At 47.1% G+C, this 144,179-nt stretch overlaps 1 protein-coding gene across 1 annotated transcript; it reads left to right on the top strand.

The window, feature by feature from the left end:
* Window positions 1–27,474: 27,474 nt before the first annotated feature.
* On the top strand, window positions 27,475–123,999 carry MED17 (mediator complex subunit 17). Its single transcript, XM_075334687.1, has 12 exons — window positions 27,475–27,773; window positions 32,357–32,523; window positions 42,069–42,288; window positions 43,501–43,637; window positions 68,478–68,562; window positions 69,348–69,500; window positions 90,082–90,212; window positions 90,343–90,527; window positions 109,811–109,948; window positions 112,520–112,637; window positions 118,725–118,884; window positions 123,713–123,999. The coding sequence occupies exons 1-12, from the start codon at window positions 27,548–27,550 to the stop codon at window positions 123,916–123,918; spliced, it is 1,926 nt and encodes a 641-aa protein (XP_075190802.1). The 5' UTR covers window positions 27,475–27,547; the 3' UTR covers window positions 123,919–123,999.
* Window positions 124,000–144,179: the final 20,180 nt, after the last annotated feature.

The following is a 144,179-nucleotide window of genomic DNA, read 5'->3' as shown; positions in this document are numbered from 1 at the left end:
ATTGGGTGTAGGTATTTAAACCCCACTCGGACATGCACTTCCATGGTGCCTCCCTGACTGCTGAAGGTGGAATCTCTACAGCACTGACTGTGCCCAAGGCAGGATCATCCAGGATCGGTTTACCATGGACTTGCATCTCTGATTTGGATTATTTATCTCTCATCTTTTGCTCAGGGCAAGTATATACCAATTATCTATTGAATGTGGATCTTTTGTATTCTATGTATTGTATTTTATAATGGAGGGATCTCTGATGGACCATGTTTGTATTCATAGCCTCCTGAAGAACCAATGTTTATGGGGAAACGCGTCGAGGCAAAATCACCAGGCTTATCATCTATATACAACGGTGTATACAACACACTGAGGACTGATATATCATTGCCAACAGCATTTTCATCTATCCACGGAAGTGGAATGGTTCTTTGATAAGGACCCTGATTATCTAAACACTGCTGAGTATTTGGCTCATTTTGAGTTCTATGTATATAATTGTTTGTATCAAACGGTTACCTGTGTGAATTATATATGTTGTGGATCGTATATAGGATCCTCCAGTTTGCCCCTGGTATCCAGGAGCAGATGGAGAGACCATACTGTATCTAGAAGATCTAAAGAGATCACCTTATGGTTGTCTATTGCTGGGTTCAGCACCTTTTTGATATTTAATAAAAATTTGCACTTTTGAAAATATTTCTCTTGGTTCCTATTCACAAATATTCCCTGACTATACGTTATATTTTAAATTGTTTGAAATTAGCCCCTTGAGTATGTCAGGATTCCTTACAGGACCTATCAATACAGCTTTATGGTTGGAGGACGCCAACCAGGTTTTTTCTACCAACAAACTTTCCTCTGGGGGATCTACACCATCTTTGAGGGATTCCTTCAAAGAATTGCTATATAACTATAAGAGCTATATACAATCTTCGTGGGAGATCAAGGGATTGGAAAATTATTTAAAACACCAAATTGTCCCTAGAGGACTAAGAATAAATATACATCCCTCACCTAGAGCTTCCTCAGAGCAATTGATAACACTTTGGAAAAAAGAGTCCATTGCATCCTCTCTGAGGTTCATGATCATTTTATTAGAAGAGGAACAAAAATTATTTGCAGAAACTACTAAGGTACTTAATAATATTGATAGTATTTTACATCTCAAAGGTGATCCGGATTTTGTAAGGCGTGAAGGTATCCTACAAACATCCATTGAAAGGTACCAAAACACCTTAAGGGAACGCAAACATTTACAATTTGTGAGGCATTTAGCCGAGTTTAAAGAAAACAAGGCTAATCCAGGGCCAGGTACTGATAGACCCCAATCCGAGATATCATCTCCTGATATTGACACATCAGATTCAGAGAGCCCTAAAGCTACCAATAATCCTACAGAACCAGGGACCTTCCTACCACACATATGGCAAGGCCCAAAAAAACACAAGAAAAAACGGGACGTACCCTTAGTCCAACAAAAATCCTCCTTTTCCTCAGTGGGTACCTCTGTATCTTTTTTGGAACAAAGAAACATGGGGAATTATTATCTGCGAAAACGAGCACCTCGGGGCAGATACTAAATCTGTCTGACCGTATGTTATCTAGGGATGAATATGCTGTCTTACCTAAGGCTATGCGCGCACAGTGCGTTTTTCGCGGAGTTTTTGCGCGTTTTTCGGGTGCGTTTTTGGCCTCTAAACTGCATGACTTTGCTTCCCCAGCAAAGTCTATGAGTTTTCATTTTTGCTGTCCGCACACAACTTTTTTTTAAGCTGCATTTTTGAGCTTGAAAAAAAAAATGGACATGTCAATTCTTTCCTGCGTTTTTCTGCGTTTTCCCCCCATACAATGCATTGGAAAAACGCAGAGATCAAAAACGCAGCAAAACGCAGCCAAAAACGCACCAAATCGCGATAAAACGCATGCGTTTTTTGACGCGTTTTTTAAACGCGGGTGCGTTTTTAGCGGCCAAAAACGCATAAAAACGCAGCGTCAAAAAATGCAGTGTGAACTTAGCCTAAGGGTCTGAATTATGTTCCTTCAAATCCCTTTGATTGTTTCAGATGGGTCAAAGACTTTGAGCTTTTTGGTCGTAAACTCAAATGGAAGCTCTTCTTTGAACAACATAATCGTGAACAGTGCAGGACCCTTGGTATCTCCGAGGAGGACTATGATTGTTATAGTACTCTTACGGATCTACTTGGGGAGAATGCAAGAAATAGGGGTGATGGACCATTGACAAACTTAAAAAGACCAAGCAAAAAATCCCCCCCTAGTCAAAATTGTACGAGCGTTGACATTTTTTAAAATTGGTTCAGGATGATTTAACAAAGATCCCTCATTTTGGCCCTCTCCACTCGTCTATTTTATCTGGAAGAGAAAGAAAAGCTCTAAATGGTCTGATAAATAAGTCTTATTTTTAAAGCATCAGACAAAGGAGGAAATTTAGTTATCTTGAGTCATCCCGTTTATTTGAAAATGAATAATGATATACTTAAAGATCGAAGTACGTATGGACCTTTGACAGCTGACCCCACAAAACCATATATAGATGCCCTCCTCTCCATTTTGGATAAAGCTAAATGTGATAGTCTCATCTTGCAGAATGAGTATAATTTTTTGACACCCCATTCACCTGTGGTTCCAGTTTTTTATGCTCTCCCGAAGGTCCATAAGGGCCTTCGGCCACTCAAAGGGAGGCCTATTGTTGCGGGTATTTATTCCTTGTCACAAAATGTGGGTATCTATATAGATAGGGTTTTACGCCCTTTTGTAACCTCTTTACCTTTGTATGTCGCGACACCCTATCTTCAACTTCTCGAAGACATGAGTGTAGGACCCAATACCATCTTAGCCTCTATAGACGTAGAGGCACTCTACAGTTCCATTCAGCATTATTTGGGCACTGTGGCGGTTAATCATTTCCTCAGATCTACAGCTGTTGAATGTGGCAGGCATAGTGCACTGATAGAGGAATTGCTCTTTCACACTAAGCCACAATTATTTTCTTTTCAACACCAAGTACTTCCACAAGCTTAGGGGTACAGCAATGGGGAGCCCTTGTGCCTCCAGCTATGCAAATCTATTCCTAGGCTGGTGGGAGGAAACAGTGTTTTTTGGGGGGAGAGAAGGATGGGGACTCTCATCAATGTATCGGACTTTGGGTCCGATACATTGATGACATTCTCATCCTCTGGACTGGTTCTGTTACTGATTTTCAATTATTTGTTGATTCTGTAAACAAAAATGACCTTGGTTTGCGTTTTCCATCAGTTTGTGTTTTACATCAGTTTGTGATCCCCACGTTATTAATTTTCTGGATCTGACCATTTGTAAGGATGATAATGGCAAACTACATACCATAACGTATCATAAACCCACGGCCACAAATTCCCTCTTAAGATGGGATAGCCACCATCCTTATCCACTTAGGAGAGGAATCCCCAAGGGACAGTTCCTGCGGATACGCAGGAACTGTTCCAGGGATACTGACTTCAGGGCTCAATCAATTGATCTCTGTGGTAGATTTCTGGACCGGAGTTACCCCAAACGGATTTTGGATCAATCATTAGGATTTGTCAAAAATGTTAATAGGCATTCCCTTATGACCCAAAGGTCTTTGCAGACAAATTCAGAGTTAGTACGCATGATAGGTACCTATGATGTACAGTCTGAGCGAGTCATTGGAATAGTTAAGAATATCCTAAAGGCCGACCCCGACCTGACCAAGTTCACTCCAGAAAACCCCAGAATCACCTATAGACAAGGACGTACTATAGGTGATAGTTTGGTCCACAGTATGTATCATGGCCCACTGCCGGAGAATACGTTGCTTGATAGGCGCATTTGCGGTTTTTTTAGGTGTGGTTATTGTAGTATTTGTAAATCTATTGACCAATGAAAATCCTTCTTTAGTTCAGCTAATGGTAGATTTTTTTCTAAGGGATTTTGGAAACTGCAGTACTTCTGGGGTCGTCTATAGAGTCACATATTCATGTCCTCTGGATTATGTGGGGAAGACATTTCGGGAAATTAGAAAACGAATAGGGGAGCATCTATCTGATATTCGCAATGGGAGAGACACTCCGATTGCGAGACATATGAACATGGTGCATGGGGGTGACTTGAGACATATCAATTTTGCAATGATGGAACTGGTCAAACCAAATGTGAGAGGAGGAAATTTTGATAGGGTACTTTTACAAAAGGAGGCAGCCTGGATTTTTAGGATGGGGTCAATGACTTCAAAGGGACTAAATGAACAACTGTCATTTACGTATTTTCTCCCCTCATAGCTGTTTGATTGTCTATATTTGATTTTGTTATCCTGAAATTCCATACTCAAGTGAGCAATACATTTCTTATACAGGAATTGTCTGCATTGACAGACTATATTTATCCTGTTATTTTAATATACTGCCCGAATTTCTATGGAATCCCATATGGTTATATTACAATTGTATGTGTCTAAATAGCCATATGATAAGTACATTATGCACCTGTTATGTTCGTTGGTACTTAAATATATATACCCACCCGTACATCCGTTTACCCTGCTTCCATTATTTGCGTTCCACCATTATAGAACGCAGATATTGTGGCTATATAACCACAGATATGAGCAGTGACGTGTCCGCTATTAAATAAATGTCTTCTCCGGTCATGTGACCTGAGAGGCAGGTGCTGGGCGCGGCTACTGACTCGGCGCTGAATTCCTCGGGTCATGTGACCTGCAGTGTGAAACGTCATTAATACTTGTAGGCATGCACGGGACCTAATGTTGAACGGCCCATTGTTTGGTCGTTGTGACGGGGAGGGCGGATGCCTGCACTTTCTTTATGGAATGCAATGAAAAATCAGACATACAAGTTATTAGCACTAAGTTGTTGGAACAAAAAATTACAAACCTTGCTGAGAAGAAAGTAAGTCTCTTTTAGACAGTTCAATCTCTCCAATCTTATAAGATATTGCAATAGAGTCCTGAGAGGGCTGCGGGTACTCAAACAAATTTAGTTTTATGAAGAACAAGAATTCAAGGCCCAATGGGAAAAAACGCAAGCGGAATGCTTAATGCAATTTTTAAATCTTGTCCTGGAGAAAAATGCTAAAGAGCATGCTGTGATCACACAAGAACTGATCCGCTTAAAGTGTGAGTTGGAAAAAAGGATCACCAAAGAACAGTGGCAAGTCTTTTTAAAGAATTTAGACAAAAAATTGATTCCGTTCCAGACTTCTGGTGAAAGAAAGAAAAAGGGAGAAGTTCCTCAGAGACAAACATGATTATGAAACTCACTCAATATTTAAATTGAATAAAAATACAACTGTGTTTACATCTGGGAGAAATCGTCAATTTAGGAAAAAAAGTGACAAAAAACACAGGAAAAACAAACAGAGGGGCATGGACTACGGAGTCAGACTCCAGCGACCCAGAAGATCTTCCCCCCTCTAAAATGCGTTTCAGTGCAGATGAAGGTGCATCAACCTCCATGCAGTTCCTTTAGACATCGGATACGAAGGGGAGGGAGAAAACGCAAATCCAGAAGTACAAAAACATGTGTCTTGGAGGGACTAACTGAATCAGAACAAATAAAAGTCTACAATCTTACCACCACCTATGAACTTGATAAGGACATGCAGACCGCCCTAGAAAAAGGTTTAAATTTCTGCGTCCCTGAGAAATTTAGCTACACAGACTTTACAATAGATCTTTTCAAATCATGCAGAAAAATGCACTTAAAAGGCATTATGCCAATAGATCTCAATAGCTCTCAATTGAATCCTACTATCCCACCTGCAGAAATACTTGTTAAAATTGGTCCCTTGGGATTTTTAACAGGTGAATTCCCACTTGGTGTAACAATGGAAGACGCTTTAACATTAATGGGTTTAGCAGATGAGTCAGTGGAATTTATAAGAGAAAAAAAAATAAGTCTGATGAAGGTTCTTCTTTTACAGGTGGCGTACCTTCCACTTTCATGCCCTTTACAATTCCAGGCAATTGCACTGACAGATTTCAGGAAATGGTCTTGAAAGACAGTCAATTAAATATCCGTCTATTTCAGCTAATCTTACAAAAAAAGAAAAAAATCGCACTGAAAAAAATAACATCTTGAGACGACGTAATCATAAGGAAGGCAGATAAATGTGGAGCAACTATACTTATCACGAAGGATTACTGCATCAAAGAAGCAGAAAGACATCTAAATAACACTGATTTACACTAAATTAAAAGATAATCCTATCCAGAAATACAAGGAAAAATTGAGGCTGCTTCTAAAGAAGTATGTAGAACATGGAGCTCTGTCAAAGACCAAGGCAGAAAAATTGTACCCTAATCACCCAAATAACCCACACTGGTACTTTGTACCGAAAATACATAAATCGACGCTCCCCCCCCCCCCCCCCCCCCGGAAGACCTATTGTCTCAGGGACAGGGTCTTTGACAGAGCTCCCCTCTGGCTTTTTAGATTGGCTGCTCCACCCTGTATTAGACAAAATACCGTCCCATGTGCGAGATACACAACAGTTCATTGAGATACTACAGTAGATGACTTTGAAAGGCAACCAGGTTTCTAACTCGCATCAATTGATGTAGAGACCCTCTACACTCGGATCCCACAGGGTTCGGGTGTGGAGGCGATCAGAACCATTTTACAATCTGAGACAAGACGGAGTTTTAATTGACTTTATATGTGACTGTCTGTCTTTCATCTTGTCTCACAATGCATTTAACTTTGGACATACCTGGTTTTTACAACATGGAGGGGTAGCTATGGAGACTCCAGTAGCTTGCACTTTTGCAAATTTGCTCCCCGAATGGTGCTGGCATCTCAGAGTGAATTATAACAACACACTCTCCACATATGCCTATGAACATAAACCACTGTCACATCGTTAGCGCCGCCTTCCCTGTGCCCCGGACCCCTCCTGACTGATGCCTCCGCTGACATCCTGAGGGGGGCGTGACCGAGGTCCTTGGCGCCCACGTGATATTACAAGTATCCCCTATTTTGGTTTCCTGCATTGCGCATTCATGCATGCTCGGTACGAGTTACGGACTTCCTTCAGTGCTGCGCCTGCCCGGGTCCACCCACCCTCCTCCGCATACGTCATTCTCCTCAGAGGTTACGTTGCGGCACGTGATGTGTGGGCGTATCCGGTTCGTGCACACTGAGTGCGGCCCCTTTTTTTGGCATCATTGTACCACCATTGCTTATTATATCTCTTAAATTTTTTGCGCACATGCGCTTTTTTCACTTTTGATTCCCCTGTGGCAATGTGCGTCTGGGACTGCCTGCCCCATTCTGCAGCGTCACTTCCAGTCGGTGGTTAGCGCTGCGGCCGTGGTGGCCGGCGGACGCTGTCACACAGTACTATGGATTCACTGAGCCACCTTTGATATATGCCCTATATAAACCCTGCCTTGCCATGATGGCCCCACCCCCTACAAAGGTGACGCCGAAACGTGCGCGTCGGGGTTTGGCGTCGCATGTGGGGGCTGGTTCTCCACTTCCCTCCATGATCAGGTAACTTACCATCCATACCTTCATTTTTTCTTCATCTATTTACACTATGTCACCATGTGGGTAATGTGAAGCAGTGTACTTTAGCCATTTGTGCTTTACTTCCTCATTGCTTCTCTGCACACTTGCATCTCATCTCCCCCATATAATGCTGTAATAGATAATATTTCCATCTGACTGTATTGTGGGTATTTTTTACATGGAGTCCTTGCCCCCCCCCACACTATGTCTTTATCTGCATGTGATGCCTCTTCTTCTGTTTTGGTCACCCTTCCTTATGGCAAATACACCCCTTACCCAACCTATTTTTAATCAATAAAAGATTTACTTTTTGACCTTACTCGGTTCTCTGCAGAATTTATTTTTACCTATTGGTGTTTCCAAAAAGAAAATGATTTAATATTCAATAAAACAAACCCATACTTAAAGCATGTCAAAATATATCTACGTTTTGTAGATGACATGTTTCTGATATGGGATGGGACAAAAGAACATTTTGAGTCATTTATAGCATACTTAAATAATGAAAACTGGCACAATGTTTTTTACACATATTCGGAAGACAAAGTTTGGAATTTTTGGACGAAGAGCTAAAAATTATAGAGGGTAAAATAACAAGAAAATTATACATTAAGCCGACTGCTGTAAACATGCCTTTAGCTTATGACAGCTCACACCCCGATCATGCTAAAAAAAGTCGTGCCGCTTAGTCAGTTTATTAGACTCAAAAGAATAAACAGTGAAAGTTCAACTCATCTGGAGCAAAAAGAACAACTAAAAAAGATTCAAACTGAGAAAATATCCCCCTTCTGTAATTAAAGAGGCTTTAAATGAAGCAGAGACTAGAGATAATTGCTCTATTAAACAAATAACAAAAAAACTACAAAAAACATCAGGGCCAAAATTTAGGTTTAATTTCAAGTTGAGTCCTATGGATAATATCATACGAACCACTATAGCTAAATACTGGTACATTATAGAAGACAAAGATCTGCAACCAATAGCAATCAATAAAAAGTCAATTTCATAAGGATGAAATAAAAATTTGGGTGATGTATTAGTACATAAGAGATTTTTCCCAAAAAGTAATTGGCTCTATGATATGAACATCTCAGGCAATTACAAATGCGGATGTGGTTCATTTTGTACCCAACACATAGTAGGAAAAACAGTTAAAATAGGACATACTTTGCATACAGTGACACAATTCATAAGTTGTAAAACAGACTATGTAGTCTATGCGCTTTTTTACCCATGCGGCCATTTATATATAGGGAAAACAATTTGTCCCCTATATATTAGATTTAGAGAACATCTGAATTCACTTTCAACAGGAATTGGAGCCACGAGGCTTATAAGACATATGCGTGAAAAACATGCGGCAAATAAAAAGTTACTGTGATTTGCAGGATTGGAGAGAATAATGCCGAGTCCGGCGGGAGGTGACCTACATAAAAGGTTATTAAGGAGGAAGGCACGTTGGATAATAAACAGTGAGGCGATGAGACCAATTGATCTAAATGACAAAACTGAAATGTCAGCATTTTTGTAAAAAAAAGGTTTCCAACATAATGAGCAAACTGAAATACATTGTATAAATCTTATTTTATGTTCCGTTTTAGACTGCATTTCTTGGTGTTTGTAAGTATATACACTATGTTTTTAATGTCACTACGTCATCCTCAGAGCAACTCCCCTTGAAAGGAGAGAGGAAATGACATTTGAGAACCTTGGACTCATGAAAGCATCGGTAATCGGTGCGAAACGGCCATTGTCTGTGTGCACAACATCCCTGCACCCTCCCCATATGCCTGAATAAATCACAGCACTGTAAAATATCTGCAGACCGGTGAGTGCCTCTTTTTTCTTCATATCTGAAGTTATATAGTTCTGGATCTTTTTGAGTGCACCCCGGTTAGAAGACCCATATTGAAGACTATGTTAGTCACCTGAACAGATGAACTTAAACAGCAAGTGGTTTTCTTTTTTGAATAAGCGGCTATTAGCCGATGTTAGACTATCATTCGGGAGAAAAATAGTGCCCAGTTTTTTCTTTCTCCAAATTTTCACTCCAGAAGTTCATTGAGGATCTCTGAATGATTCAATGTTATCCTAAATGACTGATGATGATAAATATAAGCCACCTGTGTGTAATCAAGTCTCCGTATAAATGCACCTGCTCTGTAATAGTCTCAGGGTTCTGTTTAAAGCACAGAGAGCATCATGAAGACCAAGGAACACAACAGGCAGGCCCGTGATACTGTTGTGGAGAGGTCTAAAGCTGGATTTGGATACAAAAAAATTTCCAAAACTTTAAACATTCCAAGATGCACTGTGCAAGCGATCATATTGAAATGGAAGGAGTATCATACCACTGCAAATCTACCAAGACCCGGCCGTCCATCCAAACTTTCATCTCAAACAAGGAGAAGACTGATCAGAGATGCAGCCAAGAGGCCCATGGCTGTGAGGGAACCTTCATGGACTTCACCGACCCAAGTAATCCGGGGGCATCAGCAGTAAACTAGGCTCGGGGTTTGGACACTTACCTCCCCACAGGGTCCGAACTGCACGCCGTTCGGAAGAGACTTACCCCAAAAGGGACAGTCGGGCCCCAAACGCTTCACACTACCAGCCCTGGGAGTACCCACATTCAGCAGCGGTGGTTCTATACAGTCATATGAACTATGGTCTCCTTTTATAAGAGGGAGAATTTACAGGGGAGATAAGAATTAATGTTCATGTGACGCCACCTGCGGGTTGCGATTAAAGGTACAGTCATATGAAAAAGTTTGGGCACACCTATTAATGTTAACCTTTTTTCTTTATAACAATTTGGGTTTTTGCAACAGCTATTTCAGTTTCATATATCTAATAACTGATGGACTGAGTAATATTTCTGGATTGAAATGAGGTTTATTGTACTAACAGAAAATGTGCAATCCACATTTAAACAAAATTTGACCGGTGCAAAAGTATGGGCACCCTTATCAATTTCTTGATTTGAACACTCCTAACTACTTTTTACTGACTTACTAAAGCCCTAAATGGGTTTTGTAACCTCATTCAGCTTTGAACTTCATAGGCAGGTGTATCCAATCATGAGAAAAGGTATTTAAGGTGGCCACTTGCAAGTGGTTCTCCTATTTGAATCTCCTATTAAGAGTGGCATCATGGGCTCCTCAAAAAAACTCTCAAATGATCTGAAAACAAAGATTATTCAACATAGTTGTTCAGGGGAAGGATACAAAAAGTTGTCTCAGAGATTTAAACTGTCAGTTTCCACTGTGAGGAACATAGTAAGAAAATGGAAGAACACAGGTACAGTTCTTGTTAAGCCCAGAAAAATATCATAAAGGCAGAGAAGAATGGTGAGAACAGTCAAGGACAATCCACAGACCACCTCCAAAGACCTGCAGCATCATCTTGCTGCAGATGGTGTCAATGTGCATCGGTCAACAATACAGCGCATGTTGCACAAGGAAAAGCTGTATGGGAGAGTGATGCGAAAGAAGCCGTTTCTGCAAGCACGCCACAGTCGCCTGAGGTATGCAAAAGCACATTTGGACAAGCCAGTTACATTTTGGAAGAAGGTCCTGTGGACTGATGAAACAAAGATTGAGTTGTTTGGTCATACAAAAAGGCGTTATGCATGGAGGTAAAAAAACACGGCATTCCAAGAAAAGCACTTGCTACCCACAGTAACATTTGGTGGAGGTTCCATCATGCTTTGGGGCTGTGTGGCCAATGCCGGCACTGGGAATCTTGTTAAAGTTGAGGGTCGCATGGATTCAACTCAGTATCAGCAGATTCTTGACAATAATGTGCAAGAATCAGTGCAAAGTTGAAGTTACGCAGGGGATGGATATTTCAGCAAGACAATGATCCAAAACACCGCTCCAAATCTACTCAGGCATTCACGCAGAGGAACAATTACAATGTTCTGAAATGGCCATCCCAGTCCCCAGACCTGAATATCATTGAAAATCTGTGGGATGATTTGAAGCGTGCTGTCCATGCTCGGCAACCATCAAACTTAACTGAACTGGAATTGTTTTGTAAACAGAAATGGTCAAATATACCTTCATCCAGGAACTCATTAAAAGCTACAGGAAGCGATTAGAGGCTATTTTTGCAAAAGGATGATCTACAAAATATTAATGTCACTTTTATGTTGAGGTGCCCATACTTTTGCACTGGTCAAATTTTGTATAAATGCGGATTGCACATTTTCTGTTAGTACAATAAACCTCATTTCAATCCAGAAATATTACTCAGTCCATCAGTTATTAGATATATGAAACTGAAATAGCTGTTGCAAAAACCCAAATTGTTATAAAGAAAAAAAGTTAACATTAATAGGGGTGGCCAACTTTTTCATATGACTACCTTTAATCGCAACCCGCAGGTGGCGTCACATGAACATTAACTCTTATCTCCCCTGTAAAATCTCCCTCTTATAAAAGGAGCCCCAGGCAAGGGACCGGGCAACGGCCACTTAGGTGAGATTCCCCTTTGCAATCACTTGGGACCGAGTACCCCTTTCCCTGGGCGACACATATCCGAAGTATGGACGGTACCAACTGTATGTAGCCAGGTCGACCAGCACTGGAGTTCCGCAGCCCCAAGTCGGTGAGGAGACTCATTTCGTTCAGAGCCTTAGGCAAAGTTTCTCTCATATGCCTGCCCCTTACACGAGCACGGAAAACATGCCTGGCAACTTCTCAAAAGACTTATTCAACTTGTAAATAGATAATGTTTTTGTGGTTGGTTTGTTTCTTTGTTTCTGTTCACCAGTTAAAGTTTATGGATAAAAAAAAGTTGGTTTTCATAGTTTTCATTTTCTTTTGTATGAACACGTTTTAAAACAAGTGTTTGAGACATAACACACCAACATTTTTAAAAAGACAGTAATTTAAATGCTGAACTACATGAAGGACTGATTTGGAAACTAATTGAATATATGTACTAAGTGATAAACATAAAAATGATGTGGGGAAAAAAATCTTGTTTTCAATTGGGGTCCATTGCTCTCTACAGGGCAAGCAAGCTACTATTTTCACACGGTTTGCTTCCAAAATAGTGAATGAGGGAGAAGGGGTAGAAGAAGGAAATTACATCATTTTTTTTTCTCCAACAAGCTTTATGGGCTTGCTTCTATTGAAAAAAAAACACAAAATCAGAATTGACGAAAACGCACCAAAAATGGAGCATCATTACAAGGGTGTTTTTTTAGATTTCCAGGCTCTCCTGTGACAAATTAGGTTATGTGCGCACAGTGCGTTTTTCGCTGCGTTTTTGGGCTCAAAACTGCATGACTTTGCTTCCCCAACAAAGTCTGAGTTTTCATTTTTGCTGTCCGCACACAACTTTTTTTTAAGCTGCGTTTTTGAGCTTAAAAAATAAAATGGACATGTCAATTCTTTCCTGCGTTTTTCTGCGTTTTCCCCCCATGCAATGCATTGGAAAAACGCAGAGATCAAAAACGCACCAAAACGCAGCCAAAAACACACATGCGTTATTGATGCGTTTTTTGCGCGTTTTTGCTGCTGGTGCGTTTTTAGCGGCCAAAAACGCAGCGCCAAAAAAATGCAGCGTAAAAAAAACGCATGTGCACATAGCCTTAGTTTTGATGTCTCAAAGGTGCAGTTTTTTTGTGAAAACAAAACTGCAGCATGCGCATATAGCCTTAAGAGAAGTATTAACTAGAAAATCAAAGATTATGCCTACTACTCCATCAGTGAGTAAGGGGTGGGCAGACCCCTTACAAGGAGGTGTAGTGTTGTGGTTAATACAGATGTTATTTAATAAAAATGTTTTATTGTAATTGCACTGTTTTTAGTGGGTTCCCCTAGTGGCCGGGTGGGACGGCTGTCCCCATGGGAACGGGTAGAGGAAAGGAGGAGCCGGCAGAAGAAAGGGGAGGGAGAAGAAGAGTTGAAAAGGAAAAAGTTAGAACCAGGTGGCAGTTGAGTCCGGGACGGGAGAGAAGAAACAGAAGGGGCAGAGTGTGGGAGCTGGGTGAATAGGAAAGCCGGAGAGAAGAGGAGAAGGAGTAGCCTCAAGTGTGAAGCAGTACTGGTGTGGGTCCAGTCTGTGTTAGCCGGAGTGGGAGCCAGGTGAAGTGGATTAGCCGTGCACATCCCCACTGGAGGAGACGTCAGGAACAGGTTTTTCCCCTAGCAAAAGTGTGAAGTCATCTGCTGTGTTTTTGCCTCTGTGATGGAGAAGTGCTCAATAAACAAGCCTGCTGGTTCAATTGATCCACGTCCACAGTCTTTGTACAACTGACGGCGGCATTTACATCACCACACTCTGCCCCACCAAGTCACCTCCCGTCCCAATAGTGACGGCGGAGCCAGGGGTAAGCCTGACAGAAAAAGGGGCCACGACTACAACCCCCGAGGCACCCCTGGCACCCCGTTACAAGTGCATGACCGATCGGCAATTATTTCAGACTACATTATAACTACAGCGGGTATTGGGAGGGATACTCTCTACAACTCTACGTAGAATCTGGAGATTCCCCTCTCATCTATGACCCATAAAACTTAATAAAACTAGTCTAATTTTATTTATAATATAATCCGTGTAAACGTTAATGTCCTATTATCTATGTCAAAGTATTAGAAGAAGAAAAATTTCCATAGAACATGGATCACCATATAAATATATAAAACATGATAATTTAAAATGCAACCGAATAATTCCTAATCATCCCTAACAAAAGATATATAGAATCAAATACACTAATGCAATAGCAGATGCATGCAAGATATACACAAATAAGTAGTGCAGAAATAACTGCTATTTAATAGGAGATGATGTTAGTCATAGCATGGAATATCTCGAATACCTATATCCAGAAAGATTCTTTAAGCAATAACAAGCTATAACAAATCTGCATAAGAATAAGTATGAAACAAAAGCTCAATAGGTAAGTCAACAATAAGTAGAAACCCTGAATTTACAAAGGAAAAATAAATTTCCATACATGCAACTGCCACCTATGGGCATAATACACTGATGTCTGCAATATGTAAATACTCATATCTTCTTATCAATGAAAAAAAATATCAATAGACGTTGAAAAATAAATAAAAAAAATATATATTGATAGGTAGTCAGTTCAGGGTCACAAAATATGTCATACAGACAATCAAGGAGCAGAAAGCAGGATATTGGACTGCTATAGCCATGAATAAGAAAAGCATTGGTCCATGGTACTTAATCATGCATGTGTGTAAGGTATGCTACGGGATGCCTGCCCTGTTATCTATATCAAAAATAAATTATGCAAACTATATTAACCAAACAATGTCAAGAAATATACACTAATCTTATAAAAAGTTTTAATATGCACATTTGCAAAACCCTAATGTAGTTTCAAAGATTTAAGTGCAGTGCAAATTACATACATTTCTACAGGGCAAGGTTGTGCTGCAAATATAGACAGCAAAAATAAACATCGCTGAAGAAACAAGGTGAGAGCTCTACCAGACAGGATTGCCCAACCTGAAACCTCTCATAATCTAATTTTAAGAACAGGTTCGAATACACATCAAACTGCATACCAATCCCAGTAAAACTAAATCAATACTCTATTATGAAACAAAAATTGCAGTTTATGGGGAGGAAGACAGGAACACGATAGGCAATGCCCATAACTTAAAATTCCAGGTCCTGATGGACTACACACAATTGTAATAAACTTTCTTCTAAAATTCTTCCTGTTCTGCACACCTATTTAATTATATACGTCACTACAACGTAGTGATCAACACCTTCTCAGAGACCCGTGTTATAGTAATTCTAAAAATCACAGACCCTAACTTGATTAACTCATACAGGTTTATGTCCCTGCTTAATTTCAATTTTAAACTAATTACCAACATTTTAGCAAACAGACTGCAGGACATCCTCCCACTCATCATTCACCCCTCTTAATGATGTTTTGATGCCAACAGCCACTCAGTCGACTATAACCGCTCGTTAATCATTGCGACAATTCTTGATAGGGACTGAAGCCGCCCCAACTTTATGCTGTTGAGCTGGAATGTTAAATAAAAGACCTTGATAGGGTTCCATGATACTTTTTGACGAGAACACTACATAGTAGAAAGGTCTAGTTGGTGCTTTTGCAGTTTGTTGACACCTTACATTCCCAGAAACATATCTCTTTAATAATGGACACCTAATTCCCCTTAAAGATTATTAAAGGGCACTATTTTACATTATCCCCTATCCCAGTTTTTATTTAACACATCTATTAACTCACTTTTTTTCCATGTCTCCTTTGGCAGTTTTAAGGTGTTTTACTTCAATAACAGGAAGTTGTTTGGTTTTTGTTGTTGAAGCAAATACAGATGACATAGTCCTAATGATGTCTGACCACAAAAAATATCTTGAGGTTAATAAAATACATTGAAGATCTGGGATACCCATCATGACACTCATTAAATGTGGGCAAAAATGAGGCGCTCTTACTGGAGGAGCCAAAAAGACTTCTCCTATATTTAGCTTCCCCCTTTCCCTGGCAATCAAACTCCATACACCACCAAGGTGTAGAAATAACACATAACTTTTACAAAGTATCTAAATAAATAAAAAAATTACTTCTCTATAAAACACTGTGTAGACATGGAAACACATTTCTCTCTCCTTTCAGGACTGATACAATACGAGAGTAGTGCAGCTTTCTAAACTCTTTTATTGTTTAATCACATTTTATTTAATTGCATCTCGGATGAGAAACAAATTAACAGTCTTTGTATAACATTTATTTGAGATGGTAAAAAGATCTCTCTCTCCATATCTTTCAACAACCTAAATTAAATAGAGGCTTATATACCACAACATAAAAATGTACAATGTACCCTCTCTAACAAGAATAATCACGGACTGGACACAACTTCTCATTTCACTAGAATAATAAACTCGATCAATAATTTTCACCTTCGTTAACTCAGTTTTTTACATCGATCATAAGCGTCAATAGACAAGTCGAACTCACATTTAATGCCTTATACATGGCAAGGCATATGCAAACAAAATATACAGACTCGCAGATAATCAACCTCTTTATATACAATTTGGCTTTCCAAAGTGGTAATTGCTCTCATATATTTAATGTACAGAACATGCATGGCACCATGTCTCTAGCTCACTAATTTTGCCCTACAGAAAAAAACGGGTTCTTATAATTATGGAATTACAATCTCAATTCCTTTATCATTTTCCTATTTTTACTACTCACAGACACATGTATAACACGAATAGCAATCTCTATTTAAATATCTAACTTTACATACAAATCTGTGCACTTCACAAATCAGTAAAACTAGTAAGTAACTATAAGCAAATTGCCTCTGCAGAGGTAGAGGGCTTGAACTCTACTGCAACCAATTGGAAGTAGCAATCCTAAAAGTCAACATTGACTCTTTACGGAGATTTGCTATATGACTTGGGATAAAGCCATACCAGAACCTCAATTTGCAGACATGTTTCGGGATGTTGCCCCTCATCAGTGCAAAGCATATCTGACTTGGCTTTAAGAAAGGCTTCTGACTGGGATCTAAGGGATAATGTTTCTCCATGCGGAGAGTGACACGAGTTCAAGTCCTCTTCCTCTCTGAAAAGGTCATTTACATATTTTAATTCCCAGAGGATCATTGAAGGTCTTATAAGCTCATTACAATGGCATGTCACTGTACACAAGGAGAAACGTTACCCCTTAAGAACACCATTAAACTGAGGAAAGCACAAAACTAAAAAGTTGGAGAACAGATGACGTGAGTTTTACCCTATCATACAAGTCTGTGCCATCATTAAGATAAACAGATGCTGCTGAAGATGGCAATTAAGTCAGACTTCTGAGACTTTTTCTTTCTAAGCTAAGCCCAACTTTTCCAACCTCTTATCATATGGGAGGCCTCCATTTCTTGTAATAATTTAGTTGTCATCTTTGAACTGACTCTTTTTTCTAAATTTCTTTTTTAAAAAGTGCGGACCAAAACTGGATCCCATATTCCAGCTGTGGCCTCAAAGGTGATTCATACAGAGGTAACAATACGTTGGGATTACAGGATTTTACCTTTTTATATATCCTAAAATCTTGTTTGCTTTTGCAGCTGCTGCTTGACATTGAGTGCTGCTGCTCAGCTTACTTATAACCAGAATCTAATAATAATCTTTATTTCTATAGCGCCAACATATTCCGCAGCGCTTTACAATTCAGGAGGATCATATACAAACAAGTAACAGTTATAGAAAATACAATATTTAGAGGGGGGAAAAAAGACAACCCTGCTCGTGAGAGCTTACAATCTACAATGAGATGGGGAGGGACAAGGTACAAGTGCTTATTTACAATGACAATCCAGCCATCTGTCTTTCTCCTGTTCTGTAGTCCTAAGTTTACTTCCATTTAATGTATACGCAGCAATAGGATTACTCCATTTTAAGCATTACTCTACATTTATCAACATTAAAACTTTTGATAACCTAGTGAGTTAAGCTGGTGTCACACATAGCGACAGCGACAACGACGTCGCTGTTACGTCACCATTTTCTGTGACGTAACAGCGACCTTGTAAGTCGCTGTTATGATCGCTGCTTAGCTGTCAAACACAGCGACGCAGCAGCGATCATAACGTCGCTACATGTGCAGAGAGCAGGGAGCCGCGCACACTGTTTAGCGCTGGCTCCTTGCTCTCCTAGCTACAGTACACATCGGGTTAATTAACCCGATGTGTACTGCAGCTACATGTCACAGTGCAGAGAGCAGGGAGCCGCGCACACTGCTTAGCGCTGGCTCCTTGCTCTCCTAGCTACAGTACACATCGGGTTAATTAACCCGATGTGTACTGCAGCTACATGTCACAGTGCAGAGAGCAGGGAGCCGCGCACACTGCTTAGCGCTGGCTCCTTGCTCTCCTAGCTACAGTACACATCGGGTTAATTAACCCGATGTGTACTGCAGCTACATGTCACAGTGCAGAGAGCAGGGAGCCGCGCACACTGCTTAGCGCTGGCTCCTTGCTCTCATAGCTACAGTACACATAGGGTTAATTACCCGATGCGTACTGCAGCTACATGTGCACAGAGCAGGAGCCGGCACTAGCAGCAAGAGAGGTGGAGGCTGGTAACGAAGGTAAATATTGGGTAACCAGGGAAAGGTCTTCCCTTGGTTACCCGATGTTTACAGTGGTTACAGCTTTCCGCAGCTGCCAGGAGCCGGCTCTTGCTCCCTGCTCGCTTCATTTCGTCGCTCTCTCGCTGTCACACACAGCGATGTGTGCTTCACAGCGGGAGAGCGACGACGAAAAAATGAAGCAGGACATTCAGCAACGAGCAACGACCTCACAGCAGGGGCCAGCTCGTTCCTGGATGTCACACACAGCGACGGGACGTCGCTGCAACGTCACAGAAAATGGTGACGTAGCAGCGACGTCGTTGTCGTCGTCGCTGTGTGTGACACCACCTTTAGTTTTTAGCTATTTAGACAAGGAAATTCATGTTTGCAGAGATAATTTAAAATTGCCAAAAATTACAGTGGCAATAGGAAGAAAGGAAATTTTACAGGAATGAAAAAATCCCCAAACACCCCTCTTCCCACTCTTTGGATAACTTAGGACTTGTGGTTAAGATAGATTGGGTGAAAGCAGCACAATTAAAAAGATACAGTTCTTTTATATTTTTAAATGTATTTAACTTTTTTTAAAAAAAAACTTTCAAGGAAAACATAAGCTCCAGGTTATGATACATTAGATTATGTTAGGATCAGGCTCTGGAGGGAATCCCCCCATTGTGGTACAAAAAAAAACAGGGAAAAGGCAAAGCTAAAACCAACACCAGACTTCCTCCATTAGTTTAGGACACAATACAGTTTAGACTCCGTGGCGAGTACAGCTCAGCGCTTTTCTCTTGCCTTTCAGATGATCGGTAGAGATTATTAAATGTTTTTGGGTTTTTTTGTTTGGGGATTGAGTTTTGTTTTTATTTTATAATTAAAGCAGAATACTAAAGTGTTCGGATGACTTGGTAAAATGTGTATGAGATATGAAATGGGAGATTCATAGAATGGTAGAGTTGGAAGAGACATCAAGGGCCATCGGGTCGATCTCCCTTCAAGTGCACGTTTTCCTAAATCATCCCAGCTATATGTTTATTAGTGATGGGAAATCTAGTTTATTTTGGTGATTAGTTCACCATGAACTAGTTCACTGAAAAGATTAGTTCAAAAGATTAGTTCATTTAGTTCAGTATTTCTCTCCACCCTATTCTGTGAGGAGCTGATAGGAAATGCATCATGTGACCTGTGAACTAAATGAACTATATGAACTGCTGAACTAAATGTTCTATTGAGAATGAATCAGGACAGTCTAGTTCAGTTTGATGCATCTCACTGAGCCCAGCAGCGCCCCCCATGGTAGTATAGAGTACTGACTCATAATAAATGTGTATGAGGGAGCTGAGAAGCAGTTCAGCATTCACCATTTTGAGAACAGAACAGGAGCCAGTGGTAAAGATTTTAGCAAGACTGATCTTCTAGGCTACAGGAGGCTGATCCTCTACAGGAGGCTGATCTTATCACAAAGACAGGTGAGGGTCATGAACCACACACAGAAACACTCTCTCATACATACATATGAGCTGTGTCGGTCTACTGTGCAATTTCAGTTTTTATTAATATTCTTATTATATTTGTATTTGATGTGTGGTATAGTGTTTTACTACCTTCTTTTCCAGCATCAGGAGCTATAAAGAGCAAGTGTGAGACCAGGGAGCTTCCTGGAGCTGTATGAGGATCACTCTCCGTCTCCTCACACTTGCTGTTTAGTTCATAATGAACTAATCTCTGTCAGGATGGTGAACTAGTTCACTCTGAAGATTAGTTCATTTTGAACTACTCACTCACGAACTACCCATCACTAATGTTTATCCAGTTTCCGCTTGAAGATTTTCATTGATGGGGAGCTCACTACCTCCCGTGATCGCCTGTTCCACTCCCTGACTGCACTCACTGTCACTGTTAGTTTTTCCTAACGTCTAATCTGAATCGTCTTCCTTTTTGTCTCATCCCATTGCTTCTTGTACTTCCTTGCGCTAATGAGAATAGGGTGGTCCCCTCTGCACTGTGACTACCTTTCAGATATTTGTAGACCACTAATAAGACTCCTCTCAGCCTTCTCTTTTGCAATCTAAACATTCCTAGTTCTTTTAGCCGTTCTTCATATGACATGGTTTGAAGACCTTCTACCACCTTGGTTGCTCTTCTCTGAACTTGCTCCAATATATCGGTCTTTCTTGAATTGGGGGCACAGAACTGTACACAGTATTCCAGGTGGGGTCTGACCAGGGCAGAGTATAGGGGAATATTCACATCTCTTGATCTAGATTCATTAATTGTCTTGATACATCCCAGAATTTTGTTGGCCTTTTTAGCTGCAGCTCCGGACCGTTGGTTCATGTTGAATCTGGGATCTACTATTATGCCTAAGTCCTTTTCCCCAATGCTATCACTTAGTTTTATTCCTCCCATACTATGCATGCTTTGTACATTTCTTTTACCCAGATGGAGGATTTTGCATTTGTCCCTGTTAAACACCATTCTGTTCTCCTTAGACCATTGTTCGAGTGTGTCTAAATCTTTTTGAATATGCTTTTTCCTCTCTAGTGTTGGCTACTCCTCTAATTATCATATTATCAGCAAATTTTATGAGTTTCCTAATTATTCCGTTGTCCAGATCATTTATAAAGATATTAAACAGCACTGAGCCCAGGACAGAGCCTTGCGGCCCCCGCTTTTCACTTTCCTCCAGTTTGATGTGTATCCATTTAGTATTACTCGTTGTGCCCGATCAGTAAGCCAGTTGTGAATCCATCTAACTAATTTTTTGTTGATTCCGTACTTAATCATTTTTTCAATGAGGATGTTATGTTACACTTTATCGAATGCCTTACTGAAGTCAAGGTATATACTATATCCACAGCATTAACTGGGTCCAACCATTCAGTGACTTTGTCGTAGAAGGAAATCAGGTTGGTCTAACAAGATTTATTGGTCATAAAGCCTTGCTGGCTCTGGTTAATTAATGCCTTCCCATCCAGGTACCTAAAGTAAATGTTCCTTGACAATTTGCTTGGAGATCTTTCCTGCTATGGAGGTGAAGCTTACTGGCCTGTTATTCCCTGGATTCTCCTTTTTCCCCTTTTTGTAGATAGGGACATCTACCCTTTTCTAATCTAAAGGAACCACTCCTGTTTCCAATGACTTATCGAAGATTATGGCAAGCGGTACTATTATTTCCTCAGCTATCTCTTTCAGGACTATAGGGTGTATATCATCTGGACCTGGAACTTGGATTCTTTTGACTTAGTTAATTGTTCCAATATCAATCATTTGCTTATTTTCAACTTGGACTCCTCCTGACGTCAAATCTATTATTATTGTTGATAACTGTTTTAGTGTTTTGGGAAAAACCAGATACGAAATATAATTTTAGTAGCTCCACCTGTTGTTCTATCTTGTCTGTTTCAACTTTTTCATTCTGTAGGACTTCAATGGTCTGATTCACTTTTCTTTTGAAATTACCATAACCCCCAAAAAATGTACCTTGCTATTGGCCTCTTTTGCAAGCCTCACTTTGTATTCAGCCTTAGCTCCTTTTGAGGCTTGAATTGCAGAGTCTGAAAACTGCCATGTAATCTTCTCTAGGTATAATCCCCACATTCCACTTGTATGTTTTCTTTGTTAGCAGATGATGACATTTTTTGGTCATCCATCCTGGGTGGGTTTTTTTAGCTCTTTCTCACTTTTCTTACTTTTTGGTATTGTTTGTTATTGTGCATTAAGGATTTCCTTAAGGAAGATTTCCAATCCTTTGTGTGCAGTTTTGTGTTTAAGAATTACAGTATGTTCCATGGTATTTTTAGGGCCTTGAAGTCTGCTCTAAATTGCATCTAAATTTACAACTATCTCTTTGGATTTTGGATTTGTAATAATCAAACTATACTTAATCCACTACAAAAAAAAATTATGGAGAGAAAAAGAGATTTTTGTATTGTATCCCGAGAGCCATTATTTTGCTTATGACTAAGCTGCTTGTTTTGTGTAAGTTTCAGGTTTTATTGGTGCCATTTAGGAGTATATATATTTTTTAAAATTTTTCTAAATAGTAAATTACGCACAAAAAAAAAAGAATCTACTATTTTTTTATTTTACTCTTTGTCTGTTTTAGACTGCTTAAACCTTCATTTTTTTTGTATGAGAAAAATATTGATGGTGAATCTGGCACAAAGACCAAACAATATGATCCGGCACACTGATAAGTATAGCTTTGTTTTTATCACTTTAAAAAAAAAAAGTTGTGAATGAATGTTGCCAAAAAATACATGTGCGCGCACATGGGTTTTCCATGAGACATTGCAGATGCAAAGATCCCACAAAAGAAAGGGTATTTATTGCAGATAACTTTTCTAACTTTTTAGTGCACTACACATATGAGGAACAACAATAAAAAAAACGAGTAAAAAAATTCTGCCATATTGCACAAAGCATGAGATAAACTATTTCTATTAAACAAAATGTACAACACTATAAAATTAGCTCATTTTCTAAAAAACAAAGAAATCCCACGGGAGATGGAGAACTTCACATGTGCAAAGAGAGCACAAATCATAACCTTCAAAATAAAAACTCCCCTAAAGCTGTAACGACTCGCTGACAATTCATATTGATTACTATAATATTAATATACAAGATGTTTTTTTCCAGATTTATTTCTTTATTAGCAAAATTTTCACGGCTTAATGATACGTTAACGATATGAACCTTTATAACTCTTTTTCCTAGTTCCACCATTTCAAAACATTTTATTCAAGTCCACAAAGGAAATGGTTTCACTTCTAAAGTGGTATGGATTGAACGTGTGAAAAAGCCCGTTCGGGGAGGTGATATTAACACCTTTCCTCCCCCGACTCATTTTCCAAACCTTTCTGACCACGTCACTTTTTTCAATTCTGACCAGTGTCACTTTATGAGGTTATAACTCTGTAACGCTTCAACGGATCCCAATGATTCTGAGACCGTTTTTCGGAACATGTTGTACTTCATGATAGTGGTGAATTTAGGTCAATATTTTTTGCATTTGTGAATATGTTGGAGACTTGGTAAAAATTTTGCAATTTTCTAAATTTTAATTTTTATGCTGTTAATCCACAGTTATGTTGCACAAATTAGTTAATAATTAACATTTCCCAAATGTCTTCTTTACATCAGCACAATTTTTGAAAAAACATTTTTTCAAGTAGAAAGCTACAAGCTCAAAGTTTTTCAGCAATTTCTCATCTTTCCAACAATTTACAAAACCATTTTTTCAGGGATCACATCACATTTGAAGTGACTTTGAGGCCTAGGTGACAGAAAATACCCAAAAGTCACAAGATTATAAAAATTGCACCCCTCAAAGTACTCAAAGTCATACCAAAGAAGTTTATTACACCTTTAGATGTTTCACAGGAACTAAAGCAATGAGGAAGGAAAAATAATAAAAATTTTACGATTTCCCACTAAAGTGTTACTTTAGCCCCAAATTTTACATTTTTGCAAGGGTAACAAAAGAAAATGCATTGTACAATTTGTTGTGCAATTTCTCCAGAGTACAGCAATACCCCTTGTGTGGTGGAAATCTACTGTTTGGGTGCACGGCTGTGCTTGGAAACGAAGGAGCGCCATTTGACTTTTGAATGTAAAATTGTTTGGAATACATGGCGGATGCCATGTCGCATTTGGAAAGCTCCTTAAGTGCCTAAACATTGGAACTCCCTCACAAATGATCCCATTTTGTAAAGTAGACCTCTTAAAAAATGTATCTAAATGTATCGTGAGCACCGTAAACCTCCAGGTGCTTCACAGAATTTTATAACGTTGAGCTGTGAAAATTAAAAAATGAACTACCACAAGAATGCTGTTTAACCTCAAATCTTTGATTTTTACAAAGGTAACAGGAGAAATGTGCTCTACAATTTGGTGTGTAATTTCTACTCAGTATGCCAGTGCTCCATATGTAATTAAAAACTAATTTGAAGAACAGTACAAAGTGAAGAAGGGACTGAGCGCCATATTGGAGTGCAGATTTAGTTATACTTATTTGTGGGTACTATGTCACATTGGCAGAGCCCCAGAGCTGCCTGAAGAGCATAAACCGCCCAAAAGTCACCCCACTTTACAAACTGTACCCCTCAATGAAGTCATCTAACAGTGCAGTGAACATGTTGACACCACAGGTGTGATGTAAAATTCTATACTATTGGGCGATGAAAAAAAGAACTACATTTTTACCAATAAAATGTTGTTTTAACCCCAGATATCCAATTTACACAAGGGAAATAGGTAACAAATGCCATATAATGTAATATATATTTATTAATTTATATAGCGCTAATTCCATAGTGCTATAAAATGGCAACACTGTCCCCATTGGGGCTCACAATCTAAGTTCCCTATGAGTATGTTTTTGGAGTATGGGAGGAAACCAGAGAACCCGGAGGAAACCCACGCAAACACGGGGAGAACATACAAACTCCTTGCAGATGGTGTCCTTGGTGGGATTTGAACCCAGGACCACAGTGCTGCAAGACTGAAGTGCTAACCACTGAGCCACCGTGCCACCCATAATGTGTTACACAATTTCTCCTGAATGTGGAAATACCCCACATGTGACTGTACAGTACTGTTTGGCCACAGAGCAGGGCTCAGGACGGAAGGAGCGCCATTTGATGTTTCGATCACGATTTTCCTATAATAGTTTGTGGACTCCATTTGCAGAGCCCCTAAGTGACTGAACAGAAGAAATACCCCTCAAGTGACCAAATTTTGGAAATTACGCCCCTCTGAGAATTCATCTATGAGTGCACTGACTATTTAGTCTCTGGAAAACACCCATGGAATCTAAGGTAATGAATATTGCAAAATTAAAAATTGGAAACAAGTCCATGTAGTGCCCGTATATTGTGCACAGCTCGTGATTTTAGAGACGCACACCTTGTACATTAAGCGGGCTCTCCTCACTACAACAATCCCAAACATGTGGACACGAACTGTGCTTTAAGCACATTTTGGGGTTAGAAGTTAGGGGGGGAAGAATTGGGATTTTGGAGTCTAAATTTGGCTGAATTTCTTTTTTAACGGGTTAGCTGAATCGTTTTTCCAGAGCATTTGTGCTACCAGTAATGTGGACGCTCCCTATATTTCTGCTAACTGATGACGGACCAGAGGGAAGACTTGTGTTTTTATAGGTTAAGTTGAATGCTATTTGGTGGGAAAAGTCGTTTTCATTTTTCCTTGCACATCCCTGTAAAGCACATTGAAGAGTTAATAAACGTCTTGGGTGTACTTTTGCACACTTTGAGGGGTGCAAGTTTTAGAATGGTGACACTGGGTATTTTCTGTCACCTAGGCCTCTCAAAGTCACTTCACGTGTGATTTGGACCCTAAAAAATGGTTTTGTAAATTATCTTGGCAAAATGAGAAATTGCTGTTAAACTGAACCTATCAAAAAAAAAATGTTTCCAAAATTGTGTTGGTGTAAAGTAGAGATGTGGGAAATGTTATTTACTATTGTATGACATAACTCTCGGGTTTTGGCTATGTTCACACACTGCATCTTTTACTGGGTGCATTTTTAAGGTTACAAAGATGCACCTACATGCATGCATTTCCTTCTTCCAGCAAAGTCTATGAGATTTCTATTTTGCAATGCATCTTTTTTTTTGTGCTGCATCTTTGCTGCATTTTTGAAGCTAGAAAGGAAGGGTAGAGTAGCGGGATACTCATTGTAAATAAGCACTTGTACCTTGCCCCCCCCCCCCCCCCATCTCATTGTAGATTGTAAGCTCTCAAAAGCAGGGTTGCCTATTTTTTCCCTCTAAATATTGTATTTCCTATAACTGTTACTTGTTTGTATATTATCCTCCTGAGTTGTAAAGCGCTGCGGAATATGTTGGCGCTATAGAAATAAAGATTATTATTACTCTGCCCGCTCCTATTTCTTGTTGGTTAACCCATTATGCATTTTTGAAGATGCAGCATGTCAACTGTGTTTTTGAGCCCTTCCAGTCAATAGATTTGACTTAAAAAAAAAGGCATTGGGCAAAACGCGGTAAAAAGTAAAAAAAAAAAAACATGCGTTTTTGCCTCAGGTGCCTTTTTTGGGGGGAACAAAAGCTGCATCTTTGTGGTTAAGATACAGTGTGTGAACATAGCCGAAAGGCATAAAAATTGAAAGCTTGAAAAATGTGACATTTTCGAAGCTTTACCAAAATTGTGATATTTTCACAAATAAAAAGTAAAAAAAAATCTCTAAATTGATCCCTCTCATGAAGTACAATCTGTCACAAAAATACAGCCTCAGAATCGCTGTTATCTGGAGTTATTACCTCATAAAGTGACAGAATTGAGGAAAAAAAAACAGCCTGGTCAGGAAGGTGAAAACCAGGCTGGGGGTGAGGGGGTTAAAGTAAAAAATGTTTGTGGGAAAAGCATGGTATCTGGTTATAGCGTGCGCAGAACCCCCTACTCTCCTGTGTAGCTGTATTCCTGTATATTTAGCTTCCTATAGGCTTCAGGCCTTGTCCCTTCATAACGTTAGGGAAACAATGGCGGCAGATGAGCAACCTAAAGCCGCCATTACTCCATCTCCTAAAACCAAGCGGCTAATATTTCCCTCTCATTACTATTATGAGTGTACAGAGTAGTTTGCCGTGACTTTTTTTTTGTCTTTCTAGTAATTCGGCGCCATGACTAGAGCGCGTTCCCTCACAGCTCCCTCCCGCCCCCTCTGCTGCCCCAAGAAGAATGGCGTCTCTCTGCGCGCGCAGAGGTATATATAAGATCCTGGCACGTGGTGCGGTGACGGTCACGTGGTGCCTCGCGTCACTCGGCGCCGATCACATGACTGCGACGTCATCAGGTCGCGCCCTCTGTTGATCAGTACGGTGCTCGGCGACTGTCGTTTTGACTGAAAATGTCCGGGGGGCCGCCGGTACAGATCAGCATCGAGTCCTCCGCAGAGAAGCAGGTGCAGGAGGTCGGGCTGGATGGCTCCGAGACGTACGTGCAGCCGCTGTCTATGGCGCAGAACCTGGCACGTCTTGCGCAGAGAATAGACTTCGGCCAGGACTCTGAGGAAGAAGGGACCGGGGATGGAGTGCTCCCCCGAGAGAACGACTGGGGGGAGGGCGAGGAGGAAGGTGAGTACCCGGAGATCGGCCGATGTGATCTGCAGATTCTCTCCCCTGCTGTATAAACTTGTGATCGCAGGCTATCCCACCCCTGATATATAAGCTTGTATCAATTAAGTACCCAAAATTCAGCCCCAACATAGAGCACGCTCATCAAGGAAAGGAGGACATGCGAGTTATCAAAGTGCAAAAATACATGATTTATTAGAAAATGTGGTGACACAAAACTTGTAAAAGTTGGTGTGAATAATTAAAAAAGACACCAGACCAATCATGATGTTACATGTGTATAGCATATTAGTTCCAAATTGCAAAAAAGGCACTCATTTCAATGTGTATACAATCAATAGGTCTCTACTGTGAAGCATCTCTATCATATGTTCAAGAGCAATAATGGCATTCATGCACAGTAAAGCATATATAAATTCAATGCAACAAAAGGAGGCAGTGATTGGTATAAACACGTAATGGATATGTAGGCCTGTCGGCTCTAATATAGGGTATATCCCCGGATAATAGTATGTGAAGCTATAAAGCCACTAGTCGTGGCAAGTCCAGGAGATTTTTAGAGCTGTAACATAAGAGTCCCATCAAGGCACAAGTCATACCCTTAGATGCCTGCACAAGGATCGATTAGCATGTGCCAAAATACAGGATTGGTCCGGAGAGAAGGCCCCAAGGCTGCCCGACGTACGTTTCGATGAAGGGGTTAAATCTTCTTCAGGGGATGGGATAATTATTCACACCAACTTTTACAAGTTTTGTGTCACCACATTTTCTAATAAATCATGTATTTTTGCACTTTGATAACTCGCATGTCCTCCTTTCCTTGATATGATTAGGAGTTGGTGCTACTCGTACGGTTCCTGGACATACAGCGACAACGGGTGTATTTTGAGTATGGTTTTCTGGAAATTTGTTCTAATAGAGCACGCTCAGTCTGTCCAAAGTGTTTTCGAATAGTGTGCAATATCCCTATCCTCAGCATGTGGCTATAGACGAGAACATTCACACAAGCAAAATAGCCATTTACAGTAAGGGTATGTGCACACGTAGCAGATTTTCTGCACACTAATCTGTTTTTGGTAGGAAAAACTCACTTTTTTTTTTTTTTTTGTGGGTTTTTTTCCCCCAGTTTTTAGTCCTGGCAATCGCAGGGGTTCCTGTGCTGTACCCCCATAATCACGCCAGGTCTCCGACCAATAGTACAACAGGGACTCTGCTCTCACTGCCCAAAGTGGTGTCCGCGCTGCCCCCGGACGTTTAACCCCTTGAATGCTGCAATCAATTCAATCGTAGCATTCAGGTGGCAGGGAGAGGGATTACTTACCTGTCACAGTGGCGCCCCTGGGTCCGCCTCCGTGGCGCCCCTGGGTCCGCCTCCGTGGCGCCCCTGGGTCCGCCTCCGTGGCGCCCCTGGGTCCGCCTCCGTGGCGCCCCTGGGTCCGCCTCCGTGGCGCCCCTGGGTCCGCCTCCGTGGCGCCCCTGGGTCCGCCTCCGTGGCGCCCCTGGGTCCGCCTCCGTGGCGCCCCTGGGTCCGCCTCCGTGGCGCCCCTGGGTCCGCCTCCGTGGCGCCCCTGGGTCCGCCTCCGTGGCGCCCCTGGGTCCGCCTCCGTGGCGCCCCTGGGTCCGCCTCCGTGGCGCCCCTGGGTCCGTCTCAGATCACCTGACAAGATAAAGACTTATCCCCTTATGCCACCGCAGCAGAGTTTGTTGGGTTTTTTTTTTATTGGGGAGGGGATTGCACTGACAGATTCATACCTTAATTTTGTTGCCCGTCTGTTCTTTTTTTTTTTTTTTTTTTTCCTATTTACTGTGTATGTCAAATATCTTATTTAATTGTGTGTGAATTCACAACAAAGTGAGATAGATAGAGGGATAGATAGATATGTAAATATTTCTTCCTCATGATGTCTGGGATGTCTCTGACTTGTTCTGTCCTCCCTGATTTTCAGTTTTGCAGTAAATTGTGTAATGCTCCTCCAGTGAGCAGGATGGCACCGCTTCCCCTGCACTCAGTGATTGGCCGCGCTGCTCTATGCCGTTGGCGGTCAGTGCTGTCTGTCCCGCCATCTGTATGGTGCGTCCTCCGCCCGATCCCTGTACTCGCCATGTACAGGGGAGGCTGGGAAGGAGTTAAGTCTTTACACTCATTTGTTGGTGACACTCATTCGGCTGCAGAATTTTCCCGGCAGCAGAGGAGTCGTCACTGCTCCGCTCGTGGTCATTAGAATTTATAGGCAACTGGTCACCTGATTCATTCTGCACAGACTTCGGTGGCAGGAACTGATCCGGTTCTACAGCTCCAGTAAGGGGAGGTTATCTCTGAAGGTTTCAGGGAAAATCTAGTTGTTATTCAGAGAGGTGACGGGTCCAGCACTGCCCCCTGTCGGCTCCTCTGCTCCCCTTCACTCCGTTCCAGGTAACTGCCAGGTTTCTCGCTATTGGAGAGACTTGAGAATCACAACCTGATCGACACAGAGAGAAGCCGGAACCAGACTCCGCTCAGCGGTGTCGTGGGCCCTCAACCGGATCTGTATGTATTTTTCCATCTAAGGCTGCTTTCACACATCCGGTTTTAACCGAGCTGGCCAATCCGGCTCTAAAACCTATGCAACGGATGCGGCGACAAAACCGCATCCTTTGCATAAGTTTTTGACATGCGGCCCGTCCGTTTTTTGCCGCTTGCGGCACGCTACTGAGCATGCGCAGTGGAAAAACGCATTCGGCAACCGGATGCGGTGTTTGCCGCAGGACGCCGCATGCGGCATCCATAGGCATGCATTGCAAATCGCGCCGCATCGGCAGGATGCGGCGTGATGCGGGTTTTTTTGCCGGACAAAAAAATGTGCCAGGCAACGTTCCATCCGGCCGCCGCATCGGCTAATTCTGCCGCATGCGGCAAAAACCGGACCAAACGCAAGCCCATGCGGCACAATCCGGCACTAATGAAAGTGTATGCAAAAAAAACGCAACCGGCGGCAAAAAAAAAAACGGTTGCGGTTTTTCTGCAAAGCGGCAGATTGTGCCGCACAGGAAAAAACGGATGTGTGAAAGCAGCCTAAGACGTTGGAGAGTTTCAGAAAGATATTACCTGAGTGCAGTCATCCAGCAGATCTCTGAGCTGCGCCATTTGCGAATTGTGCAGCAGGAATCCGGTGATCGATTCCCTAAAAGTGATCGCTGTCATTTCAACAAATGTTGTATAAATCAGCAGTGCAGGCAAATATAAGAAACTCTGTAATAGCTAATCAAAAAAATCTGCTTCTTTCTCCACTTATGAGCCACATCTCCCTTTACATCCTGAACTGTCCATCCACTCTGGAGAGGGAAAAAAATGCTTAGATTTCTCCTTGTCATATTGGGACAGACTGCGCTCACTGAGGGACCAGATTTCGGCTGCTTATTAGGGGTTGTCACAATTGATCTTCATTAGTTGCCCGCTCCCCTTCCCCAGCCTCCTCTTTACAGTCATGCTTCATTGACTGTTGGGAAAGAAGAGGAAAAACGATCAAAGTCCAATTAAATGCAAAAATCTCTTTTATTGATAAGGTAAGGAGGATAAAACACCACAATGTGCAATATAATATAAAATCAATAACGTGTGGACTAAGAATGGCTCAAAAATCATGGTTACACAAATGTGCCATCATTCATGGAATATTGTTAATATCTTGCAGTAGATATAATGAAAACTACATATATAGCTTCAAGATAATGCATGAAGAAAACCTTACAATGTAAAGGAATTATTTTCTCTTTTATTCACTCGAGAGGTAGGGAGCAAGTATAATTATCATGATCAGAGGGATTATATATATATATATATATATATATATATATATATATATATATATATATATATATATATATATATATATATATATATATATATATATATATATATATATATATATATATATATATATATATATATATATATATATATATATATATATATATAATATATATAGAGAGAGAAGGGGATCTACAGCTATAAAGTATATACCAGACCACAATGTGTCATATAGACTGAACCAACATAGATCCCATTAATCACCATATAGAAACCTTTCAACCATATCTGCCATTCAAAAGATGCATGTAGCCAGCCCAACCACTAGATGTTAGCAGAAATAGGCATATATAGAGACAAGGAACCACAGCTATAAAGTATATACCAGACCACAGTGTGTCATATAGACTGAACCAGCATAGATCCCATTAATCACCATATAAAAACCTTTCAACCATATCTGCTATTCAAAGGGTGCAGTAGGCAGCCCAACCACTAGATATCAGCAAAGGTCGGCGTAGCCACCCATCCTGAAATTCCCATAAGGATTTACAGAGAGATATATTAAAGGTATTTTACCTGCAAGGATTGAAGTCAAACAAGTCCACAAACACGCCCCAGTCATGCTTCATTGACTGTTGGGACAGGTGGCAGCATCGGCCTCCTCCATGATTGCAGTGTGTTGTTCATACTGATTTCACTTGTTTCGGAATTTGTCAAAATAGTTTTGTTGTATTCCTGTGTTTTTGGATGAAGTGGTTAAATCCCTAATCATGGTTGTCCTCCTCCCCGTAAGGTCTGGTCAAATTCCAGCCATCGCTTTGGCCATGGGACTCGGTGCGGAATCATTTACGAGGCGCGCTGACCGAGATGTGTGTATTGTACGATGTGCTGACCGTAGTGAAGGACAAGAGGTACATGCATCTGGACCCTGTGTCCCAGGAGGCCCTGACCCCTAAACAGGTATGTACGGCCTGGAGCCACTGCAGTGGTGTCATAATGTAATGGTAATTAGGAAATGAATCAAGAGCTAGCACTCTACCATCTAACCCCCTGGCGTGAACAGGTTTGAACTGGTACAGTTGCTGGAAAGCCGACACGACGACTGGGCTCTGTATGGGCCAAAAGCTGAGAAGGGACAAATGTATGACCTCCAGTGTCAGCTGTGTCTGGCTTACTGCAACCACACACTTCAGAGCTAAATTCAGTTAAGAATATTTGGGTTCTTGTGGCAAACGTAGTTATGGGATACACATTTGCAGTGTTGTGATGAAGTGGCAATCTTAACTCTCCTACTGATAGCACTGCGAGTCCGGCCAATGAGCTCCCAATTAAACTCAGACAGATGGATGACGATATACGGTACAGTGGAGCCTTGGTTAACGAGATCAATCCGTTCTGGGACTGTGCTTGTTAACCAACTAACTCGTTCAGCAAAGCAAGATTTCCCATAGGAAATCATTGCAATGCAGACAATTCGTTCCACAACCTGTTAAATGTCCCATACTGGTCCCCTATTGTGTCATTCCACACATGTACAAACTCACACAAATACACACCTATTATGCTCACCTTACCTTCCGTTCCATCGCCGGCCTCCTGGGACTTGCTGTTCACCGGTACGGGATGTGTATTGGGTAACCATCGCGACGAGGGAGGAATTTCTGCTGCCAGAGCGCTGACGTCTAAGGCAGGAGCCGCTTGCCTCTAATTGGCCAGCGCGCTGCATTTGAGTAGCGGCTGACAGGGGAAGTTCCTGCGTCGTCGCGATGCTTTCCAAATGCCGATACACATCCTATAGCTGCGAACTACAAGTCCCAGGAGGTGGGCGATGGAACGGAAGGTACACATATTATGCCGCACCTTTCCCTCTGTTCCATCGCCGGCCTCCTGGGTCTTACAGTTCGCCGCGAGGATTCCTCCCTCGTCGCGATGTGCCGGCGAACTACAAGAACCATGAGGCTGTGCGTGTTTGTGTGTGTGTGTGTTTTGTGCATGCTTGTGTGTGTTTGTGCGTACATGTGTGTGTTTGTGTGAACTGCAAGAGCGGGTTAGAGCGCGGTGGATGGACGGAACCAGAAGTGTGTGCTGTGAGTATTTCGCTCATACAGCAAAGCATTGCTCGTAAACAGAGTTACAAATTTACAGCAAGCTTTGCTCGTTGGGCAAAATACTCACTAACTGGGTTACTCGTTAAGCGAGGTTCCACTGTAGATGCCATATTTCCTCTCAATGACCTCCAGTGTCAGCTGTGTCTGGCTTACTGCAACCACACACTTCAGAGCTAAATTCAGTTAAGAATATTTGGGTTCTTGTGGCAAACGTAGTTATGGGATACACATTTGCAGTGTTGTGATGAAGTGGCAATCTTAACTCTCAATGGAAAGCTAAAATCATTATAGAGAATATAGCATTAAAATCTTCCACTTGGGGCCTCCAGGGGCGGAGATATCCTGAAAGTTTGGGATCCTATCATTTTCTAAAGACCGGAGCCATATTCCATTACCAGCCCAATCTGCGGTCACCAATGGAAGGCGTGTGAGCATTACCTTTATCTCATAAAGTCAAGTTTGTGTTTTGACTTTCAGTCCTGGAAGATACCGCACACGATGGTTCTTTTGATTTTTTTTTTTGGAGCGCTTCTCTCAGCGACACGCTGCACCATATCCATGTCATAAATTCTAGTACTTTTTCTTTTGTTTATCCCTTTTATTTGTATGTAACTGTATTTTGTTCCCTTTTGTAATATCTTGTGTATATTTTTATAACCACTGTCTATTTTTCGGCTTAAGTATATAAAATGTAATAGCTTAATTCCTCTTGCTCTATAAACGCATCCCTAAAGCCTTGTGAGGCGAAACATTACCAGTAATAAGTGTTCAATCAGCCTGTCTTTCTAGTGATATATATATATATAGATCTGCAATAATCTGCTTAATGGTGAATCTGCTGTTGCCTCGTTCATCAATAATCAGTCAATTACATATTGTCCTGACAATTGGAGGCAGCGTAAAGCTGTGTGTGACAATGGTGGAATGTCTGTATGATCTCCTGGGTTGTCTCCATGACAGGCGGCCTATAGGCTCCTTCTCATAGTGGATACAGGCAATGAGGGCTCCTGTGCAGTCAGGTCCTGATGACGTTGTAGGAGTTAGAACATTTCATCTCGCAACGCAATCAGGAGCTCGCTGCGCAGGAGCCGCCACTTCTGAGAAAGAACCGGGCAATGATGGCGCCTGCGCAGGGAAGACGGGTCACTGAGCGAAGAGGGACCTGTCAGAGCTGGTAATGCAGTGCACGCTACAAATGGGAATAAGACTAGAAAAATAGAGTTTCATAATCGCAATCGAATTTCGTCTATGAAGGTATGAATATAATAAGCATTAAAGGGGCATCACACCTACTCCCTGCGCCCCCTCCTCCACCCCACAAATGACTGACCATTCCTTTCCACCGGCGTTCTGCTCTGAACTTTTCTGTGTGCACTGAGGCTCCGCACAACAGACGTGATGTAGTGATGTCACATCTGCTGCTGCAGTCACTCTGATTAGTGGAAGACTCCCCCTACCTTTTCACCCTTTGATTATTTATTTATATATATATATGTATGTATGTATGTATGTATGTGTGTGTATGTATATGTATGTATATATATATATATATATATATATATATATATATATATATATATATATATATATATATATATATATATATATATATATATATATATATATATATATATATATATATATATATATATATATATATATATATATATATATATATAATGAAACCGATTGTCAGAGCGGGGCATTTTTATTACTTACAGGCATGTGAACTGTTGCTCCAATGTAACAGGTTAAAAGTTCTCCGTCCTGCCGACCACTGGGAGACCAACTAATTCGTAAGAAATTATCTGTCCAGGGGAAGGAGTATAACGTATCTCATTAGACAATCGCTTTAATATTGTGGATGGGATTGAGAGTAAAGTGTCAGTCTTTACTGACTGCACCAAACTATGTAGGATACTTGGCAAATGAGACTTATTGTTGATAAATGTAAAGTAGGACGGAGTAATCCTATAACTGCATATACATTAAATGGACGTAAACTCGGGACTACAGAACTGGAGACGGACTTGGGGATTCTTATTACAAATAAGCTGAGCAGCAGCACTCAATGTCAGGCAGCAGCTGCTAAAGCAAACAAGATTCTAGGGTGTATAAAAAGAGAGATTAGATCCCGTGATCCCAACGTATTTTCTTTGTCGCTCCATTGGGAGACCCAGACAATTGGGTGTATAGCTTCTGCCTCCGGAGGCCACACAAAGTATTACACTTTAAAAAGTGTAACCCCTCCCCTCTGCCTATACACCCTCCCGTGGATCACGGGCTCCTCAGTTTTATGCTTTGTGTGGAAGGAGGGAGGTGCAATCACTTCTTCGGAGTCAGTCACACCCCTTAAGACGCCTCATGCACTTCCTGGGGAAGATGGTGGCAGCGATGGAGGCAGTGCCGTTCGCGCAATTCCATCTACGGCAGCTCCAATGGGACATTCTCCGCAAATGGGACAGGAGGTCGGCTTCCCTCGACAGGAACGTCTCTCTTTCCCTTGCAACCAAGACGTCACTTCAGTGGTGGCTCCTTCCCAATTCTCTATCGCAGGGAAAATCCTTCCTACCCCCAACCTGGGCTGTGGTCACCACGGACGCGAGCCTGTCAGGGTGGGGAGCGGTTTTTCTCCACCACAGGGCTCAGGGAACCTGGACTCCGGTAGAGTCTTCCCTTCAGATCAATGTTCTGGAAATAAGGGCAGTGTATCTAGCCCTATTGGCTTTTCAGCGGTGGCTGGAGGGCAGGCAGATCCGTATCCAGTCGGACAACGCCACTGCCGTCGCATACATCAACCACCAAGGCGGCACTCGCAGTCGTCAAGCCTTCCAGGAAGTCCGGCGGATTCTGCAGTGGGTGGAAGCCACAGCCTCCACCATCTCCGCAGTTCACATCCTGGGCGTAGAAAACTGGGAAGCAGATTTTCTTTGTCGCTCCATTGGGAGACCCAGACAATTGGGTGTATAGCTTCTGCCTCCGGAGGCCACACAAAGTATTACACTTTAAAAAGTGTAACCCCTCCCCTCTGCTTATACACCCTCCCGTGCATCACGGGCCCATCAGTTTTTTGCTTTGTGTTGAAGGAGGCTCCAATGGGACATTCTCCGCAAATGGGACAGGAGGTCGACGTCTCTCGACAGGAACGTCTCTTTCTCGGGCAGCCAAAGCCTCTCTTCAGTGGTGGCTTCTTCCCACTTCCCTGTCGAAAGGGAAATCCTTCCTGCCCCCATCCTGGGCTGTGGTCACGACGGACGCGAGTCTGTCAGGGTGGGGAGCGGTCTCCTCCACCACAGGGCTCAGGGAACTTGGACTCAGACAGAGTCCTCCCTTCAGATCAATGTTCTGGAGATAAGGGCAGTGTATCTAGCCTTAAAGGCGTTCCAGCTGTGGCTGTGGTGTGTGGCAGGCAGGCAGATCCGAATTCAGTCGGACAACGCCACGGCGGTGGCGTACATCAACCACCAAGGCGGCACACGCAGTCGTCAAGCCTTCCAAGAAGTTCGGCGGATTCTGATGTGGGTGGAAGCCACAGCCTCCACCATCTCCGCAGTTCACATCCCGGGCGTAGAAAACTGGGAAGCAGACTTTCTCAGTCGCCAGGGCATGGACGCAGGGGAATGGTCTCTTCACCCGGACGTGTTTCAAGAGATCTGTTGCCGCTGGGGAACGCCGGACGTCGACCTAATGGCGTCCCGGCACAACAACAAGGTCCCGGCATTCATGGCACGGTCTCAAGATCACAAAGCTCTGGCGGCAGACGCATTAGTTCAGGATTGGTCGCAGTTTCGACTGCCTTATGTATTTCCCCCTTTGGCACTGCTGCCCAGAGTGTTACGCAAGATCAGGTCCGACTGCCGCCGCGCCATCCTCATCGCCCCAGACTGGCCGAGGAGGTCGTGGTACCCGGATCTGTGGCATCTCACGGTGGGTCAACCATGGGCACTACCAGACCGACCAGACTTGCTGTCTCAAGGGCCTTTTTTTCATCTGAATTCTGCGGCCCTCAACCTGACTGTGTGGCCATTGAGTCCTGGATCCTAGCGTCTTCAGGGTTATCTCAAGCGGTCATTGCCACTATGAGACAGGCCAGGAAACCAACGTTCGCCAAGATCTACCACAGGACGTGGAGGATCTTCTTATCCTGGTGCTCTGATCAGGGTTTTACTCCCTGGCCGTTTGCCTTGCCCACTTTTCTGTCTTTCCTTCAATCCGGATTGGACAAGGGTTTGTCTCTCGGCTCTCTCAAGGGACAGGTATCGGCGCTTTCCGTGTTTTTTCAAAAGCGTCTAGCCAGGCTGCCGCAGGTACGCACGTTCCTGCAGGGGGTTTGCCACATAGTCCCACCTTACAAGCGTCCGCTAGAACCCTGGGATCTTAACAGGGTGCTAACGGCTCTTCAGAAACCTCCTTTCGAGCCGATGAGGGATGTTTCTCTTTCACGCCTTTCGCAGAAGGTGGTCTTCCTAGTGGCAGTCACATCACTTCGGAGAGTGTCTGAGCTAGCAGCGCTGTCATGCAAAGCCCCCTTCCTGGTATTTCACCAGGATAAGGTGGTTCTGCGTCCGGTCCCGGAATTTCTCCCTAAGGTGGTATCCCCTTTTCATCTCAATCAGGATATCTCCTTACCTTCTTTTTGTCCCAATCCAGTTCACCAATGTGAAAAGGATTTGCACTTGTTAGATCTCGTGAGAGCACTCCGACTCTACATTTCTCGTACGGCGCCCCTGCGCCGTTCTGATGCGCTCTTTGTCCTTGTCGCTGGCCAGCGTAAGGGGTCGCAGGCTTCCAAGTCAACCTTGGCTCGGTGGATCAAGGAACCGATTCTTGAAGCCTACCGTTCTTCTGGGCTTCCGGTTCCTTCAGGGCTGCAAGCCCATTCTACCAGAGCCGTGGGTGCGTCCTGGGCATTGCGGCACCAGGCTACGGCTCAGCAGGTGTGTCAGGCGGCTACCTGGTCGAGCCTGCACACTTTCACGAAACACTATCAGGTGCATGCCTATGCTTCGGCAGATGCCAGCCTAGGTAGGCGAGTCCTTCAGGCGGCGGTTGCCCACCTGTAGGAGGGGGCCGTTTTACGGCTCTTTTTATCGAGGTATTCTTTTACCCACCCAGGGACTGCTTTTGGACGTCCCAATTGTCTGGGTCTCCCAATGGAGCGACAAAGAAGAAGGGAATTTTGTTTACTTACCGTAAATTCCTTTTCTTCTAGCTCCTATTGGGAGACCCAGCACCCGCCCCTGTTCCCTTCGGGCTGTTGTTCTTTTGTGTACACATGTTGTTCATGTTGAATTGTTCTTTTGGTTCATGGTTTCAGTTCTCCGAACATCCTTCGGATTGAGTTTACCTTAGACCAATTTATATGTTTCCTCCTTCCTGCTTTGGCACCAAAACTGATGGGCCCGTGATGCACGGGAGGGTGTATAGGCAGAGGGGAGGGGTTACACTTTTTTTAAAAAGTGTAATACTTTGTGTGGTCTCCGGAGGCAGAAGCTATACACCCAATTGTCTGGGTCTCCCAATAGGAGCTAGAAGAAAAGGAATTTACGGTAAGTAAACAAAATTCCCTTCTTCTCAGTCGTCAGGGCATGGATGCGGGGGAATGGTCTCTGCACCCAGAAGTGTTCCGAGAGATCTGTCGCCGCTGGGGAACGCCGGACGTCGATCTCATGGCATCACGGCACAACAACAAAGTCCCGGCATTCATGGCACGGCCTCAGGATCACAGAGCTCTGGCGGCGGACGCATTAGTTTAGGATTGGTCGCAGTTTTGACTGCCTTATGTATTTCCTCCTCTGGCGATGCTGCCCAGAGTGTTACGCAAGATCAGGTCCGACTGCCGTCGCGCCATTCTCGTCGCTCCAGACTGGCCGAGGCGGGCGTGGTACCCGGATCTGTGGCATCTCACGGTGGGTCAGCCGTGGGCGCTTCCAGACCGCCCAGACTTGCTGTCACAAGGGCCATTTTTCCATCTGAATTCTGTGGCCCTCAACCTGACTGTATGGCCATTGAGTCCTGGCTCCTAGCGTCTTCAGGGTTATCTCAGGATGTCATTGCCACCATGAGACAAGCCAGGAAGCCAACGTCCGCCAAGATCTATTACAGGTCTTGGCAAATCTTCTTATCCTGGTGCTCTGATAACGGTTTCTCTCCATGGCCGTTTGCCTTACCCACTTTTCTTTCATTCCTCCAATCCGGAATGGACAAGGGTTTGTCACTCGGCTCTCTCAAGGGCCAAGTATCGGCGCTCTCCGTATTTTTTTCAAAAGCGTCTAGCCAGGCTTCCACAGGTCCGCACGTTCCTGCAGGGAGTTTGCCACATAGTCCCACCTTACAAGCGTCCGCTGGAGCCCTGGGATCTTAACAGGGTGCTAACGGCTCTTCAGAAACCACCTTTCGAGCCGCTGCGGGATGTCTCTTTATCACGTCTTTCGCAAAAGGTGGCCTTTCTAGTGGCAGTTACATCGCTCCGTAGAGTGTCGGAGCTAGCAGCGCTATCATGCAAAGCCCCCTTCCTGGTGTTTCACCAGGATAAGGTGGTTCTGCGTCCGGTTCCGGAATTTCTCCCTAAGGTGGTATCTACTTTTCATCTCAATCAGGATATCTCCTTACCTTCATTTTGCCCTAATCCAATTCACCAATGTGAAAAGGATTTGCACTCTTTGGATCTGGTGAGAGCACTCCGGCTCTACGTGTCTCGCACGGCGCCCCTGCGTCGTTCAGATGCGCTCTTTGTCCTTGTCGCTGGCCAGCGTAAGGGTTCGCAGGCTTCCAAGTCAACCTTGGCTCGGTGGATCAAGGAACCGATTCCCGAAGCCTACCGTTCTTCTGGGCTTCCGCTTCCTTCAGGGCTGAAAGCCCATTCTACCAGAGCCGTGGGTGCGTCCTGGGCATTGCGGCACCGGGCTACGGCTCAGCAGGTGTGTCAGGCAGCGACGTGGTCTAGTTTGCACACTTTCACGAAACACTATCAAGTGCATACCTATGCTTCGGCAGACGCCAGTCTAGGTAGGCGAGTCCTTCAGGCGGCGGTTGCCCACCTGTAGGAGGGGGCCGTTGTCGGCTCTTTTTATCGGGGTATTCCTTTACCCACCCAGGGACTGCTTTTGGACGTCCCAATTGTCTGGGTCTCCCAATGGAGCGACAAAGAAGAAGAGAATTTTGTTTACTTACCGTAAATTCCTTTTCTTCTAGCTCCTATTGGGAGACCCAGCACCCGCCCCTGTTCCCTTCGGGCTGTTGTTCTTTTGTGTACACATGTTGTTCATGTTGAATTGTTCTTTGGTTCATGGTTTCAGTTCTCCGAACATCCTTCGGATTGAATTTACCCTATACCAATTCATAAGTCTTCTCCTTCCTGCTTTTGCACCAAAACTGAGGAGCCCGTGATGCACGGGAGGGTGTATAGGCAGAGGGGAGGGGTTACACTTTTTTTAAAAAGTGTAATACTTTGTGTGGCCTCCGGAGGCAGAAGCTATACACCCAATTGTCTGGGTCTCCCAATAGGAGCTAGAAGAAAAGGAATTTACGGTAAGTAAACAAAATTCCCTTCGTTACCCCTCTATAAATCACTTGTAAGGCCACATCTGGAATATGGGATTCAGTTTTGGGCTCCACATTTTAAAAAGGACATTCAGAAGTTGGAGTCAGTTCAAAGGTGGCAACTAGATTATTACAAGGAATGGAGGCCGCCCGTATGATGACAGGTTGGAAAAGGCTAGAAAAATTTCAGAGGAGATCTCATTTATATGTATAAATACATGTGTGGTCAATATAAAGGACTGGCACATGACTTATTTCTTCCAAAGACAATACTAAGGACCAGGGGGCATGCACTGCGAGTGGAAGAAAAGCGATTCCGACAGCTAAATAGGAAAGGGTTCTTTACAGTTAAAGCAGTCAGACTGTGGAATGCCGACCACAAGAGGTAGTAATGGCAGACACTATAACAGATTTTATATCGGGTCTGCTTGATTTCCTCACAACACAACATTGCTGGTATAAATGATTTGATGACAAAATGTAGAATTGGTGGTGGAAGGTTGAACTAGATGGACCGAGGGCTTTTTTCAACCTATTTAATATGGATCTGTGGGGGATAAATACACAGCCCCCCACCGAACAGCAGTCGCATGTGTATGACGCTGAATAGCTCCACTCATTGAGTAATGTCCGTTCTCTGGTGCTGCTGTCACTTGCTGTTGAAGTGAATGTCTCGGATGTTCTTGGTCACAGTGTTAGTTGCTGCGTCGCTCCAGCTCTGTACACTATGTAACCAGACGACCCGCAATCTGATGGTGACAAGCCATCCTGAGGATATTCTATTATTTAAGAAAAAAACAAACAAACAAACCCAGAGTAATTAAAATTGTAATTCAGTGACTTTTCTCTTTTCAGAGTCAGCCCGGTTTACTGCTGGTCTCTAAGCGGAAATCCCTCCTCGGCGCTGCCCAGATCCTGCTGAAAGGAGGCGAACGTCTGTCTAAGTCTGTAGCGGAGAACCAGGAGAACAAGAGGCAGCGCGACTTCAATTCTGAGCTGCTGAGGCTACGGCAGCACTGGAAGCTGAGGAAGCTGGGGGACAAGATCCTGGGGGACCTGAGCTACAGGAGTGCAGGTAGGAAGCCTTCAGAAGACCTGTGCGTCCTCCAATATGAGGCTCTCGTGGCCATATCAATAGTCACATTGTTAGCCCAGAACTGGTTGAACATAGTTAATAGAACCTGACATAAATCTGTGATGGGAACAAGAACGTCCAAAAGCCGGAATATACAGAGCAAAAGCAGCGCAGCCTCCACCAAAAATGGGGGGGCGGGGGAGGTAGGAAAAGGACAAATGATCGGGCAGAGAAATTCAACATGTCCAGTCCCTAACCCCAAACATTGTCTACTGTGAATGTTAAAAGGCCCCATCCACATTACATGGTCAGTCAGCTGCGACCCCCTTTACCCCATTGCATCTGGCGGTCTTCTTGAAAAGCGTTAAAGGGAACCTGTCACCACTTTTTCGGCCTATAAGCTGCGGCCACCACCACTGGGCTGTTATATACAGCATTCTAACATACTGTATATAAGAGCCCCGGGCTCTGTGTAGACATAAAAAAACACTTTATAATACTTGCCTAACGGTCGCGCTGTGGTCCTTATGGGCGTCTCCGGTGCCGGCGCAGCCTCTTTTGGCCATCTTTGTTCTCCTTCTCTAGTCGCGGTGCATGATTGGTTCGACATCCTCCACACTCGCTGGCATTCAGGTCCTGAGCAGGACCGGTGAGTGTGTATGATGTAGCCGCATCATGCACACACAGGCTTCAGAAAGAGGACGAAGATGGCCGAAAGAGGAGGCGCCGGCACCGGACAACGGAGATGCCCATAAGGCCCACCGCAGCGACCGTTAGGTAAGTATTATAAAGTGTTTACGTTATACCCCCGGCCTGGGCTCTTATATACAGCATGTTAGAATGCTGTATATAAGAGCTCGGTGGTGGTGGCCGCAGCTTATATGCCAAAAAAGTGGTGACAGGTTCCCTTTAAGCGATCTCTACTGCCACCATTCAAAGCCTTTAAGTCACCACTGATACGGAGCTTGTTCTGGGAGCGGCTATAACTTAGTATTACAGGATGAAAAATATTTTTGTGGAGAACTTTAGAGTGATTACATGTGGATATAATATGTGATCACTGTATGATTGTGGGGTCCGACCTTTGGTCCCCCTTAACAACATGCCATCCCTTTTATAAGATGGAGATGCCCCTGTACCCACCGCTCGTCAGGTAGAATCCAGTCTCTCTGTTCCTGTTCTGACGTCTTCCCTTTTTTTCCTTTATTATAGGGTCGCTCTTTCCTCACCAGGGAACATTTGAAGTCATAAAGAAAACTGATATCGATTTGGATAAGAAAATCCCAGAAGATTACTGCCCGCTGGACGTGCAGATCCCCAGCGATCTGGAGGGATCAGCTTATCTGAAGGTTTGGCCTTTATATCACTGTACAGCTCAATGGGAGCCAGTTAGTCTGTACTTATATTCCCATCTGTGGACGGCACGGTATAGAGAAGCTGAGCACAATATGGAGGTGTGTGGGAAAGAGACAGTATACCATATTTCTTTGTCGCTCCTTTGGGAGACCCAGACAATTGGGTGTATAGGCTATGCCTCCGGAGGCCGCACAAAGTATTACACTAAAAGTGTAAAGCCCCTCCCCTTCTGCCTATACACCCCCCGTGCTCCCACGGGCTCCTCAGTTTTTTTGCTTTGTGCGAAGGAGGCAGACATGCACGCACAGCTCCACAGATTAGTCAGCAGCAGCTGCTGACTATGTCGGATGGAAGAAAAGTGGGCCCATATAGGGCCCCCAGCATGCTCCCTTCTCACCCCACTCTTGTCGGCGGTGTTGTTAAGGTTGAGGTATCCATTGCGGGTACGGAGGCTGGAGCCCACATGCTGTTTTCCTTCCCCATCCCCCTTAGGGCTCTGGGTGAAGTGGTATCCTATCGGTCTCCAGGCACTGAGACCGGGCTTCATCCACAACTCCTGAGGAGCCTGCTGGATAGGAGCCGGGTATCGTTCAGGGACATGGCCCTGCTACTTTAAGGTACTCTGTGTCCCCGTGGGGACCGCGCACAGCAACACTCCAGCATTGCTGGGTGTGCTAGTGCACCGGGGACCGCGGCGCTGACCGCGTTTGTGCCATTATACACTGCAGCGTCGCTGAGTGTGTTTGTGTATGGGGACTACCGCGCTGACCGCCGCTGCCATTGTTTGTACTGAGGCGCGGCTGGGACTGTTAGTGCGCCGGGGATTCTGCGCCGGCCGCGCTTATACGGCGGCCGCGCTTATAACTCGAGTCCCCGGCTTTTGGGCCTAGTCTCTTTTTCTTCCCGCCTCCAGCCCTGCCAGTCAGGGGAAGGGCGGGACGCTGTACAGCACGGCAGCACTGAGGGCTGGAGCATGCTTTGCATACTCCACCCCCCTCACTGTGCACAGTGAGGCACCAGCTCCCGCACTTTCTGGGTCACGCCCACGGCTCCCTCCTCTCCTCAGGACGCCGGCAGCCATTCCTGTCAACTCCTAGGACGCTGCAGAGGGGAGACAAACTCTAGGGGTCCCAGGCAGGGATTCTGGTGGCCACACAACCGCTTTAAGCGGGCGGTAAGCAGCACCTGAGGTGCTGGCCCCACTTGTGCAGAAGTGTGATTATAGTTTATATGTTTACAGGCTATACTTTACACTGTATGGTGCACAGTTGATTTCTGGCTATATACCCTGTTGTGTTGCTCAAAGGAGACAACAATATGGCGCCCACAAGAAGCAGGGTGCCAAAACACAGGCTTACTATGCTGCCTGCGCCGCATGTACAACCTCGCTACCGGCAGGTTCCACTGACCCTCATTGTGTCCACTGCTCGGCCCCTGTGGCACTTACTCAGCCGGAGCCTCTGCTAAGGGGGGCCCAGGGGGAACAACCAGCTAACACTGTCCAGGTGACAGGGACGGAGTTTGCAGTTTTTACTGACAGACTTTCTGAGACTATGGCTAAAATACTAGAAGCTTTGCAGTCCAGACCGGTATCTCAGACCATGGGCACTGTGGAATCACTGCCCCCTAGTTCCCTTCAGTTGGAACAACAATGTCCCCCCGGGGTGTCTCATAGATCCCAGGGTGAGGTCTCTGACACGGACCGCAGTCCCAGACCGCCTAAGCGAGCTCGCTTGGAAATCCCCCCCGACCTCATCACATTGTTCAGGGTCTCAGAGAGATGACTCTCGGTATGATGAAGCGGAGGTAGCTGACCAGGATTCTGATCCTGAGGCCGCTCTCAACCTTGATACTCCTGATGGGGACGCCATAGTGAATGATCTTATTGCGTCCATAAATAAGATGTTGGATATTTCTCCCTCAGCTCCTCCAGCAGAGGAGTCAGCTTTTCAGCAGGAGAAGTTCCGTTTCAGGTTCCCCAAGCGTACAGCGAGTATGTTTCTGGATCACTCCGACTTCAGAGAGGCAGTCCAGAAACACCGAGTTTGTCCAGATAAGCGTTTTTCCAAGCGCCTTAAGGATACACGTTATCCCTTCCCCCCCTGACGTGGTCAAGGGCTGGACTCAGTGTCCCAAGGTGGATCCTCCAATCTCCAGACTGGCGGCTAGATCCATAGTTGCAGTTGAAGATGGGGCTTCACTCAAGGATGCCACTGCCAGACAGATGGAGCTCTGGTTGAACTCCATCTATGAGGCTATCGGCGCGTCTTTCGCTCCAGCATTCGCAGCAGTATGGGCACTCCAAGCTATCTCAGCGGGTCAAGCCCAAATTGACGCACCCACACGTACGTCTGCGCCGCAAGTGGCTTCCATAACCTCTCAAACATCGGCATTTGCGTCCTACGCTATTAATGCTATCCTGGACTCTGCGAGCCGTACGGCGGTTGCAGCCGATGCTCTTCTGCAGGCGTTGGACACTCTGAAGGTAGAAGGAGTGGTGATCCCTGTTCCTCTTCAGCAACAGGGTCACGGTTTTTACTCCAACCTGTTTGTGGTTCAAAAGAAGGACGGGTCTTTCCGTCCTGTCCTGGACCTAAAACTGCTCAACAAACACGTAAAGACCAGGCGGTTCCGGATGGAATCCCTCCGCTCCGTCATCGCCTCAATGTCCCAAGGGGATTTCCTTGCATCGATCGATATCAAAGATGCTTATCTTCACGTTCCGATTGCTCCAGAGCATCAGCGCTTCCTGCGCTTCGCCATAGGAGACGAACACCTCCAGTTCGTGGCACTGCCGTTCAGCCTGGCGACAGCCCCCCGGGTTTTCACCAAGGTCATGGCTACAGTAGTCGCGGTCCTCCACTGCCAGGGTCACTCGGTGATCCCTTACTTAGACGATCTGCTGGTCAAGGCTCCCTCCCAAGAGGCATGCCAGCACAGCCTCAACGCTACTCTGGAGACTCTCCAGAGTTTCGGGTGGATCATCAATTTTCCAAAGTCAAATCTGACACCGGCCCAATTGCTGACATATCTTGGCATGGAGTTTCATACCCTCTCAGCGATAGTGAAGCTTCCGCTGAACAAGCAGCTTTCACTACAGACGGGGGTGCAATCTCTCCTTCAAGGTCAGTCACACCCCTTGAGGCGCCTCATGCACTTCCTGGGGAAGATGGTGGCAGCAATGGAGGCAGTCCCTTTCGCGCAGTTTCACCTGCGCCCTCTTCAATGGGACATCCTACGCAAATGAGACAGGAAACCGACGTCCCTCGACAGGAACGTCTCCCTCTCTCAGGCAACCAAAGCTTCCCTTCAGTGGTGGCTTCTTCCCACTTCATTATCGAAGGGGAAATCCGTCCTACCCCCATCCTGGGCGGTGGTCACGACGGACGCGAGTCTGTCAGGGTGGGGAGCAGTTTTTCTCCACCACAGGGCTCAGGGTACGTGGACTCAGCAAGAGTCCTCGCTTCAGATCAATGTTCTGGAGATCAGGGCAGTGTATCTGGCCCTAAAAGCGTTCCAGCAGTGGCTGGAAGGCAAGCAGATCCGAATTCAGTCGGACAACTCCACAGCGGTGGCATACATCAACCACCAAGGCGGGACACGCAGTCGGCAAGCCTTCCAGGAAGTCCGGCGGATTCTACTGTGGGTGGAAGCCACAGCCTCCACCATATCCGCAGTTCACATCCCAGGCGTAGAAAACTGGGAAGCAGACTTTCTCAGTCGCCAGGGCATGGACGCATGGGAATGGTCCCTTCACCCGGACGTGTTTCAGGAGATATGTTGCCGCTGGGGCATGCCGGACGTCGACCTAATGGCGTCCCGGCACAACAACAAGGTACCGACGTTCATGGCACGGTCTCAAGATCCCAGAGCTATGGCGGCAGACGCCTTAGTTCAGGATTGGTCGCAGTTTCAGCTCCCTTATGTGTTTCCTCCGTTGGCACTGTTGCCCAGAGTGTTACGCAAGATCAGGGCCGACTGCCGCCGCGTCATCCTCGTTGCTCCAGACTGGCCGAGGAGGTTGTGGTACCCGGATCTGTGGCATCTCACGGTCGGCCAACCGTGGGCACTACCAGACCGACCAGACTTGCTGTCTCAAGGGCCGTTTTTCCATCTGAATTCTGCGGCCCTCAACCTGACTGTGTGGCCATTGAGTCCTGGATCCTAGCGTCTTCAGGATTATCTCAAGAGGTCATTGCCACTATGAGACAGGCTAGGAAACCAACGTCCGCCAAGATCTACCACAGGACGTGGAAAATTTTCCTGTCATGGTGCTCTGCTCAGGGTTTTTCTCCCTGGCCATTTGCCTTGCCCACTTTTCTGTCCTTCCTTCAATCTGGACTGGAAAAGGGTTTGTCGCTCGGCTCCCTTAAGGGACAAGTCTCAGCGCTCTCTGTGTTTTTCCAGAAGCGCCTAGCCAGACTTCCACAGGTACGCACGTTCCTGCAGGGGGTTTGTCACATCGTTCCTCCTTACAAGCGGCCGTTAGAACCCTGGGATCTGAACAGGGTGCTGATGGTTCTTCAGAAACCACCATTCGAGCCAATGAGAGATATTTCTCTCTCACGCCTTTCGCAGAAAGTGGTTTTCCTAGTAGCAGTCACTTCACTTCGGAGAGTGTCTGAGCTAGCAGCGCTGTCATGCAAGGCCCCTTTCCTGGTGTTTCACCAGGACAAGGTGGTTCTGCGTCCGGTTCCGGAATTTCTCCCTAAGGTGGTATCCCCCTTTCATCTCAATCAGGATATCTCCTTACCCTCTTTTTGTCCTCATCCAGTTCACCAATGTGAAAAGGATTTGCACTTGTTAGATCTGGTGTGAGCACTCAGACTCTACATTTCTCGTACGGCGCCCCTGCGCCGCTCGGATGCACTCTTTGTCCTTGTCGCTGGCCAGCGTAAAGGGTCACAGGCTTCCAAAGCAACCCTGGCTCGGTGGATCAAAGAACCAATTCTCGAAGCTTACCGTTCTGCTGGGCTTCCGGTTCCCTCAGGGCTGAAGGCCCATTCTACCAGAGCCGTGGGTGCATCCTGGGCTTTGAGGCACCAGGCTACGGCTCAGCAGGTGTGTCAGGCGGCTACCTGGTCGAGCCTGCACACTTTCACGAAACACTATCGGGTGCATACCTATGCTTCGGCGGATGCCAGCCTAGGTAGACGAGTCCTTCAGGCGGCGGTTGCCCACCTGTAGGAAGGGGCCGTTTTACGGCTCTATTACGAGGTATTATTTTACCCACCCAGGGACTGCTTTTGGACGTCCCAATTGTCTGGGTCTCCCAATGGAGCGACAAAGAAGAAGGGAATTTTGTTTACTTACCGTAAATTCCTTTTCTTCTAGCTCCAATTGGGAGACCCAGCACCCGCCCCTGTTTTTTTGTGTACACATGTTGTTCATGTTGAATGGTTTCAGTTCTCCGATATTCCTTCGGATTGAATTTACTTTAAACCAGTTTATAATTTTTTTCCTCCTTCTTGCTTTTGCACCAAAACTGAGGAGCCCGTGGGAGCACGGGGGGTGTATAGGCAGAAGGGGAGGGGCTTTACACTTTTAGTGTAATACTTTGTGCGGCCTCCGGAGGCATAGCCTATACACCCAATTGTCTGGGTCTCCCAATTGGAGCTAGAAGAAAAGGAATTTACGGTAAGTAAACAAAATTCCCTTCTTTCTGGCGTATAAGACAACTTTTTAACCCCTGAAAATCTTCTCAAAAGTTGGGGGTCGTATTATACACTGGGTGTCGTCTTATACAGCGGTGCATGGTGCCGTCATGGCTTTACACACAATAAAAGATATTCTCATCTGTCCTCCATGCCCGCAGTGCCTCCAGCTGTTTCTTTCAGTCTACAGGCACACAGACCCCTCCGTGATAGCGTCCAGTGTATGGAGCAGCCGCTGCAGGATGTCGTCATGGCTTTAGTACAGTTGAATTCTTTATGGCGCCACAAAGCATTCAACTGCAGTAAAGCACTGACAGTAGCGGCGGTCATGTGTATTGGGCGTGCTTTACTGCAGTAGAATGCTTTGTAGCGCCGTAAAGCATTCAACTGTAATAAAGCCATGACGACATCCTGCAGCGGCCGCTCAGTTCACGCTATTACGGAGGAGTCTGGGTGCCAGTGGTCTGCAAGAACAGCTGGAGGCAGCACGGGCACGGAGGAGAGGGGAGAATATCTTTTATTGTGTGTAAACAACTGCATGATAGGGGACAGAAGGGAACCAGCAGGAGGACATTATTGAACAATGGGGACATTACAGCAGGGGACACTACAGTAGGGGACATTACTATACAATGGGGACATTACAGCAGGGAACATTACTATACAATGGGGACATTACAGCAGGGGACACTACAGTAGGGGACATTACTATACAATGGGGACATTACAGCAGGGAACATTACTATACAATGGGGACATTACAGCAGGGGACACTACAGTAGGGGACATTACTATACAATGGGGACATTACAGCAGGGAACATTACTATACAATGGAGACATTACAGCAGGGGACATTACTATACAATGGGGACATTACAGCAGGGAACATTACTATACAATGGGGACATTACAGCAGGGGACACTACAGTAGGGGACATTACTATACAATGGGGACATTACAGCAGGGGACATTACTATACAATGGGGACATTACAGCAGGGGACACTACAGTAGGGGACATTACTATACAATGGGGACATTACAGCAGGGGACATTACAGCAGGGGACATTACTATACAATGGAGACATTACAGCAGGGGACATTACTATACAATGGGGACATTACAGCAGGGAACATTACTATACAATGGGGACATTACAGCAGGGGACACTACAGTAGGGGACATTACTATACAATGGGGACATTACAGCAGGGCACACTGCAGTAGGGGACATTACTATTCAATGGGGACATTACAGCAGGGGACATTACTATTCAATGGGGACATTACAGCAGGGGACATTACTATTCAATGGGGACATTACAGCAGGGGACATTACTATTCAATGGCGACATTACTCTGGTCAGCTTACACTCGAGTATATACGATATATCCCAAACTATATTTTAACTGGAAAAGTTGGGGGTCGTCTTATATTCCCAGTCGTCTTTTTTACGCCAAAAAATACGGTAACTTGTAATTTATTCATTAAAATCCCTGGAGTTTGTATGTCCAGTGGGTCCTACTAGTGATTGACAAACTTCTCTTTATGGCTGCATCTAGACATAGCTGTCATTCACTGGTAGGATCGGCCACTTGACTCCTATACATACAAACAGTAGGGATTAATAAAATGCACGTTATGCTGAAACTGTTTTCCACAGAAATGTCAATTTGTTTGGTTCCTCCTGCTCTATAACATCCTGCCTGCAGATCGGATATCATGTGTAACAGGACCGTATGCTTTTAATAAGATTCAGATGATAAAAAGTGATTTAAGTTCACTTTTTATGTCAGGCACATGGTGGTCTAGGAAGCTCAGAGACCCCCTTACCGACCTCCCAACCTGTTTTTTTGACTGTCACTGTCTGGGACCCTGTGGATAAGACAGAATCCATTTACAACCCCTTCTGTCTTCTGCTTTAGGCCACAAATGCCCTCAATGTTTGCTATGCAGTGAATAGAAGCATCAGCTGTACTGAAGCCTCTGTAGGACCGATGGGTCCTAACAGCCCCAGATCAGCTCTGCCAGTGATTTGGGGATAAAACAGTAGTACCAGGCTTTTTTATCCTGACAGTTGAGCATCTACAAGTGCATCTCAATAAATTATAATATCATCAAAAAGTTAATTTATTTCAGTAATTCAATACAAAAAGGAAACTCATATATTATATAGTAATTACACACAGAGGGATCTATTCCTATATATTATATAGTCATTACCCACAGAGGGATCTATTCCTATATATTATATAGAGTCATTACACACAGAGGGATCTATTCCTATATATTATATAGAGTCATTACCCACAGAGGGATCTATTCCTATATATTATATAGAGTCATTACACACAGAGGGATCTATTTCCAGTGTTTATTTTTGTTAATGTTGATGATTATGGCTTACAGACAATAAAACCCCAAAAGTCATTATCTCACGAAATTAGATATTATATAAGACCAACTGAAAAAATGATGTTACACTCAGAAATGTTGGTGCCTACTGAAAAGTTGCTGTCAGGCTGAGGAGAATAATGCCATGTCCGCACACTGCAGATTATTTAACCTCAAAACTGCACCTTCTGGCAGATAAACACACCTTGTGCCAGAGAACGCAGCAAAAAAAAAAAAACAGGTGGTTTTGGTGCTTTTTTTTTTCCCCTTCTTTCTAGTGATATCAGTGGCTGGAACGGCTAAAAAAAACGCACAAAGAATTGACTTGCTGCAGTTTTTGTTCTTTTTTTTAAACCCAAAACTGCAGGCAAAAAAGCAGCTTGCGCGCAGCATTTCAGAATTCTCATATATTGTACTGTGCTGGGAGAAGGAAAGACATGCAGAATTTGGGCACAAACTGCACCAAAAAATGGCAATAAAAATGCAGTGCGCATGGAGCCCAAGGCTATGTTCACGCTGCATCTTTTGGTGCGTTTTGGAGGTCACAAAGATGCACAGAAATACATGCATTTCTTAATCGTTCCTTATGGGAGACCCAGACCATGGGTGTATAGCTACTGCCTCCGGAGGACACACAAAGTACTACACTAAAAGTGTAGCTCCTCCCTCCGAGCATATACACCCCCTGGATGACAAATCTAACCAGTTCAATGCTTTGTGTTCAGGAGGTCATGACCTTCTGGCCAAATCTGTATATGAGGCGGCAGGAGCCTCGTTCTCCCCGTCCTTTGCAGCAGTGTGGGCTCTTAAGGCAGAGATACATTCCCTCGCCAGGGACTCTATACCCGAGATGGTTGCCTTAACTTCCCAGGCTTCAGCTTTTTCATCCTATGCCATGTCTGCCATTCTGGAGGCTTCTCACCGCACGGCGGTGGCTTCCGCTAATTCCCTCGCGATCCGCAGGATCTTGTGGCTTCGAGAGTGGAAAGCAGACGCTTCTTCTAAGAAGTACCTTGCTGGGCTCCCCTTTGCTGGGTCCCGGCTGTTCGGTGAACAACTGGATGAAATTATTAAGGAAGCTACTGGCGGTAAGAGTACTTCCTTGCCACAAACTAGAACCAGGAAACCTGTCCAGGGCAGGAACCAGTCGAGCTTTCGTTCCTCTAACTGGTCATCCTCTAAGCCCTCAGCTTCGTCCACTAACTCAGCCAAGGATCGAAAACCCAGCTGGCGCGCGAAGCCGCATCCTCAGAAGAACGGAGGAGCCGCTGCCACTAAGGCAGCCTCCTCTTGACTATCTGGCTGAGCCAGCAACGTCCTTGGTCGATGGCAGGCTCTCCCACTTTGGCGATGTGTGGTTTCAACACGTCTCCGATCAGTGGGTGCGGGATATCATCTCTCACGGCTACAGGATAGAATTTTCTTCCAGCCCGCCAAACAGATTTTTTATGTCCACTCCCCCCTGCTCCAAAGCCGCCGCCTTCTCTCAGGCCGTGGCATCCTTGCAGGCCAATGGAGTAATTGTTCCGGTTCCCGCCCGGGAGCGGTTCAGAGGTTTCTACTCAAACCTCTTCCTAGTCCCCAAGAAGGACGGTTCCTTCCGGCCCATCCTGGATCTCAAGCTTCTCAACAAGCATGTTCAGGTGCGGCACTTTCGCATGGAATCTCTGCGATCGGTCATTGCCTCAATGACCCAAGGAGATTTTCTAGCATCCATCGATATCAGAGATGCTTATCTGCATGTGCCAATTGCAGTTTCACACCAGCGTTGGCTACGCTTTGCAATCGGAGAGGAACATTTCCAATTCGTGGCTCTCCCCTTCGGGTTAGCCACGGCCCCTCGTGTTTTCACCAAGGTCATGGCAGCAGTGGTTGCGGTTCTGCATCTCCAGGGGTTGGCAGTAATCCCCTACCTGGACGACCTTCTAGTCAAGGCTTCTTCCAGTGCAGACTGTCAGCGGAGTGTCTCGCTCACTCTCGCCACGCTTGTTCAATTCGGGTGGCTTGTCAATCTGCCCAAGTCCACTCTGACCCCGACCCAGGAACTTGCGTACCTAGGGATGCAATTCGAGACTCTGCCGGCACTTGTGAAGCTGCCCTTAGTCAAACAGCAGTCCCTTCATCTGGCGGTGCGTTCTCTGTTGAAGCCCCGCCGTCGTTCCATCAGGCACCTCATGCACGTGCTGGGTCAGATGGTGGCGTCAATGGAAGCGGTTCCCTTTGCCCAGTTCCATCTGCGTCCTCTGCAGCTGGACATTCTCCGCTTTTGGGACAAGCGGACCTCTTCCTTGCACAGGCTAGTGGCTCTGTCGCCACAGACCAGGAGCTCTCTTCAGTGGTGGCTTCGGCCTCTCTCTCTGTCTCAGGGACGCTCCTTCCTGACTCCGTCCTGGGCGATCCTCACCACGGACGCCAGTCTCTTCGGCTGGGGAGCAGTATTTCTCCACCACCGAGCACAGGGCACTTGGACTCCGTCCGAATCAGCCCTCTCGATCAATGTGCTGGAAATCAGGGCTGTACTTCTAGCTCTCGTAGCCTTTCACCACCTGTTGGCGGGCAAGCACATTCGAGTCCAGTCTGACAACGCGACAGCTGTTGCCTACATCAATCACCAGGGCGGGACTCGCAGCCGCCTGGCGATGTTAGAGGTTCAACGCATCCTTCAGTGGACGGAGGACTCCAAGTCCACCATATCCGCAGTCCACATCCCAGGCGTAGAAAACTGGGAGGCAGATTCTCAGCCGTCAAACCGTGGACAGCGGCGAGTGGGCCCTGCATCCGGCAGTGTTCCGGTCAATCTGCCGCAAGTGGGGCACTCCGGTAGTGGATCTAATGGCATCCCGGCACAACAACAAGGTCCCGGTTTACGTGGCTCGCTCCCACGATCCTCAGGCCTTCGCAGCGGACGCGCTGGTTCAAGATTGGTCCCAGTTCCGTCTGGCCTACATGTTCCCCCCTCTAGCTCTCTTGCCCAGAGTCCTGCGCAAGATCAGAATGGAGGGCCGTCGGGTTATAATCATTGCTCCAGACTGGCCCAGGCGAGCTTGGTACCCAGACCTGCTCCATCTGTCCGTAGAGGTGCCGTGGCATCTCCCGGACCGCCCAGACCTTCTCTCTCAAGGTCCGTTTTTCCGCCAGAATTCTGCGGCTCTCAGATTGACGGTGTGGCTCTTGAGTCCTGGATCCTGACGGCTTCAGGCATTCCTTCCGAGGTCATTTCCACTATGACCCAGGCTCGGAAGTCTTCCTCGGCCAGGATTTACCACAGGACTTGGAGGATTTTCCTGTCCTGGTGTCGCTCTTCCGGCCATGCTCCTTGGCCGTTTTCCTTGCCGACCATCCTGTCCTTTCTACAGTCCGGTCTGCAGCTAGGACTATCCCTCAATTCCCTCAAGGGACAGGTCTCGGCTCTGTCGGTATTGTTCCAGCGGCGTATCGCCCGACTGGCCCAGGTGCGCACCTTCATGCAGGGCGCATCTCACATCATTCCGCCTTACCGGCGGCCTTTGGATCCCTGGGACCTTAATCTGGTCCTCACGGCCTTACAAAAACCCCCCTTTGAGCCTCTTAGGGAGGTTCCTTTGTTTCGACTTTCACAGAAAGTGGTCTTTCTGGTGGCCATAACTTCTCTCAGAAGAGTCTCTGATTTGGCTGCGCTCTCTTCGGAGTCACCTTTTCTGGTTTTTCACCAAGACAAGGTGGTTCTTCGTCCGACTCCGGACTTTCTCCCTAAGGTGGTGTCTCCTTTCCACCTTAACCAGGACATTTCATTGCCTTCCTTTTGTCCGGCTCCTGTTCATCGCTTTGAGAAAGCGTTGCATACTTTGGATTTGGTGCGGGCGCTCCGAATCTATGTGTCACGCACCGCAGCTCTTAGGCGTTGTACCTCTCTTTTTGTGCTAACCACGGGTCAGCGCAAGGGTCTCTCGGCTTCTAAACCGACCCTAGCTCGTTGGATTAGGTCGGCCATCTCCGATGCCTACCAATGTTCTCAGGTGCCCCCTCCGCCAGGGATTAAGGTGCACTCGACCAGAGCTGTCGGCGCCTCCTGGGCTTTCAGGCACCAGGCTACGGCTCAGCAGGTTTGTCAGGCTGCCACTTGGTCTAGTCTGCACACCTTTTCGAAGCACTACCAAGTGCATGCTCATTCTTCGGCAGATGCGAGCTTGGGCAGACGCATCCTTCAGGCGGCTGTCGCCCATTTGTGAAGTTAGGTTTTGCCTACTTCTCAGTTCTGTTTATTTCCCACCCATGGACTGCTTTGAGACGTCCCATGGTCTGGGTCTCCCATAAGGAACGATGAAGAAAAAGAGAATTTTGTTACTTACCGTAAATTCTTTTTCTTATAGTTCCGACATGGGAGACCCAGCACCCTCCCTGTTGCCTGTTGGCAGTTCTTGTTCCGTGTGTTTTCACCGGCTGTTGTTGTAGAGAGGTTCCGGTTATTCTGGGTTTTACTCTATCTCTACTTATGGGTGGATGTCCTCCTTCAGCTTTTGCACTAAACTGGTTAGATTTGTCATCCAGGGGGTGTATATGCTCGGAGGGAGGAGCTACACTTTTAGTGTAGTACTTTGTGTGTCCTCCGGAGGCAGTAGCTATACACCCATGGTCTGGGTCTCCCATGTCGGAACTATAAGAAAAAGAATTTACGGTAAGTAAACAAAATTCTTTTTCCTTCCCCCAGCAAAGTCTGAGATTTCTGTCTTGCGCTATATATATATATATATATATATATATATATATATATATATATATATATATATATATATATATATATATATATATATATATATATATATATATATATATAATATATATAATATTTTTTTTTAGTAGATGCAGCCTAGACGCAGCATGTCAATTCGTTTTGCGTTTTTCCAGCTTTTTTGAGACCTCCAGTCAATAGAATAGACTTAAAAACACATTGGGAAAAACGTGGCAAAAACTCATACGTTTTTTGGGGGTTTTTTATTTTTATTTTTGCCACGGGTGAGTTTTTTGGGCTAAAAAACGCTGCATGTTTGTGATTAAAAAAGATACTGTGTGAACATAACCCTACAATACCTTGTTTGCAGTTTTTTTTTTTTGTTTTTTTTTTCCTTTTTTCGCTTTAATGGGGTACACGGGTAGAGACCATGGTGTATTCTGCTGCCACTAGGAGGCTGCCAGCACTGCTCTTCGAGGCAGCCTCCTGACCACAGGCTCAGTATCCTGCAGACATTCCCCTTAAGGACGCTTTACACGCTGTGACACCGCTAGCGATCGCACCCGCCCCCGTTGTTTGTGCGTCACTGGCAAATCGCTGCCCATGGTGAACAATATCGCCGGTACGCGTCACACGTACTTACCTTCCTAGCGACGTCACTGTGGCCGGCGAACAGGGGGAGGTTTGTGCAGCGTAACAGTGACGTCACACAGCGGCCCATCAATAGAAACGGAGGGGCGGAGAGCAGCCGCAATAACGCACGCCCACCTCATTGCCGAAGGACGCAGGAACGCTGTTCGTCTTTCCCGGGGTGTTACACGTAGCGATGTGTGCTGCCTCAGTTTCTACGAACAACCTGCATCCAGAACGAGCAACAATATTTTGGAAATTAACGACGTGTCAATGATCAACGATTTTGGACACTTTTCGGAGCGTTAGCGTAAGCTGGTAAGTGTCACACGCAACCACATCGCTAACGAGGCCGGATGTGCATCAAGAATTCCATGACCCCAGCGATATCTCATTAGCGATGTCGCTGCGTGTAAAGCGGCCTTTACAGTCTGCATATATCAATAAGGTGTATTTTCTTGAACTCATTGGATATATGTCATATAAGGGCCCATATTGGCCATTGTCCTCTATATCCTTGAACACATCAAGAATTACTTGATAATTAAAGTACACCAGAGCAGACTTATCACCCCGCCTCTTCTGCAGTCTGAGCCGGTCCCTTATCTACAGATGTACACCACCAAATGATAGTTTTTTTACACTACTGAGTCACATTTCATCTTGGGTGACCTGCTAATCCCAATCAGAGTCATACAAATCCTTTCATAGCCGTTCAGTAATCTGCTTTGTCGACAGTCTTAAAGTTGCTACAGGCCAGCGCACCTGATCCACATCACCTAAGGTGCACATCTTTCACATTGATAATTTTACCCATGGTCCCTTGTATTACCTACAGCTTCTATTCTGTCTACATCTACATTAGAACATATGACATGATATCTTGAAAAAGGCTATTAGCCGATGGGTGGATTAAACAACATGTGCTTCACTTTTGTTTTCCCTTTGAACATACTTTTTATTGTATCTTTAGAAGAAAACATTTTTTTTTCTATTCCTTTTTTTTTTTTTTTTACTGACTTTTAGTGCCAAAGTAGACGCTCGCTTGAATTCTGATTCAGTCCCGTCACAGTTGGCCTGCCCCTGTAGCCGGAACACTCCCCCTGCCGTCGGACAATCATAAATCGTCTGTCCTGCACTCCCAACCCACTGCTTTCAGCCTATCGGAGCGCTTTTTTCTTTGTCGCTCCATTGGGAGACCCAGACAATTGGGTGTATAGCTTCTGCCTCTGGAGGCCACACAAAGTAACTACACTTTAAAAAGTGTAACCCCTCCCCTCTGCTATACACCCTCCCGTGCATCACGGGCCCCTCAGTTTTTTGCTTTGTGTTGAAGGAGGCACACATTCACGCAAGCTCCACGTTTTAGTCAGCAGCAGCTGCTGACTTTATCGGATGGAAGAAAAGAGGGCCCCTACGGGGCCCCCGGCATGCTCCCTTCTCACCCCACTCAGGTCGGCGGTGTTGTTAAGGTTGAGGTACCCATTGCGGGTACACAGGCTGGAGCCACATGCCGCTTTCCTTCCCCATCCCTTAGGGGCTCTGGGGAAGTGGGATCCTATCCGGTCATCCAGACACTGGGACCGGTCTCCCTCCGCAGCCCCCTGGGGAATCTGCCGGACAGGAGACGGAGTATCGTCAGGGACATGGCCCTGCATCCACAGGTACTCTGTGTCCCCGTTGGGACGGCGCATAAAGCACCTTGGGCCCAGACGCTGCAGCGACTGCGGCGTGGGTATGGGTCCGGGACTACCGCGCCGACCGTGCACTGCCAGCCGGCCGCGGTTTTAACTTTAGTCCCCGGCTTTTGCGGCCTAGTATAGTATTCTCCCGCCCCCAGGCCTGCCAGTCAGGGAAAAGGGCGGGACGGTCGGTATGACGCCGACAGTGAGGGCTGGAGTACACTGAGCTGTCCTCCGCCCCCCCTCACTACTCTCGCTGGGGCACCAGATTCCCGCACTTTTGTGACTACGCCCACGCCTCCCTCCTCCTCTGAGAACGCCGTCAGCCATTTTTTCAGCATTCTGCGGTGGAGAACTTCTGGCTGCAGCTGAGGGAGACCCAGGGGCAGGGAATCTGGTGGCCACACAGAGCGGTTGGGAAGCCACACCGGTCTGCCGGTGCTGGACTCCCCAGAGTGCCGAACTGTATATATATGTATATGTATGTATGTATGTATGTATGTATGTATGTGTGTATATATATATATATATATATATATATATATATATATATATATATATATATATTATATCTTTTGTGTATACATTTGCTGGTTCGGCTGTACTGTTAACTTGAGGCTATATATATCCCTCAGTGATCACGGTGATCCCTTACTTATCTCTTGGAGGACAACAACATGTCGTCCGCAAAGAGCAAGGGTACCAAGGCACAGGCTTTTTTTTTGCAACCTGTACCTCATGTGCGGCTATGCTACCTGCAGGTTCCACCTACCCTCATTGTGTGCAATGCTCGGCCCCTGTGACACTCACTCAGCCGGAGCCTCAGGCACTGGTGGGACCCCCGGCTCAGGTAGAGACACCGGTTCCCACTGTCCAGGTGACAGGGACAGAGTTTGCAGTTTTGGCTGACAAACTGTCTGAGTCGCTTTCACAGTCCATGGCTCAGTCTATGGACAAATGGTCTGCTAAGATACTAGAAGCCTTGCAGTCCAGACCAACAACACAGATGCAGGGCACTGTGCGTTCTTCGTCCCCAGGTCCCCCTCAGTTGGCGCAGCAATCTGCTCCTGAGGTGACACATAGGTCCCACGGTGAGAACTCCGACTCGGACCGCAGTCCCAGACCGGTGAAGCGGGCTCGCTGGGGACCTTCCTCCACTTCATCACGCTGCTCAGGGTCTCAGCATGAGGACTCTCTAGAGGATGAAGAGGAAGGCGAAGCTCAGGGCTCAGACCCTGTCGGTGCTCTCAATCTAGATACACCTGAAGGGGACGCCATAGTAAATGACCTTATAGCGTCCATCAACCAGGTGCTAGAAATTTCTCCTCCAACTCCAACTGTAGAGGAGGCGGCTTCACAGCAGGAGAAACACCAGTTTCGGTTTCCCAAACGTACACGGAGTGCCTTTGTCGATCACTCTTAATTTCAGGGATGCTGTCCAGAAGCACAGAGCATACCCGGACAAGCGTTTTACTAAGCGCCTTAATGACACACGTTATCCCTTCCCCCCGGAAGTAGTGAAGGGTTGGGCTCAGTGTCCAAAAGTGGATCCTCCAGTCTCTAGGCTGGCGGCCAGGTCTGTGGTTTCAGTGGCAGATGGCTCATCGCTCAAGGATGCCACTGACAGGCAGATAGAGCTCATGATGAAATCCATCTATGAAGCCATAGGAGCATCTTTTGCTCCGGCATTCGCGGCAGTATGGGCGCTCCAAGCTATCTCAGCTTGTCTGTCTGAGATTACTGCGGTCACACGCACCGCTACTCCGCAGGTTGTGTCTCTGACTTCTCAGGCGTCGGCTTTTTCGTCCTACGCCATGAACGCCGTCCTGGACTCGGTGAGCCGTTCAGCGGTAGCATCCGCCAATTCGGTGGCAGTCCGCAGAGCCATGTGGCTACGTGAATGGAAGGCAGACTCTGCCTCCAAGAAATTCTTAACCGGTTTGCCTTTTTCTGGCGACCGTTTGTTTGGCGAGCAATTGGACGAAATTATTAAACAATCCAAGGGAAAGGACTCGTCCTTACCCCAGTCTAAACAAAACAAACCTCAACAGCGAAAGTTTCAATCGAGGTTTCAGTCCTTTCGGCCTTCGGCCAAGTCACATTTCTCCACATCAAACAGGTCGGAGAAGGGCCAGAGGAACCCTTCTGCATGGCGGTCTAAGTCACGGCCTAAAAAGACCGCCGGAGGCACCGCCACCAAGGCGGCCTCTTCATGACTCTCGGCCTCCCCAAACCGCATCCTCGGTCGGTGGCAGGCTCTCCCGCTTTTGCGACGCCTGGTGGCCACATGTCCAAGACCGATGGGTGAGAGACATTCTGTCTCACGGTTACAGGATAGAGTTCAGCTCTCGTCCTCCAACTCGTTTCTTCACAACATCTCCGCCCCCAGAGCGAGCCGCTGCACGTTTTCAGGCGGTCAATGCTCTGAAGGCAGAAGGAGTGGTGATTCCCGTTCCCCCTCAGGAACATGGTCACGGCTTCTACTCCAACTTGTTCGTGGTGCCAAAAAAGGACGGATCTTTCCGTCCCGTTCTAGACCTCAAACTGCTCAACAAGCATGTCAGCACCAGAAGGTTTCGGATGGAATCTCTCCGCTCGGTCATCGCCTCAATGTCACAAGGAGACTTCCTAGCATCAATAGACATCAAGGATGCTTATCTCCATGTGCCGATCGCACCCGAACATCAACGCTTCTTGTGTTTCGCCATTGGGGACGAACACCTTCAGTTCGTGGCACTGCCTTTCGGCTTGGCGACAGCCCCACGGGTCTTCACCAAGATCATGGCAACAGTGGTGGCGGTCCTACACTCTCAGGGCCACTCGGTGATCCCTTAGACGATCTCCTAGTCAAGGCACCCTCCTGGGTGGCTTGCCAGCACAGCCTGACCATTGCCCTGGAGACTCTCCAGAGGTTCGGGTGGATCATCAATTTCCCAAAGTCAAAATTGACACCGACCCAATCCCTGACTTACCTCGGGATGGAGTTTCATACTCTGTCAGCGATAGTGAAGCTTCCGCTGGACAAACAGCGTTCACTACAGACAGGGATCCAATCTCTTCTTCGGGGTCAGTCACACTCTTTGAGACGCCTTATGCACTTCCTAGGGAAGATGGTGGCAGCAATGGAAGCAGTTCCCTTTGCGCAGTTTCATCTGCGTCCACTTCAGTGGGACATTCTCCGCAAATGGGACAAGAGGTCGACGTCCCTCGACAGGAACGTTTCCCTGTCAAGAGCAGCCAAAACCTCCCTTCAGTGGTGGCTTCTTCCCACTTCTTTGTCGAAGGGAAAATCCTTCCTGCCCCCATCCTGGGCTGTGGTCACGACAGACGCGAGCCTGTCAGGGTGGGGAGCGGTCTTCCTCCACCACAGGGCTCAGGGAACCTGGACTCCGACTGAGTCCTCCCTGCAGATCAATGTTCTGGAGATAAGGGCAGTGTATCTAGCCCTACAGGCGTTCCAGCGGTGGCTGGAGGGCAGACAGAGCCGAATACAGTCAGACAACGCCACGGCGGTCGCATACATTAACCACCAGGGCGGCACACGCAGTCGTCAAGCATTCCAGGAAGTTCGGAGGATTCTGCTGTGGGCGGAAGCCACAGCCTCCACCATCTCCGCAGTTCACATCCCGGGCGTAGAAAACTGGGAAGCAGACTTTCTCAGTCGCCAGGGCATGGACGCAGGGGAATGGTCTCTTCACCCGGACGTGTTTCAAGAGATCTGTTGCCGCTGGGGAACGCCGGACGTCGATCTAATGGCGTCTCGGCACAACAACAAAGTCCCGGCATTCATGGCACGGTCTCAGGATCACAGGGCGCTGGCGGCAGATGCGTTAGTTCAGGACTGGTCGCAGTTTCGACTACCTTATGTATTTCCCCCTCTGGCACTACTTCCCAGAGTGTTACGCAAGATCAGGTCCGACTGCAGCCGCGCCATCCTCGTCGCTCCAGACTGGCCGAGGAGGTCGTGGTACCCGGATCTGTGGCACCTCACGGTGGGGCAACCGTGGGCACTCCCAGACCGACCAGACTTGCTGTCTCAAGGGCCATTTTTCCATCTGAATTCTGCGGCCCTCAACCTGACTGTGTGGCCATTGAGTCTTGGCTCCTAGCGTCATCAGGGTTATCTCAAGATGTCAATGCCACCATGAGACAGGCCAGGAAATCAACGTCCGCCAAGATCTACCACAGGACTTGGAAGATCTTTTTAGCCTGGTGCTCGGATAGGGGTTTTGCTCCCTGGCCGTTTGCATTGCCCACTTTTCTTTCCTTTCTTCAATCAGGATTGGAAAAGGGTTTGTCTCTCGCCTCTCTCAAGGGACAAGTGTCGGCGCTTTCAGTGTTTTTTCAAAAGCGTCTAGCCAGACTCTCGCAGGTCCGCACGTTCCTGCAGGGAGTTTGCCACATAGTCCCACCTTACAAGCGTCCGCTAGAACCCTGGGATCTTAACAAGGTGCTGACGGCTCTCCAGAAGCCACCTTTCGAGCCGATGCGGGAGATCTCTCTATCTCGCCTTTCACAGAAAGTGGCCTTCCTAGTGGCAGTCACTTCACTTAGGAGAGTGTCTGAGCTAGCAGCGCTGTCATGCAAAGTCCCCTTCCTGGCCTTTCACCAGGATAAGGTGGTCCTGCGTCCGGTCCCGGAATTTCTCCCCAAGGTGGTATCCCCTTTTCATCTCAATCAGGATATCTCCTTGCCTTCTTTTTGCCCTCATCCAGTTCACCAATGTGAAAAGGATTTGCACTTGTTAGACCTCGTGAGAGCACTCAGAATCTACATTTCTCGCACGGCGCCCCTGCGCCGTTCGGATGCGCTCTTTGTCCTTGTCGCTGGCCAGCGTAAGGGGTCTCAGGCTTCCAAGTCAGCCTTGGCTAGGTGGATCAAGGAACCGATTCTTGAAGCCTACCGTTCATCGGGGCTTCAGATTCCTTCAGGGCTTAAAGCCCATTCTACCAGGGCCGTAGGCGCGTCCTGGGCTTTGCGGCACCAGGCTACGGCTCAGCAGGTGTGTCAGGCGGCTACCTGGTCGAGTCTGCACACCTTCACAAAACACTATCAGGTGCATGCCTATGCTTCGGCAGAGGCTAGCCTAGGTAGGCGAGTCCTTCAGGCGGCAATTGCCCACCTGTAGGAGGGGGCCGGTTCCGGCTCTTTTTATCGAGGTATTCTGTTACCCACCCAGGGATTGCTTTTGGACATCCCAATTGTCTGGGTCTCCCAATGGAGCGACAAAAAGAAGGGAATTTTGTTTACTTACCGTAAATTCCTTTTCTTCTAGCTCCTATTGGGAGACCCAGCACCCGCCCCTGTTCCCTTCGGGCTGTTGTTCTTTTGTGTACACATGTTGTTCATGTTCAATTGTTTTCTTGGTTAATGGTTCAGTTCTCCGAACATCCTTCAGATTGAATTTACCTTAGACCAATTTATAAGTTTCCTCCTTCCTGCTTTGGCACCAAAACTGAGGGGCCCGTGATGCACGGGAGGGTGTATAGCAGAGGGGAGGGGTTACACTTTTTAAAGTGTAATTACTTTGTGTGGCCTCCAGAGGCAGAAGCTATACACCCAATTGTCTGGGTCTCCCAATAGGAGCTAGAAGAAAAGGAATTTACGGTAAGTAAACAAAATTCCCTTCTTTTTTTACTTGATGTCGCACGGGAGCACCCCCCCCCAGTGCCCGCATAAAGACCCTCACCCCCATTGAGCCGCGGCTCTCTCCCAGTCTCTCGCTTCCCAGGTCAAGTCCAATTTTTGAGTCCCTCATCTGACATGGCAGATCACGCAGTATATTCAAGATGTGAGTACTCAAAAGCTCGTCTTCCAGGTCTTAGTCACCTTCAACGTCTTCTAGGATGGCATCCCTCTATCTCTCTCCTTCCTCCGACACACCAGCAATTCAAGAGTCACACCCTTCTTCTGAGTCATATTCCGCTCTCTAGTCCGAGCAGATTTCTAAGCTATGAGATATTGTGGATAGTCTGATTTATAGCCATTAATCAGACTCTAAACATAAACATCAGGAATCCTGCACACTCCGAGCAGTCCGTACCCTTCCAGAAGTTAAAAAGGTATGCTCGAGTTTTTACCAACCATGAAGAACTCAATGGAATTTTTTCCTGGGAATGGGAGCATCTGGAAAAAAACTTTTTCAAAGAAAACGCATGGAAGTTCTATATCTCTTTGAATCTGATCTTCTCCAAAGATGAGCATAGTCTCCCACAGTGGATTCTCCTGTGTCCTGACTTTCCACTAAGCTTATCCTGCCCATCTCAGATGGTGCTTCACTCAAAGACCCCTCCAACAGGCACACTGAGGCTCTAGCTAAATCTTCCTTTGAGGCTGCCAGTTCAGCCCTCTGCGCATCCATCACCTCAGCATGGGTTTCCAAGGCGATTTCAACCTAGGTTAAACTTCCGCGTCAGGGTATCCTGTCGGGTGTTCCCTCCTCTGAAATGGCGGAGAACATTGCTCACGCAGAAAAATGCCTTCTTTCAGCCACACTGAATGCAGCCGCTTGCTCAGCCATGGCGGCCTGCAATATTGTCAAAGTCTACAGAATCTTATGGCTGAAGGCATGGAATGTTGATTCAGAGTCATATCGGATAACTCCAGGGGAAAAAGTACTTTTTCTTCTACAACAGACGCCCCAATGCCCCCCCAAAAGCCTCACAACCCTATTTTGAGTCTTTCAGCAATTCTTTGCCAGGAAAAACAATCGGGACAAGTCTCAGATATGCCAGAAGAAAACAAGGCCATCTTTCAAGCCAGCTCCTTTCTGGCAGTCACCAGTGCAAGCCGTCTAGATAAAGATGCAACAGTTTATCCGCAACATGACTGGGCATCCCCAACAGGGAATCTTCTCAGGTTGGTCTGTCGTCTCTGTTCCGAGACGAGTGGCTTTCCATAATCAACAACATTTGGGTCCGGGATGTCATCCCCCTACAGCTACAAATAGTTTTACACCCTGCCTCACTCCTGCTTCTTCGAATCCCATCCTCAGAAGATCCCTCACTCATCCCTGGATTCTCTCTTCAGGTCTGGCATCATCATTCCTGTTCCCCCTCAGGAGCATATCTTTCGTTTCTGTTCAAACCTGTTAGTTATCCCATAGAACCGTGTATCTGTCTGTTCCATCTTGGACCTAAAGTTATTGAACAGGCACCTCCGCCACTTCAGGATGGAGTCGCTGCGAAGTAATAGCCTCCGTGGAGCCCAAGTAGTTTTTAAGTTCAGTGGACATCCATGATGCCTATCTTCACAATACTCCTTTTTCCAGACCACCAGAAATGTCTGCATTTCATATTTCAGGATTTACATTTTCAGTCACAGTGCTGCTATTTGGCTTATCTACAGCTCTCACGATTGTCACAAAGGCGATAGCTGTCATGCCCATACTTCGAACTAGAGAGATTCTCATCATCCCTTATTTGAATGACATCCTGATTAAAGCGCCATCCCCCTCATCTTGTTGCAAAAGCCTCACTGTGGACACCTTTTCTCATCTCGGCTGGATCATCAACAAACCAAAGTCGTCTCTGATCCTGGCCCACTGCGTTTTTTCTGGGAATGTTCTACACTGCATGTACAAGAGTCTTCCTGTTCAAAGACAAGGCCCTACTAGGAAGGATTTGTTTCCTCAGACATCTCCCGCAATGCTCTCTCCGGTTCTGCTTGCGTGTTCTGTACAAGATGGTAGCCGCAATAGAAACCGTCCCGTTTGATCAGTTCCAAACTCAAACCCTTCACCTTTTTTTTCTATCAAGATGGGTGAAGTCCAATCACTGCCTCAACCAGCCAGTATCACTGCCTCAACCAGCTGGATCAATAAGTCTCTGGAATGGTGGAAACGCTCTCCCGTTGCTCCTTGCAGAAGATTTTCTACCAATTCACTGGAAGATCTTTAATGACGGACGCAAGCCGCCTCGAATTAGGAGCAGTTTTCCAGAACATTACGATACAAAAACGTGGGAACGCCCACGAATCCTCTCTTCCCATCAACATTCTGGAACTCCGAGCTTTATTTCACTAGCAGGGTCTTCTCTTCAGCCGTCCAATCCAACAATGCCATGGCTGTGGTATTTCCGGGTGAATGATCCCTGAACTCAACAGTCTTTGACCAGTTTTGCCTCAAATGGGTCAACCCTGTTGTCAGCCTTATGGCAACCAGATTGAAAAACAAGGTTCCCCAGTTCAGGTTCACATCTTATGATCCCCTATCAATCGACTCCGATGTAGATTTCCTGCTCCCGTCATTTTCATGGCTCCAGACTGGCCCAGAAGACCTTTGATATGCCGAGCTGGTTCACCTCCTCACGGCCGTTCTGTGGAAACTCACAGATCTACTTTCTCAAGGTCCCCTCTTCCACCAGAATTCTGAGTTGCTCAATTTAACAGCATGGCTGTTGTAGCCACGGTATTGAGATCCGCTGGTCTCTCCGATCGGGTCATCCACACAAAGATCAAGGGCGAGGAAACTTTCTTCCTCTCGTATATATCATCACATATGGAAGGCCTTCATCTGCTGGTGTCAAATTGACCAGACTTCTCCCATGGTCTTCTCCATACCTTCCCTGCTGTCCTTCCTGTAGTCTGGTCTGGATTCCGGCCTGTCCTCTCAAGGGTCAGGTCTCTGTGCTCTCCATCCTATTCCAAAGAAACCTTGCGTCCGGTCTCCAGGTCAGAACCTTCCTTCAGGGGGTCACACGTTCTGTTACAACCTTGAGATCTAACCTCTTTCTGGACGTCTTTCAGAGGTCTACTTTCAAACTGCTATGGGAAGTCTCTCTACCCTTCCTGTCCTGCAAGGATGCCTTCTTAGTAGCATCATGTTGATCGGATGCGACCCTAAGAAAAAGAGTCCTGCAAACCTCAGTGGTTCGAGATGAGACTTTAGGGTACTATTGAATCATATGTCCACCCTTGAGACTGCTTTAGGACATCCGATGGTCTCTTGTGTCCCTAATGAAGAGATGGAGAAAAGCAGATTTTGGGTACTCACCATATAATCATTCTTGGAGTCTTCATTGGAGGACCGTGCACCCGGCCTTGTGTTGTGTTGGTAACTACATTACTTCATTATGTTCTTATGTTATTTCTCCTACTGCTTTCTCACTGATTTATCTCTGTGACAGTTGGTGGGTGTATACAATAGTATAAAGAGTTGCACACAAGTCACAATGTATATGGGAATGATGAAAAGCAGAACTGCCATGGGAATACTAGACTGAAAAATACAATGAACTATCTGAAAAAGTGAAAAAAACATGAAAAATGGAATATGCATAACTGCTATGAATAATAGGAATGTAAGAGATGTTTAGCCATTGTATTGATCAATGCAAAAGAGCCCCAAAACCAACGCCAAGGTAATCTCTATTTTTGGGGTCCCTAGCCTATATGTAACCACCTCTGCAGCTAATAAAACTTGCTCTGTATGGGAAGCAAAGGACGAAGCTATATATGTGAAGTGAAACAAATGGCTGTGGGTGGAACAGGGTTCTCAGACATCTTATATCCCTATTATTCATAGCAGTTATGCATATTCCATTTTTCATGTTTTTTCACTTTTTCAGATGGTTCGTCTTTTTCAATCTGTATTTTATTTTTTATTTTTTTTTTTTTTTTTTGCATAGTGTCAGCCTCCTAGTAGCAGCAGCATACACCCATGGTCTCTTGTGTCCCCCAATGAAGGCCACCTGTACTGTGAGATGAGCTTTATTCTAACCTATTGAGTAACCGGAGAGTTGCATTTTGTTTTTGGCTTCAGGTTTCCATTCAGAAGCAGTCGTCAGATATCGGAGACCTCGGAACGGTGAATCTGTTCAGAAGGACCTTGCCTAAAGCTAAGCCCGGTGAGTCCTCAATATGGCTTTTGTTGCAGTGGGGTCTCGTGCGCTTTCCAACATTAGTCTATGAATTAACCTCTTCCTTAAAGAACCTGTACATTCCTGGCATGTCCGAAGAATACGCCATAGCTGTATTATGGATGGCGGACCGCCCGCTGCACCCTTCGTCTTTGCTGACTATTGGGTCTGGGAATAAGGAGGTTGTCAGGCACCTGCGGCTTTCTCCATTCGTTTGTATGGGACTCCTATACTAATGAATAAAGAGCCACGCAGGGCCACCTCTGCACTGACGACAATACAGGTCTGGGCCTTTTCATGAGATAAATGCAGATCACATCTATCATTCAGCTAGATGAGGTGGGAAAACTTGAGATCGGTCACCAGAAGAAAACCGCAGCATGTTCTACCTCTCTCCAGTGCTGCAGCCTCCTTATTCTCAGGATCCAAGGAGGTCCCAGAGGCCGGACCCTCGCTAATAATAAAATAGTGGCATAACCCAGCAGTACACAAGAGAGTAAACTGTATAATTGCTGTATAATGGAGTTCTGCATCTTTCCAATAAAATGCTTTAATTAATCATCATTTTCAGAGATTGCGGTTACATTGGGGAGGAGGCGACAGAGCTTGGCCATTACTACATGGTGCGGAGCAGGAGCCGCAGTTTCCACCTCTTCGCCTTGTATTTATTATCGTGTGTCACTTGTGCCCTGCCAACCGCTCTGCGCTGCCATCTGCTAAAGATCCGTCCAGCACACGCAATATTTAATCGCCCCCATTCTTCCTGATTGCAGGGACACCACATTGGCAGACGAGGCTGGAAGCCGCACAGAACGTCCTGCTCTGCAAAGAAATATTTGCTCAGTTGTCTCGTGAAGCCGTTCAGATCAAATCCCAGATCCCTCACATCGTTGTCAAGAACCAGATCATCTCCCAGCCGTTCCCTGGTAAGAAATACGCCCCCCACAGCAGAGATCCGCAAACTGCGGCCGTCCAACCATTGTAAGACTACAACTCCCAGATCCCTGGTGTACAGTTTGTGTGTTCTCTTTTTTTTTTTTTTTATTAAAGCAGATCTTTTTTATTAACCCCTTCAGCCCCGGGGCACTTTCCGTTTTGTTTTTTTTTTGCTTCCCTTCTTCCGAGAGCCGTAATTTTTTTATTTTTCCGTCAATCTTGCCATATAAGGGCTTGTTTTTTGCGGGACAAGTTGTACTTTTACATGAAACCATAAGTTTTACCATATGGTGTACTGGAAAACAGCAAAAAAATTCCAAGTGTGGAAAAACTGCAAAAAAAGTGTGATGGCACAATAGTTTTTTGGGATGTTTTATGTACGGTATTCACTATATGGTAAAACTGATCTGTTGTTGTGATGCCTGAGGTTGGTGCGAGTTTGTAGACACCAAACATGTATAGGTTTACTTGTATCTAAGGCGTTAAAAAAAATTCACAAGCTTGTCCAATAAAAGTTTTGCGCCATTTTCCGAAACCTGTAGAGTTCTCATTTTTTGGGATCTATGGCTCAGTGACGGCTTATTTTTTGCGTCTCGAGCTGATGTTTCTAATGGTAGCATTTTTTGCGCAGATGCTACATTGATCGCCTGTTATTGCATTTTGCGTAAAACTTGCGGTGACCAAAAAACGTAATTTTGGCGTTTGGAATTATTTTTTGCCACTACGCCGTTAACCAATCAGATTGATTTTATATTTTGATCGGGCATTTCTGAACGCGGCGATATCAAATGTGTTTTTTTTTAACCCTTTAATTTTCAAAGGGAGGAAAGGGAGGGAATTTGAACTTTTAGGTGTTTTTTTTTTATTTTTATTTTTAAAACTTTTTTTTTTTTTTTTTTTAATTTTTATTTTACTAGTCCCTCTAGGGGGCTATAGCGATCAGCAATCCGATCGCTCTGAGCTATCTGCTGATCACAGCTACACAGCTGTAAACAGCAGATACAGTCACTTCCTCCTTCACTGGCCTCCGGGCCGGGTGAAAACGAAAGTGAAACGTCATAGCTGCAGGTGTCATCACATGACCCTGTGCTACCATGGCAACCACCGAAAGTCACGTGATCACTCACGTGACTTCCGGTGGGGGGCGGCGGTAAGTGAAAATCTTCACCGCGCGTATATACATCTCGCTGCCAGACTTTGGCAGCGAGATATAAGGGGTTAATGTTACGGGTGGAATGTGATTCCACTCGTAACATGCAGGCACACATGTCAGCTGTTGAAAACAGCTGATATGTGTGCCGATCGCCGCCACCTGCCTGCGGCAGTGGGCGGGGCTAAACGGGGCACGCTCCATGACGGATATATATGGTCGTGAAGGGGTTAAACAGAAATCAATACAGAGAGAATATATCACTTCTCATATGGCTAATAACAGGATACATCAAATAAGCACATGTATGTAAATCATGTTCTTCCTCTGTATGTATGTATGTATGTATGTGTGTGTGTGTGTGTGTGTGTGTGTGTGTGTGTGTGTATATGTATATTATATGATAATATATATATATATATATATATATATTAATTATAAAATATATATGTATATTATAATATATATATATATATATAATTATAAAATATATATATATATATATATATATATATATATATATATTATAATATATATATATATATTATAATATATAAATATATATATATTATAATATATAAATATATATATATTATAATATATAAATATATATATATATATATATTATAATATATAAATATATATATATTATAATATATAAATATATATATATTATAATATATAAATATATATATATTATAATATATAAATATATATATATTATAATATATAAATATATATATATTATAATATATAAATATATATATATATATTATAAAATATATAAATATATATATATATATATATATTATAATATATAAATATATATATATATATTATAAAATATATAAATATATATATATATATATTATAAAATATATAAATATATATATATATATATTATAAAATATATAAATATATATATATATATATATATATATTATAAAATATATATATATATATTATAAAATATATAAATATATATATATATATTATAAAATATATAAATATATATATATATATTATAAAATATATAAATATATATATATATATATTATAAAATATATAAATATATATATATATATTATAAAATATATAAATATATATATATATATATATATTATAAAATATATAAATATATATATATATATATATATATTATAAAATATATAAATATATATATATATATATATATTATAAAATATATAAATATATATATATATATATATATATATATATATATATATATTATAAAATATATATAACTAGTAATAAGGTTTTCAAATCGCAGTCCTATTTGGGCTACAGTTTTTCGTCCTATTTATCAGCATGTACAATGTCCTGAATGTGTAATATTACGTTTGGTGGGGACCAACACCAGGGGTAAGACAAGTCTCATGTGCCACCCTAACCCATGAATGGTCATCACTCCTTGAGTTCCTTCCAACAGTCCAGTGTTAAACTCTTTTAACCCCATACACAAGTATTATTATATTTTCACATTTTTTTATTCTTCAAAACTATTTTATCACTTTAGCCCTAGTTAGAAAATATATTTATAAAGTTAGTTTATTCTTAAACTTTATTTTTATACTAGAAACACTTGTTTTCTTTTGGACCCTTCATAGATGATAATCGGGCAGCCATCTGCGTTTTGCATTATGGCGGTGATCTAAAATGTCACTGCATAGCAGATCGGCTGCAGGCGGTCATGTCGGTGCGAGAGCTACAAAACCAGTTCCCCCCCCCCCATAGAGAAGCAGCACCTCAGATGAGGGCAAAAAAAATGATATTGAGCCTCATAGATATAGAGTAATAATAAAACTTTATATTTTTCTCTGACGCCTCATTGGGGGACACAGGACCATGGTTGTTATGCTGCCTATCCATAGGAGGACACTATGTAGATGCAAAAGACATTAGCTCCTCCTCTGCAGTATACACCCCCTGGCCGGGCCAGGCAACCTCCGTTTTAGCTTAGTGTCTGTAGGAGGCACATCCTTTTCAAGGTTTTGTTATTTTTTGAGGGCGACGGTTTCCCCTAGGGACCGATCTCCCAATACCATCAACGGGCGGGAACGCGGAGTGTCGCCTCCCCGTACCCCCTCCTGCGACGCTGGATCCTGGGCTGCCTTTTACTGGACGACGGGTCCCACAGACACCGATTTTTCCAGAGGCACACTTCCTCAGCTCCTTTTTGCAGGCTCTGAGTTGATACATTGCACCTGTGTGGCCGGACACAGCAAGCTGACTCTGCTATTTCCACTGCCTTGACTGAGGCAGTGTTAAGGTGAGATCCCCCCTGACTGGTTTCCCAGGCAAAGGGAGAAAGACGGTGCAGAGAAGGCTCCCAGGACTGCTGAATTTACAGTCTTTATTCCCACCATAGCTGCGTGCTGGCTGGAGGAGGGGAAAGTCCCTTGCTGATTGCTGGGAATCCTGCAGAGATAATCTACCGGTGGCGGGGGAGGGTTCCCAGGGCTCATGAACTCGCAATCTTTATTCCCACTAGCTGTGTGCTGACTGGAGGGAGGGGGGGAAAAACTGTCACAGAAGCTCCCTTCCCACCGGTTTTTACTACCGACAGCAGGGGGGGGGCACACTGACTTCTTCTTGGTGCTCTTTTACCGCTAAGCCCCGCCCCCCGCGGGCCACGATAAACCTCCTCCCTCCAGGAAAGCGCGCAAAGATCTCCACAGAGCGGGCTTACTCCTTCTTGAGTACGCAGGGCCATCGGCTGATTCTGGTGAGGTACACCGAAGCAAATACAATCCTTGCTTCCCACTTCTTCACTTGTAGCTCTGCAGATCATTGCTCCCCCTCCTGGCATACTTCTATTAGGAACATGCAGATTTCTAAGGGTACTAAGAGTGCTAAGGCTCACATAGTCTATTATTCAGCCTGCACTGCCTGCCACGCTGAGCTACCACGAAAACACACCTCTTCTCTCTGTGAGTCCTGTGCCCCTATAGCCCCCCAAGACCACCCAGCCACCACCGCCGCAACCGTCAGCCCAGAGCCTAGGGCTCCCAGCCCACCGGCATGGGCACAGTTTCTGTCCCAATCCATGGAAAAACTGTCACAGAACCTGATGCTGGCTATGCAATGTCGTCCTCCACACCCTTCTGGGACCCTGGACGGAACGCAGCCTGAGGTAACCCCTATGGAGGAGGGTCCTTCTGAGGTAATCCGGGCCCATGCTTCACCGGTTGCAGGAATCAGAAAAAGAGCACACAGCCGGGTGTCTCCAGCGGGCTCTCCCTCGGGAGCACACAGGGCAGGCTCTCCCACACGCTCCACGGCTTCTGAAGAGCCGGAGGAGGGAGAATGCTGTTTGTACCAGGATGATTCCTTGGTTTCATCCTCCCCAGATGATCAAACTGCAATAGACTCCCTTATAGCAGCAATCAACCAAACTCTTCAAGTGGAGGATCCCCCATCCACTACCACTGACAATGCGGTCTCTTTTAAGAGCGCAAGGAAACCCGAAAAGGTTTTCGCTGATCACCCAGAGTTTCAGGATATCCTCACAAAGCAAAGGGAGAAGCCTGACAGGCGCTTCAGTAACTGTAAACTCATGGAGTCCCGGTACCCTTTGCCTCACCTGCCCCTAAGGGCTGGGCCGATCCGCCCTCGGTCGAACCCCCCGGTCTCCCGCCTTGCCACAAAGACGCTCCTGTCTTTTACCCGATGGTTCCTCCATCAAGGACCCGACAGACAGGTGGAGCACCTCACCCGCTCTGCCTTTGAGGCTGCGGGTTCCTCCCTCTCGCCCTCCTTTGCCTCTGTGTGGGTCGCAAAGGCGATCTCGGTCTGGGTAGAATCCCTTAACACTTCGCTTGAGGAATCCCAGTTCCCTCATACCTTCACAGAGGTAACAGCTCAAATTGCCGCTGCGGCGGAGTACCTCATGCAGGCCTCCATTGACGCTGCTACCTGCGCAGCTTTTGCCGCCTCAAATACCATAGCCATCCGTAGAGCTCTCTGGCTCCAACAATGGCGAGCGGACTCTGCCTCCAAGAAGTCCGATTGTTTGGCGAACGTCTGGACAAGCTCATTTCTGACGCCACAGGAGGAAAGAGTACCTCCCCCAGCTGAAGTCCAGGACGACCTTCACCAGACGTCCACAGTCCTCGTTCCGCTCCTTTCGGAACTCATTTGGTTGGTCGACATCCCGCTCTGCCCCCGCCACTAGCCGCGGACTACGCAGGGACCGACTTTCTCAGCTCTCCCCGAAACCCACTTCGTCATGGCAGCCTAAACCGAAACAGTCCAGGACTAGGGAGACTCGTCCACGACGTTTTCCCCCCTCATGACTCCTTCGGCGCCCCAGAAGACACTCATTGTAGGAGGTCGACTGCGGCTCTTTCAACACATCTGGGCTACCGCCTCAGATGACAAATGGGTGCGAGACCTTGTGTCTTCCGGTTACCACATAGAATTTCGGACCCGACACCCGAGTCGGTTCTTTCTCTCAAACCCCCCAAAGACTCTAAAACGACGCAAGTATTTTTTCTCAGCAATCCACTCGCTCCAAACAGCAGGAGTGATAATACCTGTCCCGGACGACGAGAAGTTCAGGGGTTTTTATTCCAACCTCTTTGTGGTCCCCAAAAAGGATGGGTCAGTTCGACCCATCCTGTACCTCAAACACCTGAACAAACATGTGCACGTACGGAAATTCAGAATGGAGTCCCTAAGGTCCATTATTGCATCCATGGTCGAAGGGGAATTCCTCGCCTCCCTAGATATCAAGGAAAGGACGCGTACCTGCACATACCCATCGCCCCAGCTCACCAAAAGTTGTTCAGCTTCGCGGTTCAGGACTCCCATTTTCAATTCGTAGCCCTACACTTCGGCCTTGCCACCGCACCCAGGGTCTTCACCAAAGTCATGGCGGCCGCCATGAGCGTCCTTCACGCCAGGGGAGTAGTACTTACTTGGACAACCTCCTCATCAAGGCCCCACTCCTTCCGCGACTGCTCAACCAGCGTAAAGATCACCGTGGACACCCTATCCCGATTAGGGTGGCTCTTGAATCTAGACAAATCATCCCCGGTCCCATCACGATCCATCACCTTTCTGGGCATGTCCCTGGACACCTGTCGGGGCTTAATCTATCTCCCTCAGGACAAGGCGATTGCTCTTCGACAAGCGGTACGCTGCCTTCTACGTCCTCCGTCTCTCCCCATTCGATTCAGCATGAAGGTGCTCGGCAGGATGGTGGCGGCTATGGAGGCAGTACCCTTTGCTCAACTGCACCTCTGCCCACTGCAGCTAGCCCTTCTAGCGGCCTGGGACAGGAGCCCCTTCTCCCTGGACAAACATCTTCACCTGACGCCTTCAGTCAGGTATGCACTCCGCTGGTGGCTTCGGTCCTCATCCCTATCGAAGGAGAGATCTTTTCTCCCAGTGAACTGGCTGGTCCTGACCACGGACGCCAGCCTCCTAGGCTGGGGAGCAGTGTACCGGCATCACCCTGCTCAAGGACGTTGGACGCCCCAGGAGTCTTCCCTACCCATAAACATCCTGGAAATCCGCGTGATCTTCCTCGCGCTCAGGGCGTTCTGCCCTCTGCTAGCGGGTCGTCAGATTCGAGTCCAATCGGACAATGCGACAGCTGTAGCCTATATCAATTGGCAGGGTGGCACCCGCAGCAAAGCGGCTTATCTCGAGGCCCACAAGATCCTCAGCTGGGCCGAATCGACGGGGTCAGTGATATCAGCGATACACATGCAGGGAGTAGAGAACTGGGCAGCATATTTTCTAAGTCGTCAATGCCTGGCCGCCGGAGAGTGGTCTCTCCACCCAGAAGTGTTCCTACACATCTGCACTCGCTGGGGTACACCAGACGTGGATCTAATGGCCTCAAGGTTGAACGCAAAGGTACCCGCGTTCATAGCCAGGTCACGCGACCCGCAGTCCATCGACGCGGATGCTCTAGTCTGCTCCTGGCACCACTTCCGCCTGCCTTACATATTTCCACCTCTACCCCTGCTGCCGCGGGTAATCAGGAAGATCAAGGCAGAGGGAGTCCCGGTGATACTGATGGCACCGGACTGGCCCAGGCGCGCCTGGTACGCCGAATTAGTACAAATGCTCTCAGACGTACCGTGGCGCCTTCCAGACATCCCAGACTTGCTGACCCAAGGTCCCATTTCCCATCAGAACTCCAGAGCCCTGAAGCTGACGGCATCGCCATTGAGACCTGGGTATTAACAAGAGCGGGATTCTCCCCCGCGGTTATCTCCACCATGATCAGCTCCCGAAAGCCTGCTTCATCCCGCATTTACCACCGTACGTGGAAAATCTTCCTTTCATGGTGCAGGGAAACTAACGTCCAGCCTATGCCTCTGGCCATCCCCAGAATTCTCGACTTTCTGCAGTCTGGCTTGCAAGCGGGGTTGGCTATCAGTTCTCTTTTAAAGGGCAGGTCTCAGCGCTCTCAATCTTCTACCAATGCCGCCTGGCTCAAAAACCGCAAGTCAAGACCTTCCTCCAGGGCGTTTCCCATCTAGTTCCCCCGTACAAACGGCCGCTGGACCCATGGGACCTCATTCTCGTTCTGGACGGTCTCCAGAGGTCCCCCTTTGAACCTCTCAAGGAATCCTCCCTCGCTCTTCTGTCCTGGAAGGTAACATTCCTGGTGGCAATTACGTCCATCAGATGGGTTTCGGAGCTGGCATCACTCTCTTGCCGCGAGCCTTTTCTGATCTTTCACCAGGACAAGGTGGTTCTGCGCCCCCTTCCGGATTTTCTTGCAAAGGTTCCTACCCCGTTTTTCATTTGAACGAGGACATTGTTCTGCCTTCCTTTTGTCCACACCCAGTTCATAGGGTGGAAAGGTGTCTGCATTCGTTAGACCTCGGTAGAGCTCGCAAATATTACATATCCAGGACAGCCCCCTTTAGGAAAACGGACTCTTTGTTCGTCATTCCTGAGGGGCCTAAGAAGGGACAGGCAGCTTCAAAGACAACTCTGGCTCGCTGAATTCGCTCTGCGATCCAGGAAGTCTAACGCTTGCAACTCAAGCAGATTCCTAGTGGGCTGCGGGCTCATTCCACGCGAGCAGTTGGCGCTTCGTGGGCCATTCGGCATCAGGCTTCAGTGGAACAGGTGTGTAAGGCTGCCACCTGGTCTAGCCTACATACTTTTTCAAAGCATTACAGAGTCCATACCCAGGTTTCAGCTGAGGCAAATCTGGGTAGGATAATACTGCAAACGGCAGTAGAGCACCTCTCTCAGTAGGCGCTCCAGACTGTCTGGGACTGGTTCCTCGTCCTTGGGTTGTGTTATCTTTCTTTTATTTTTCCCACCCATGGACTGCTTTAGGACGTCCCATGGTCCTGTGTCCCCCAATGAGGCATCAGAGAAAAATGGATTTTTGTGTACTCACCATAAAATCGTTTTCTCTTAGCCATCATTGGGGGGACACAGCATCCACCCTGTTACCCTGTTGGGCCTTGGTTCTCTCAGTACCTTATTTGGTTATGACTTTTTTTTTTTTTTTCTCATGGTCCTCTGTTGAGATGTTCTTACTATTTTTTTTTTTTTCTCCTACTGCTTGTGTACTAAAACTGAGGTTGCCTGGCCCGGCCAGGGGGTGTATACTACAGAGGAGGAGCTAATGTCTTTTGCATCTACTTAGTGTCCTCCTATGGATAGGCAGCATAACACCCATGGTCCTGTGTCCCCCAATGATGGCTAAGAGAAAACGATTTTACGGTGAGTACACAAAAATCCGTTTTTTATTTACTAAAACGCAATGTTTGCAGTGAGAGTGGACTGTAAAATATGTGAGATGTCTCTAGGATGGGGGTAGTGCTTAAGCGACAAAATACAGATATTTTAAGAACGAAAAAAAAAAAGTGTCGATGATGATAGTAAAAATTATGAGCGTCTCTCGCAGGAATGGCGTTAGACACAATTATTTCGGTGGACGAAGACCGTGACATCTCACGTGCTTTTAATTTAATCAAAGATTTATTGTAAATGACATGCAACGTACATGTAATATTAGTATCATTGATCCCCGTGCAGGGGGCTTAGAAATAATGATCAAGTTTGTAATAATTCTAGAGTACAGATCTATCTACTCATGGAAATATAGGAGGAATAGAGGAGAACAAAGATTAAAATTAAAACAGGATAGGGGAGGGGGTGTATAAAGACCATATAATATCGCATTACTATAATAAGCTATATTATAAACTAACCTGCAGGGTGGTCAGGTGCAATGGGCGTCGTTGGTCTCCAGTGCGGCGCTTCCTCTCTTTCTTCCTTTGCCGTCCTCCTTTCCTGCTCCGTGTGGATGACGCGTCCTACATCATCCACACAAAGCCCTCCCTTGCACTTCTGCGCACTTCTCTTTGCCCTGCTGAGGGCATAGCAAAGTACTGTAATGCGCAGGTATGGGGAAATGTCAAAGACCGCCCGCACTCTACAATACTTTGATCAGTCGTCAGCCGGGCAGAGAGAAGTGCATAGGGGCGCACTGGAGGGCTCTGTGTGGATGAGACAGGACAAATCATCCACATGGAGTAGGGAAGGAGAACGAAGATAAAAAGCAGACACGCTCCACCCCCGGGTGACATCTTCCATAAGTACGCTGCTGGAAGATCATTGGACCAGAGGCAGCGCATGCACAGATTGAGTTCTCTGCTCGCCGAGAGTTTAATCTGCGCATGCACTGACTCTGACTGCCATTTCTTTTAAGCCCGCACCTCCGACATAGTTTAATCACTGGGGATGGCTCCTGCATTGCCGGTACACCCGCAGCATCACTCTACTCCTGCCACCTACATCTGACCCTGCTCCACCACACTCCCTCACCTCCCGGTAAGCTACAACCAGATTTTAAGACGCTTCCCCTCATTTTCCTCCAAAATTTTTGGTAGTAAAAGTGCATATTATAATCCAAAAAGTGTGAGTAATGTGCCAGTCTTTTTGTATTGACCACACTTGTATTTATACATATAAATGAGATCTCAGATCTTTTTTCTAAGCTAAACATATCTAACTTTTTCACCTCTCATCATATGGGCGGCCTCCATTCCTTGTAATAGTCTAGTTGCCCGCCTTTGAACTGACTCTAACTTCTGAATGTCCTGTATAAAATGTGGAGCCCAAAACTGGATCCCATATTCCAGATGTGGCCTTACAAGTGATTTATAGAGGGGTAACAATACGTAGGGATCCCGGGATCTAATCTTTTTTTAATACACCCTAAAATCTTGTTTGCTTTAGCAGCTGCTGCCTGACATTGAGTGCTGCTGCTCAGCTTATTTATAATGAGAATACCCAAGTCCTTCTCCTGGTCTGTAGTCCCGAGCTTACTTCCATTTAATGTATACGCAGCTATAGGATTACTCCGTCCTAGGAGCATTATTTATATTTACCAACATTAAATCTCATTTACCAAGTATCTGCCCATTCTGAAATCTTATCCAGATCTCTTTGTAATATTGAACTATCAAGGTCCATTATTAATATCCTACATAGTTTGGTGTCATCAGGAAAACCTAAATCAGGAGAGAAAAGGCGCAATATGGTCTTACTCGAATTTATGGCGCAAAAACTGTTTTTCCTCCAGTTCCGAATTTGATCAGGAAAACCTGACACTTTACTATCAATCCCATCCACAAGGTCATTGATAAAGAAATTAAAAATAATCGGTCCTAGCATAGATCCCTGCAGTCCCTACTGCTGACTGTAGTAGAAAAAATAGTAACTGTCTCTCTCCCAGTCTCTGTCTGTCTCTCTTCTTGTCTGTGTGTCTCTGTCTCTGTTTCTATCTCTGTCTGTCTGTCTGTCTTTGTATCAGTCTGTCTCTGCCCCTTGCCCCGTCTGCCCCTTGCCCCGTCTCCTTCTTTGTCTTTCTCTCTATCTGTCCATCATATTATCTCACACATAAGCTTCTTATACTAAAAATGTCCTTTGTTCCTATAGCAACCAATTACAGCTGCTATTAATAGCCTTTAGTTCCAGGCTCCATTCACTTTAATGGAGGCAGGTTTTTTGGAGAGTAACTGTAAAGCTCGAGTAAATTTTCCCGTCAAAATATAGTCTACGACGTTCCCTGGGTCACATGAGGTGTCTGTGCAAAATTTCGTGATTGTAAATGCGACAATGCGGATTCCTTTAGCGGACACACACACAGCTTTGTATAATTAAATAGAGATATATATATATATATATATATATATATATATATATATATATATATATATATATATATATATATATATATATATATATATATATATATATATATATATATATATAATATATAATATATATGTTATATATCTCTAGGGCTTTTTCTACCAAGCTATTCTAACTCTTCCCGAGCATCACGGCTTTGTGTCCTGACTTTTGCAGCGTGGCAGTGCCAGGGTTAAGTGCGCAGCTACACTGCATCTATTGTTCCTCTGCCCTTTGTTCCCGTTTTTTCACTTTCTTTGGATTTTCCACTTGTGAGAACAATGTATACAGGGTAGCCCGCTGGAGGCCTCGGCGGCGGCTCCTGTAAGACACCGCGTGTTTGTGCTGAGCTGCAGTCATTGAACACAGTAACAAAGCGTCCCTGGGAGCGCGATACAATCGCCTTTAAATATCTACTTTTCCATGGTAAACCACCAGACTTTCCTGTAGACGCTGCGCCCCCCGCAGGCTGATCTTTGTGTGCAGCGATAAAACTGTAATATTTTCTGCAGCCAGGAACATTCAGACTCCTCGGCATAAAGAGGCTCAGCCGGAGAGCTGCACGTCGTGCCGTTTCCTTGGAAGCCTTTGTACCACACTCCTCCATCTTCGCCGTTCTGTGCTCCGCACTGCCGTATTGTGTGCGGGGCTTTGTATGCAGCTCACTGAGCTTACAGGGGATATGTGAGCCGTGTACTTGTATGTAATAGTGCCCCTCTCCTCAGATCCACATCAAAGACCCCCCCCCCCCCTCACCCGTCCTACCCGGACACTGACTGACATTGATAGAAAAGGTGGCCACTTCCAGTAGGTGGCATTAGAGAGCCTGCCTTCCTTTCTTTTGCAGGAGAGCTGCATACTCTCCTTACCCCAGATAGTAGTCCCCCGGCCCCCCCCCCCCCTCTTTATAATCTCCACCCTTGTTGTCTTGTCTAGTCAAGCAGTGTCAGGAGGTCGAGAGCCCCCAAAACAGCCGGGTGTCCCTCTCTTGGTTTGGCCTGCATCCTTAATCATTAACCCCTTCAAGCCATGATGTAAATAGCAGTCATGGGCTCAGTAGCGGAGTCTGCTTCACACTGCAGATTCCAGATGTTTAACTCCTTAATTACTGTCGTCAGTGGTTTGACAGCACCATTCAAGTCACGCCAACCTGGTCCTGTGCCCATCAGCCTCTTACCCCCTCCCCACCACCATGATGCAATCGCATTATACTGATTTTGAGCCATTACAGCCGGGGGCTTACAAAACGTTGCCTTGTCATTGCCATCTTTTCTGAATCCCACCGATGGCTCACTGGGCATCACAGGAGACGACTATGTGAAGTGTCGCCATATAAAGGACCAGCAAGTGCAACATACCTATTGGGACTAAAAAAGAAATAAGACGATAGGAAAAAGAAGGGAATTTTGTTACTTACCGTAAATTCCTTTTCTTCTAGCTCCTATTGGGAGACCCAGACGATTGGGTGTATAGCACTGCCTCCGGAGGCCACACAAAGCAATTACACTAAAAAGTGTAAGGCCCCTCCCCTTCTGGCTATACACCCCCAGTGGGATCACTGGCTCACCAGTTTTAGTGCAAAAGCAAGAAGGAGGAAAGCCAATAACTGGTTTAAACAAATTCACTCCGAAGTAACGTCGGAGAACTGAAAACCATTCAACATGACAACATGTGTACCCGAAAAAAAACCAAAAATCCCGAAGGACAACAGGGCGGGTGCTGGGTCTCCCAATAGGAGCTAGAAGAAAAGGAATTTACGGTAAGTAACAAAATTCCCTTCTTCTTCGGCGCTCCATTGGGAGACCCAGACGATTGGGACGTCCAAAAGCTGTCCCTGGGTGGGTAAAGAAATACCTCATGTTAGAGCTGCAAAGACAGCCCTCCCCTACGGGGAGGCAACTGCCGCCTGCAGGACTCTTCTACCTAGGCTGGCGTCCGCCGAAGCATAGGTATGCACCTGATAATGTTTGGTGAAAGTGTGCAGACTCGACCAGGTGGCTGCCTGGCACACCTGTTGAGCCGTAGCCTGGTGTCGTAATGCCCAGGACGCACCCACGGCTCTGGTAGAATGGGCCTTCAGCCCTGATGGAACCGGAAGCCCAGCAGAACGGTAGGCTTCAAGAATTGGTTCTTTGATCCATCGAGCCAGGGTGGCTTTGGAAGCCTGCGACCCTTTGCGCTTACCAGCGACAAGGACAAAGAGTGCATCCGAGCGGCGCAGGGGCGCCGTGCGGGAAATGTAGATTCTGAGTGCTCTCACCAGATCCAACAAATGTAAATCCTTTTCATACCGATGAACTGCATGCGGATAAAAGGAAGGCAAGGAGATATCCTGATTAAGATGAAAAGAGGATACCACCTTAGGGAGAAACTCCTGAATGGGGCGCAGCACTACCTTGTCCTGGTGGAACACCAGGAAAGGAGCCTTGGATGACAGCGCTGCTAGTTCGGACACTCTCCGAAGAGATGTGACCGCTACCAGAAAGGCCACCTTCTGTGAGAGTCGAGAAAGTGACACATCCCTCAGAGGCTCGAAGGGCGGCTTCTGGAGAGCAACAAGGACCTTGTTTAGATCCCACGGATCTAACGGCCGCCTGTACGGAGGTACGATATGACAAACCCCCTGCAGGAACGTGCGCACCTCAGAAAGTCGTGCTAGACGCTTCTGAAAAAACACGGATAGTGCCGAGACTTGCCCTTTAAGGGAGCCGAGCGACAAGCCCTTTTCCAACCCAGATTGCAGGAAGGAAAGAAAGACAGGTAACGCGAATGGCCAGGGAGATACTCCTTGTGCAGAGCACCAGGATAAGAAAATCTTCCACGTTCTGTGGTAGATCTTAGCAGAAGTGGACTTCCTAGCCTGTCTCATGGTGGCCACGACCCCTTGGGATAATCCTGAAGACGCTAGGATCCAGGACTCAATGGCCACACAGTCAGGTTCAGGGCCGCAGAATTCCGATGGAAAAACGGCCCTTGGGACAGTAAGTCTGGACGGTCTGGTAGTGCCCACGGTTGGCCGACCGTGAGATGCCACAGATCCGGGTACCACGACCTCCTCGGCCAGTCTGGGGCGACGAGTATGACGCGGCCGCAATCGGATCTGATCTTGCGTAGCACTCTGGGCAAGAGTGCCAGAGGTGGGAACACATAAGGGAGCCGGAACTGCGACCAATCTTGCACTAAGGCGTCCGCCGCCAGAGCTCTTTGATCGCGAGACCGCGCTATGAAGGTCGGGACCTTGTTGTTGTGCCGAGACGCCATTAGGTCGACGTCCGGCACCCCCCAGCGGCGGCAGATTTCCTGAAACACGTCCGGATGAAGGGACCATTCCCCTGCGTCCATGCCCTGGCGACTGAGGAAGTCTGCTTCCCAGTTTTCTACGCCCGGGATGTGAACTGCTGATATGGTGGATGCTCTTTCCTCTACCCACATCAGAATCCGCCTGACTTCCTGGAAGGCTTGCCGACTGCGTGTCCCTCCTTGGTGGTTGATGTATGCCACCGCTGTGGAGTTGTCCGACTGAATTCGGATCTGTTTTCCTTCCAGCCACTGCTGGAAGGCTAATAGGGCAAGATACACTGCCCTGATCTCCAGAACATTGATCTGAAGGGTGGATTCCTGCTGAGTCCACGTCCCTTGAGCCCTGTGGTGGAGAAAAACTGCTCCCCACCCTGACAGACTCGCGTCTGTCGTGACCACTGCCCAGGATGGGGGCAGGAATGATCTTCCCTGCGATAATGAGGTGGGAAGAAGCCACCATAGCAGAGAATCCTTGGCCGTCTGAGAAAGGGAGACTTCCCTGTCTAGGGAAGTTGTCTTCCCGTCCCATTGGCGGAGAATGTCCCATTGAAGTGGACGCAGATGAAACTGCGCGAACGGGACTGCCTCCATTGCTGCCACCATCTTCCCTAGGAAGTGCATGAGGCGCCTTAAGGGGTGCGACTGACCCTGAAGGAGAGACTGCACCCCTGTCTGTAGTGACCGCTGCTTGTCCAGCGGAAGCTTCACTATCGCTGAGAGAGTATGAAACTCCATGCCAAGATACGTTAGTGATTGAGCCGGTGCCAGGTTTGACTTTGAAAAGTTGATGATCCACCCGAAAGTCTGGAGAGTCTCCAGCGCAACATTCAGGCTGTGTTGGCATGCCTCTTGAGAGGGTGCTTTGACAAGTAGATCGTCCAAGTAAGGGATCACCGAGTGTCCCTGAGAATGCAAGACTGCTACCACTGCCGCCATGACCTTGGTGAAAACCCGTGGGGCTGTCGCCAGACCAAATGGCAGAGCTACGAACTGGAGATGGTCGTCTCCTATCACGAAACGTAGAAAACGTTGGTGCTCTGTAGCAATCGGCACGTGGAGATAAGCATCTTTGATGTCTATTGATGCAAGGAAATCTCCTTGAGACATTGAGGCAATGACCGAGCGGAGGGATTCCATCCGGAACCGCCTGGCGTTCACATGCTTGTTGAGCAGCTTTAGGTCCAGAACAGGACGGAACGAGCCGTCCTTTTTTGGAACCACGAAGAGATTGGAGTAAAAACCTTGCCCTTGTTCCTGCAGAGGAACAGGGATCACCACTCCTTCTGCTCTTAGTGAGCACACCGCCTGCAGAAGGGCATTTGCTCGGTCGGGATGTGGGGAGGTTCTGAAGAACCGAGGCGGAGGATGAGAACTGAATTCTATCCTGTACCCGTGAGACAAAATGTCTGCTACCCACCGGTCTTTGACCTGTGGCAGCCAAATGTCGCAAAAGCGGGAGAGCCTGCCACCGACCGAGGATGCGGAGGGATGAGGCCGAAAGTCATGAGGCAGCCGCCTTGGAAGCGGTTCCTCCGGTTGTTTTCTTGGGGCGTGAGTGAGCCCGCCAGGAATCTGAGCTCCTTTGCTCCTTCTGAGTCCCTTTGGACGAGGAGAATTGAGTCTTGCTGGAGCCTCGAAAGGACCGAAACCTCGACTGCCACTTCCTCTGTTGAGGTTTGCTCGATCTGGGCTGGGGTAAGGAGGAGTCCTTACCCTTGGACTGTTTAATGATCTCAGCCAATTGCTCACCAAACAGTCTGTCTCCAGATAGTGGCAAGCTGGTTAGACATTTCTTGGAAGCAGAATCTGCTTTCCATTCCTTTAACCACAAGGCTCTGCGCAAAACCACAGAGTTGGCAGACGCCATTGAGGTACGGCTCGTAGAGTCCAGGACAGCGTTGATAGCGTAAGTCGCAAACGCAGACATTTGCGAGGTTAGGGACGCTACTCGCGGCACTGCTGGACGTATGATAGAGTCCACCTGTGCCAGGCCAGCTGAAATAGCTTGGAGTGCCCACACGGCCGCGAATGCTGGAGCAAACGACGCGCCGATAGCTTCATAGACAGACTTTAACCAAAGGTCCATCTGTCTGTCATTGGCATCTTTAAGTGAAGCCCCATCTTCCACTGCAACTATGGATCTAGCCGCAAGCCTGGAGATTGGGGGGGTCCACCTTTGGACACTGGGTCCAGCGTTTGACCACGTCAGGGGGAAAGGGATAACGTGTATCCTTAAGACGTTTGGAGAAACGCTTATCTGGATAAGCATGATGTTTCTGGACCGATTCTCTGAAGTCAGAGTGGTCCAGAAAAGTACTCAATTTACGCTTAGGATACCGGAACTGGAACTTCTCCTGCTGTGCAGCTGCCTCCTCTGCTGAAGGGGCTGGGGGAGAAATATCCAACAGTCTATTGATGGCCGCTATAAGGTCATTTACCATAGCGTCACCATCAGGGGTATCTAGATTGAGAGCGGTGTCAGGAGTAGATTCCTGATCACCCACCTCTGTCTCCTCATACAGAGCCTCGTCTCGCTGAGACCCTGACCAGTGTGATGACGGCGAGGGTCTTTCCCAGCGAGCCCGCTTAGGCTGCCTGGGACTGTCATCCGAGTCAGAGTCTTCAGCCTGTGATGCCTGGGACCCCATTGAAGTACGGATTAGTTCCAACTGAGGGGGACCGGGGAGCATAGACACAGCAGTGTCCATGGTCTGAGAAACTGGCCTGGACTGCAAGGTTTCCAGGATTTTTGTCATAGTCACAGACATCTTATCAGCAAAAACTGCAAATTCTGTCCCCGTCACCGGGGCAGGGTTCACAGGCGTCTCTGCCTGGGCCACTACTACCATAGACTCTGGCTGACGAAGTGGCACAGGGATGGAACATTGCACACAATGGGGGTCATTGGAACCTGCCGGTAGATTAGCCCCACATGCGGCACAAGCAGTGCATACCGCCTGTGCCTTGGCACCCTTGCGTTTTGCGGATGACATGTTGTTGTCTCCTCAGAGCAATGAGGGTATAAGCCAAGAAGCGACTGTACAGTGCAATATAAATATATATGGTACAGGGAAAAAATGCACCAAATAACACTGTGGCACTAGTGGGGCCAGCACTTATGTGCAGCTTACCGCCCGCATAAACGCGGGTGTGTGGTCGCCAGAGTCCCTTGTCTGAGTCCCCCAGAGCCTGTGTCCGTTCTCCAGCCAGACTGCATGCAGGAATGGCTGCCGGCGTCCTGTGGAGAGGGGCGGGCCCTGGGCGTGTTGAGACCAAGAGCGGGAAACTTGCGTCCCCACTGTGCCCAGTGAGAGGGCTGGAGCATGTAAATAAGGCTCCAGCCCTCGGCGCTGCCTATTGCACAGCGTCTCTCCCTTTCCCTGAGTGACAGGGTGGGGGCGGGAACGAACCGTAACTAGGCCGCAAAAGCCGGGGACTAGATTTATGAGCGCTGCCGCCGTAAAAGCGCGGGCAGCGCGAGTCCCCGGCGCACTACAAGTCCCAGCGGTGCCGCCGCTCCCGGAGCGGCCGGCGCGGTAGTTCCCAAGACATAAAATCACTCAGCTAAGCTGCAGTGACTCTAACCCGAGCGCGCAGCGCTAGTGCCCCCGGCGCACTAGCACACCCAGCAAGCCTGGAGTGTGCGTGGCCTGTCTGTGCGGGGACACAGAGTACCTGAACGTTGCAGGGCCTTGTCCCTGACTGTACTCAGCTCCTCCAGCAGGGTCTCTGGGTCTGTGGATGGAGCTCGGCCTCAGGGTTTGGGGGCCGGTAAGATCCCACTTCCACAGAGCCCCTCAGGGGGATGGGGAAGGAAAGCAGCATGTGGGCTCCAGCCTCCGTACCCGCAATGGGTACCTCAACCTTACAAACCGCAAGTGGGGTGAGAAGGGAGCATGCTGGGGGCCCTATATGGGCCCTCTTTTCTTCCATCCGATAGAGTCAGCAGCTACTGCTGACTAAACAGTGGAGCTATGCGTGGATGTCTGACCTCCTTCGCACAAAGCAGAAAACTGGTGAGCCAGTGATCCCACTGGGGGTGTATAGCCAGAAGGGGAGGGGCCTTACACTTTTTAGTGTAATTGCTTTGTGTGGCCTCCGGAGGCAGTGCTATACACCCAATCGTCTGGGTCTCCCAATGGAGCGCCGAAGAAAACAAGTTTGAATCTCCAGTTTTCTGAAACATCAGATTTTTTGTTTTATTTTTAGTTCCTAAACAAGCAATAAAAAATTGTTTGGACTCTCAAAAGGACTACAAAAGAAAAAAATCGGCTCTGGTCCTGAGTGACTCCTTAGATGGAAAACTCAAAGAAAATGACATTTATATGTAATATACCGTATACTGTTGTGTTTTTGTTTGTTTTTTTGTCTTTTAATCTATAAAATAAGAGGAAAACAAAACTTTACCAATATAATATCGCCATAATCATACTTATCCGTAAGAGTCTTTCCAGGCCTTTTGTACAAGATACGCCATGAAATCTGAACATAAAAAACCAGGATAGAATTACTATTGCCTCACCTGGAAATTTTCTTTTCCCTTCCTTTTTTCCTTTCGTTTTTCTTCTTTTTTTTTTTTTTTCTTTCTTTCTTTCATTCTTTCTTTCCTTCCTTCCTTCCTTCCTTCCTTCCTTCTTTTTTTCTTTTCTTTTCTTTACTTTTCTTTCTCTCCCTTTTTTTTTTTTTCTTTTCATACATTCATTCCTTTCCTCCCTTTTTTTTTTTTTTTTTTTTTTTTCCTTCCTACCTTTTTGTCTCCTCCCCTTTTTTTTTTTTTTTTTCTCCCGGCCTCCCTTTCTTTGTTTTATTTTTTTTTCCAGCCTCTTTTAATTTTTTTTTTTTTTTCTCCTTTTTTCTTTTTTTTTTTTTTTTCTCACTCATTGCCTCTTTCTTTCTTTTTTTCTGTTTATGGTTATTAGTAGAAGGGGAGGCAAAAATGAACATTTTGTCAGGAGTTGAGAACAGCCAGTTACAAGTCTAGAGGAATAACAAAAAAAATCGTTATGCTTTCTCCCCACTAGGAGGCTTATCCTGGTGTAGCCGGATTGCTGTTATTTCCCGTGGAGGGAGGGTACAGTTCTGCTGTGGTCACTAGTAGTTGGGGGGACGTGCCTTCTGGGGGTGCGAGAAGCAAGATCTGCAGTGACTGGGGGAATGGAGGGAAGAGAGGGAGGTAGCGGGTCTCTAACTCCCAAGTAATTCAGAAGGCGCACACAGCTACAGACCAGCGAAACTACGCACAAGGGTTGGTCTTTTCACTATGAAGACTCATAGATCCGGAAAGGGGCTGTGGACACGACCATAGCCTTGAGTGAAAAACTTCTATTTGTAAAGGTTCTCTGCTTACATTTTATATGCACAGGAACATTAAAGTAACAATATCACAAAGCCATTTAGATGTCTGTCATTATGTCCTAGAGATAGATATATATATATATATATATATATATATATATATATATATATATATATATATATATATATATATATATATATATATATATATATATATATATATATATATATATATATATATATATATATCTATCTCTATGTGTATATTAATATATATATATATATGTGTATGTATGTATGTATATATGCATGTATGTATGTATGTATATATGCATGTATGTATATATATATGTGTGTATATATATATATGTGTGTGTGTATGTATATATATATATATATATATATAATATATGTGTATATATATATATATATATATATATATATATATATATATATATATATATATATATATATATATATATATATATATATATATATGTATATATATATATATATATATATATATATGTATATATATATATGTGTGTGTGTGTGTTTTTAAATTTATTTCTTTTTATTTTATTTATTTATAATTTTTTTAATTTTATTTTTTATTCCCTCAGGCCTGCAGCTTGCCATCTCATTCTGTCACTCCACAAATGACAAGAAGTCTCAGAAGTCGTCTTCTGACAAGGTGAACCCAGAAGATCACCTGTACGTCCTGGAGCACAACCTGCACCAGCTCATGAGAGAGGTAAGACATCGGCAGAGGTTGGGTGGTGGGGGAGGGGGCTCTGGTGACTACTCCTGGCGCAGTTTCCAGAGCTGACTTCTGACTTCTGTTATCTTTCTTCTTTTTTTTTTTTTTTTTTTAATCTTCTCAGTTCCACAAACAGACATTAAGTAACATCGTCATGCCCCATCCGGCTAGCGCTCCGTTCGGTCACAAGCGGATGCGACTCGCGGGACCTCAATCGTTTGATAAGAATGATATTAACTCCATTCAGCAGAGCGAAGGCCTCCTGGAGAAAATCATCAAACAGGCCAAGCACATATTCCTGAGAAGCAGGTGAGCATCGCACAGTTGATCAGTATGTTTACTTATATTATCACAAGTCGGTAAGGGGGTTAAAAAGACATTGCAAAGTATATCGTAGGTCTTTACGGAAGGAATGAAGTGCGGGCTCAGATGTCAGCTGTGTTGTGCAGCCAGCATCTGCCTGTAGCTGCAGTGACCATTGTGCTCCCAGATCACTGCAATATTAACCATTTAAATGTCACTCAATCTCACTGAACTGATGAAATCTGCTAAAGGGGAAGTAAAAGAAGACAATGTAAAAAGGGGGGGGGATGTGTTTGCACAATGTAAAAATTCCAGTCTCTCCCCTTTGTCTTCTATTAAACATAAAGGAATTATTTTTTTTTAACGAGGTTTGGGTTTTTTTGGGGGGTCGGGGGGACACCAAAATACCCATTTATCAAAATATGAAAATGTAAAATTATTTACCGTATTTTTCGGACCATAAGACGCACTTTTTTTCCCCCCAAATGTTGGGGGAAAGTGGGGGGTGCGTCTTATGGTCTGACTATAAGGCTGCGGGGAATGAGGGTGCAGCGGGTCATCGGCGGCACGAGCAGGCTGTAACAGCCTGCCGTGACCACGTGGGCCCGCTCATTACATATGCACGCCCATCCTCCCGCCCATCATCTCTCAGCGAAACTGGCGCTGACAGGTGGGCGGGGTGATGGGCGGGGGGGATGCGTGCATAATTAGCAGCCGGCCGTGATCACCCCTGGCAACTACAGCCTGGAGTGATCATGTGCGGCTGTATTCACTGCCCCCCGTGCATCATTATCAGCGCGGGGTGCAGTGAATCCGTGTACTCACCCGTCACCGTGTGTGGAGCCGCCCCCCTGCAGCATCGCGTCTTCCTGTCTGTGCCGGCGGTCAGCTGATCTGGACACTAGCGGCGCGCACCGCGATGACGTCATCGCTGTGCGCGCCGCTAGTATCCACCAGAATCGATCAGCTTACCGCCGGCACAGACAGGAAGACGCGATGCTGCAGACACCGGTGACTGCTCCACACAGCGGCGCTGCAGTTGAGACAGAGATCGGTGCTTCAGGGAGTGAGGAAGGGTAAGTATAAACGTTTATTTTTTTTTCCTGTGCCACAGGATACACGCCATTTACCAGGATGGGGGCATTTCATGAGCAGGATGGATGGGGGCATTTCATGAGCAGGATGGATGGGGGCATTTCATGAGCAGGATGGATGGGGGCATATCATGAGCAGGATGGATGGGGGCATATCATGAGCAGGATGGATGGGGGCATATCATGAGCAGGATGGATGGGGGCATTTCATGAGCAGGATGGATGGGGGCATTTCATGAGCAGGATGGATGGGGGGCATTTCATGAGCAGGATGGATGGGGGGTATATTATTAGCAGGATGGGGGGTATATGAGCAGGATCATATACAAGGCAGGAGGATCCTTATCAGAATGGGGTACCTTAGTAGAGAATTTGGGGACATTACCCCCATAACAGTGTCAGCAGCAGATCCTCGCCCCATAACAGTGTGTCATGACCATATTTTTTGGTTAAAATTTTATTTTCCTCCTCTAAAACCAGGGTGCGTCTTATGGTCAGGTGCGTCTTATAGTCCGAAAAATACGGTAACTGATTACATTAAATGTCATAAAGGAGAAAAAAATTTAAAACGTCAGCATTGGACAAAAATACAATAACTGTAATCCATGGCAACTTTTTTTTTTTGTCACTTTCACCACTCAAGGAGTTTTCTTTGTCGCTCCATTGGGAGACCCAGACAATTGGGTGTATAGCTTCTGCCTCCGGAGGCCACACAAAGTATTACACTTTAAAAAGTGTAACCCCTCCCCTCTGCCTATACACCCTCCCGTGCATCACGGGCTCCTCTGTTTTATGCTTTGTGTGGAAGGAGGCACACATCCACTCATGCATTCTCAGATTAGTTATATCGGTTGGAAGAAAAGAGGACCCCCACGGGGCCCCCGGCATGTTCCCTTCTCACCCCACTATGTCGGCGGTGCTGTTAAGGTTGAGGTACCCATTGCGGGTACAAAGGCCGGAGCCTCATGCCGTTTTCCTTCACCATCCCTTAGTGGCTCTGGGAGAAGTGGGATCCTGACCGGTCATCCATTCACTGGGACCGGGCTCCCTCCGCAGCCCCTGTGGGAATCTGCTGGACAGGAGTCTATTTATCCTCAGGGACCGGGCCCTGCATCTATAAGGTACTCTGTGTCCCCATGGGGACTGTGCATGGAGCACCTGCTTCCCGGACGCTGCAGCAGCTGCTGATTTGTGAAGACCGGGGGACTTCCGCGCCGACTGCGCCTGCTTGTCGGCCGCAGTTTTAAGTTTAGTCCCCGGCTTCATCGCGGCCTAGTAGCAAAAATCCTGCCCCCGGACCTGTCTGTCAGGGGTAAGGGCGGGACGGCCGGCCTGATGTCAGCTGTGAGGGCAGGAGCATCCTGGATGTGTCCTCCCCCCTCACTGATCACTGTGGGGACCCCAGATTCCCGCACTTTTCTAGCACCGCCCACGGCTCCACTCCTCCCCTGAGAGCTCCGGCAGCCATGTTTTTTGGCATTCTGCCGGTGGAGGATTATCTGAGAAGAGCTCTGCAGCTCTGGGAGACCTAAGGCAGGGAATCTGGAGGACACACACCCCGCTTTTTAGCGGTCGGTAAGCCACACCGGTCACCCGGTGCTGGGTCCCCCCCAGGGTGCCGGAATAGATACGTGTTTATATGCATATTTCTGTTCGGTCGGGCTGTATACCCCTTCCCATATACCCTCAGTGATCACTCTCCTAGGACACAACAGCATGTCGTCCACAAGGAGCAAAGGTGCTAAGGCACAGGGTTTTTTTGCGACCTGTACCTCTTGTAGGGCTATGTTACCTGCGGGTTCCACCTACCCTCACTGTGAGCAATGCTCGACCCCTGTTTCGCTTGCTCAGCCGGAGCCTAGGTCACTAGTGGACCCCTCGGCTCATGTAGACCCACCTGCTCCCCCTGTCCAGGCGGCAGGGACAGAGTTTGCTACGTTTGCTGAGAAACTCTCTGAGTCACTTTCACAATCCATGGCTCAGTCTATGGACAAATGGTCTGCCAAGCTGCTGGAAGCTTTGCAGTCCAGACCGGTCCTTACACAGGCCCCGGGCCCCATTAGCTCGTCGCCTCCAGGCCCCTCTCGCTCCGCGCCGCAGCGCGCTCCCAGGTTGGGCCCTAGGTCCCACGCGGAGGAATCCTGCCCGGAACACAGTCCCAGACAGACTAAGCGGGCCCGCTGGGAATCTTCCCCGACCTCTTCACGCTGCTCGGGTTCCCAGCTCGAGGACTCTCTGGAGGATGAGGCGGACGTCGCAGCTCAGGGCTCTGAACCTGACGTTGCACTCAATGTTGATACACCTGAGGGGGACGCCTTAGTAAATGATCTTATCTCGTCCATCAACCAGGTGTTAGATCTGTCTCCCCCGCCTCCACCTGTAGAGGAGTCTGCTTCTCAGCAGGAGAAACACCAGTTTCGGTTCCCCAAACGTACACGCAGTGCATTTTTCGATCACTCTAACTTCAGAGTTGCTGTCCAGAAGCCTAGAGCGGTTCCGGACAAGCGCTTTACTAAGCGCCTTACTGACACACGTTACCCCTTCCCCTCTGACGTAGTTAAGGGTTGGGCTCAGTGTCCCAAGGTGGATCCTCCAGTCTCTAGATTAGCGGCTAGATCTGTGGTATCGGTTGCAGATGGCTCATCGCTAAAGGATGCCACTGACAGGCAGATAGAGCTCCTGGTGAAATCCATCTATGAAGCCACGGGCGCGGCTTTTGCCCCGGCCTTTGCAGCCGTGTGGGCACTACAAGCTATCTCAGCTTGTCTGGCTGAGATTAATGCTGTCACACGTAATTCTGCTCCGCAGGTTGCGTCTCTGACTTCTCAAGCGTCAGCTTTTTCTTCCTACGCCATGAACGCAGTCCTAGACTCTGCTAGCCGTACAGCGGTGGCATCCGCTAATTCTGTGGCAGTCCGCAGGGCCATGTGGCTGCGCGAATGGAAGGCAGACTCGGCCTCCAAGAGGTTCTTAACCGGTTTGCCGTTTTCTGGCGACCGATTGTTTGGCGAACGATTGGATGAGATTATTAAGGAATCCAAGGGAAAGGACTCTTCCTTACCCCAGTCCAAACCTAAGAGACCTCGGCAACGGAAAGTCCAATCGAGGTTTCGGTCCTTTCGTCCCTCCGCCAAGCCCCAATCCTCTTCATCCAGCAGGCCGGAGAAAGGCTAGAGGAACTCCTATGCGTGGCGGTCTAAGTCACGCCCCCAAAAGGCCGCCGGAGGCGCTGCCTCCAAGGCGGCCTCCTCATGACTCTCGGCATCCCCGAACCGCATCCTCGGTCGGTGGCAGGCTCTCCCGATTTTGCAACGCCTGGTGGCCACACGTTCAAGACCGATGGGTGAGAGACATTCTGTCTCACGGTTACAGGATAGAGTTCAGCTCTCGTCCTCAGACTCTGTTCTTCAGAACCTCTCCGCCCCCCGCTCGGGCCGACGCACTTTTTCAGGCAGTGGACACTCTGAAGACAGAGGGAGTTGTGATCCCTGTTCCCCCTCAGGAACAAGGTCGCGGCTTTTACTCCAACTTGTTCGTGGTGCCAAAGAAGGACGGATCTTCTGGACCTCAAACTGCTCAACAGACATGTGAGCACCAGACGGTTTCGGATGGAATCTCTCCGCTCGGTCATCGCCTCGATGTCACAAGGAGACTTCCTAGCATCGATCGACATCAAGGATGCTTATCTCCATGTGCCGATCGCACCCGAACATCAACGCTTCTTGCGTTTCGCCATCGGGGACGAACACCTTCAGTTCGTGGCATTGCCATTCGGCCTGGCGACAGCCCCACGGGTGTTCACCAAAGTTATGGCATCCGTTGTGGCGGTCCTTCACTCTCAGGGCCACTCGGTGATTCCCTACTTAGACGATCTCCTAGTCAGGGCACCTTCTCGGGTGGCGTGTCAAGACAGCCTTACAGTCGCTCTGGCGACTCTCCAGCGGTTCGGGTGGATAATCAACTTCCCCAAATCCCAGTTGACACCGACCCAATCACTGACTTACCTCGGGATGGAGTTTCATACTCAGTCAGCGGTAGTCAAGCTACCGCGGGACAAACAGCTTTCTCTACAAGCAGGGGTGCAATCTCTTCTTCGGAGTCACTCATACCCCTTGAGGCGCCTCATGCACTTCCTGGGGAAGATGGAGGCAGTGCCGTTCGCGCAATTCCATCTGCGGCCACTCCAATGGGACATTCTCCGCAAATGGGACAGGAGGTCGACTTCCCTAGACAGGAACGTCTCTCTGTCCCTTGCAACCAAGACGTCTCTTCAGTGGTGGCTCCTTCCCAATTCTCTATCGCAAGGAAAATCCTTCCTACCCCCAACCTGGGCTGTGGTCACCACGGACGCGAGCCTGTCAGGGTGGGGAGCGGTTTTCCTCCACCACAGGGCTCAGGGAACCTGGACTCCGGTAGAGTCCTCCCTTCAGATCAATGTTCTGGAGATAAGGGCAGTGTATCTAGCCTTATTGGCCTTCCATCGGTGGCTGGAGGGCAGACAGATCCGTATACAGTCGGACAACGCCACTGCCGTCGCATACAATCAACCGTGGGCGCTTCCAGACCGCCCAGACTTGCTGTCACAAGGGCCGTTTTTCCATCTGAATTCCGTGGCCCTCAACCTGACTGTGTGGCCATTGAGTCCTGGCTCCTAGCGTCTTCAGGATTATCTCAGGATGTCATTGCCACTATGAGGCAGGCCAGGAAACCAACGTCCGCCAAGATCTATTACAGATCTTGGCGGATCGTCTTATCCTGGTGCTCTGATAATGGTTTTTCTCCCTGGCCGTTTGCCTTACCCACTTTTCTTTCCTTCCTCCAATCCGGAATGGACAAGGGTTTGTCACTCGGCTCTCTCAAGGGACAAGTATCGGCGCTCTCCGTATTTTTTCAAAAGCGCCTGGCCAGGCTTCCGCAGGTCCGCACGTTCCTGCAGGGAGTTTGCCACATAGTACCACCTTACAAGCGTCCGCTGGAACCCTGGGACCTTAACAGGGTGCTAACGGCTCTTCAGAAACCACCTTTCGAACCGCTGCGGGATGTCTCTTTATCACGTCTTTCGCAGAAGGTGGCATTTCTAGTGGCAGTTAAATCACTCCGAAGAGTGTCGGAGCTTGCAGCACTGTCATGCAAAGCCCCCTTCCTGGTTTTTCACCAGGATAAGGTGGTTCTGCGTCCTGTCCCGGAATTTCTCCCTAAGGTGGTATCCCCTTTTCATCTCAATCAGGATATCTCCTTACCTTCATTTTGCCCTAATCCAATTCACCAATGTGAAAAGGATTTGCACTCTTTGGATCTGGTGAGAGCACTCCGTTTCTACGTGTCTCGCACGGCGCCCCTGCGTCGTTCAGATGCGCTCTTTGTCCTTGTCGCTGGCCAGCGTAAGGATTCCCAGGCTTCCAAGTCAACCTTGGCTCGGTGGATCAAGGAACCGATTCTTGAAGCCTACCGTTCTTCTGGGCTTCCGCTTCCTTCAGGGCTGAAAGCCCATTCTACCAGAGCCGTGGGTGCGTCCTGGGCATTGCGGCACCGGGCTACGGCTCAGCAGGTGTGTCAGGCTGCTACCTGGTCTAGTCTACACACTTTCACGAAACACTATCAGGTGCATACCTATGCTTCGGCAGATGCCAGTCTAGGTAGGAGAGTCCTGCAGGCGGCGGTTGCCCACCTGTAAGAGGGGGCCGTTTCGGCTCTTTTTATCGAGGTATTCTTTTACCCACCCAGGGACTGCTTTTGGACGTCCCAATTGTCTGGGTCTCCCAATGGAGCGACAAAGAAGAAGGGAATTTTGTTTACTTACCGTAAATTCCTTTTCTTCTAGCTCCTATTGGGAGACCCAGCACCCGCCCCTGTGCCCTTCGGGCTAGTTGTTCTTTTGTGTACACATGTGGTTCATGTTGAATTGTTCTTTTGGTTCATGTTTCAGTTCTCCGAACATCCTTCGGATTGAATTTACCTTAGACCAATTTATAAGTTTTTCCTCCTTCCTGCTTTTGCACCAAAACTGAGGAGCCCGTGATGCACGGGAGGGTGTATAGGCAGAGGGGAGGGGTTACATTTTTAAAGTGTAATACTTTGTGTGGCCTCCGGAGGCAGAAGCTATACACCCAATTGTCTGGGTCTCCCAATAGGAGCTAGAAGAAAAGGAATTTACGGTAAGTAAACAAAATTCCCTTCTTTTGGGGTTTTTTTTTGTTTTTGTTGTTTTTTTTTTTTTTCTCGCTTTTCACTACTTGTATGGTTAAAAAAAAAAAAAAACTGTGTCTCTCTTGAACCAGGGGATGGAGCAAAAAAAATCCTTGTTTTTTAAGGGGTTTAAAGGGAGAGTCCCAGTTGTTAAAGTGATGACCTATCTTTAGGATGTGCTATCCTTTTTTGATTACTTGGTGTCTGTCCTCAAGGATTCTCCCTGGAGGTCATCATTTAGGAAAACTGGTTTCCCTTCCAGCCACAAAAATGAGTGTTGTAGTTTCAGACCATTGCCAGTGGGGGTTGTCAGTACGTCGGCGAGATCCACTGTACCGCACTAATCTGTGCCAGATTGGATCCTGGAAGTTTAACCTCTTAGATCCTGTGCTGGCTGTTGCCCATTGTAACTATGGTGTTTGACGAAGAGAGAAGGGGCTCCTGTTGCCTCATGGCCCCCTCACCGCAGCCTCCTCAATGGATGGTGCATTACATTTCTTAGAATGTGCTTTAATGCTGTGCCTCTGTTATTCCTCATGGAAATGTATAAGTGAATTCGTAACTGCGGTTATCTCTACACAATCTGATGCTATTTCCAGGAGTGACACAACATCACAATGCAGATTTCTTTATCGTTCCTATGGGAGACCCAGACATTGGGTGTATAGCTTCTGCCTCCGGAGGACACACAGTACTACACTAATAAGTGTAGCTCCTCCCTCTGAGCCTATACACCCCCTGGAGAACCAGATCTAGCCAGTTCATTGCTTTGTGTTCAGGAGGCATACATCCACACATGCATTCTCATCTGATTTTTCATTTTTGGAAAGATTTTGAATAAAAGCGGGTCCAATGCTGGACCCCCGGCATGTCCCTTCTCACCCCACTGTGTCGGCGGTGCTGTTAAGGTTGATTCCAAGGCTGGAGCCTTACATGCCGCGCTCCTTCACCATCCCTCGGGCTCTGGCTTGAAGTGGGAGCCAGCACGGTTCTCCATGCTTTGCAGGAGACTGGTCTCCATCCGCAGCCCTTCAGGATCCTGTTGGACGGAGCACTCATCCCCAGGGACATGGCCCTGCATCTCAGCAAGCTAAGTACCTGAGACGTTTATATTCTGGGGGTCCCTGTACTTTATTATGTGGGGAGAGTGTGCTGAGTGATTTTTGTGACATTTCTGGCCGGTTCTCTGGCTGTCGCCTGAGAACCGCGCCGAGGGTGCCTGCGCGCCGGCCGCACCGCTTAAATTTAGGCCCCGGCTTCGCCGGAGGCCTAGTTTCGGTTTCACTGCCCTCGCATGTCATTCATGCAGAGGGACAGTGCGGCTCCGCCCAGCGGCCGTTCTACACAGGGGAGAGACACTCCTCACCGAGTACATGTCTCCTCCCCTGTAAGTCTCTTTGGCCCTCCAGATCCCGCTCTTAGGGTTGGCCCCGCCCCCTCTCCTCGCTCCGGCGCCATTTTATCAGCGTTTTCTCTGCAATCAGCACTGGCTGCAGCATCCCTGCTGAGGTGCTTGCGAGTCCGGACTTCGGGATCTGGAGGGCACACAACACCGCTCCAGCGGTCTGGTAAGCCACAACCTCTGGTTGTGGGCCTCTGTATATACTCTCTGAGGGTCACTCTGGCAGAGCCCCCACTTCAGCAGCATGTCTCACACGAGGAGCAAGGCTCCAAAGCTATATTCAGTATGCACTGCATGTAAGCTCGTGCTGCATGAACCGAGCACATATCCACATTGTGATGCCTGCTCTAACCTGACAATGCCTCAGCCTGGAATCGCCCCCCCAGTGGTCTCTCCGGCTTCTCCGGCTCCTGTGGCTGAACCCCCGGCTTGGGTAGAATCCTTCTCTAGCTCAATCTCCCAGTCTTTTGCCGACTCCATGGGACAGCTGTCCCGGACTTTGCTGAACATGCATCAGCCCCCTTCTCAGGGTGCCTCTGCTGCTAGGGCTCTCTCAGCGGAGCTCACAGAGGATTCATCATCTGATCCCAGACCCCGCCCTCCTAAAAGGAGACGCAGGGCTCCCTCTCCTTCCTCGTCCCGCGGCTCTGTTTCAGAAGCTGACTCGCGGGACGAGGAGGATGCCTTTACTGGGGGCTCGGAGGCTACCTCCATGTGCCCCATTGATCTGTCCGAAAGTGACTCAGATGTTAGTGATTTGATTGCGTCCATTAATTCTGTACTGGACTTCAATCCGCCAGTATCAAAGGAGCAACCCTCTCTGGCAGAAAAGCACCAGTTTACCTTGCCTAAGAGGACAAGGAGTGTGTTCTTTAACCACTCCAGTTTTCAGGCCACTGTGACCAAGCCTAGGGCCTGTCCTGACAAACGCTTCCCAAAGCGTGGTTCTGATGACCATTTTCCCTTTCCACCTGAGGTGGTCAAGGAGTGGGCTCATTCACCAAAGGTTGACCCCCCGGTGTCTAGACTCTCAGCCCGGACTGTTGTATCAGTGGCTGATGGCACCTCTCTTAAGGATTCCACTGACCGCCAGGTTGACCTTCTGGCCAAATCTGTATATGAGGCGGCAGGGGCCTCGTTCTCCCCATCTTTTGCAGCAGTGTGGGCTCTCAAAGCCATCTCTGCTTCTCTAGAGGAGATGCATTCCCTCACCAGGGAATCTATGCCCGAAATGGTTGCCTTAACTTCCCAAGCTTCAGCTTTTTCATCCTATGCCATGTCTGCCATGCTGGAGGCTTCTCACCGCACTGCGGTGGCTTCGGCTAATTTCCTCGCTATCCGCAGGATCTTGTGGCTTCGAGAGTGGAAGACAGATGCTTCTTCAAAGAAGTACCTTGCTGGGCTCCCTTTTGCTGGGTCCAGGCTATTCGGTGAACAACTGGATGAAATTATTAAGGAAGCTACTGGCGGGAAGAGTACTTCCATGCCACAAACCAAAACCAGGAAACCTGTCCAGGGTAGGAACCAGTCGAGGTTTCGTTCCTTTCGTTCCTCCAACTGGTCGTCCTCTAAGCCCTCGGCCTCGTCCACTAACTCAGCCAAGGACCAGAAATCCAACTGGCGCCCAAAAGCGCGTCCACAGAAGACCGCAGGAGCTGCTGCCACTAAGGCAGCCTCCTCTTGACTATCTGTCCGCGCCAGCAACATCCTTAGTCGGTGGCAGGCTCTCCCACTTTGGCGACGTGTGGTTTCAACACGTCTCCGATCAGTGGGTAAGGGATATCATCTCCCACGGCTACAGGATAGAATTCTCTTCCAGCCCGCCAAACAGATTTTTTCTGTCAACTCCCCCCTGCTCCAAGGCCGCCGCCTTCTCTCAGGCCGTGGCATACTTGCAGGCCAACGGAGTAATTGTACCGGTTCTCGCCCGGGAACGGTTCAGAGGTTTCTACTCAAATCTCTTCCTAGTCCCCAAAAAGGACGGTTCCTTCCGGCCCATCCTGGATCTCAAGCTTCTCAACAAGCATGTTCAGGTGCGGCATTTTCGTATGGAGTCTCTGCGATCAGTCATTGCCTCAATGACCCAAGGGGATTTTCTGGCATCCATCGACATCAGAGATGCCTATCTGCATGTGCCAATTGCAGTTTCACACCAGCGTTGGCTACGTTTTGCAATCGGAGAGGAACATTTCCAATTCGTGGCTCTCCCCTTCGGGTTAGCCACGGCCCCTCGGGTATTCACCAAGGTCATGGCAGCAGTGGTTGCGGTTCTGCACCTCCAGGGGTTGGCAGTGATTCCTTACCTGGACGACCTTCTAGTCAAGGCTTCATCCAGCGCAGACTTCAGCGGAGTGTCTCGCTCACTCTCGCCACTCTAGCCCAATTCGGGTGGCTTGTCAATCTGCCCAAATCCACTCTGTCTCCAACCCAGAGGCTCACGTACCTAGGGATGCAGTTCGAGACTCTGCCGGCACTTGTGAAGCTGCCCTTAGTCAAACAGCAGTCCCTCCAACTGGCGGTGCGCTCTCTGCTGAGGCCCCGCCGTCATTCCATCAGGCACCTAATGCAGGTGCTGAGTCAGATGGTGGCGTCGATGGAGGCTGTTCCCTTTGCCCAGTTCCATCTGCCTCCTCTGCAGCTGGACATTCTTCGCTGTTGGGACAAGCGGACTTCCTCCTTGCACAGGCTAGTGGCTCTGTCGCCACAGACCAGGAGCTCTCTTCAGTGGTGGCTTCGGCCCCTCTCTCTGTCTCAGGGGCGCTCCTTCCTGGCCCCGTCCTGGGTGATCCTCACCACGGATGTCAGTCTATCCGGCTGGGGAGCGGTATGTCTCCACCACCGAGCGCAGGGCACTTGGACTCCGTCCGAGTCAGCCCTCTCGATCAATGTGCTGGAAACCAGAGCTGTGCTTCTAGCTCTCCTAGCCTTTCACCACCTGTTGGCGGGCAAGCACATCTGAGTCCAGTCAGACAACGCGACAGCGGTTGCCTACATCAATCACCAAGGCGGGACACGCAGCCGCCTGGCAATGTTGGAGGTTCAACGCATCCTTCAATGGACGGAGGACTCCAAGTCCACCATATCCGCAGTCCACATCCCAGGCGTGGAAAACTGGGAAGCAGATTATCTCAGCCGTCAAACCGTGGACAGTGGCGAGTGGTCCCTGCATCCGGCAGTGTTTCAGTCAATCTTCCGCAAGTGGGGCACTCCGGAAGTGGACCTAATGGCATCCCGTCACAACAACAAGGTTCCGGTTTACGTGGCTCGCTCCCACGATCCTCAGGCCTTTGCAGCGAACGCTCTGGTTCAAGACTGGTCCCAGTTTCGTCTGTCCTACGTGTTTTCCCCCTCTAGCTCTCTTGCCCAGAGTTCTGCGCAAGATCAGAATGGAGGGCCGTCGGGTCATCCTCATTGCTCCGGACTGGCCCAGGCGAGCTTGGTACCCAGACCTGCTCCATCTGTCCGTAGAGGTGCCGTGGCATCTTCCGGACCGTCCAGACCTTCTCTCACAAGGTCCGTTTTTCCGCCAGAATTCTGCGGCTCTCAGATTGACGGCGTGGCTCTTGAGTCCTGGATCTTGACGGCTTCTGGTATTCCGCCTGAAGTCATCTCCACTATGACTCGGGCCCGGAAGTCTTCCTCGGCCAAAATCTATCACAGGACTTGGAGAATTTTCCTGTCCTGGTGTCGCTCTTCCGGCCATGCTCCTTGGCCTTTTTCCTTGCCGACCCTTCTGTCCTTTCTACAGTCCGGTCTGCAGCTAGGACTATCCCTCAATTCCCTCAAGGGACAAGTCTCGGCTCTGTCAGTACTGTTCCAGCGGCGTATCGCCCGGCTGGCTCAAGCGCGTACCTTCATGCAGGGCGCGTCTCACATCATTCCGCCTTACCGGCGGCCCTTGGATCCCTGAGACCTCAATTTGGTCCTCACGGCCTTGCAGAAACCCCCCTTTGAGCCTCTTGGGGAGGTTTCTTTGTTTCGTCTTTCACAGAAAGTGGTCTTTCTAGTGGCCATAACTTCCCACAGGAGAGTCTCTGATTTGGCTGCGCTCTCTTCGGAGTCACCTTTTTTGGTTTTTCATCAAGACAAGGTGGTTCTCCGTCCAACTCCGGACTTTCTCCCTAAGGTGGTTTCTCCTTTCCACCTTAACCAGGACATTTCCCTGCCTTCCTTTTGTCCGGCTCCTGTTCATCGCTTTGAAAAAGCGTTGCATACTCTGGATCTGGTGCGGGCGCTCCGGATCTATGTGTCTCGCACCGCTGCTCTTAGGCGGTGCACCTCTCTTTTTGTGCTAACCACAGGTCGGCGTAAGGGCCTCTCTGCTTCTAAGCCGACCTTAGCTCGTTGGATTAGGTCGACCATTTCCGATGCCTACCAGTGTTCTCAGGTGCCTCCCCCGTCGGGGATCAAGGCACACTCGACCAGAGCTGTCGGTGCCTCTTGGGCTTTCAGGCACCAGGCTACGGCTCAGCAAGTCTGTCAGGCTGCCACTTGGACTAGCCTGCATACCTTTTCAAAGCACTACCAAGTGCATGCTCATGCTTCGGCAGATGCGAGCTTGGGCAGACGCATCCTTCAGGCGGCTGTCGCCAATTTGTGAAGTTAGGCTCTGCCTACTTCTTAGTTTTTTCTGTTTATTTCCCACCCAGGGACTGCTTTGGAACGTCCCATGGTCTGGGTCTCCCAAAGGAACGATAAAGAAAAAGAGAATTTTGTTACTTACCGTAAATTCTTTTTCTTATAGTTCCGTATTGGGAGACCCAGCTCCCTCCCTGTTGCCTGTTGGCAATTTTCTTGTTCCGTGTGTTATCACCGGCTGTTGTCGTGGACAGAGTCTCCGGTTGTTCCGGTTCTTACTCGGTTCTACTTGTGGGTGGCTATTCTCCTTCAGCTTTTGCACTAAACTGGCTAGGACTGGCTACCAGGGGGTGTATAAGCTCAGAGGGAGGAGCTACACTTTTAAGTGTAGTACTTTGTGTGTCCTCCAGAGGCAGAAGCTAAACACCATGGTCTGGGTCTCCCAATACGGAACTATAAGAAAAAGAATTTACGGTAAGTAACAAAATTCTCTTTTTTCCCTGCCGCCCATGACAGCACCACATGAGAGATAGGTTCCGCCCACATCAGGACAGGAAACCCACTGATAAAAAGGCGGTACCTCTCCTCCACATCAGTTTGGTTTCCTGTCCTGGTATGGACAACCCATTGCTGTCCCAGGTCCGACCCGGTGTGGAAGCCTGGTACTTACCTGAAGCCGGTGCTCGGGCCTGGCTGCACCCCCCCTCGGTCTCAGACCTCTGCGGCGGTGAGGCGCGGGCCTGGAGCGGGAGCTCGGCCCGGCGTCGCTCCAGGGATGTGCGCACTCACGGCGGCCGCTGGAAGGCTTGTCCCTGCTGTGCAGCACGCTGGAGTGAAGCTGGACGCTCCGGCCGGAAGTGACGCGATTCCATGGTGACGTGCGCAATGCGACCAGGAAGTGACTGGTGTGCGCATGCGCACTAGGATCCAAGATGGCGGCGCCCATGTAACGAGGGATCTCTGTTTCAAATATGACCGGCGCTTGGGACTGGTACCGAAAAAATGTGCCTCCAAGCAGCGTCACAAGGAATGTGCCATATGCCAATCCTCCCTGTCTTCGGATTACACCAAGGCCCTGTGTGCAGGCTGTATCCAACAGACCCTACTCAAAGAGGGGCCGGGGTTCTCATCTGAATTGCGTTCCATTATCAGAGCAGAAGTACAGGAGTCCCTTAAATCCCTTAAGGGGGGCAAGAGGCGCAAGAAATCCCGTCATCCTAAGCTGTCTACTCCCGATACCTCGGCGGGTTCGGCTCAGGGCTCTCGGTCGTCGGGCTCCTCGGGATCTTCCCCCTCCGATTCTGGCTCCTCTTCCTCTTCCGATGAAGGTGGTCGTCCTTGTTTCCCTACAGCTGACGTAGGACCTTTGGTGAAGGCAGTACGTTCGACCATGGGCATAGTGGACCCCAGGGGGCCCGAATCTATCCAGGATGTCATGTTTGGGGGCTTGGATTCCAGGAAGCGTAAGGGGTTTCCCATTCCCCAGAAGGTTCAAAGTCTCATTGCTGACCAGTGGAAAAAAGTGGACAAACGGTTGAATCTTAGCTCTTCCCTTAAAAGGAAGTACCCTGTGGATGAGGAAGCGTCTACCTCTTGGGATAGAACCCCGAAAATTGATGTCGCTATTGCCAAGGCGTCTCGTTCCACTACCTTGCCGTTTGAGGACTTGGGGTCCCTTAAGGATCAGCTGGATAGGAAGGCTGATGGTTTTCTGAGAGGTACATGGGAGTCTACGGCAGGTGGCTTGCGCCCTGCCGTGACCAGCGCCTGTGTTGCCCGGTCTTTAATGGTGTGGCTTCAGCAGTTAGAAGACCAGTTGCGCAATGACACTCCTAGGAAAGATATTATCTCGGCCTTGCCCTTAATACAGGGTGCTGCTGCCTTTATGGCTGATGCCTCGGTTGATTCTTTAAGACTTTTTTCCAGGTCGGCGGCGCTTTCCAATTCCGCGCGTCGGGCCCTCTGGCTGAAAACTTGGAAGGGTGATGTCCAATCCAAGGGGCGACTATGCAGCATGCCTTGTGAAGGTGCCTATCTTTTTGGCTCTGGCCTGGACGACCTCCTCACTAAGGCATCCGATAAGAAACAGGGGTTTCCAGTTTTTCCGGTGGCGTCCTCTCGCAGCCGGCCCTTTCGGAGACGTCAGTTTTTCGCAAAGAAGTCTCAAAAACCGCAAGATCAGTGGAAGGACCGTAGAAAGAATACCTCGGGCTTTCTCTTTGGCAAGCACTCCGATAATAAGCCCAAGCCCTCTCAATGACGCCTGTCATCAGGTAGGGGGTCGGCTGTCCCTCTTCCTCCATGCATGGCAGGCAATCTCCTCCAACAAGTGGCTCCTTCAGATTGTGGCGGAAGGGTTAAAATTGGACTTCCGTTCACCCCCTCGGGGGTCTCTCATAATAACATCCTTGCGGTCCCCAGAGCGGCAGATGGCCTTGGAAGTAGAAGTGCTAACTCTCCTCTCGAGGAAAGTCGTTCAGGAGGTCCCCATAGGTCAAGAAGGGGACGGCTTTTACTCCACTCTGTTTCTGGTTCGGAAGCCGGACTCCACCTTCCGCACCATCTTCAACCTGAGAAGCTTGAATTTGCATCTGGTGCAGCGAGCCTTCAAAATGGAGACCATGAAGTAAACTGTCAGACTGTTGTATCCAGGGTGTTTTATGGCGGTCCTCGACTTGAAGGACGCCTATTATCACATCCCTATTTTTCCGGCTCACCGGCGGTTCCTCAGGTTCGCACTACACGTCTCCGGGAGGCTGAGACACTTCCAATTCGCAGCGCTGCCATTCGGACTTTCCATGGCCCCGCGGATCTTCACCAAAGTCCTCGCAGAGGTCATGGCACATGTCAGGGAACAGGACATATTGATCGTTCCGTATCTGGACGACCTCCTGATAGTGGGTCAGTCGGAGTCTCTATGTGCGGCTCATGTGACCAGGGTCATCACCATCCTGGAAGGCCTGGGGTGGGTGGTGAATCTGCGGAAGTCCAGACTCCAGCCTCTCCAATGTCAGGTCTTCCTGGGTCTCGTCCTGGACTCTACGAGTCAGTTGTGCCACCTGCCGGTGGACAAGGTCACCAGGATCTTGTCTTTAATCTCTTCCGTAAGGAGTTGCCCAGGCATGTCCTTACGGCAGGCTATGTCGCTGGTCGGGACTCTTACCTCTTGCATCCCAGGGGTATGGTGGGCCCAACTGCATTCCAGAATCCTCCAGTTGGAGGTCCTTCGGTTTCAGAGACTGTTTGGAGGCTGTTTGGAGAAGAAGTTGACCCTGTCTGCAGACTCCTTGCACTCCCTGGGTTGGTGGCAGGACCCCTCTCACCTCCGGACGGGGGTTCCTTGGCTTTCCCCGGTCACGGACACTATAGTCACGGATGCCAGCCGTTGGGGGTGGGGAGCCCATCTGCGCCAACGGGTGCTTCAAGGTCCCTGGGACGCTCGGTTGGTCAGACAGTCCTCAAACTACAGGGAGCTCATGGCGGTTCTCAAGGCACTAGAGGGGTTCCTCCCCTTCTTGAGAGGTCGCCATGTTCGGGTCCTTTCAGACAACAGGGTGACTGTGGCGTACGTCAACCATCAGGGAGGCACCAGATCCCCTTCTCTTCTGGCTCTGACTGTGCGCATCTTCCAGCTAGCCGAACAACATCTCTCCTCATTGACAGCTCTTCATATCAAGGGGGCGGAAAACGAGGAGGCAGACTTCCTCAGCCGGCACTGTCTCAGTCAGGGGGAGTGGTCCTTGGACCCGGGGTTCTTTCGCAAGCTCACGCTTCTATGGGGTGCCCCTGTTCTCGACCTGTTCGCTACCAAGGCGAATCGGAAAGTGGACAGGTTCTGCTCTCTCAACCCCCGAGACGATCCTGTTGCCCTCGATGCCTTCCAGATGTCTTGGTCTCACGGCCTCCTGTACGCGTTTCCTCCCCTGATCCTGTTGCCTTCGGTTCTCCGGAAAATCCGGACCGACAGAGCGGAGGTTATTCTCATCGCCCCCTTCTGGCCGAAACGGGCATGGTTTTACTGGCTGCGGACACTGTCTCTGGTGGATCCTTGGGTTCTCCCGGACGCCCCTCATCTCCTGTCCCAGGGCCCAGTCCGTCACCCCCCCGACCCGGCTCTCCATTTGACGGCTTGGCGTTTGAGCGGCGGCTGCTAGCTCGACGGGGGTTTTCCTCTTGCTTAATCGATACTCTTCTTCGCAGTAGGAAAGCGGTCACCACGGCCATTTACGGTAGGGTCTGGAAGCGCTTTCTCCTTCAGTCGGGGGCTCGGGCGGAGGGCCCCCCTCCTATCTCGGCTATTCTAGAATTCCTCCAGAGGGGGTTGGAATTGGGGCTCTCCACCAGTACGCTCAAGGTGCAGGTATCGGCCTTAGGGGCACTGTTTCATTGTAGTCTGGCACAGAATGAATGGATTTGCCGGTTCATTAAATCTAAGTCCAGGTCTGTACCTGTTCAGGCTCCCAGGGTTCCCCCATGGGACCTTAATTTAGTGTTGGATGCCCTCACAGGGCCACCGTTTGAGCCCTTAGGGGAAGTCCCTCTCAAACTGCTGTCCCTTAAGGTTTTTCTCCTCGTCGCACTCACCTCGGCCAGGCGGGTGGGGGATCTCCAAGCCTTGTCTGTGGTTCACCCTTTTACCCAGATTCTGGATGATAGGGTAGTGTTGCGGACTGATCCCTTCTACTTGCCCAAGGTTTCTACACCTTTTCATCGGTCCCAAGAGATCGTGCTCCCTTCCCTCTGTGACCCCCCTCGGAACGAGAAGGAGGCTAGGTTACACACGTTAGATGTCCGGAGGGCCTTAGTCACGTACCTAGATAGGACTAGGGAATGGAGGAAGTCTCAGGTCCTGTTTGTCACTTTTCAGGGGCAGTCCAGGGGGCATGGGGCTTCTAAGGCTACCTTGGCCAGATGGGTCAGGGATGCCATCGGTTTGGCGTCCTCGGCTAAAGACGCCACTCCTCCTCCGGGCATAAGGGCGCACTCCACTAGAGCAGTGTCTACGTCTTGGGCAGAGAGGGCGGATGCCTCTATTGACCAGATCTGTCGGGCGGCTACTTGGTCGTCTCCTGGGACTTTCTTTCGGCACTATAGGCTGGACTTGTCATCCACAACTGACCTTTCCTTTGGGAGACGGGTCTTGCAGGCGGTGGTCCCTCCCTAAGGTGGATGGTCTATATAAATCTCTCATGTGGTGCTGTCATGGGCGGCAGGGAAAAATCTTAATTACTCACCGGTAATGGGATTTTCAATAGCCCATGACAGCACCCTTAGTTCCCCCCCTATTCACTGGTTGTGGGCACCCTTCGGGGAGTGTTAGTTATGGGTGTTTTCCTTGGGTGGTGGTATGATTAATCTGTTTGTTGTGTTTTGTTGGTCCTCTCTGGCTCTGAAAACCTACTGATGTGGAGGAGAGGTACCGCCTTTTTATCAGTGGGTTTCCTGTCCTGATGTGGGCGGAACCTATCTCTCATGTGGTGCTGTCATGGGCTATTGAAAATCCCATTACCGGTGAGTAATTAAGATTTTCTCAACGCTGCCAGGAACCTAGCCAGGTCTTTCACTGGGAAGGAACAACCACGGGAAGGGCAGTCTCCAGTCAAGGAGACCACCTATACCAAACATGGTATCCATCCACAGACAGCCGTTTCTGGGTATTTGCCCCTCATCAGTGTGGATTAGGAATCTGGCTAGTGGGGGCAATGCCTAGTAAAGGCATTGCCCCCACTAGCCAGATTCCTACTTCACACTGATGAGGGGCAAATACCCCGAAACGGCTGTCTGTGGATGGATACCATGTTTGGTATAGGTGGTCTCCTTGACTGGAAACTGCCCTTCCCGTGGTTGTTCCTTCCCGGTGAAAGACCTGGCTAGTTTCCTGGCAGCGTTGAGAAACACGTGATGGTGTCTCCGCGGCTTTCTTTATTTGCAGCCCTATTAATACTTTTACAGAGGGACACAAATGAGATTCTGTAATTACAGCTAAAATTTCTGTGCATAACTTCTTAACGCTCTTTTATCTATTGTAGGACAGCCCGCACTATAGACAGCCTCGCCAGTAGAATCGAAGACCCCCAAATCCAGGCCCACTGGTCCAACATCAACGATGTCTACGAGTCCAGTGTGAAGGTCTTAATCACTTCCCAAGGTTATGAACAGATCTGCAAGTGAGTGGAGGTGTCCATCTACAGACTGTGCTTGCCTGAGCCCACCCATTAGCTAGACATCGGCTGAGGAACTCTTACAAAACTACAGATCCCAGCATTCCCATCATGCGAAGAATAGTGATGAGCGAGCTCTACTGTGCTCAGCTGCTGGGTACTCGTAACGAGCTGGTTGAACGCTCGGACGGGTACGACTTTAGTACCGAGCATAATGGGGATGTAAATGGGGAAACTCAAGCACTTTTACAGAAGATCTTCCCATTGACTTCCATTATAATCTGTACTCAAGTTGAGCCAGTCTGAGCATCTGACCTGCATATTACGAGTACTGAGCACCCGAGCATGGTAGTGCCTGCTCATCACTAGTTACGAGTACTGAGCACCCGAGCATGGCAGTGCCCTCTCATCACTAGTTACGAGTACTGAGCACCCGAGCATGGTAGTGCTCGCTCATCACTAGTTACAGGTATTGAGCACCCGAGCATGGCAGTGCCCGCTCATCACTAGTTACGAGTATTGAGCACCCGAGCATGGTAGTGCCCGCTCATCACTAGTTACGAGTACTGAGCACCCGAGCATGGTAGTGCCCACTCATCACTAGTTACGAGTATCGAGCACCCAAGCATGGCAGTGCCCGCTCATTACTAGTTACGAGTACTGAGCACCCGAGCATGGTAGTGCCCGCTCATCACTAGTTAAGAATTGTCATTTTGCACCAGGTAGAGGGACTGTAGTTGTGAACCTTTCAGGCCTATTAAAAAGCAATTGGATTATTTTGCATCAAGTATCATAATGGGGAGCTAAGTGGGTGCTGGTCGGAAATTTACAAAATCTGACTAAAATGTTCTTATTTACCTCGTGGTGTAGAAATGATGTGATTTTCCAAGCAGATTATATCATTTTATACCACAGACTTCACCGTGTGCAGAATTATTAGGCAAGTTGTATTTTAGCGGATTTTTTTTATTATTGATTAACAACTATGTTCTCAATCAACCCAAAAGACTCATAAATATTAAAGCTTAATATTTTTGGAAGTTGGAGTGGGTTTTTTTTAGATTTGGCTATCTTAGGAGGATATCTGTTTGTGCAGGTAACTATTACTGTGCAGAATTATTAGGCAACTTAATACAAACCAAATATATTCCATCACACTTGTTTATTTTCACAAGGTAAACCAATATTACTGCACAAAATTTAGAAATAAACATTTCTGACATGCAAAAACAAAACCCCAAAAAAATAGTTACCAATATAGCCCCCTTTCTTTATGAGGACACTCAGCAGCGACCATCCATAGATTCTGTCTTTGCTTGATCTGTTTACCATCAACATTGCGTGCAGCAGCCACCACAGCCTCCAGACACTGTTCCGAGAGGTGTACTGTTTTCCCTCCCTGTAGATTTCACATTTTATGAGGGACCACAGGTTCTCTATGGGGTTCAGATCAGGTGAACAAGGGGCCATGTCATTGTTTTCATCTTTTGACCTTTACTGGCCAGCCACGCTGTGGAGTAGTTGGATGCATGTGATGGAGCATTGTCCTGCATAAAAATCATGTTTTTCTTGAGCTATACCGACTTCTTCCTGTACCACTGCTTGAAGAAGTTATCTTCCAGAAACTGGCACTAGGTCTGGGAGTTGAGGTTCACTCCATCCTCAACCCGAAAAGGTCCCACAAGTTGATCTTTGATGATACCAGCCCATACCAGTACCCACCTCCACCTCGCTGGCGTCTGAGTCCGAGTGGAGCTCTCTGCCCTTTACTGATCCAGCCTCTGGCCCATCCATCTGCCCATCAAGAGTCACTCTCATTTCATCAGTCCATAAAACCTTTGAAAAATAAGATATTTCTCGGCCCAGTCTTGACGTTTTATCTTGTGTGTCTTGTTCAGAGGTGGTGGTTTTTCAGCCTTCCTTACCTTGGCCGTGTCCCTGAGTATGGCACACCTTGTGCTTTTTGATACTCCAGTAATGTTGCAGCTCTGAAATATGGCCAAACTGGTGGCAAATGGCATCTTGGCAGCTTCACACTTGATTTTCCTCAATTCATGGGCAGTTATTTTGCTCTTTTTTGCCCAACACGCTTCTTGCGACCCCCCCATTGGCTATTTGCCATGAAACGCTTGATCGGTGATCACGCATCAACAGTTTGGCAATTTCAAGAGTGCTGCTTCCCTCTGCAAGACACCTCACAATTATGGACTTTTCAGAGCCCGTCAAATCTCTCTTCTGACCCATTTTGCCAAAGGAAAGGAAGTTCCCTAATAAGTATGCACCCCTTATATAGGGTGTTAATGTCATTACACCGCACCCCTCCTCATTACAGAGAGGCACATCACCTGATTTACTTAATTGGTAGTTGGTTCTCAGCCTATACAGCTTGGAGTAGGACGACATGTATAAAAGTATCATGTGACCAAAACACTCATTTGCCTAATAATTCTGCACACAGTGTAGATATTACATCTCCTGGGGTTCGCGTATTGACCAATGTCATTAGCTACACTGCTATTGTTATCAGCTCAGCGTAATTTTTCTTCCGATGACACTTTGTGATTTTTCTTCTTCCAGATCAATTCAGTTACAGCTGAACATCGGGGTGGATCATATCAGAGTGGTCCACAGAGATGGCAGAGTGATCACCCTGTCACACCAGGAGCAGGAGCTGCAGGACTTCCTGCTGTCACAGGTGAGGATACATCGCTTTACTGCACTGCCGTAATATAACTTCCCAGCTCCGTTATTTCTGTGTCATGTGATCCCAGTGTGACAACCAATCCTATACATTATTATTATTATTTATTATTATAGCGCCATTTATTCCATGGCGCTTTAGAAGTGAAAGAGGGTATACGTACAACAATCATTAACAGTACAAAACAGACTGGTATAGGAGGAGCGAGGACCCTGCCCGCGAGGGCTCACAGTCTACAGGGAATGGGTGATGGTACAATAGGTGAGATACATATTCTTTTGTGTGCGCGGGGTGTTAATCTCTGACCCCCTGTAAAGTACAAGATGATATCACTTATCAAATCCTTCTTGGCAACTCTTGGTTATTTCTGCTCACTGGCAGAAAGAGAAATCATGGGGCAACCGCATTACATAGTTGCGGTTACGGAAGGACATATTGTGACGCCCTGGCACAGCCAGGTTGTCACAGAAAGAGTTAATCCTCCTTGGTAATCTGATCTCACACCGGTGCAGCCAGACAAGCCACAGCCCCAGTGTAAGAGAAAAGCAGAGGAGAGGGGAGGGGCTGGAGCAGAGAGTGTGTGGAGGGCAGACAGGACAGAAGTCTGAAGTTGTAGCTCCCAGGCTGGGAGTGAAGCGTGCTCCAAAAGGGCCGGGACAGGCCATAGTGAGGAAGGGGCCAGAACAGGTAGCCGGAGCAGGGCGGTGGCCCCTCGGTACCTGGGTACCTGGATCACTACAGGGGAGTGGATTCCCCGTTCCCGGCTGAGGAGAAAGAGGAAGAGAGAGGAGAGAAAGGCACTTGGCTGCAGGGAAGGAACAACAAGGGCTGCTGCACCGTGTGTGGGACACTAACACCCCCGTACCGAAGGCTGCGGACACCGGCAATTCCTAGTTTACCAGTGACTCCGTGTGACTTTCTTGTGAGTACACCCGTGCCCTCGGGCACCGCACTGCAGCACTGAGCCCTGCTCCCTGCTTACCCCATCACCGGGCCCCGGGATCACCAACCCCTACCCACGGAGGGGCAACACAACACCTAGCTGCTGCGCTTCACCATCCCTGGGATCCCCGTATTGAGCAGCGGTGGTGCTACACATCACCACAACCGTGGGTGACGTCACGGACAATATCCCAACACTCAAATACCCCCTTTTACTGTGGAGCCTGGGATCACAGACCGGGTCACGCCACCGTGATACCCGCAGAAGTGACTCTGTGGCCCGGATCTGAGTACCCCTGGTCCCCGGGCGACACATTTGGCGTCACGAACAGGATCGAACCCATCCAGTTACCTGGAGGAAGTGCGCCTTGCCCCGTCCGTCAGCGGCGTCCCGCTGAGGAAAAATCCCGAAGTCCGCCATTTTAGCCGCCATTTTAGGCGCCAAAAACAACAGCTTGGCGCCTTCTTCTCCGAGCGGCGGGCGCGAAAAAGAGGCTCCGCCCCCTGAGAACGCGGGCGGAAGTGAAGCTCCGGAGGACCGGAAGCGAAAGAGAAACTTTAAAAGTTGCTAGAAGGACTGCTCCCGAGTACCAAGGGGGAGCAGTAGGAAGGAACTGCAGTTCATGTGACCGGGACTGTAAAGGCAGGGACGCCAGGACTCTGCTAGCATTTGGTTCCTGGGGAGGCCGCCGCAGCAATGCACCGACCCGTTACCCCTGTTACCGGTAGCGGAGCCCGCAGCGTCTGTTGGGTAGGACCCAGACCTGGGGTCCCCAGGCCTCACCTTTGTCACCGCCCTGCCACCGGCCCCGGCAGTCCGCCCGGCCGCGCCGGAGATGACGACGGCTCCGGCAGTCCGCCCGGCCGCAACGGCAGCGAAGTACCGGTCCCGTTGACCAATCTGGAACCGTTTCTGGACTGGGGTCAAGGGGTGCTGCCCACTTCCTAGGGGCAGCACCAAGGCTAGGTTGTTTGGGTGGGTGACTAAAGGACCCGTTACGTTGACATTATTAAAAGTGTTATTTGTTGTTGCAACGTTGAAGCAATGTGAATCCCGCTGTGGGAAGATTGAAAATGTTTAAAATGTTTTATCCTTTTTCCAGTTTTAATAAATGTCGGTGCCTAGACGGCCCGAGGACGGGCCGTGTTTTACCAAGGGGGTGTGTAACGCCCTGGCACAGCCAGGTTGTCACAGAAAGAGTTAATCCTCCTTGGTAATCTGATCTCACACCGGTGCAGCCAGACAAGCCACAGCCCCAGTGTAAGTGAAAAGCAGAGGAGAGGGGAGGGGCTGGAGCAGAGAGTGTGTGGAGGGCAGACAGGACAGAAGTCTGAAGTTGTAGCTCCCAGGCTGGGAGTGAAGCGTGCTCCAAAAGGGCCGGGACAGGCCGTAGTGAGGAAGCGGCCAGAACAGGTAGCCGGAGCAGGGCGGTGGCCCCTCGGTACCTGGGTACCCGGATCACTACAGGGGAGTGGATTCCCCGTTCCCGGCTGAGGAGAAAGAGGAAGAGAGAGGAGAGAAAGGCACTTGGCTGCAGGGAAGGAACAACAAGGGCTGCTGCATTGTGTGTGGGACACTAACACCCCCGTACCGAAGGCTGCGGACACCGGCAATTCCTAGTTTACCAGTGACTCCGTGTGACTTTCTTGTGAGTACACCTGTGCCCTCGGGCACCGCACTGCAGCACTGAGCCCTGCTCCCTGCTTACCCCATCACCGGGCCCCGGGATCACCAACCCCTACCCACGGAGGGGCAACACAACACCTAGCTGCTCCGCTTCACCATCCCTGGGATCCCCGTATTGAGCAGCGGTGGTGCTACACATCACCACAACCGTGGGTGGCGTCACGGACAATATCCCAACACCCAAATACCCCCTTTTACTGTGGAGCCTGGAATCACAGACCGGGTCACGCCACCGTGATACCCGCAGAAGTGACTCTGTGGCCCGGATCTGAGTACCCCTGGTCCCCGGGCGACACAATATCACCCCGCTTTACAACTCCCAGCTTTAACATTTACCGGCCTGGGCTCTTATATACAGCATGTTAGAATGATGTATATAAGAGCCCACTGGTGGTGGCCGCAGCTTATAGGCCCCAAATCTGGTGACAGGTTCCCTTTTAAGAATGGACTGGAGTGGAGAAAGTCTAGTGAGGGAGAGGCCAATTAATAGAGAATTGCAATAATCAAGGTGGGAATGTATCAGGGCCAGAGTGAGGATTTTTGTTGTTCCATGGTCAGAAAGGGGCAGATTCTAGAGATGTTCTTCAGGTGGACATGTATGACTATGCAGAGGCTACAGCACTGCCCTGGCTCCCAACAAATCTGTGCTCTCCTCCTTCAGCTGTTTGCTCTCTAATGTAGTTGCAGATTTCATTTGTGAGTGAGCCATGATATAGGAGATGAGTCTGTACAATGGTTGGCTGCAGTTTATATTGTACATTTCCTGTCAGAGCTATGTGCAGAATCTCATAAGAGATGTTTTATGCATGTAACAGCTGACAGGGAGAAACCAATCACAAGCAGGAGGCAGGGAAACGTAAGCTGCATCAAATATACAGGGAGTGTCTGCATGTAAGTTACTGGACTGTGATTACATGAGGGAGGTATGAGAGGGCTGACCTTTCCAGCTCATAGTCGTTACTGACAGCAGCGGCATATAGGGGGGTAACTACCACAATGTGTGTCATCTGTTGCTGGCAATTATCTGCTGTACAGCGAAATGGTCTTTTGGCATATCCTAGTGAAGAATGGTTCCTCAGTCAATTAATTTTATACTTTAATCGAACCTTTGCAAACATAGCAATATCATGTATCTGTGTGTGTGTATATGTATATGTAATATATATATATATATATATATATATATATATATATATATATATATATATATGTATGTATGTATGTATGTATGTATGTATGTAGTTGCCAGTCTTTGTGTAGGCGCTGTAAATGTTCTGGGTGTTGTCTGGGTGTGAGGGTGTGTGAGAGCGGTGTTGTGTGTGTGTTGCGTTGTGTGTGTTGCTTTGTTTGTGGAGCGCTGTGCTTCTGCAGTGTTGTCCTTGTGTGGTGCTGTGTGTGTTGCGCGGTTTGTGTGGGTGTGGAGTGCGTGAGTGTTTTGGGGGAGGTATGTTTTGTGCAGTGTGTGTGTGTTGCGCGGTATGTGCATATATTTGTATGCCGCGGTGTTTGTGTGTTGGGTGTTGTGTGTGTGTGTGCGGCGTTGTCTGTGTGTGGGTGTCTGTGTAGGGCGGTGTTTGTGGTTCCCAGTGTGTGTGTGGTGTGTTGTGCGGTGCGCGTGTGGCGCTGTGTGTGTGTTTTGGGGGGAGGTGTGCACCCCTATCGTGCTCCATCCCCCATGCTGCGCACTCCCCATCGTGCTCCATCCCCCATGCTGCGCACTCCCCATCGTGCTCCATCCCCTATGTTGCGCACCCCCCATCGTGCTCCATCCCCCATGCTGCGCACCCTCCCATCGTTCTCCATCCCCCATGCTGCGCACCCTTCCATCGTGCTCCATCCCCCATGCTGCGCACCCCCGATCGTGCTCCACAGTCACACATCAGACAGTATACATGCACACATGTGATCGCATACACTCACACCCCACTTCTCCCTGTGCCCTCCGGTGGGCGGTCCCAGCAGCTGTGCTGCACGCCGTGCTCCTCTGCCTTCTGCCGACACGCACACATCCGATCGCATACACGCACACATCCGATCGCATACACGCACACATCCGATCGCATACACGCGCACACACACTGACGATATCGCACATACGCGCTCACACACTCACAACATCCGGAGATACCACATGCTTCTGGCCATGTGATCCTCCGGCAGGTCCTGGAAGGTCACTGCACGCACAGTATCGCCGCCGAGAAGCAAGCGATATCACTGGATGTTGTGAGTGTGTGGATGCGATCTGATGTGTGTGTGTGTGTCTGTTCTTATGTGTGTGTGTGTGTGTGTGTTCCGCCGCTGCAGGACCTTGATGCGCTCACCTGCTCCTGGTCGGCGTCTGGTGAGTATGACTGCGGGGTCTTCTCTCTTCTGTCTTCTCTCTTCTGGGGGTGCCTGCTGCCTATAATGAAGTGTCTTGCAGTGTCTTTAACTCTTTCACCGCTGCATGACACTTCATTATTGACCGCAGCGTATGCCGGCTCCCTGCACATGTGTACCGGGAGCCGGTGTTCGCTGGTAACCATAATACACATCGGGTAACTAAGGGACGCGCTTCCTATAGTTACACAATGTGTATCATGGTTACCAGCGTACACCGGCTCCATCACGATCCCAGCATCACAAGGTTATGTCCGCCGGGGGCGGGGCCGAGTGTGCCAACGTGTGGCGGGGGCGAGGCGTCAGCGTATGCCGTCTCCCTGCACATGTGTACCGGAAGCCGGTGTACGCTGGAGCGGGCGATGCGTGCGGAGCGGCTAATCCATGCGGGGTGCGGGGCCAGGCCGAGCCCAGCGGCCAATCAAACAGTTGTCACGCTAACGACAGTTGTCACGCTAGCGACACTGTCACGGTGACACAATTTTGGAGCAAGACAGACAGACAGAATAAGGCAATTAGAGATAGAGATATATATATATATACACATAGAGAGAGAGAGATATATAGATCTCTCTATCTCCATCTAATTGCCTTATTCTGTATGTATATGTACGTTCTGTGTACATGTTATTATATTATTTATATATATAAAAATGTATACATGTGGAATGATATATATATATATATATATATATATATATATATATATATATATATCATTCCACACGTATACACACAGAACGTACATATACATTGTACATGTATACAGTATATGCACACACATTATGTATATGTGTGTGCATATACTGTATACATGTATAATGTATATGTACGTTCTGTGTGTACTTATTATTATTATTATTTATATATATATATATATAGTATGTATGTGTATGTATATATGAAATCTCCTATCTCCACAGATCTATCATACATTTCTGAGATGTGGCTTATTTGCACCTCTACAATGGGAGTCCTGTCGATTATGCCATATTTGTCTGATGTGAGGAATACCCCTTTTAAAAGCAGAACAGATGCCTATAATTGTTCCATTGCCTCCTTTGCTTTCTCAGATGTCTCAGCACCAGGTCCTCGCTGTCCAGCAGTTGGCCAAAGTAATGGGTTGGCATGTCCTCAGCTTCAGCAACCATGTGGGTCTGGGTCCAGTAGAGAGCATCGGCAACGCATCCTCCATCACCGTGACGTCTCCCAATGGGGATTATACTGTCTCAGGTATGTGGACATTTGGTTCGTATTTGTCAGGCCCATTCACGGACTTTAAAAGCTCATTACACAAAAGGTTTGATTTGTGGATTTTCTTTACCTTACAATAGAAAAAGTAAGAAGGGAGCTATAATGTAGGATAAGTAATGTATGTACAGAGGGACTCCCATCAGCAGAATAGTGAGTGCAGCTCTGGAGTATAATACAGGAGGTAACTTAGGATCAGTATAGGATCAGTAATGTAATGTATGTACACAGTGACTACACCAGCAGAATAGTGAGTGCAGCTCTGGAGTATAATACAGGAGGTAACTCAGGATCAGTAATGTAATGTATGTACACAGTGACTGCACCAGCAGAATAGTGAGTGCAGCTCTGGAGTATAATACAGGAGGTAACTCAGGATCAGGACAGGATAAGTAATGTATGTACACAGTGACTGCACCAGCAGAATAGTGAGTGCAGCTCTGGAGTATAATACAGGGTGTAACTCAGGATCAGGACAGGATAAGTAATGTAATGTATGTACACAGTGACTGCACCAGCAGAATAGTGAGTGCAGCTCTGGAGTATAATACAGGAGGTAACTTAGGATCAGTATAGGATCAGTAATGTAATGTATGTACACAGTGACTACACCAGCAGAATAGTGAGTGCAGCTCTGGAGTATAATACAGGAGGTAACTCAGGATCAGTAATGTAATGTATGTACACAGTGACTGCACCAGCAGAATAGTGAGTGCAGCTCTGGAGTATAATACAGGAGGTAACTCAGGATCAGGACAGGATAAGTAATGTAATGTATGTACACAGTGACTGCACCAGCAGAATAGTGAGTGCAGCTCTGGAGTATAATACAGGAGGTAACTTAGGATCAGCACAGGATCAGTAATGTAATGTATGTACACAGTGACTGCACCAGCAGAATAGTGAGTGCAGCTGTGGAGTGTAATACAGGAGGTAACTGAAAACCGTTCAATAGATATGTCTTATTCTGTATTGATGCCAAGTAATTGTTGGTGGGCTTTTCTGAAATAATGCAGCAGCTTTAGCTTTAGTACACAGGAAATCCTATTTTTCCTTGCAGCTTTCGGAAAGCCGTATCTTTTATTTTATTTTCTATTTTCTATGCATGTGAGAGTCTTGTTTATATCGCTTTTAACCATTTTTTTTATGTAAAAAAATCTTAGAAAATCCTGGTTATTTAAAAAGAAGCAAAATTTAAGTTTTCAACATGGCTATATTCCTATTATTATTTTTGGCCCCAGAGCCGCCTCCTCTGTTCCCACCCCAGTTATCAGCGACCTTTGCCCTGAAAACCATTAAAAAATGAGTGTGATTGTGGCTCTGTATCTTCTCACTAGTCGTTGTTTGGCCTCTATCAGCACCAAGTACAACATATCCTGTATGAACCGAGGTTCGCTCTTCCAGCCTTACTTTTTTCGTTGCAGATTCCAGACAAAACCGCTTTAGTCTTGGCCTCGGCTGTTTTTTTGTTTTTTTTTCTTGTTGTACTTGGTTGTTGGCGGCTTGTTTCTTCAGCACGGAGGCTGCTGTTATGTACCGCCAAGTCCTGCATCGTGCAGTACCGTCCTGTTCTGTACAGATCACAGCAGTGAATCTGTGCGCGTCTCCATCAGCGGTACATAGCCTGTGTGGGACCTGCACAGAGCCGCGCGTCATCAGGAGAACTCACATCTGACCATTAATGGGAATAATTTTCTGTTGTGATTCTGTAAGAGTTATCTATGTTATTTATCTGATGCTGATATAATGCATGTCTTATGTATCACATATATCTATCCTGCATCGAGCGCTCATTCCCTGCCATCTAGGTTATGTATCTGAGTGTTGGTCGAATTTACCTATCTCATACAGTGCCTACAAGTAGTATTCAACCCCCTGCAGATTTAGCAGGTTTGATAAGATGCAAATAAGTTAGAGCCTGCAAACTTCAAACAAGAGCAGGATTTATTAACAGATGCATAAATCTTACAAACCAACAAGTTATGTTGCTCAGTTAAATTTTATTAAATTTTCAACATAAAAGTGTGGGTCAATTATTATTCAACCCCTAGGTTTAATATTTTGTGGAATAACCCTTGTTTGCAATTACAGCTAATAATCGTCTTTTATAAGACCTGATCAGGCCGGCACAGGTCTCTGGAGTTATCTTGGCCCACTCCTCCATGCAGATCTTCTCCAAGTTATCTAGGTTCTTTGGGTGTCTCATGTGGACTTTAATCTTGAGCTCCTTCCACAAGTTTTCAATTGGGTTAAGGTCATTAGACTGACTAGGCCACTGCAAGACCTTGATTTTTTCCCTCTTGAACCAGGCCTTGGTTTTCTTGGCTGTGTGCTTTGGGTCGTTGTCTTGTTGGAAGATGAAATGATGACCCATCTTAAGATCCTTGATGGAGGAGTGGAGGTTCTTGGCCAAAATCTCCAGGTAGGCCGTGCTATCCATCTTCCCATGGATGCAGACCAGATGGCCAGGCCCCTTGGCTGAGAAACAGCCCCACAGCATGGTGCTGCCACCACCATGCTTGACTGTAGGGATGGTATTCTTGGGGTCGTATGCAGTGCCATCCAGTCTCCAAACGTCACGTGTGTGGTTGGCACCAAAGATCTCGATCTTGGTCTCATCAGACCAGAGAACCTTGAACCAGTCTGTCTCAGAGTCCTCCAAGTGATCATGAGCAAACTGTAGACGAGCCTTGACATGACGCTTTGAAAGTAAAGGTACCTTACGGGCTCGTCTGGAACGGAGACCATTGCGGGGGAGTACGTTACTTATGGTATTGACTGAAACCAATGTCCCCACTGCCATGAGATCTTCCCGGAGCTCCTTCCTTGTTGTCCTTGGGTTAGCCTTGACTCTTCGGACAAGCCTGGCCTCGGCACGGGTGGAAACTTTCAAAGGCTGTCCAGGCCGTGGAAGGCTAACAGTAGTTCCATAAGCCTTCCACTTCCGGATGATGCTCCCAACAGTGGAGACAGGTAGGCCCAACTCCTTGGAAAGGGTTTTGTACCCCTTGCCAGCCTTGTGACCCTCCACGATCTTGTCTCTGATGGCCTTGGAATGCTCCTTTTGTCTTTCCCATGTTGACCATGTATGAGTGCTGTTCACAAGTTTGGGGAGGGTCTTAATTAGTCAGAAAAGGCTGGAAAAAAAGATAATTAATCCAAACATGTGAAGCTCATTGTTCTTTGTGCCTGAAATACTTCTTAATACTTTAGGGGAACCAAACAGAATTCTGGTGGTTTGAGGGGTTGAATAATAAATGACCCTCTGAATAAACTTTTCACAATTTAAAAAAAAAAATAAAAAAAGAAATAACATTCTTTTTTGCTGCATTTCACACTTCCAGGCTGATCTACAGTCCAAATGTCACAATGCCAAGTTAATTCCGAATGTGTAAACCTGCTAAATCTGCAGGGGGTTGAATACTACTTGTAGGCACTGTATCTACCATATTTTTCGGGCTATATGACACCCTAGATTTAGATAGGAAAAATATTTTTCCTATTTTTTTCCTAACTTATTTATTTTTGTTCCTGGTGGTGTGAAGTGGATGGGTCATTAGCATTACTACATTGACACTTATTACTTACACACACACACACACACACACACACACACAGCTCTGCTACATGCACATTGACATTACTTACACACACAGCTCTGCTACATGCACATTATTTATTATTACACACACAGCTCTGCTACATGCACATTTATACACACACACTCACTATATATTCCCACATCTTCTATGCAATAAACTGATCGTGTCCTTCCTCTGCAGATCCCGCACTCAGCGATTTCTCTTCTCCACACCTCCTGTAGATCCTGCAATATTATATCTTCCTATCGCACTCTGCAATTTTTCTTTTTTCTTTTAGGAATTTTTGCTCTCCTCCGCAGTCTTTCCACCTGCAGATCCCATCCCAAGCGATTCCAATACCATTCCCTTTTCCTGCAGATCCCAAAACCCAGATTTTTTCTTTTTCTTTTGCCTGTTCCCTCCCGCTGGGCCCGCTGTTCCCACCCGCTGGGCCCGCCGCTCTTTCCTCTGGGCCCGCCGCTCTTTCCTCTGGGCCCGCCGCTCTTTCCTCTGGGCCCGCCGCTCTTTCCACTGGGCCCGCTCTCGCTCCCACCATTTTTGCTGATCCCACTCATATCTATTTCCCACAACCAATAATTTCCCCCCCTCTGGTAGACCGCAGATCTCGCACCCAGTGATTTTTCCCACCCCTGCAGATCCTGAACTAATTCTTAACCCTCACTCCTACCTGATCAATTCCACACCTAGCAATTTCTCTCCCATCCCCCACCCTCCATTATATTCCACCCAGTTGATCAATCCCTCTCATATCTGCGACCTGCACCCAGATGTTTTATGTTTTTTCTCAAATGCCCCTCTTCTCCTCCATATTCCAAAAAACCTGGATTTTTACAGATCCCCAGAGTGGGTGACCCCAATATTTGAATTTTTTTATTTTTATTTTTTTTTTTTTACCGACAACTATTGCTCTTTTTTAGTGCTCATACCTCATTGCTCCTAAGGCCTCTGTACTAGCAAGCCATGTGTAAAGCTAAAGTCCTTAAACCAGCATCTTCTAATCTGCCATTTATTCCCAGCACAATCCTATAATATAATCTGAATAGCGCGCAGAAAACCAGTAATGATCGGCACTTCTGTAGTGATCTGATCTGAGCTGACCCTTCTGCACATTCCGGGCATTTTCTGTACGGCGGTCCGGTTCCGCGCTGCAGCTTCTTACTTGTGTAACAATGGATTTTTTTTGTATTTTTTTTTTTTTCCCTTCACAGTTCGTAACGGACCGGAAAGCGGCAGCAAAGTGATGGTGCAATTCCCCCGATATCAGAGTAAGGAGGTCCCCAAGAGCGACGTGCTGCAGGACACCAAGTGGAACTACCTGCGAGGACCCTACAAGGAAGTTCAGTGGAATAAAATGGAGGGGCGCAACTTTGTATATAAAATGGAATTATTAATGGCGGCACTGACGCCGTGCTAGATTGTCGCTATATTCCCAGGACACAACCAGGGGATGAGCTGAACTGCTTCAATAAACAAGAATTATTTTTTTTTGTAAGTTTTTTTGTTTCCTTGTTGTTGTTTCCTAAGAGGTCGTCTGATTTCAGCAGTGATTATTATTATTATTATTATTATTATTTTTTATTATTATTATTATAGCGCCATTTATTCCATGGCGCTTTACAAGTGAAAGAGGGTATACGTACAACAATCATTAACAGTACAAAACAGACTGGTATAGGAGGACAGAGGACCCTGCTCGCAAGGGCTCAAAGTCTACAGGAGGAGAGAGGACCCTGCCCGCGAGGGCTCACAGTCTACAGGGAATGGGTGATGGTACAATAGGTGAGGACAGAGCTGGTTGCGCAGTGGTCTACTGGACTGAGGGCTATTGTAGGTTGTAGGCTTGGTGGAAGAGGTGGGTCTTGAGGTTCCTCTTGAAGCTTTCCACGGTAGGGGAGAGTCTGATGTGCAGAGGTAGAGCGTTCCAGAGTATGGGGGAGGCACGGGAGAAATCTTGTACGCGATTGTGGGAAGAGGAGATAAGAGAGGAGCAGAGAAGGAGATCTTGTGAGGATCTGAGGTTGCATGCAGGTAGAGGTTGGGGTATGCTGCCGCCAGCCACACGGATTCTCCGCAGTGGCCACTGCTGGTCGGATGTATTTATGGAGGACAAAAATCCAGCATCTCGTCCGGTTGAAGTATAATTAAAACCAACTTTATTCCATATTCTTTAAAAAATTCCAAAAAAGAGGGAAGTCCTAAAACCATACAAGGTGCAGTTTTGTAGAAGACGCTTACGCGTTTCGGACTACACGTCCTTACTCATAGCTCACTTGTTCTCATGTGAGAACCCCTTTTAATACTGGCTCTGAGGGGAAATGAGGTAACAGGAAAGAGCAGTAACAAATTTACATATGTTTTATACAAAACTTTTCTTTATCGTTCCTATGGGAGACCCAGACCATGGGGTGTATAGCTACTGCCTCCGGAGGACACACAGTTACTACACTCAAAACGTGTAGCTCCTCCCTCCCAGTATATACACCCCCTGCTAGCCAGTCCTAGCCAGTTTCATGCTTTGTGTCAGGAGGATCACACACACACATGCATCCTTTTTTGATTTTCATTTTTTCTACAGATTTGGAAGAAAAGCGGGTCCACTGGACCCCCGGCATGTCCCTTCACACCCCCCTGGCGGCAGTGCTCTTAAGGTTGATTCAGGGCAAGAGCCCTTCATGCCGTGCTCCTTCACCATCCCATGCTGGGGCTCTGGCTTGAAGTGGGAGCCAACACGGTTCTCACTGCTTTGCAGGAGACCGGCCTCCATCCGCAGCCCTTTGACAGGACCCTGCTGGACGGAGCACTGGACCCCCACCCCACCCAGGGACTGGACCCGTCGTCTCAAAGCTAAGTATAGAGACGTTATTCAGAGGGTCCTTCTGCAATGTGGGGCACTTTATTAGGGGGACAGTGTTTGACTTTGATAATGCTGCTTTTACTGTGTTTCCGGCCGGTTCCACTGTTTTTTTCTGTGTACCGCGCCGATGATGCCTGATTTTCGGCCGCATGTTTAACTCTAGGCCCCGGCTTCAGCCGCGGCCTAGTTTCGTCTCGTTCCCCTGCATGTCAGTCATGCAGGGGGACGCTGCAGCGCCGCCCAACCGCCGCTCTGCACAGGGGAGGACACTCCTTGTTGAGGAGATGATTCCCTCCCCTGTACATTTCTTAGCCCTCCGATTCCCGCTCCTGGGTTAACCCCCGCCCTCCCCCCTCACTCTAGCGCCATTTTCTCAGCGTTCTTAGTACGCTGATCGGCGCTGGCTGCTCTGCAGTGCAGAGGGAGTGAATATCTGGCTGGGGGTCCAGGCTTGGAACCTGGGGGGGCACTCACAATAGCGGCCTGACAAGTCACAACCTCTGGTTGTGCACTTTTATATACTATCAGGGCATTGTGAAGGAGTTAATTCTTTATTATAGAACCTCCTCCTCAGCAGCATGTCTCACTAGGAGCAAAGCTCCAAGGCTGTACACTACATGTTCTGCATGTAGGCTCATATTGCCTGAACCGGCACAGACCCATACTGTAATGGTTCTTAGGTGGTGGTGCCTCAGCCTGGAGTCTCCCCAGGCTGAACCCCTGTCTTGTGTTTTCTAGACATTCTAGACAGAGCCCCCCACCTCTGCAGCAGGTCTCACAGAGCGAGGCTGCAGGCTGTTTTTTATTATCCACTGCTGGTAGTCTCGTACGGCTGTACCGAGCTCATAACCGCTGTGGCCCCTCAGCTTGGAGGCTCATGCATGGTCCCTCCAGCTGCTCCGGGTTCGGTGGCTGACCCCTGGGGGAATCTCTTTTTCCAGGGGTCGGCTGTCCCGGCATCCGCTGAGCATGCAACCCCCTTCTCAGGGCGTTTTCTGCTTGCTCAGCAAAGCTCACAGACCCCGTCCTCCTGACAGGGAGACGCAGGGTCCCCTGTCCTCCCCGTCCCGCAGCTCCGATACGAGCTGACTCACTGGACGAGGAGGATGTCTCTATCAGGGGCTCGGACGCTGCTTTACGTACTTTGATCCGTCCGTAGATGACGGGGATGCGAATGATTAGATTGCGTCCATTATACTTGTATTGGACCTCCATCCGCCTGTATCAGGGGAGTATTCCCCGCTGGCAAAAAGGCATCAGTATACCTTTAACAAGACGAGGAGTGTGTTCCTTAACCACTCCAGTTTTCAGCCCGCTGCGTCCAAGCCCGCAGCCTGTCCTGCAGATCCCACAGCGGGGTTCTGCTGCCTGTCTCCCCCTCCCATCAGAGGTGGTCAAGGAGTGTACTCATTCGCCAAGCGTGGCCACTCCGGTGTCCAGACTTTCAGCCCGGATAGTTGTATCAGTGGCTGACGGCACCTCTATAAGGATCCCACGGTACATTAATTTTGTACTGGACCTCAATCCGCCGGAGTTACCTTATCTAGGTGAACACAACGTGTGTTCCTTAACCACTCCAGTTTTCAGGCCCCTGTGACCAGCCCAGGGTCCGCTCTGACAGTCGCTTCCCATGAAGCGTGATTCTGAGGACTGGGTTTCCCCCGTCCACCAATGGTGGTCAAGAGGTGGGCTCATTCACCTCAGGTGGCTCAGCCCGGACCGTTATGTCAGTGGCTGATGGCTCCTCAGAGGAGATGCATTCCCTCACAGGGACTCTATGCCCAAGACGGTTGCCTGAATTTCCAGACTTCAGTCTTTCCATCCTCTGCCAAGTCTGCCATGCTGGACACCGCACAGCGGTGGTTTTGGCTACTTTCCTCGCTATCCGCAGGTGTGGCTTCGGCAATGGAAGGCAGATGCCTCTATAGAGGTTCCTTGCTGGGCTCCCCTTTGGTGGGACCAGTCTCTTCGGAACCAACTAGATGAAATTTAGGAAGCTCTCAGCGACGAGAGTTCTTCCTTGCCACAAACCTAAACCAGGGCAGGAATCAGTTGAGGTTTCGGTGGTTTCCGTTCCTCCTTCTGATCGTCCTCTAGCTCGGCCTTAGTTCATAGAACCAAATGGCTTGAAGCTGCGTCTTCAGAAGACCGCAGGAGATGCTACCACGGAGTCAGCTTCCTCCGAGCTATCTGGCCACGCCAACCACCTCCTTGGTCGGTGGCAGGCTCTCTCCACTTGGCGACGTATGGTTCTACCACGTCTCCGTTCAGTGGGGGCGAGTTTATATCTCCCATGGCTACAGGATGGAATTATGTCCACCCGCCAAACAGATTTTTTCTGTCAACTCCTCCCGGCTCCAAGGCCGCCGCCTTCTCACAGGCCGTGGCATTTCTTGCAGGCCAACGGAGTAATTGTTCCGGTTCCCGACTGGGAACGGTTCTGAGATTTTTGCTTAAATCTATTTCTAGTCCCCGAAGAGGGCGGTGCCTTCCGACCTGGATCTTTAGCTTTTCAAGCATGGTCAGGTGTGGCGTTTTCACATGGAGTCTCGGTCTTGTTCCGTGTGTTTTTCACCGGATCAATCAAGAACCCAAGGAGATTCCCTAGCAGCCATCGGCATCAGGGATGCCTTTCGGCAAGGGTCAATCGCAGTTTCACACCAGCGTTGACTACGTTTTGCCATCGGAGTGGTCCAATTCGTGGCTCTTCCCTTGGGGTTAGCCACGGCCCCTCGAGTATTCTCCTTGGGGCTGCTGTGATTAGGGTCCTGCACCCCTAGGGATTGGCAGTGATCGTTTGCCCTGGACGGTTTTCTTCTCGGGGTTTCATCCAGTGCAGACTCTTAGTAGAGTACTTCGCTTACTCTCGCCACTCTAACCTATTCGGGTGGCTTGTCATTCTGTCCAGGTCCACTCTGACTTCGCACCAGAGGTTTTCAGGGACGCAATTCGAGACTCTGTCGGCACTTGTGAAGCTGCTCTTAGTCGATCAGTAGTCCCTCCGCTGGCGGTCGACGTCGTTCTATCAGACACCAAATAAGGTGCTGGTCAGACGGTGGCGTCAATGGAAGCGATTCCTTGCCCAGTTTCTCCTGCGTCCTCTGAGACTGGAGGGTTTCCGCTGTACACGCGACCTCCCTCCTTCTCGGAGTGGTGGCTTCGCCACTGACCAGGGGCTCGTTGCAGTGGTGGTTTCGGCCACTCTGTCTCAGGGATGCTCCTTCCTGGCCCCGTCCCGGGTGATCCTCACCAGGGTGCTGGTCTTTCCGCCTTGGGAGCAGTATATCTCCACCGTGGAGCGCAGGGCGCTTGGACTCTGTCCGAATCAGCCCTCTGGTTCAATGTGCTGGAAATCAGAGCTGTATTTCTAGCTCTCTAAGCCTTCACCATCTGTTGGCGGCTAGGCACATTCGAGTCCAGTCGGACAACGTGACAGCGTTTTCCTACATCAACTTCCAGGGCGGGACATTCAGCCGTCTGGAAATCTTGGCGGCTCATCATTCTTCAGTGGACAAGGGACTCCTAGTCCACCATATCCGCAGCCCACATCCTAGATGTGAAAACTGCGAGGCAGACTATTTCAGCTGTCCAACCGTGGTCCACAATCCTCAGGTTTTGCGGTAGGCACACTGGTTCATGTTTGATCCCAGCTTCATCTCTACCTCTTGCCCAGAGTCCTGCGCAAGATCAGTTAAGGGGGCCGTCGGGTCATTCTCATTCTCCAGACTGACCCAGGCAGGCTTGGTACCCTGACCTGCTCCTTCTGTCCGTTGGGTTGCCATGGCATCTTCCGGACCGTTCAGACCTTTTCTCAAAAGGGTCCGTTTTTTCCGTCAGAATTCTGGATTCTCAGATTGACGGCGTAGCTCTTGAGTCCTGGATCTTGGCGACTTCTGGTATCCTTCCTGAAGTCATCTCCGCTATGACTCGAGCTTCAAAGTGTCCTTTGACCTTTTTAGCTTTGCCGACCCTCCTGTCTCTTTCAGTCCGGTTTACAGCTAGGACTATCCCTCATTAAGGGACAGGTCTCGGCTCTGTCAGTATGTGCCAGCGGCGTATCGTCCGGCTGGCTCCGGTGCTCTCCTTTCAGGGCGCATCTCACATTATTCCGCCTTTCCTGCGGCCTATGGAGCCCTGGGACCTTAATCCGGTCCTCTCGGTTCCCGGAAACCCCCCTTTGCGCCTCTTAGGGAGGTTTCTTTGTTTCATCTTTCACAGAAAGTAGTCTTCTAGTGGCTATAATTTCCCGCCAGAGAGTTCTGGCTGTACTCTCTCGGAGTCACCCCCTTCTTGGCCTTTTGCATCAAGACAAGGTGGTCTCCGTCCGACTCCGGACTTTTTTCCCTGAGGTGGTTACTGCTTCCACCTTATCTGGGGCAATTTTCCTGCCTTCCTTTTGTCCGGCTCCTGTTCATCGCTTGAGAAAGCGTTGCATATCCTGGATCTGGTGCGGGCGCTCCGGATCTATGTGTCTTGCACCGCCGTTATTAGGCAGTGCACCTCTCTCTGGTGCTGACCGCTAGTCAGCGTAGCGGTCTCTCGGCATCTAAGCCGACCCTGGTTCGTTGGCTTAGGTCGGCCATTTCCGAGGCCCAACAAGTGTACTCAAGTGCCTTCCCCGCCGGGGATCAGAGCACATTTGATCAGACCTGTCGGTGCCTTTTGGGCTTTCAGGCTCCAGGCTACGGCTCAGTAAGTCTGTCAGACTGCAGCTCGAATTAGTCTGCATACTTTTTTCGAAGCTCTATTATTTATTATTATTTATTTTATTATTATTATTTATTTATAGAGCACCATTGATTCCATGGTGCTGTACATGAGAAGGGGGGTTACATACAAAATACATGTACAAGTTACAGTAGACAGACTAGTACAGAGGGAAGAGGGCCCTGCCCTTGCGGGCTTACATTCTATAGGATTATGGGGAGGAGACAGTAGGTGGGGTGTAGGTGGGGCGGCAGCTCCGCACGGTGGTGGGGCGGCAGCTCCGCACGGTGGTGGGGCGGCAGCTCCGCACGGTGGTGGGGCGGCAGCTCCGCACGGTGGTGGGGCGGCAGCTCCGCACGGTGGTGGGGCGGCAGCTCCGCACGGTGGTGGGGCGGCAGCTCCGCACGGTGGTGGGGCGGCAGCTCCGCACGGTGGTGGGGCTGTGAGGTCATTCAAGGTTATAGGCATTTCTGAACAGATGAGTCTTTAGGTTCCGTTTGAAGTTTGCAAGTGTAGTAGATAATCTGACGTGTTGAGGCAGTGAGTTCCAGAAGACTGGGGATGTTCGGGAGAAGTCTTGGAGACGGTTGCATGAGGAGCGAATGAGAGAGGAGGATAGAAGGAGATCTTGGGAGGACCGGAGATTACGTTTTGGAGTGTAGCGAGAGATTAGTTCAGAGATATATGGAGGAGACAATTTGTGGATGGCTTTGTAAGTCAGTATTAGTAGTTTGAATTGGATACGATGGAAGATTGGGAGCCAGTGAAGGGACATGCAGAGAGGAGAAGCGGGGTGGTAGTGAGGCGAGAGGTGGATCAGTCGGGCAGCAGCATTAAGGATGGACTGGAGAGGGGCGAGCGTGTTAGCAGGGAGACCACATAGGAGGATGTTGCAGTAGTCGAGGCGGGAGATTATGAGAGCATGCACTAGCATTTTTGTAGATTGAGAATTGATGAAGGGACGGATTCTGGAAATATTTTTGAGTTGAAGACGGCAGGAGGTGGTGAGGGATTGAATGTGTGGTATGAAGGACAAGGCAGAGTCAAAGGTCACTCCGAGGCACCGAACTTTGGGTGCTGGGGAGAGCGTGATGTTATTTATTGTAATAGATAGATCAGGTAGAGAGTGTAGGGGAGATGGAGGAAAGATGATCAGCTCAGTTTTGGCCACATTGAGCTTTAGGAAGCGAGAGGAGAAGAAGGAAGATATAGCAGATAGGCACTCTGGGATTCTGGACAGCAGAGAAGTGACATCTGGACCAGAGAGGTAGATCTGAGTGTCATCGGCATATAGGTGGTACTGGAAGCCATGGGACTTTATGAGTTGTCCCAGGCCAAATGTATAGATAGAAAAGAGTAATGGTCCCAGGACAGAGCCTTGAGGGACACCAACAGAGAGAGGACGGGATGAAGAGGTTGTGTGGGAGTGGGAGACAGTAAAAGTGCGGTTGGAGAGGTATGAAGAGATCCAAGAGAGGGCGAGGTCTCTGACACCAAGGGAAGAGAGGATCTGTAGTAGGAGGGAGTGGTCAACAGTGTCAAAAGCTGAGGATAGGTCTAGAAGTAGGAGTATAGAGAAGTGGTTGTTAGCTTTGGCAGTAAGTAAGTCATTTGTGATTTTTGTCAGGGCAGTTTCAGTGGAATGATGTGGACGGAAGCCGGACTGTAGGTTGTCAAAGTGAGAGTTAGAGGAGAGGTGGGAGGAAAGTTCAGCATGGACGTGCTGTTCCAGGAGTTTTGAGGCGAATGGGAGTAGCGATATGGGGCGATAGCTGGCAGCAGAGGTTGGGTCGAGGGAAGGTTTCTTTAGGATGGGTGTGACTGTTGCATGTTTAAAGGCAGAAGGGAAGGTACCAGTTGATAAAGATAGGTTGAAGAGATGGGTTAAGGCTGGAATTAGGATAGTGGTGAGGTTGGGGAGGAGGTGGGTTGGGATGGGATCACGTGCGCAGGTGGTGAGGTGCGCTTTTGAGAGAAGATGTGCAAGCTCTTCTTCGGTGATAGTGGAGAGGAAGTTTATGGGGGAGGAGCAGTGGTCTGTTATATGAAGGGGTTGTGGTGGTTGAGCAGAAAAGACTTGTCTGGTTTGGTCGATCTTTTCTTTGAAATATGTGGCAAATTCTTCTGCGGAAATGAGGGAGGTTGGAGGGGGCAGTGGTGGGCGAAGGAGGGAGTTGAAAGTATTGAAGAGCTGTTTGGGGTTGTGTGTTAAAGAGGATATGAGGTTTCTGAAGTATTCCTGTTTAGCCGAGGTAAGGGCCAAGCGAAATGTGTGAATTGCATTTTTGAATGTGGTGAAGTCTTCCTGGGAGTGCGTTTTCTTCCAGCGCCGCTCTGCAGCCCTAGACACTTGCCGCAGTTTTTTAGTGAGGCTGTTGTGCCAGGGTTGTCTATTGATTTGTCTCACTCTGCCATGCACAAGAGGAGCAACTGAATCAATAGCTGATGTGAGAGTGGCGTTGTAGAAAGTGGTGGCACTGTTTGTGTCGTGCACTGAAGATATGGAGGACAGTGGTAGGATAGAGTCAGAAAGGGTATGTATGTTGACGTGTGCGAGGTTTCTGCGAGGGTGTGATACGTGCTGGGCAGGAGGGGCAGGTGAGGAGGACAGGGCAGAGAAGGTCAATAGATGGTGGTCAGATAAGGGGAGAGGGGAGGTAGTGAGGTTAGATAGAGAGCAGAGACGGGTGAAGATAAGGTCTAATGTGTGTCCATCTTTATGGGTGGCAGAGGTGGACCACTGAGATAGACCAAAAGATGAAGCAAGGGAGAGTAGTTTGGAGGCTGCTGACTGGCGGGTGTCAGTGGGGATGTTGAAGTCACCCATGATAATAGTGGGAATGTCAGCAGAGAGAAAGTGTAGAAGCCAGGCAGAGAACTGGTCGATAAAGGAAGTGGTAGGGCCTGGGGGTCTGTATATGATGGCCACTTGGAGGTTGGAAGGAGAATAGATGCGGACAGAGTGCACTTCAAAGGAAGGCAGGACAAGGGAGGGTAAGGGTGGGATTGGATTAAAGCTGCAGTTGTTAGAAAGAAGGAGGCCCACTCCTCCACCTTGTCTATTGCCAGGGCGAGGAGTATGGGAGAAGTGAAGGCCACCGTAGCACAGCGCAGCAGGGGAGGCAGTGTTGGATGGTGTCAGCCATGTTTCAGTGATGCCCAGAAAGGATAGATTGCTAGAGGTAAAGAGGTCGTGAATGATGTGCAGTTTGTTACAGACCGAACGGGCATTCCACAGCGCTCCAGAGAGAGTGGGCGGTGGAGTGGGTGAGAGGGGGATGGGTTTTATATTGGAGAGGTTGCGGTAGTTACTAGTAAGGGTGGAGCGATAGGGGGGTGGTAGAGAGGAGTGTCCCATCTGGGGAGGTCCAGGATTGGGAGATATGTCACCAGCAGTGAGGAGAAGTAGAGAAAGAGAGAGCAGGTGGGAGAAGGAGAGTGGACGGCATGGTCTGCGTGTTATTAAGAGAGACCTGAGATTTAGGAGCAGGTCAGCAGATGAGGACAGGTGGGGAGGTAAAAGGGAAGGGGAGATGAATATTTGTTTGGCGAGTGCTGACGTTGGGGGATAGCGAAGGAGAGTGAGGAGGAGTGGAGCAAAAACTGTGAGGGCGTAGGTAAACATGGTGAGTTTAAGGTTTACATATGGGAATATGAAAAAGTGTAGGGGAAAAATGCAAGTGACAAACAGTTAAGGAGGTAACGCTCACCTTCTGGTCACTTCTGGGACATTTCTGGAATATTTCTGATTGCCCACTTAGAAAATCCCACTTATGAAATCACACAGACCATGGTCAGAACAGACCTGTGCCAACAAATTTATACAACTCTAGAGGCCTAGAAAATGACTCAGGTGTGAGCAGAAGGGAGGGGGATAGAGGAAGAGAGCTCTGAGAAACACACCAGGGGTGAATTAGTAAGTACAAACTAAGAGAAACATTTGGACTACTTCACAGCTAGAGAACGAACTACTTAAGATGCAGAAGAAATAGACAGGTGTGAACCAAGAACAAAGAGTTACAAGAATATGAAATTCAGATGGCAATGGCAGTGGTTGGAACAGTATCACATACCAATAGAAATAACATACAGGAAAGGATAGACTTCAATGGGAATGGCAGTGGTTGGAACAGTATCACATACCAATAGAAATAACATACAGGAAAGGATAGACTTCAATGGGAATGGCAGTGGTTGGAACAGTATCACATACCTGTGGATGAAACAGATGAATTGTCAGGTCAAAAGAGGTGGCAGCATTCAGGAGGATATATTATGAATTACATTTCTGGAATATTTCTGATTGCCCACTTAGAAAATCCCACTTATGAAATCACACAGACCATGGTCAGAACAGACCTGTGCCAACAAATTTATACAACTCTAGAGGCCTAGAAAATGACTCAGGTGTGAGCAGAAGGGAGGGGGATAGAGGAAGAGAGCTCTGAGAAACACACCAGGGGTGAATTAGTAAGTACAAACTAAGAGAAACATTTGGACTACTTCACAGCTAGAGAACGAACTACTTAAGATGCAGAAGAAATAGACAGGTGTGAACCAAGAACAAAGAGTTACAAGAATATGAAATTCAGATGGCAATGGCAGTGGTTGGAACAGTATCACATACCAATAGAAATAACATACAGGAAAGGATAGACTTCAATGGGAATGGCAGTGGTTGGAACAGTATCACATACCAATAGAAATAACATACAGGAAAGGATAGACTTCAATGGGAATGGCAGTGGTTGGAACAGTATCACATACCTGTGGATGAAACAGATGAATTGTCAGGTCAAAAGAGGTGGCAGCATTCAGGAGGATATATTATGAATTACATTTCTGGAATATTTCTGATTGCCCACTTAGAAAATCCCACTTATGAAATCACACAGACCATGGTCAGAACAGACCTGTGCCAACAAATTTATACAACTCTAGAGGCCTAGAAAATGACTCAGGTGTGAGCAGAAGGGAGGGGGATAGAGGAAGAGAGCTCTGAGAAACACACCAGGGGTGAATTAGTAAGTACAAACTAAGAGAAACATTTGGACTACTTCACAGCTAGAGAACGAACTACTTAAGATGCAGAAGAAATAGACAGGTGTGAACCAAGAACAAAGAGTTACAAGAATATGAAATTCAGATGGCAATGGCAGTGGTTGGAACAGTATCACATACCAATAGAAATAACATACAGGAAAGGATAGACTTCAATGGGAATGGCAGTGGTTGGAACAGTATCACATACCAATAGAAATAACATACAGGAAAGGATAGACTTCAATGGGAATGGCAGTGGTTGGAACAGTATCACATACCTGTGGATGAAACAGATGAATTGTCAGGTCAAAAGAGGTGGCAGCATTCAGGAGGATATATTATGAATTACATTTCTGGAATATTTCTGATTGCCCACTTAGAAAATCCCACTTATGAAATCACACAGACCATGGTCAGAACAGACCTGTGCCAACAAATTTATACAACTCTAGAGGCCTAGAAAATGACTCAGGTGTGAGCAGAAGGGAGGGGGATAGAGGAAGAGAGCTCTGAGAAACACACCAGGGGTGAATTAGTAAGTACAAACTAAGAGAAACATTTGGACTACTTCACAGCTAGAGAACGAACTACTTAAGATGCAGAAGAAATAGACAGGTGTGAACCAAGAACAAAGAGTTACAAGAATATGAAATTCAGATGGCAATGGCAGTGGTTGGAACAGTATCACATACCAATAGAAATAACATACAGGAAAGGATAGACTTCAATGGGAATGGCAGTGGTTGGAACAGTATCACATACCAATAGAAATAACATACAGGAAAGGATAGACTTCAATGGGAATGGCAGTGGTTGGAACAGTATCACATACCTGTGGATGAAACAGATGAATTGTCAGGTCAAAAGAGGTGGCAGCATTCAGGAGGATATATTATGAATTACATTTCTGGAATATTTCTGATTGCCCACTTAGAAAATCCCACTTATGAAATCACACAGACCATGGTCAGAACAGACCTGTGCCAACAAATTTATACAACTCTAGAGGCCTAGAAAATGACTCAGGTGTGAGCAGAAGGGAGGGGGATAGAGGAAGAGAGCTCTGAGAAACACACCAGGGGTGAATTAGTAAGTACAAACTAAGAGAAACATTTGGACTACTTCACAGCTAGAGAACGAACTACTTAAGATGCAGAAGAAATAGACAGGTGTGAACCAAGAACAAAGAGTTACAAGAATATGAAATTCAGATGGCAATGGCAGTGGTTGGAACAGTATCACATACCAATAGAAATAACATACAGGAAAGGATAGACTTCAATGGGAATGGCAGTGGTTGGAACAGTATCACATACCAATAGAAATAACATACAGGAAAGGATAGACTTCAATGGGAATGGCAGTGGTTGGAACAGTATCACATACCTGTGGATGAAACAGATGAATTGTCAGGTCAAAAGAGGTGGCAGCATTCAGGAGGATATATTATGAATTACATTTCTGGAATATTTCTGATTGCCCACTTAGAAAATCCCACTTATGAAATCACACAGACCATGGTCAGAACAGACCTGTGCCAACAAATTTATACAACTCTAGAGGCCTAGAAAATGACTCAGGTGTGAGCAGAAGGGAGGGGGATAGAGGAAGAGAGCTCTGAGAAACACACCAGGGGTGAATTAGTAAGTACAAACTAAGAGAAACATTTGGACTACTTCACAGCTAGAGAACGAACTACTTAAGATGCAGAAGAAATAGACAGGTGTGAACCAAGAACAAAGAGTTACAAGAATATGAAATTCAGATGGCAATGGCAGTGGTTGGAACAGTATCACATACCAATAGAAATAACATACAGGAAAGGATAGACTTCAATGGGAATGGCAGTGGTTGGAACAGTATCACATACCAATAGAAATAACATACAGGAAAGGATAGACTTCAATGGGAATGGCAGTGGTTGGAACAGTATCACATACCTGTGGATGAAACAGATGAATTGTCAGGTCAAAAGAGGTGGCAGCATTCAGGAGGATATATTATGAATTACATTTCTGGAATATTTCTGATTGCCCACTTAGAAAATCCCACTTATGAAATCACACAGACCATGGTCAGAACAGACCTGTGCCAACAAATTTATACAACTCTAGAGGCCTAGAAAATGACTCAGGTGTGAGCAGAAGGGAGGGGGATAGAGGAAGAGAGCTCTGAGAAACACACCAGGGGTGAATTAGTAAGTACAAACTAAGAGAAACATTTGGACTACTTCACAGCTAGAGAACGAACTACTTAAGATGCAGAAGAAATAGACAGGTGTGAACCAAGAACAAAGAGTTACAAGAATATGAAATTCAGATGGCAATGGCAGTGGTTGGAACAGTATCACATACCAATAGAAATAACATACAGGAAAGGATAGACTTCAATGGGAATGGCAGTGGTTGGAACAGTATCACATACCAATAGAAATAACATACAGGAAAGGATAGACTTCAATGGGAATGGCAGTGGTTGGAACAGTATCACATACCTGTGGATGAAACAGATGAATTGTCAGGTCAAAAGAGGTGGCAGCATTCAGGAGGATATATTATGAATTACATTTCTGGAATATTTCTGATTGCCCACTTAGAAAATCCCACTTATGAAATCACACAGACCATGGTCAGAACAGACCTGTGCCAACAAATTTATACAACTCTAGAGGCCTAGAAAATGACTCAGGTGTGAGCAGAAGGGAGGGGGATAGAGGAAGAGAGCTCTGAGAAACACACCAGGGGTGAATTAGTAAGTACAAACTAAGAGAAACATTTGGACTACTTCACAGCTAGAGAACGAACTACTTAAGATGCAGAAGAAATAGACAGGTGTGAACCAAGAACAAAGAGTTACAAGAATATGAAATTCAGATGGCAATGGCAGTGGTTGGAACAGTATCACATACCAATAGAAATAACATACAGGAAAGGATAGACTTCAATGGGAATGGCAGTGGTTGGAACAGTATCACATACCAATAGAAATAACATACAGGAAAGGATAGACTTCAATGGGAATGGCAGTGGTTGGAACAGTATCACATACCTGTGGATGAAACAGATGAATTGTCAGGTCAAAAGAGGTGGCAGCATTCAGGAGGATATATTATGAATTACATTTCTGGAATATTTCTGATTGCCCACTTAGAAAATCCCACTTATGAAATCACACAGACCATGGTCAGAACAGACCTGTGCCAACAAATTTATACAACTCTAGAGGCCTAGAAAATGACTCAGGTGTGAGCAGAAGGGAGGGGGATAGAGGAAGAGAGCTCTGAGAAACACACCAGGGGTGAATTAGTAAGTACAAACTAAGAGAAACATTTGGACTACTTCACAGCTAGAGAACGAACTACTTAAGATGCAGAAGAAATAGACAGGTGTGAACCAAGAACAAAGAGTTACAAGAATATGAAATTCAGATGGCAATGGCAGTGGTTGGAACAGTATCACATACCAATAGAAATAACATACAGGAAAGGATAGACTTCAATGGGAATGGCAGTGGTTGGAACAGTATCACATACCAATAGAAATAACATACAGGAAAGGATAGACTTCAATGGGAATGGCAGTGGTTGGAACAGTATCACATACCTGTGGATGAAACAGATGAATTGTCAGGTCAAAAGAGGTGGCAGCATTCAGGAGGATATATTATGAATTACATTTCTGGAATATTTCTGATTGCCCACTTAGAAAATCCCACTTATGAAATCACACAGACCATGGTCAGAACAGACCTGTGCCAACAAATTTATACAACTCTAGAGGCCTAGAAAATGACTCAGGTGTGAGCAGAAGGGAGGGGGATAGAGGAAGAGAGCTCTGAGAAACACACCAGGGGTGAATTAGTAAGTACAAACTAAGAGAAACATTTGGACTACTTCACAGCTAGAGAACGAACTACTTAAGATGCAGAAGAAATAGACAGGTGTGAACCAAGAACAAAGAGTTACAAGAATATGAAATTCAGATGGCAATGGCAGTGGTTGGAACAGTATCACATACCAATAGAAATAACATACAGGAAAGGATAGACTTCAATGGGAATGGCAGTGGTTGGAACAGTATCACATACCAATAGAAATAACATACAGGAAAGGATAGACTTCAATGGGAATGGCAGTGGTTGGAACAGTATCACATACCTGTGGATGAAACAGATGAATTGTCAGGTCAAAAGAGGTGGCAGCATTCAGGAGGATATATTATGAATTACATTTCTGGAATATTTCTGATTGCCCACTTAGAAAATCCCACTTATGAAATCACACAGACCATGGTCAGAACAGACCTGTGCCAACAAATTTATACAACTCTAGAGGCCTAGAAAATGACTCAGGTGTGAGCAGAAGGGAGGGGGATAGAGGAAGAGAGCTCTGAGAAACACACCAGGGGTGAATTAGTAAGTACAAACTAAGAGAAACATTTGGACTACTTCACAGCTAGAGAACGAACTACTTAAGATGCAGAAGAAATAGACAGGTGTGAACCAAGAACAAAGAGTTACAAGAATATGAAATTCAGATGGCAATGGCAGTGGTTGGAACAGTATCACATACCAATAGAAATAACATACAGGAAAGGATAGACTTCAATGGGAATGGCAGTGGTTGGAACAGTATCACATACCAATAGAAATAACATACAGGAAAGGATAGACTTCAATGGGAATGGCAGTGGTTGGAACAGTATCACATACCTGTGGATGAAACAGATGAATTGTCAGGTCAAAAGAGGTGGCAGCATTCAGGAGGATATATTATGAATTACATTTCTGGAATATTTCTGATTGCCCACTTAGAAAATCCCACTTATGAAATCACACAGACCATGGTCAGAACAGACCTGTGCCAACAAATTTATACAACTCTAGAGGCCTAGAAAATGACTCAGGTGTGAGCAGAAGGGAGGGGGATAGAGGAAGAGAGCTCTGAGAAACACACCAGGGGTGAATTAGTAAGTACAAACTAAGAGAAACATTTGGACTACTTCACAGCTAGAGAACGAACTACTTAAGATGCAGAAGAAATAGACAGGTGTGAACCAAGAACAAAGAGTTACAAGAATATGAAATTCAGATGGCAATGGCAGTGGTTGGAACAGTATCACATACCAATAGAAATAACATACAGGAAAGGATAGACTTCAATGGGAATGGCAGTGGTTGGAACAGTATCACATACCAATAGAAATAACATACAGGAAAGGATAGACTTCAATGGGAATGGCAGTGGTTGGAACAGTATCACATACCTGTGGATGAAACAGATGAATTGTCAGGTCAAAAGAGGTGGCAGCATTCAGGAGGATATATTATGAATTACATTTCTGGAATATTTCTGATTGCCCACTTAGAAAATCCCACTTATGAAATCACACAGACCATGGTCAGAACAGACCTGTGCCAACAAATTTATACAACTCTAGAGGCCTAGAAAATGACTCAGGTGTGAGCAGAAGGGAGGGGGATAGAGGAAGAGAGCTCTGAGAAACACACCAGGGGTGAATTAGTAAGTACAAACTAAGAGAAACATTTGGACTACTTCACAGCTAGAGAACGAACTACTTAAGATGCAGAAGAAATAGACAGGTGTGAACCAAGAACAAAGAGTTACAAGAATATGAAATTCAGATGGCAATGGCAGTGGTTGGAACAGTATCACATACCAATAGAAATAACATACAGGAAAGGATAGACTTCAATGGGAATGGCAGTGGTTGGAACAGTATCACATACCAATAGAAATAACATACAGGAAAGGATAGACTTCAATGGGAATGGCAGTGGTTGGAACAGTATCACATACCTGTGGATGAAACAGATGAATTGTCAGGTCAAAAGAGGTGGCAGCATTCAGGAGGATATATTATGAATTACATTTCTGGAATATTTCTGATTGCCCACTTAGAAAATCCCACTTATGAAATCACACAGACCATGGTCAGAACAGACCTGTGCCAACAAATTTATACAACTCTAGAGGCCTAGAAAATGACTCAGGTGTGAGCAGAAGGGAGGGGGATAGAGGAAGAGAGCTCTGAGAAACACACCAGGGGTGAATTAGTAAGTACAAACTAAGAGAAACATTTGGACTACTTCACAGCTAGAGAACGAACTACTTAAGATGCAGAAGAAATAGACAGGTGTGAACCAAGAACAAAGAGTTACAAGAATATGAAATTCAGATGGCAATGGCAGTGGTTGGAACAGTATCACATACCAATAGAAATAACATACAGGAAAGGATAGACTTCAATGGGAATGGCAGTGGTTGGAACAGTATCACATACCAATAGAAATAACATACAGGAAAGGATAGACTTCAATGGGAATGGCAGTGGTTGGAACAGTATCACATACCTGTGGATGAAACAGATGAATTGTCAGGTCAAAAGAGGTGGCAGCATTCAGGAGGATATATTATGAATTACATTTCTGGAATATTTCTGATTGCCCACTTAGAAAATCCCACTTATGAAATCACACAGACCATGGTCAGAACAGACCTGTGCCAACAAATTTATACAACTCTAGAGGCCTAGAAAATGACTCAGGTGTGAGCAGAAGGGAGGGGGATAGAGGAAGAGAGCTCTGAGAAACACACCAGGGGTGAATTAGTAAGTACAAACTAAGAGAAACATTTGGACTACTTCACAGCTAGAGAACGAACTACTTAAGATGCAGAAGAAATAGACAGGTGTGAACCAAGAACAAAGAGTTACAAGAATATGAAATTCAGATGGCAATGGCAGTGGTTGGAACAGTATCACATACCAATAGAAATAACATACAGGAAAGGATAGACTTCAATGGGAATGGCAGTGGTTGGAACAGTATCACATACCAATAGAAATAACATACAGGAAAGGATAGACTTCAATGGGAATGGCAGTGGTTGGAACAGTATCACATACCTGTGGATGAAACAGATGAATTGTCAGGTCAAAAGAGGTGGCAGCATTCAGGAGGATATATTATGAATTACATTTCTGGAATATTTCTGATTGCCCACTTAGAAAATCCCACTTATGAAATCACACAGACCATGGTCAGAACAGACCTGTGCCAACAAATTTATACAACTCTAGAGGCCTAGAAAATGACTCAGGTGTGAGCAGAAGGGAGGGGGATAGAGGAAGAGAGCTCTGAGAAACACACCAGGGGTGAATTAGTAAGTACAAACTAAGAGAAACATTTGGACTACTTCACAGCTAGAGAACGAACTACTTAAGATGCAGAAGAAATAGACAGGTGTGAACCAAGAACAAAGAGTTACAAGAATATGAAATTCAGATGGCAATGGCAGTGGTTGGAACAGTATCACATACCAATAGAAATAACATACAGGAAAGGATAGACTTCAATGGGAATGGCAGTGGTTGGAACAGTATCACATACCAATAGAAATAACATACAGGAAAGGATAGACTTCAATGGGAATGGCAGTGGTTGGAACAGTATCACATACCTGTGGATGAAACAGATGAATTGTCAGGTCAAAAGAGGTGGCAGCATTCAGGAGGATATATTATGAATTACATTTCTGGAATATTTCTGATTGCCCACTTAGAAAATCCCACTTATGAAATCACACAGACCATGGTCAGAACAGACCTGTGCCAACAAATTTATACAACTCTAGAGGCCTAGAAAATGACTCAGGTGTGAGCAGAAGGGAGGGGGATAGAGGAAGAGAGCTCTGAGAAACACACCAGGGGTGAATTAGTAAGTACAAACTAAGAGAAACATTTGGACTACTTCACAGCTAGAGAACGAACTACTTAAGATGCAGAAGAAATAGACAGGTGTGAACCAAGAACAAAGAGTTACAAGAATATGAAATTCAGATGGCAATGGCAGTGGTTGGAACAGTATCACATACCAATAGAAATAACATACAGGAAAGGATAGACTTCAATGGGAATGGCAGTGGTTGGAACAGTATCACATACCAATAGAAATAACATACAGGAAAGGATAGACTTCAATGGGAATGGCAGTGGTTGGAACAGTATCACATACCTGTGGATGAAACAGATGAATTGTCAGGTCAAAAGAGGTGGCAGCATTCAGGAGGATATATTATGAATTACATTTCTGGAATATTTCTGATTGCCCACTTAGAAAATCCCACTTATGAAATCACACAGACCATGGTCAGAACAGACCTGTGCCAACAAATTTATACAACTCTAGAGGCCTAGAAAATGACTCAGGTGTGAGCAGAAGGGAGGGGGATAGAGGAAGAGAGCTCTGAGAAACACACCAGGGGTGAATTAGTAAGTACAAACTAAGAGAAACATTTGGACTACTTCACAGCTAGAGAACGAACTACTTAAGATGCAGAAGAAATAGACAGGTGTGAACCAAGAACAAAGAGTTACAAGAATATGAAATTCAGATGGCAATGGCAGTGGTTGGAACAGTATCACATACCAATAGAAATAACATACAGGAAAGGATAGACTTCAATGGGAATGGCAGTGGTTGGAACAGTATCACATACCAATAGAAATAACATACAGGAAAGGATAGACTTCAATGGGAATGGCAGTGGTTGGAACAGTATCACATACCTGTGGATGAAACAGATGAATTGTCAGGTCAAAAGAGGTGGCAGCATTCAGGAGGATATATTATGAATTACATTTCTGGAATATTTCTGATTGCCCACTTAGAAAATCCCACTTATGAAATCACACAGACCATGGTCAGAACAGACCTGTGCCAACAAATTTATACAACTCTAGAGGCCTAGAAAATGACTCAGGTGTGAGCAGAAGGGAGGGGGATAGAGGAAGAGAGCTCTGAGAAACACACCAGGGGTGAATTAGTAAGTACAAACTAAGAGAAACATTTGGACTACTTCACAGCTAGAGAACGAACTACTTAAGATGCAGAAGAAATAGACAGGTGTGAACCAAGAACAAAGAGTTACAAGAATATGAAATTCAGATGGCAATGGCAGTGGTTGGAACAGTATCACATACCAATAGAAATAACATACAGGAAAGGATAGACTTCAATGGGAATGGCAGTGGTTGGAACAGTATCACATA

This window comes from Anomaloglossus baeobatrachus, chromosome 2 (assembly GCF_048569485.1).
Source record: "Anomaloglossus baeobatrachus isolate aAnoBae1 chromosome 2, aAnoBae1.hap1, whole genome shotgun sequence".
Taxonomy (NCBI): domain Eukaryota; kingdom Metazoa; phylum Chordata; class Amphibia; order Anura; family Aromobatidae; genus Anomaloglossus; species Anomaloglossus baeobatrachus.
This window is presented reverse-complemented; position numbering and strand designations above follow the sequence as displayed.

Excerpts from the sequence above, each read along its gene's own strand:
- MED17 (XM_075334687.1), top strand. The coding sequence starts at position 27,548 with ATGTCCGGGGGGCCGCCGGTACAGATCAGCATCGAGTCCTCCGCAGAG. Across the intron at positions 27,774-32,356 it reads GGGGGAGGGCGAGGAGGAAG|GTCTGGTCAAATTCCAGCCA; the intron begins GTGAGTACCCGG and ends CCTCCCCGTAAG. Across the intron at positions 109,949-112,519 it reads GGTTATGAACAGATCTGCAA|ATCAATTCAGTTACAGCTGA; the intron begins GTGAGTGGAGGT and ends TTCTTCTTCCAG.